A 142,676-nucleotide genomic window follows, 5' to 3' on the forward strand; every position below is an offset into this window, starting at 1 on the left:
GAGGTTGTGGGCTCTCCAACACTCGAGGCCTTCAAGAGGCGGCTGGACAACCATCTGTCAGGGATGCTTGAGCAGGGGGTTGGACTCAATGGCCTTATAAGCCCCTTCCAACTCTGCTATTCTATAATTCTATGATTCTATGATTTGCCACAGGAGAGCGGAGACTTCATAGAATCATGTTTTTAACTGCTGAGTTCAGCTGCTCTTCTCTGGGTCTTTCAACAGCAAAATGGTGTTTATATGGTTGCTGTGTTGTCTTAATTGCGGAAACGTTGTTTTTATCTTGCTGCCCTGGGATTGCCCTTTGATGTTGAGGCTGGATTTAATCGTGAGAAATAAAATAAAATAAAGCAGATGGGCGCTGACGAAAGCTCTTCTCTGCCCTTTTCCACAGGTCTCATTTTGGATCCTGCAAGGTTGAAGCCGCCAGAGGGATGAACTGAGCCCGAGGGCCCCCCCTTACCTGCCCTCCTCGCTGCCATGGCGGAAGGGGGGTCCCTGCCCATGGCGGAGTGGCTCCGAGCCCTGCACCTGGACCAGTACGTTGAGACCTTCGAGCGGAACGAGCTGTGGGGCATGTCGGATTGCCAGCACCTGACGGACGAGGCGCTGACCCGCCTGGGGGTCCTGCTGCCTGGCCACCGCAAGCGCATCCTCTCCGGGCTGCTGAAGGCCTCGGCGGAGGCTCTGCCCGCCCTGGAGGGCCCCAAATGCCCCCCGAGGAGGCCGGTCCCCATGAAACGCAACGTCTTTCGCACCAGCCCCGGCTCTGTGACTTCTCCTGCGGAGCAGGAGGCCCGAGGTGCCTCCGTGACACCGACGGGCAAGAAATCGCCTCCTTTCCGGGAGTCGGAGAGCCCCGCAGGCCTCCCCCTTGTGCCGCCCCCTATCCCTCCGAGGACCAGCTGCCACCCCCCAGTGAAGTTTTCGTCTCCTGCGCTCCCCGAACTTCCCCCAGCGCCTCCCTCGGGAGCGCCTCCCCGTTTGGGTTTTCTTTGCCCGCTGCTAGCTGGCGGCAGACGGAGTCCGAGTCCGGAGAAGACGGCGTTTCCCGGAGAGACGGAGAAGCCCACGCTGCCCCCTCTCCCTGCCAAGCGCTACCAGCTGGAGAGCAAGCCCCCCTCCTCAAGAGCCCCTCCGGTCCCCTGCCGGCCTCCAGTGTTGCCCCCCCGGCCCGGACCCCAGAGAGCCACGACCAGGTAAGCTGAACGCTGCGAAGTCGCCGGGGTCAAACGGGTTGCGAATTGACGGGGGCAGACGTAGTCGCGTCACCGTGTTCCTCACTTCTCCGAGCAGCGGGAAATTTCGTTTTGCGGGAAGCTGCCGCATCCTTCACACGGAACATCTTTTAACAGAAGCAAAGAGGGAACAGTAGCTCTTCTGGAAGCACCCTTAGCTGGAGATATTTCTTGAGCATTTTAAATGTGAGAAGCTCCGCCTCTCCAATCTGGTGCCCTCCAGGTGTGCTGGGCTACATGATCCATCATCCCCAGCTAGCATGGCATTCGGCATCTAGAGCGCATCAGAACTACAGCTTTTAAGCAGAGAGAGAGAGAAGGAGAGAGGTCACTGAGGACTAGCAGGCGTTTTGAGCTTCTGTAGTGTTTTGGCCCACTGGCACCGGCTGCCTGAATGCTTCAGAACCTAATTCAAGGTGCTGGTTTTGATCTATAGAGCCTGACCCCGTTCAGGATCGCAATACCTTACTGAGTGCCTCTCCCAGTGCGAACCTATCTGTACATTACGATCCACATCTGGGCCCCTCCTCCGAGGGCTTCCTCAGAGGGAGGTTCAGAGGATAGCAACAGGGGACAGGGCCTTCTCAGTGGTGGCTTCCTGACTGGGGGATGCTCTCCCCAGTGAGATCTGCCTGGTGCCAATGTTGTCATCTTTTGTTGCCAAGTTCAGACTTTCCGCTACTCCTAGGCATTTGATGGCATATGGCGTTTTTTTTTTTTAAAAAATCTATTTTTTATTGTTAATCGTTTTTAACTGTTTCAAAATTGTGTGTGTTAAAGGTTTTATATTATGCTTTATTACATTGTGAACTGGAGGGTTACGAGCCGAAACCAGTGTCTGGCCTCCCCTCCCATAAAACTCTGGGAATGAGCCAAAGCAATGGGCTATAAAAGCATTGTTTGGAATCACACATTTAGCTATTTATAGATTGAGGCCATGGCTAGACCAGGCCTATATCCCGGGATCATCCTGGGATCATCCCGGGATCAACCCTGTGCATCCAAACGACACACAGGGGATCCCAGGAACAGGCAGGGACGATTTCTCTATTTGCCTGGGATAATCTTTAGGTCTAGCTAAGGCCCGAGTCTCCTGCAACCACTTTTCTGAGACAGGAGGAGCAGGAGGGAGCATTGGCAGGTGTGTGTGTGTGTGTGTGTGTGTGTGTGTGTGTGTGAGAATCCTTGGCCTGTAGGAGATGTGGGGTGAAGCATTGTCTGAGGAGGCAGTTTGCCTGCTTGCCCCCTCTCCTATCCTTCTGCCTGCCTCGCCTCGGTTTTGGGGATTCGGCCCGAGGCGGTGCACAGCCCGAATCATAGAATCGTAGAGTTGGACGGGGCCTATAAGGCCATCAAGTCCAACCCCCTGCTCAATGCAGGATACAGGCCAAGGTATGCAAAACCGATCTATCAAATTTATTGCCAGAAGATGGGGGTAATATGTTCAGATTTGTTTTATTCTTTTCCATTCTATTTTATTCCCAATATTTAGAGATGGCTTTAAAGGGGATTTAGACAAATTCATGAAGGACGGGAAGTCCATCTGTTTCTATTAGTTATGGCAGCTTAATGTGCTCAGAGACAGCATATCTGTCAATGCCAGTTTCTAGGGAAAAGCAAGAGTAGGAGAGTGAGCTCGAGTGTGCAGGCCAGGGATTTAAAAACAGGGGGGTTGGTACCATCTAGAAGAATTAAATCAGGTAGCCCTTTTTATGTAGTCTATGATCCTATTAAAATGCTCACACGACTAGCACTCATCTTAATTGTGTAAAAAGAAACCCCAAAATACATAATACTCAAAAGCAATAAAGTTTGGGGCTGTTTGTTTCACACTTTTTGCTCAGTTAATACTCAAGAGGGCTCAAATTGACTGGAAAGGAACCATAGAATATATAGATAATTTTGAGAAGGATTCCCTATTCCGGCTGGACATCAGGAAAAACTTCTGAGCAGTACGACAATGGAACCAGTTCCCTAGGGAGGTTGTGGCCTCTCCCACACTAGAGGCCTTCAAGGCGCAGCTGGACAACCATCTGTCAGGGATGCTTGAAGGTGGATTCCTGCATGGAGCAGGGGGTTGGACTAGATGGCCTTATAGACCCTTTCCAACTCTGCTATTCTATGATTCTACTGAAAATATGTGGAACAGACATTGCAAAATCTGTAAATGATGCATCTTGCATTTTAGATTTCACATCTGGATAAAATCATTCATAGAAACTTATGTTTGGTCTGTTCTATTACTCATTACTCATCTGCTTGTTACTGATGGCTATTAATTTTAATATGGTCATAAGATTTTAATCCCTCGAGATGTTACCACCAGATTTTAAGACCCATAAGACTGTGCTCACAGATGAAAGGGGGGGGTGTCTGGGGACATGGGCGGGGATGTTTTGTTTTCTACACCAGAAATGTTGCCTCAAGTAAGATGATAGATCACAAATCTGTGTTGGATAGTAGGCTAACAATGCAATCCTATGGAAGTCTACTCATAAGTAAGTTCCATTGTGTTCCAGGACACTCCCAGGACAGTCAGTATAGGGTTGCAGCCTTCCTGGGGAAGAATTTGCAGTATAATATGCAGAAGACGGATCTCACATTGGCCACGGTGGGCAATATTACCCGTTAGTGAAATCTCAAAACCAAGATGTTTTTCCATGCACTATTTCCAGAGTCTGTATTACACCTTTTCAGAGAATGTTCCAGAATAGTATTCTTGTCCATTGTTTACTTTTTCTGATCAACGTGAGCCTTCTTATTTATTTATTTATTTATTCATTCATTACATTTACATCCTGCCTTTTTTCCTCCTAAGGCAGCGTACATAATCCTCCTCCTCTCCATTTTATCCTCACAACAACAACCCTGTGAGGTAGGCTGGGCTGAGAGTCTGTGACTGGCCCAAAGTCACCCAGTGGGCTTCCATGGCCGAGTGGGGACTAGAACCCGGATCCCCCGACTCCCAGTCCAGTGCTCTAACCACTGCACCACACTAGCCCTTGGGCCCATATCAAGCAAAAAAAGTATGGAAATATCCCTCCCCCCCACGTCACCTTTTAATGAGGTGAAAGCTATTCTTTACCCACGGCCATCATGGGCAGTCATTTGACCAGGGTCACAGGCTCTGAAAAAAGGCGGCCTCATTTACTGCCCAGCCCTTCGTGTCCTGCTTGTGAACTCGCAGGATGCTGAAAAAGAAGAATACAGCTGAGCGAGGCATCGTATAGCAGGGGTGTCCTGAAGCGTATTTCTAGGGCGATGCTGCCATCTAGTTTTGAAATCCGTCACCTGCATCCATTTGCCCAGAAGCCAGCGGGAAAATGAAAGGCAACAGAGAAAGGTAGAGCGTAGTTAAATTATGGAACTCACTACCACAAGATGTAGTGATGGCCGCCAATTTGGGTGGCTTTAAAAAGGGGTTGGATAAAGTCCTGGAGGCAAAGGCTATCAGTGGCTACTAGTGTGATGGTTATGTGCTATCTCCAGTATCTGAGGCAGTAAGCCTGTGTGCACCAGTTGCTGGGGAACATGGGCGGGAGGGTGCTGTTGCGCCATGTCCTGCTTGTTCATCCCTGGCCGATGGCTGGCTGGCCACTGTGTGAACCGAGTGCTGGACTAGATGGACCCTTGGTGTGACCCTGCAGGGCTCTTCTTATGTTCTTATGCACACAGTGGGCGCAAACTACCATATTTCTTCCATTCTAAGACACCATCAATTGTAAGACGCACACTAATTTCAGTACCACCAACAGAAAAAAAAGCTTTGATTCTAAGAAATAATAAACGCACCCGTGATTCTAAGATGCACCCCATTTTTAGAGATGTTTATATGGGGGAAAAAGTGCATCTTAGAATCGAAGAAAAACGGTATGTCCTTTTCCTGTGAAAGTGCCAGGGAAGGGATGGGGCCATGTGCAGGTACACAGGCGAACATGGGTGCCATGCGTTGTGGGCACAAAGGTCCCAAGTCCAGCCTCTGGAAAGATCCTTCTTTGACACTCCAGAGAGGTTGCTGCATGTTCAGAGGAGGGCAACCAGGATGATCAGGGGTCTGGAAACAAAGCCCTATGAGGAGAGACTGAAAGAACTGGGCATGTTTAGCCTGGAGAAGAGAAGATTGAGGGGAGACATGATAGCACTCTTCAAATACTTCAAAGGTTGTCACACAGAGGAGGGCCAGGATCTCTTCTCGATCCTTCCAGAGTGCAGGACACGGAATAACAGGCTCAAGTTAAAGGAAGCCAGATTCCGGCTGGACATCAGGAAAAACTTCCTGACTGTTAGAGCAGTACGACAATGGAATCTGTTACCTAGGGAGGTTGTGGGCTCTCCCACACTCGAGGCCTTCAAGAGGCATCTGGACAACCATCTTGAGCAGGGGGTTGGACTCGATGGCCTTGTAGGTCCCTTCCAACTCTGCTATTCTATGATTCTATGACAGCTGGCCTGAGAGCAAGTTCACTTTTCTTCTATGTTTGTTATTACAAGATACTGTGTCTGGTGTAGCTTCTCAAGCAAATATACTACAGAGGTTTCCATCGGACTGTACTGCAGCTGCTCATACCTCCCGGTTGAATTATGGCGATGTGTTCTTTCTCCATCGGCTGACTTCAGAAAGTGTTCAGACCCTTCGTTTGGTTCAATGTACAGAGGTTCCTGTTAATCATTATAAAATACAAGCAGTGAGGTTGGCGGAGCCTGGGCTCATGGAAATGCAATGCTGGCATGGTTTTAATCGCAGGGAGGCTGATGTCACCTGTTACCCCCCTTTAATGTCCTTGTTCCCACTTAGCATAAGTACAGTCCTTGAGGTTTGGTGGGGGATGGATTTTCCCAGCAGCAACGGATTGTTCCTTGTAATGCAAGACATTTTGGGGTGGTTTGGTCTGGAATGGGACCATTAAGGTTTACAAAAATCCATTTCCTTGGTAAACCCAGCAGGGAGAGGGTGAAAAGGGGGTGGTCCTGGGGGAAGGCGGGGGCACGGGGTGTAGGAAACCATGGAAGCTGATTTAGACTGCTTCCTAAGCGCCACATGGCCTCTCCCCTCCCCCACTCAGGAGCCCCCCGAAAAGCACGGCAGACAGAGCATGGAGGAGAGGAATCTTCCGTGCTGCAGATGATAGTTGTATGTCCCCACATTTGAGGACTTCCAAGTACTCAGGGCGCAATCCATAGGATTGTTTCCTAGATCACAGAAGGCATAGCATTTAAAACAGAAATAAAATAGCAACATAACACTATTACCAATATTAAATACCAATGCTAAAATTTCAACAACAGCCCTTAAAAAGTAGCATCTCTCTTTGTTAAAAACAAACAAAACCGTTCAGCTTTGGTACCCAAAATGTGATTTAGAGGCTGTTAGGCCCTTCCTGGGGAGGGTGTTTCACAGGCAGGGAGGGCAGCCCCCACAGAAAAGACCCCCGCTTTGGTTACTGCTAGAATTCTGAAGTCTGAGCCAGATGTGGGAAACCCACAGTCTGATAATAACATCTGGAGGCCTACAGGCCCTCAAGCTTTGATAGTAAGGAAAAGAATAAAGGGGAAGGGAAAATGGGACAACTCAAAAGCTAGCGAGAACTTTTATGCCACATATTTGTTGGCATGCAGTGGTATTGTTTCATAGAATCATAGAACCGTGGAATAGCAGAGTTGGAAGGGGGCCATCGAGTCCAACCCCCTGCTCAATACAGGAATCCACCCTAAAGCATCCCTGACAGAGGGTTGTCCAGCTGCCTCTTGAAGGCCTCTAGTGTGGAAGAGCCCACCACCTCCCTAGGTAACAGATTCCCTTGTCATACTGCTCTAACAGTCAGGAAGTTTTTCGTGATGTCCAGCTGGAATCTGGCTTACTTTAACTTGAGTCCGTTATTCCGTGTCCTGCACTCTGGGAGGATCGAGAAGAGATCCTGGCCCTCCTCTGTGTGACAACCTTTTAAGTATTTGAAGAGTGCTATCATGTCTCCCCTCAATCTTCTCTTCTCCAGGCTAAACCTGCCCAGTTCTTTCAGTCTCTCTTCATAGGGCTTTGTTTCCAGACCCCTGATCATCCTAGTTGCCCTCCTCTGAACACGCTCCAGCTTGTCTGCATCCTTGAAGTATGGCACCGAGAACTGGACGCAATACTCTAGATGAGGCCTAACCAGGGCCGAATAGTGGTGAACCAGGACCTCGCGCAATTTCTGTAATATCTTTGTTTATTACCTTTCCAGAGATTCTGCCAAAGGCTGTTTTGAAATGGAGATGAGCAAAAAGATGTAGGACATAATATGGAAGGAACAAAACATTGGAATGAAACAACTTTATTCAGGAGCTTTGGGCAAAAGACATTCTTTACAGACCCAAATTCAAGCCACAGACACACACCCCAACACACCCACACCCACCAACACCAACACCAACCAGGGGGAAGAGATCAAATGGGGCTACCTGGGCAGCAATTTTAGTATAGAATGTTCCTTTTGGGCTTCTGGCAGAGAAAGAGAGGGTGGGGGGATTTAAAGCCCCCCCTCCGCCACAACGTACCCGTTGGGATGGCCATCTTGCCCCACATGGTCCTGACATCCAGACAAAACCAAAATCCATTTAGGAGGGTCTGAGTTCTTCCTCTTTGCTACTTGCACAGTGTAGAACGCTTCATGCAGAATTTAAAATAAGAAATGAAAGAAAATAGGAATAAGCGGAAGCAAGGCTGTCTCCCTGCAGCGCTGTCTGTTTTGCTTTGTGAACTGTGAGTTACGTACAGTGTTCTTTCCTTTTTAAAAAGCGTTTTCAGGAGGCCGCTGTATTTGCCTTGCACGGAGTGCATCTCTGAGCTAGATTTTGTTTTGTGAACGTGGCAAAAGGCAGCAATACCGCTATATCTCCGCTGCTATTTGTTTTCCTATGATGTGTGGCCACACAGTTGCACTGTCGCCACTGAAAAAGGAAGGAGCATCGCGCAGTTTCGATTTAAGAACCCTTCTTAGTGCTTTAAGACCACTGCGCTTCTGTTGCTGCCGGTTTTACTTTGCTTTTATGTGCCGGATTGGTGTTTTTCCCTTCATTTTTTGCTGCTCGTTTTATCTTGGTTTTGTTATGTGCTGTTTTTATTCACTGTTTTGTTGTTTGTATTTCATGTTTTAGTATATTATACACGGCTCAAAGAACTGCCCAGAGAGCTTCAGCTATGGAGTGGTATATAAATGCAATAAATAATAATAACAACAACAACAACAACAACAACAACAACGTGTTATTGGGTATTTTAAAAGTACAATCAACAATACACAGCCATAGAAAATAACTCAAAAGTATCAGCATTTGTATGTCCCTAGTTATCTTGGCCCCTCTCAGTCTTCCTTCGCATTTTATTTCTGCTCTCAAAATTTAGTTTGTAAGTGCCTAGGGGCAGGGACCTGCCTCTTTTGGTTTAGCTACTCTACTCAAGGAGGCAAGGAGGCAACTTCCTGACTGTTAGAGTAGTACGACAATGGAGCCAATGACCTAGGGAGGTTGTGGGCTCTCCCACACTAGGGGCCTTCAAGAGGCAGCTGAACAACCACCTGTCAGGGATGCTTTAGGGTGGATTCCTGCATTGAGCAGGGGGTTGGACTCGATGGCCTTGTAGGCCCCTTCCAACTCTGCTATTCTATGATTCTAAGTGCCGTGGCAAATAAATGCTCTCACCGTCACCAAAGGGGAAATTGGGCCCTCTCACCACTTGGCGACGGAGGAAACACAAATATTTGCATAGCTGTTTAAAATCTGGACGCTGAACCCGAGAAAGTTTCTGATCGCAGTCCTGTTCTTTGTGAGCCCTGCAGAATATCCCTTGGAGGTTGGACCCTTTAGAAACTCTAGGGGCTGTGCAACCCTCCCCAAAACGTAACAAAACACAAGGTATTTTTTTATGGGGGGGGGGGAGTCTGAGCCCTGGTGGATTCTGGGTGTTTTGCTCTTTTGCTGTTCTCGTCTGTCTCTGGGTGTTCTTTCTTTTTTTAAAAGCACTGTTAGGTCTGGGTTTTTTTTATTTCAGGAAGCCCTGATCAGGAAGTGCTTTGCAAGAGAGCACTCAGCCCCCGGGCTTGCTGTGCAACTTGTGGTGGTGTCCTTCGGGCATCCAGGGCAGCTGGCCCCCTTTCTCCTCCCACTCCCAGTTTTTTCGTTTTTTCGGCGTTGTCCTGGAGGAGGCACCGAGAGAAGGAGACGGGGGCGGGGGCGGGGGGGGCGCTTCCTGAAAGGGGACCTTGAGACAAAGAGGTGTGCTGTGCGCCGTGCCTTTTCCCTCCTGCCCTGTTGGCATTTTGGAGCCACGTTGCCTGTGATGCGATTGCTGCTGCCCCGGCTTCCCCCAGGTAATTGACGAAATCCTCCCGAGTTCTTGAAAAATGTGGGTTTGAAAGGGTCTCTTTTTGGCATGAGCTGCAGCCATGGTGCAGAAAATCGCACTTTTGCTTTGTCCGTGTAGTGGATCCTCTCGGACGGCTTGGCTGCCGTCCTGCTCCGTCTTAAACTCTTAATCTTGCCTCGGGTGAAAGGAAAGGCTTTGAGAAGCGGTTTTGCTACCTTTTGGAAATGTATTTGGGACTTTGGAGGGTGTTGTGTCATGGGCACGGGGAGTATCGTTCAAGATTTGTGTTGGTATTCATATTTGTTGGTATTGAACCTGCTATCCCAATATGGATGTCATCGGATTTTGGTGAAAAATGATTAAAAACAACAAGAGCTCTTGCTTCCTTCCACTTCGAGGGTTTTGCCCACCCAGGTCTGAAACCGCCTCTGGGATTTATATGCTTTCATGAGGCTTTGTGAAGAGTCGGTTCCACGGAGCAGTGAAGTCTCAGAGCTGAGAAGTCAGGGTTGCCCTTTTCGGAATGACCGATTTCTAAGTGGCAGAATTTTGTACACTTCTATCATGTCTCCCCTTAGTCTCCATTTTTCCAAGCTAAACAATCCCAGTTGATGTAACCTTCCCTCATAGGGGAGATGCTCCAGCCCCTTAATCACTTTAGTTGCCCTTTTCTGCACTTTTTCCAACTCTATAATATCTTTTTTTAGGTGTGGTGTCCAGAACTGTACACAGTATTCTAAGTGTGGTCGCACCACAGATTTGTATAAGGGCAGTCTGATACTGGCCGTTTTATTCTCAATTCCTTTTCTTATAATGCCTAACATGGAGTCTGCCTTCTTGACAGCGGCCGCACACTGGGTGGACATTTTCATTGAGCTGTCCACCACAATCCCAAGGTCTCTTTCTTGTTTGGTCACCACCAGCTCAGATCCCATTAGGTTATACTTGAAGTTGTTGTTTTTTGCCCCAACATGCATCACCTTACACTTGCTTACATTGAACTGCACCTGCCATTTGGATGCCCACTCTCCCAGCTTGGAGCGATCCCTTTGGAGCTCTTCATAATCCCTTTGTGTTTTAACAACCTTAAATAATTTGGTGTCGTCAGCAAACTTCGCCACTTCACTGCTCACTCCTAATTCCAGATCATTTCATGAACAAATTGAAAAGAATTGGTCCCAATACCGATCTCTGCGGGACCCCACTATTTACTTCACTTCAGTGGGAGAATTTGCCATTTATTCCTACTCTCTGCTTTCTGTTCTCTAACCAGTTACTGATCCATAAGAGGACCTCTCCTCTTATTCCATGACTGCTAAGTTTGCTCAGGAGTCTTTGGTGGGGGACTTTATCAAAAGCCTTTTGGAAATCCAAGTAAACAGTGTCCACTGGATCTCCCCTGTCTACATGTTTGTTGACACTTTCAAAGAATTCTAGAAGATTAGTGAGACAGGACTTGCCTTTGTGGAAGCCTTGTTGATTCTTCTTCAGCAGGACCTGCCCTTCTATACTAATTTTGTCTTTAATAATGGTTTCAACCAATTTACCTGGAACAGATGTCAAACTAACTGGCCTGTAATTTCCTGGATCCCCCCTGGATCCCTTTTTGAAAATTGGTGTTACATTGGCCATCTTCCAGTCATCTTGTACAGAGGCTGAGCTTAGGGACACACCTATTTTTGTGAGGAGGTCTGCAATTTCATATTTGAGTTCTTTGAGAACTCTAGGATGGATGCCATCTGAGCCTGGTGATTTATTTGCTTTCTATTTGTCAATAAGGTTGACAAATAACCTTTTTTATGTTTAGCACCAGCAGTCTGGTTCCATTTTGTTTTAAGTGCAGCCTGTCCCTCTTGTACAGGCCCGACTTGTCCCAAAATGTTCCCCAGTGCCTAACAAATCTGAACCCCTCCTCTCTGCACCATCGTCTCATCCACGCATTGAGACTTCTCAGCTGCGCCTGCCTAGCTGGCCCTGCACATGGAACTGGTAGCATTTCAGAGAAAGCTACCTTGGTGGTCCTGGATTTCAACCTCCTGCCTAGCAACCTAAATTTGGCTTCCAGGACCTCACGACTACATTTCCCGATCTAGAGGGAGCCAGTTTGGGGAAGTCTGCATTCCTTAATTTTAGCAAGTCAGAGGCTGTGCATGATATGCTGACAACCACACATCTGTTTCAGCAGAATTCAACTTCTCTTCCGTCTTCTGTTTTGCTGCTGCTACTTCTGAGTTCATTTCACATTGAGACATCGATGTATTCCAGCGACATCGACATGTTCTTTCCCCCACTTTCTAAGGAAAATCTCTTGAAAATCATTAATCACAACTTGCCTAATATTGCATCTGCAGTTGGCATCTGCTCATTATTACTAATGAACTTTTCCCATGAAAAGAAATAAAGCACTGGGAAATTTTCTGCCCCGCATCACTGATGTAGCTGCTAGATATTTCCACGTCAAAAAATAATGGCTCTCGTTTGTGTATATCTCCGAAAATAATATGGGCTAGGAACTTTGTCGTTTTGTGGAAAGGCATGGCATCTCAGGAGACCAAAGAAGATGTGGTTTAGTGCTTATATCAGCCAGAAGCTTTCCTTTACGCAAAGAAATTGGGATCTTTGATGTGCAAGAGCTAGCCAGATAGCAGCGGATATTTTACTTTAAACACAGACACCCCCGTCCCCATTATTAAGAATCTGGCTAGCAGTGTTCCCCTACACTTGACAGTGCAGAAAGCTGCCTAGAGAGTGATGCACCCTGTTCCAAAGAAGCTGTTTTGGGTTCATGCCTCCTTCATCCAAGACCCTGATGACCGGACTGCATAGAAATCACAAACGAGATCCGAGCTCTTTCTTACTCTTGCTGTTGTTGGGAGACAAGGGAAGCCCTTGTTCCGCACTGCAGGCGGATGCTGCCTTTTGGAAGAGGAGAACTGCTCCCGGCTGCTGCCCGCCCCCCCGCCCCCCGGGACCCCCGCCAGCTTGTGGTCTGCGTTGACCCGTCTGTCTCCCTTGCCCTCATCAGAGTCTATATTTAGGGCTCACTCAGACAGCTATAATTTAGGTGGAGAGGGCAAATCTTTTCAATATACATTCAGGAACAATGGAGACCATAGTCTGGCTAACTGCCCCAACACGTGTTTGTAGAGTCAAAAGAGTTGCAAAGTTTAATACACACTTCTTTGCGTCTTTGGATAGATGCATTTATTTAGTAGTATTTATAAACCCTCTTTGAATGTTTTTTACTAAGCATGTTCCTGGCTGCCACCTCCTCCCTATTAGACAGATTCATGGGGAAGAAAGCTATCAATGGCTACTACTAGTCATGATGGCTATAGACTATTACCTTCAGTATCGGAAGCAGTATACCAGATGCATGGGAACATGGGTGGGAGGGGCCTATAATTGCACTCCTGACCTTCTGCGGGCTTCCCACAGGAAGATGGCAAGGCCATGGTGTGAACAGAACTCTGGACTCTACCCCCTTCCTTCCATTTATTTATTTATTTATTTATTACATTTCTATACCGCCCAATAGCTGAAGCTCTCTGGGCGGTTCCGTTGAATTGTGGTTTGGCCGTTCCTTTGCTGGAGTCCCGGCAGCAATGCGTCATGCCATGCATTAAATGCCTTACAAGGTTGGGATTCCCATGGGTGAGCTAGTGAGATCCAATATGAGCCAACAGTGTGATGTAGCTGCAAAAAAGGCAAATGCTATTTTGGGCTGCATTAGTAGAGGTATAGCTTCCAAATCATGCAATGTGCCGGTTCACCTCTATTCGGCATGGGCTAGGCCTCATCTTGAGTATTGCGTCCAGTTTTGAGCTCCACACTTCAAGAAAGATGCAGACAAGCTGGAGTGCATTCAGAGGAGGGCAACAAGGATGAACAGGGGTCTGGAAACAAAGCCCTATGAGGAGAAACTGAAAGAACTGGGCATGTTTAGCCTGGAGAAGAGAAGATTGAGGGGAGACATGTGAGCACTCTTCAAATACTTGAAAGGTTGTCACACAGAGGAGGGCCAGGATCTCTTCTCGATCCTCCCAGAGTGCAGGACACGGAATAACGGGCTCAAGTTACAGGAAGCCAGATTCTGGCTGGACATCAGGAAAAACTTCCTGACTGTTAGAGCAGTACGACAACGGAACCAATTACCTTGAATGCCTCCCACACTAGAGGCCTTCAAGAGGCAGCTGGACAACCATCTGTCGGGGATGCTTTAATGTAGAGTCCTGCATTGAGCAGGGGGTTGGACTCGATGGCCTTGTAGGCCCCTTCCAACTCTGCTAGTCTATGATTCTATGATTCTAAGCATTGCATGCTCTCTCACACTCACATCACCGTCTTTGTGATTATCATGGGTACTGTGCTTCATCCTTCGCATAGCCCCTCCTGGATTTTGTCTCTTAGTCTTATGCTGATTGGGGTGGGGGGATGCTCGGAGTTATTGTCCCACACATCTGGAGGGCACCAGGTTGGTGAAGGCTGTGCTATAGAATGACCAAACGTGGGGAATACTGCATGTGCATCTCCTGTACACATCTTCCTGTTCTTTAAGGCTTGACCCGAAGTCCCCCCCCCCCCCCGCCCCCAGTTCTCCCACTGAGTATCATCTGATGGAGGTTGACCTGAGACGGGGCTGCCCTGAATGTTAACAACAAGACTCTGGAACTCCCTGCTGGTTGATGTTCGGCCTCTAAACCCCCTTCATCACTGCTTCAGGCAAAGGCTGTTCTGTTTGTTTCTCAGATGCTTCGCTGATCTGAGTTCTTTTTTGTATTTTCTATTATGCTGGTCAGTATCTTGCAGTTATGGTTGTGTTTGCTATTGTTGTTGAATCTCCTGGCTGGTTTCTAAATGGTTATTTTAAAAAACTTTTAATGTTCTTAGAATCATAGAATAGCAGAGTTGGAAGAGGCCTACAAGGCCATCGAGTCCAACCCCCTGCTCAACATATTCTTGTTGGATATATTTTAATGGTTTGTAGATTTTTGGACCAAAAGTCTGGACAATATTCCTTGAGAGTGCAAGAAGGGGCCTGATGCTGAATCAGGCCAAAAGCCTTTCTGGCCCGGCCTTTTGTTCACAGAGTAGCCAACCAGGTGTGCCAATGGGAAGACCACAAGCAGGTCAGGCATGCATTGATGGCTGTCTCCTCCAGGAATTTATCCAACGCCCTTTTAAAGCCATCCAAATTGGTGGCCATCGCTACATCATGCGGTAGTTATCACAGGCGGTGTGAAGAAGTCCTTTACTTTGATCTAGAGCAGCCTTCCTCAACTTGGGGCGCTCCAGATGTGTTGGACTACAACTCTCAGAATGCCCCAGCCAGCTCTTGGCTGGGGCATTCTGGGAGTTGTAGTCCAACACATCTGGAGCGCCTCAGGTTGAGGAAGGCTGATCTAGAGGCCTTCAAGAGGCCGCTGGACAACCATCTGTCAGGGATGCTTTAGGGTGGATTTCTGCACTGAGCAAGGGGTTGGACTCGATGGCCTTGTAGGCCTCTTCCAACTCTGCTATTCTATGATTCTATGATCTGTCCTGAATTTGAGATGCACACATACAAACAAACACACACCCAGACACACATCCTTCTAATAACGGGCCTTTTGCAAGTATGTGTGCAAAGGGAAAGTTTGCCTGTTGCAAAGATGCCCGTGCACTAAAGTGGATGGCTTTTCCTTTGGAAGTCTGCAGAGAGGGCTTGGTCCCTCGTCGTCGGAGGTATGGTTTCTGCTGCAATCAATGTTATCCCCAAATCCATTGCTTCATATTTCCCCGGAGGGACAAGTGAAAGGCAACCCTGCTGCACTTACCCAGGAGAAAGTCAAGGGTCTGTTTGGGTATGGGGCGAACTTTGCCCCTGCTCATCCCAGTGATCTGTGAGAATCTCTTTGGGTAGGTGCGACCACCTTGTGTCTTCCTGACAGTTAGAGCAGTACGACAATGGAACCAGTTCCCTAGGGAAGTTGTGGGCTCTCCCACACTAGAGGCCTTCAAGAGGCAGCTGGACAACCATCTGTCATGGATGCTTTAGGGTGGATTCCTGCATTGAGCAGGGGGTTGGACTTGATGACCTTATAGGGCCCCTCCAACTCTACTATTCCATGATTCTATGATTCTATGAAGTGCTGGCTAGTTCTCTCATTGAATTTGATGACTCCACTCATCATGGAGTGATGATCTGCGCATGTCAATGGGTTGTGGCAGACTTATCTCCTCAGACAGAATGTCCATATTGGCCAAGGGTGCCTCAGGTGCACTGCTCCTCAGTGGTGTCAATCCACACATTCAGCTGTGAGTCAGGCATTCAGTGACCTACGGAGAATACATGCATGTGTGCACTGACCCATAGCTTTGGGCCTGACCACTGTGCGTTTCACCAGCATAATCCCCACTGAAATTATATGCAGATTTAAAAAAAAAACTATTTGAGTTCACATCGTGCATAGTTAAACCTTGGAACTCACTACCACAAGATGTAGTGATGGCTGCCAACTTGGATGGCTTTAAAAGGGCATTAGACAAATTCCTGGAGGAGAATAAGTTTATCAGTGGCTACTAGTCATGATGGCTATGAGCTTTTCTACATGAGGCTGTTCGTTCATTGCAGAATTAAAATCTGAGGAGCGTTTCCTTTCCTGCTTTTCCGCTATATAACCTCTAGGTGGCATAGCGGAATAGCAAAATGCACAAGAGGAAATCACGTTTTCTTTCACTTTCACAATTAAATGTCGCATTTCCCCTGCTCTAAATAAAACTCGCTGAAAGTGCTGGTTAAGCATGGAAGTGAAACAGGAAAGTCCCGTCTTCACCTAAAGAACCCTTGGACAGCTGTGAGTAGGGAATGACAAGCGCACAATAAATGCACGTGTAGAAAAGCCCCACCTCCAGAATCAAGGGCAGTGGGGAACATGGGCGAAAGGGTGCTGTTATGTCCTGCTTACAGGCTCCCCATTGGTGCATCTGGTTGGCCACTGTAGGCCCAGAATGCAGGACTAGCGAGGCCTTTGGCCTGACCTTATGGCCTTATTTGATTATAAGAATGGCTGTTCTGAATTAATTCAAGGTCTTGTATGCTACTGGCCGGCTGGATAACAAGGAAGCCTTGTGCTAGGGAATTCTTTGCCCCCTGCTTCCTGCTGTGGCCTCTGTCAAAAACCTTTTCTGAGGGACCCGTGGCTACAGTCTTGGAAGTGGCACCGGGGGGCTGCTAGAGGAGGGGGCGGGTCACCCCCGATCGGGTGCAAGGGCACTTTCTCCAAGCTCGGTCGCCTTCCTCAGGATGCCTGTGCTCAGAGTCCTGTGATGGTGGGAAGGGTTATTGAGGGCGATGGTTTCTCAGGAAAGCTTGTCTTCTTTCTGCTCTGCTTCTGCTTTCCCTTTTTCTCCATTCAGTTTTGAGCCCTGATGCATTTGTCCCGGGCAGGTTCTGGACTGAAAAAAAAAAGAAAAAGGAAATGCTTTCTCCACCACTGTGTAGGAGTCGCCTTCCCCAACCTGCTGCCCTCCAGGTGTGGGGCTGGATGGTGGAGAGAAGCAGCAGGGTGGGCTGCCTCTGAAGATGGGGGTGGTGTGGGGGACCGCCCTGAGGAATCCAATCCGTCAGGATGCTGGACTTACGAATGTGGGCTAGGGTGGGGAACTCATTCTGTTCACTGTTTAACGCAAATGTACCTCATTATTATTATTATTATTATTATTATTATTTATATAGCAGACTCAGTGTACATGGTGCTGTACAGAGTAAAACAATAAAATAGCGAGACACTGCCGCATAGGCTTACATTCTAATAGAATCATAATAAAGCAATAAGAAGGGGAAGAGAATGCACCAAACAGGCACAGGGGAGAGTAAAACTAACCGTATAAAAGTCAGATCAAAATCAAGTTCTAAAAGCTTTAGAAAAAAGAAAAGTTTTTAGCTGAGCTTTAAAAACTGCGATTGAACTTGTAGTTCGCAAATGTTCTGGAAGAGTGTTCCAGGCGTAAGAGGCAGCGGAAGAGAATGGACGAAGCTGAGCAGGGGAAGTAGAGACCCTTGGGCAGGTGAGAAACATGGCATCAGAGGAGCGAAGAGCACGAGCAGGGCAATAATGTGAGATGAGAGAGGAAAGGTAGGAAGGAGCTAGACAGTGAAAAGCTTTGTAGGTCAACAGGAGAAGTTTATATTGGATTCTGAGGTGAATTGGAAGCCAATGAAGAGATTTCAGAAGTGGAGTAACATGGTCAGAGCGGCGAGCCAAGAAGATGATCTTAGCAGCGGAGTGGTGAACAGAAACCAACGGACTGATGTGAGAAGAAGGAAGGCCAGTGAGAAGAAGGTTGCAGTGGTCCAACCGAGAAATAACCAATGCACGAACAAGAGTCTTGGCAGAAGAGACAGACAAAAATGGTCGAATCCTGGCAATATTATACAGGAAGAAACGACCGGATTTAGCTACTGCCTCAATATGAGGAATAAAGGAGAGCGAGGAATCAAATATAAAGCCAAGACTACGAGCTTCCTTGACCGGAGTAAGCGTGACATCGTTGACAGTAAGAGAGAATGAGAGATGAGGAGAAGGTTTAGGAGGAAAAACAAGCAATTCAGTCTTTGCCATATTAAGTTTCAAACGACGATGAAGCAACCCAGATGAGATATCTTTTGAACCGTTATACGCATCCTTTAAATTTTGTACTCTTCTAAAACTTGCGCCGGGCTTTTTCCAGTCAAAAAATGCATCTATTAGAGGAAATAATGCTTGAAGGTGCATGATATTAGGAAAACGGCTTGCAGCGCCTGGAAGTGGAAACTTCCAAATGCATTCAGTTCGTTGCCATCCAGCCGGACGTTCCGTGCCCGTTCCCCAGCATAGCGCTGCTTTTTTATTTATTTATTTATTTATTTATTACATTTTTATACCGCCCAATAGCCGAAACTCTCTGGGCGGTTCACAAAAATGAACTTTTAGCAGAAGCCTTTCGCTGGCCGCTCGTGATGGCGTTGCCAAGTTTCTCGCCAGAGTTCCCTGTGCCAGCAGGAGTGCCGTGGCTTGGATGTGCAGCCCGCCTCCCTCGTAGTACCTCCCTGAGCCAGGGTAGGAGGCAGCCCAGCCCTGGAGCAGAGAACAGAAGCATTGGCTCTTTGTTTTAGGTACGGATGGCTGAGGGCTGGTTTCTATAGAGACGGCTGCTAAGGAATGAGGTCGTCACAACCCAGAGAGAACTGAATCTCCGGGCTGGCCGCGTTTGCCAGGCACGGCGCTCTTGCGGTCGTCCCCTCCGACTGGCCCAGATGCTGAACCCTGAGCCATTGACACAAAGCACGTTGGAGAGCCAAGGATTGGAATCTAGGTCCCCCCTCCAACCCATAAATCCCATCAGGCTACAACAAGCGTGAAACTCTGGCCTTGAAGGTGACCCCGCGTCCTGGATCCCAGCCCCGCAGCCATTTGGAACGCCGCCGATCCGTGGGCCCGTTCCAGCGCGCACCCGCCTCCCGTGCCACTTTTGACCTTCTCTCTTTGCGTTCAGCTCGGTTCCGCGCTTCTAAATGGGGCTGGAGGGTGGAGCCATGCTCCCCCGTGTTGGGGCTTGTCTCCTTGTGTCAACTTTCGATACTCAGATATAGCAACAGGTTGTCTGACGCATTCCGTTCTTTCTCACGTTGTTTTGTTTTTGTAAGGGCTCTTTATGTTTTACGGGAATCTCTTGCACCTTTGAGACTTTGCAATCAATTCTTTTGTTTTTAGCCCTTCTTTGCAAGATGCTTTTGTGGGGTGTGTGGACTCAGCTCGAGTGCTGATGGGTTTCTACACCTTTTTTGCATTTGTCTGCTGTAGTTTTCCACAATTCGCCGCACTGCAGTGCCTGCTCACAGAGAACACTTCGCCCACTTTGGCTGCAGCAACAAAAAAACAGCCGGTTGTTAACTGGGCCAGGTTCTTAGAATCATAAAAAGGTAGAGTTGGAAGGGTCCTCTAAGGCCATCGAGACCAATGCCGGAATCCACCTTAAAGCATCCCTGACAGATATTTATTTATTACATTTATATACCACCCAATAGCTGAAGCTCTCTGGGCGGTTTCATAGAATCATAGAATAGCAGAGTTGGAAGGGACCTACAAGGCCATCGAGTCCAACCCCCTGCTCGATGCAGGAATCCACCTTAAAGCATCCCTGACGGATGGTTGTCCAGCTGCCTCTTGAAGGTCTCTAGTGTGGGAGAGCCCACAACCTCCCTAGGTAACTGATTCCATTGTGGTACTGCTCTAACGGTCAGGAAGTTTTTCCTGATGTCCAGCTGGAATCTGGCTTCCTTTAACTTGAGCCCGTTATTCCGTGTCCTGCATTCTGGGAGGATCGAGAAGAGATCCTGGCTCTCCTCTGTGTGACAACCTTTGAAGTATTTGAAGAGTGCTTCCAATCCCCTCCATCTTCTCTTCTCCAGGCTAAACATGCTCAAAAGTTAAAAACAGTTAAAAGTTAAAAACAGATGGCTGTCCAGCTGCCTCTTGAAGGCCTCTAGGGTGGGAGGGCCCACAACAAGGATCAGCATGGATCAGATGTTGGCACTTGGTTGAAACCATAATTTTTGGGGAGAGTAAGAAATGTCTTGGAAGGGGCTGGGAGTTGCCGGTTCTGCTGTTGGGCTTGATTTGGCCTTCAATGTTTCTGCAAATCCAGACATTTGTAGTTGTCGTGTTGCTCAGAACGCTCTTACTTTCAATGGGAGGTAAATGACGAAGCCTGCTAAGCAATCCACAAGCTTTTATTAAGCAATAAACGTCTATTTTGTGAACCGCCCAGAGAGCTCCGGCTATTGGGCGGTATAGAAATGTAATAAATAAATAAATAAATAAATAAATAAATAAATTCTACCTGAATAGAGCCTAACCTCTTGGAAATGTCCCCCTAGGCAAAACTATGCAAACTAAGCAAGACAATTGTCCTTTCAAGAAGAATAAGAAGCTACTTCTCAAACGCCCCTAACTTCACAGTGCCTGGTGCGGTGGCAGGTTCTGGCGTAATCTGTCCAACTTTCTCACACCCTCTTTTCACGCCGTGCGTTTCAGCTTCCGGCGGACCCTAGCATCAGCTAGTTTTTCGGGACGCTCGGCCCCGGAAGAAAAGTCACTTCTCACTGAGTATGTAGGATTTGGCCTTGAGGAGATAAGCTCTGGAGAGGTCTGACTCCTAGCTGGGGAATCGCCCGTGAGAGCTTCCTCCCCAACTGGTACAGGCTGGCTGGTGCCCGGCGCTGCGTTTTCTAGTTCTGAATCTGATTCTGATGGATCACCTGAAATACTTCTTCCAAAACAGAGGCAGTAGGTTTAGACATGACAGTAGTGAGTTTTCCAAAGTACATTTCCCAGCATAAGCTCAGGGGCACCTGCTACTTTCCCCATTCCCATTGGGAATCCCCAAGAAAAGTGTGCATCCAACATCTTCCCCCCCCCAAGAGATTTTCCTGGGGTGTGCACGAATCTCGGATTACTTGTTGCTAAATCAGTGACTGTGCAGTTTAATGCTGGGGTATTTTAGCGGCTCGGAGGCAGAGCTATAAATAAGGAAGTCCTTGATTCAAATCTCGTCATTGTCATGAACTCATAAGGTGGTCTTAGCCAATGCACTTTCTCCGCCCATCTGTAATCTCAAAATAATCTTATATAAAAATACAGTAGTGTAAAGCTTATTACTACAGATCTACCAGACTGATTTTGCTCATGTTTGTTTTAAACTGAAGCTTAAGCAGTGTACACATGCAGAAAATTTTGAAAGTTCAAAAATGTTTAAAGTTCAGGCTTTAATAGCAATTAATTTTCTCCACACCAAACAGGCAAGGCAACCATTAGTGGGATGACAGACAGCCCTGTTCAGCCAATCAGCATGACGTGAAGGTGGGACCCAGATGCAGCTACACAGTTAGGCTGTTGTTGCCAGTGGGGAGGTGGAAGGGGCGGAGCTGGCCAATCAGGGCACATGAAGGAGGAACCAGGGCTGTGATATATGCAAATTTCAGAGGGGGGGATTCACTATGCATGGGTCGTATTTGCATTATTCATGAGACTCTCTGGTGAAGGGACTGAGGGGCAAAAAGCGCCCTTGGTGACGAGTACAGAAACAATAATAATACTTTATTTATTTATTTACAATATTTATATACCGCTCCCCGTTCAAAATTTCTGAGCGGTGTACAAGATAAAATGAAATAAAAAACAGAATAAAACACTTTAAAATAGATTTTAAAAGAAGCAAAGTGAACCGTGGGTGGTCGTTAAGGAAAGGCTTCCTGGAACAATGATGTTTTAAGGAGGCGCCAGAAGGAACTCAAAGTTGGCGCCTGTCTGACCTCCAGTGGCAGGGAGTTCCATAGGAGGGGGCCACCACACTGAAGGCCCTTCCCTTAGTGGACTCCAATCGGAGGGTGGGTCTAGGTGGAACCACCTACATTACTTGCGTACATTACAGGGTTGTTGTATGAGAGAAAAAATGAGAATGAAGGAGGGAGGGAAGCCTTCTCAGACCCATAGAACCCCTTGACATGCCAATAACAACAGCAACAACAACAACAACTTATTTCTTACCCGCCTCTCCCTCTGGATCGAGGCAGGGAACAACACTGAATACAAAAACACTATAAAATACATAAAACTGATTAAAAACATATATATCTAATACATTATTAAAATAACAGTCAGACATCTTAAAATTCAACTGGGTAGGTCTATCAAGAGAGTTCCATTAGTGTTTCTAGATTCTATCTTCAGGATATATTGAGGCAGGAGACTTTTAAGGACTTATCTGTATTTTGAAATCAAATTTCCTGTTTAAAAGGGTGTGTGTGTGTGTTTGTAAGAATAGTTTTAGAAGTTCGGTTGTTGCTTTTGTTAATTAAAGTTGCTCTGTTCTTGTTTCTTTTGGGATTTCTTGTCGTGGGGTGTGGTAGTGGTGGTGGTGGTGGCATGAGCTGGAAAAGCAGGTTTCAGATAATCTAATAAGAAGAGAACCGGTTTTGGGTGTTTTTTTTGGTAGCCTGAGCTTTCTGTAGGTAACAGTCTGCTTGAGCAGGGGGTTGGACTCGTTGGCCTTGTAGGCCCCTTCCAACACTGCTGTTCTATGATTCTATGATTCTATGATGACCTGTACAAGGTAATTTGGGAGAAGTAATTAAACAATTGCAGCGTACATGCACACGCAGAAACACGCACACACCGGTTGAATCGGCCGTATAAGCGGGTCCATTGTGGCTCTAAAAGCAAGTGATGAGGAAAGGGACTGAAAGAACTGGGCGTGTTTAGCCCGGAGAAGAGAAGATTGAGGGGAGACGTGATAGCACTCTTCAAATACTTAAAAGGTTGTCCCACAGAGGAGGGCCAGGATCTCTTCTCGATCCTCCCAGAGTGCAGGACACGGAATAACGGGCTCAAGTTAAAGGAAGCCAGATTCCAGCTGGACATCGGGAAAAACTTCCTGACGGTTAGAGCAGTACGACAATGGAACCAGTGACCTAGGGAGGTTGTGGGCTCTCCCACCCTAGAGGCCTTCAAGAGGCAGCTGGACAACCATCTGTCAGTGATGCTGTAGGGTGGATTCCTGCACTGAGCAGGGGGTTGGACTTGATGGCCTTGTAGGCCCCTTCCAACTCTGCTATTCTATGATTCTATGATTCTATAATTTCTTCTGCACATCGGAATTGCAAAGTGATGCTACAGGTCGGCAAACCTCCCAAAGTTCCCCTTGGATTAACTCACAAGAAGCAGCTTTATATCAAATGGGAAAACATACCTCAGAGTTCCCCCCCCCAATCACTTTGCTCCCAGGCCCCCCCTCCCCTGCCGTGTCCTGAGCGTAAGCAAATCACTGCCTATTTCTTGCACAGTTTTCTGAGGGTGGCAGGAAGCAAGAGGGAAGTGACTATGAACGAGGAAGCCAAACTTTGCTCTGTTTTCTGGTTGCACCGAAACCGACAAAGAAGGCAGAACTTGCGTTGTGGGTGATCTTTATCGGTGGTGGCGGTGGTGGGTGCCAGCAGGACACCATTCAGGGGATGGGTGCTTGGTCTTGGTGCTGTTCTTCTCAAGCTGGAGCGTGTTCAGAGGAGGGCAACCAAGGTTGATCAGGGGCCTGGAAACAAAGCCCTATGTGGAGAGACTGAAAGAACTGGGCAGGTTTAGCCTGGAGAAGAGAAGACTGAGGGGAGACATGAGAGCACTCTTCAAATACTTGAAACGTCACACAGAGGAGGGCCAGGATCTCTTCTCGATTCTCCCAGAGTGCAGGACATGGAATAACGGGCTCAAGTTACAGGAAGCCAGATTCCAGCTGGACATTAGGAAAAACTTCCTGACTGTTAGAGCAGTATGACAATGGAATCAGTTACCTAGGGAGGTTGTGGGCTCTCCCACACTAGAGGCATTCAAGAGGTAGCTGGACAACCGTCTGTCAGGGATGCTTTAGGGTGGATTCCTGGATTGAGCAGGGGGTTGGACTCAGTGGCCTGGTAGGCCCTTTCCAACTCTGCTATTCTGTGATTCTTGGCTCAATGTCTTCTCCCTCTAAATTGTTACCTTCGCTCCAATCCTAGAAAGATCAGCTTTAATGAGACTTAGGATGTGCCGATATCAGAAGCTTAAACTGCTCTAAGCCCTCCCAAGAACTGCTGTACTCTGAGGAACACCGAGGAGGAAGCAGAGCATTTTCAGTACATATGTTTTTTTGTGAATCGCCCAGAGAGCTTCGGCTATGGGGCGGTATATAAATTAAATAAATAAATAAATAAGAAACACCCTGCTGGATCATCTCCAAGGTCTATCTTGTCCAGCATCCTTTAAAATCTATTTTAAAGTGTTTTATTCCGTTTTTATTTTACTTTATCTTGTACACCGCTCCAAAATTTTCAATGGGGAGCAGTATATAAAAATAAAATAAAATAAATCCTGTTTCCAACTGTGGACAGCCAGATAGGTCTGGGAATCCTGGAAGCAGGACAGGTCGATAGATTATCCCTGTCATTAGAGCAGCTGGTGATTTAGAGGAATGCTGCACCTTGACATAGAATCATAGAATCTCAAACTGCAATCCTGCCCCCTCAACTTCTGCTTCACTTTTTCTAGGGGGGGGGGGGGGTCATAGACCTGCTTTTGGGAGAAGACTGAGGCAAAGTAGGAATTGAGCACTTCAGCCTTTTCTTTGTCGTCTGTTATCAATTTGCCATCCTCATTAAGCAGTTGAACCACCATTTCTTTCCTCTGTCTTTTACTACTCACGTATCTGAAGAAAGCCTTTTTATTGCTTTTTGCATCCCTCGCTAATCTCAGCTCATTCACAGCTTTAGCCTTCCTGACGCCATTTCGGCACTTCTGCGCCACTTGTCTGTACTCTTCTTTTGTAGCCTGGCCTTCCTTCCACTTCCTATATGTATCCCTTTTTGTTTTCAGTTCATCAATAAGCTTTTTGTGGAGCCACATTGGTTTCCTCTGTTGTCTTCGATCTTTTCTCCTTGTTGGAATTGTTTGTAACTGTGCCTTTAAAATTTCATTTTTTAGATACTCCCACCCATCCTGCACTCCTTTTCTCTTTAGGCTCCCTTGCCACGGGACCTTACTTATTATAGTTCTGAGTTTATTAAAATCAGCTTTCCTAAAATCCAGAGTACGTGTATGGCTACGCTCGACTTTTGTCTCCTTCGTAATCAAGAATTCAAGTATGACGTGGTCACTTTCCCCCAGAGTTCCCGTAACTGCCACTTTATCCACTAAGTCATCCCTATTGGTCAATATCAAGTCAAGGATTGCCGATCCTCTAGTTCCGTCCTCCACTTTCTGTAGGAGAAAGTTATCACCCACACATGTCAGGAATTTCTTGGAAGGGCCGCTTTTGGCAGTATTTGTCTCCCAACAGATATCAGGGTAATTGAAGTCCCCCATCACTACTACATCACACTTCCTTGAAACACTGGCAATTTGTTTCTCAAAAGTTTCGTCCTCGTCTTCTCCTTGATTGGGTGGTCGGTAGTAGACTCCGATTATCATGTTCTTTTTATTCCTTGCCCCATTTATTTTAATCCAGATGCTCTCGATGGGGCTCCCAGTCTGATCCGCCTGTATTTCTGTGCAGGGATAGGTATTTTTAACATATAGTGCAACTCCACCTCCCTTTCTATTTCTTCTGTTCTTTTTGAACAAGTTATATCCTTCAATTGCTATATTCCAGTCATGGGAGTCATCCCACCAAGTTTCAGTTATACCTATCAAGTCGTATTTGCCTTCATGTAATAAGAGTTCAAGTTCATTCTGTTTGTTTCCCATGCTCTGGGCATTAGTATATAGACATCGAAGACCATGTGTTTTATAGTCTGGCTTTGTTCCTACCTTGTTGCAGACACTATTTTGGGACACTGTTGGAGCTGTTCTCTGTACTGTGATGCCTTGGCCTTCATCCCTTATTGCCTCGAGGTTTATGTCTCCTGCCCCCGTAAGATTTAGTTTACGGGGATGAAGGCCAAGGCAACAAGGGATGAAGGATGAACCCTTTTTTTTTTTTAATGCAGCTGGTTTTATATTGCCTTTTTAACTTTTTTATGTTTTGAGTTTGTGCTTGTTCATTTTATGGTTTCTGGTTGTGCACTTCCCAGAGAGCTTTGGCTGATAGGCAGTATAAAAATGTAATAAATGAATAAATTAGGGTGACCCTATGAAAAGGAGAACAGGGTTCCTGTATCTTTAATAGTTGTATTGAAAAAGGAAATTTCAGCAGTTGTCATTTGTATAAATGGAGAACCTGGTGAAATTCCCTCTTCATCGCAACAGTTAAAGCTGCAGGAGCTGTACTAGAATGACCAGATTTAAAAGAGGGCAGCTTTAACTGGTGTGATGAAGAGGAAATTTCACCAGGTTCTCCATTTATACAAATGACAACTGCTGAAATTTCCTTTTTCAATACAACTGTTAAAGATACAGGAGCCCTGTCCTCCTTTTCATAGGGTCACCCTAAATAAACGAATAAATAAATAAATCTCACTGCAGCCTCTTATTTGCTTACAATTTCAAGTGGCTGAATTGGAAGCTGGAGGAGAAGAAGCGAATGGCAGATCCCAAATCTGGGACAGCCCAGTTTTCGAGCCCAATTCATGGGATTGCTGTCCCAATGTTTCTGCCATTTTCCACGTTGCAGTGGTCACGGCTGCACCCGGCAGTGCAGTGGGTCAGGCCATGGTGTGATAACCTGGACCACTTTTGTGGCTGACTTTAAAGGGAAATCTTTGGCTTCTCGTTCCAGTTCTCCTGTGAAAGACGAACCCCAAGACTCGGAGGAGCCGCCCACCACGCCGCCTGCCCTCCTGCCCCGCCTGAAGTTACCGGAACAGCACAGTGCCCCCGAGCTGCCGTGGAAGCCCCCACTTCTCTTGCAGCCGCACTTCAGTGAGTGTCCGCACACGTTTTTAAGACAAAAGTGGAGCTGAAAGGAATATTCACAAAGGTCTGAAATTTGCCCTGCGTTTCCAGTTTCACTGTTCAGGTTTTGGATGTGAAACTTTAGTTCAGACTCCCAAGTGCTTTAGACTTTCTCGGCTTTCAAGTATCAAACATGAAATCTCACAAGCTGCCAGCTGCCAAAGACTACATGCCACTGCATGTCAGCTATTAAAAGGAGTCAGATACTACATAGCATTGCATCCTGGTTATTAAATACTGTTGAAAACTAATGGTAAGGTATCCAAATTTGGAAATCAAACACCTTAGGATGGGGAATGTGTAAATATAAAATATCTGATTTGGGGGAGGGGGTGTTGCAGGTTATAGGGGTGGAGGGTTAATGCTTCCCTCCTCAGCTACATCTCCCCAGAAACCAACCAACCCCCTTGTGCTTCCAATGGAAACCTTTAAAAAACCATGCTGGTGGGCAGTGATGGGTGATGCAATCCCATACATCTGGAGGACACTAGAGACCTTCAAGAGGCAGCTGGACAACCACCTGTCAGGGATGCTTTAGGGTGGGTTCCTGCATTAAGCAGGGGGTTAGACTCAATGGCCTTAGAGGCCCCTTCCAACGCTACTAGTCTATGGTTCTATGATTCTATGTTTCTATGATGTTGGGGGAAGCTGGCCTAATCATTAAAAAAGCCTTTTGATTGACTAAAACGGCATCGCTCTAATCAGGCAACACATTTTTTTTAAAAAAAATCAATTCATTTTGATATAAGCGTTTATACAAACTGCAGAAAGCTGAGAAGACCCTTAGAGGAAGAGGCCTTCCCTGTTGGCTCTCACAGGATGGAATGCTTCTTCTGAGAATGCTGCTGCATGTTCGCATGCCACATAACAGGGGAGCCAGTATACTTTTCTCTTCAAAAAAACTGTTTTAGCCATATGCAGATATACGCAGATTTAATCCCATTGATGAATCCCCTGAAAGTCATCAGGTTCACTGGCTGTGGTTTCTTCCGTTGAGTGAGAAGCCTAGTAATGGTGTTGTTCTTGCAGAAATAGTGGCCAGCCAGTCGGAGCAAAGAGGCCTTTTAGGTGCTCCGACTGCCCTCTGAGCCATGGGTAGCCACTGCTCAGCAGCAGACCAGGCGGCATCTCCGCCGAACTTCCTGACTGTTAGAGCAGTACGAGAATGGAATCAGTGACCTAGGGAGGTGGTGGGCTCTCCCACCCTAGAGGCCTTCAAGAGGCAGCTGGACAACCATCTGTCAGGGATGCTTTAGGGTGGATTCTTGCATTGAGCAGAGGGTTGGACTCAATGGCCTTGTAGGCCCCTTCCAACTCTGCTATTCTATGATTCTATGCTTCTGTGAACAAGATCTCAGGGTGCAGACCTGGGGAAAGCCTCTCTCTGCCTTGGAAGGCCTCTCCCCGTTGGGGAAGCTGACCTGTTCCCTGACTTGGTTCAAGGCGGCTTCGGACGCCCTGACTGATTCCCTGCCCTGCTTCATGTGTCTCCACAGATGACTCTGATTATGAAGATGACCCGTCTGAGGAGGAAATAGCTCCTGCAGAAGAAATGACTGACCAGGTGGGTCCGGCGCTCTCTCCGTCTTGCCTTCAGAAGAGCAGACATCACCTTCTTCTTCCGCTCCCAACACAGAGGTGTTCCAGGGAAGCAGAGATTCATCATGATATTTATTTATTTATTTACAATATTTGCATTCCGCTCCATATCCAAGATTTTGAAATGGTGAACAGCAGATGGTGAAATAATAATAATAATAATAATAACAACAACAACAACAACAACAACAACAACAATAATAATAATCCATGTTAACATTGCTGTTTTTGAAAGAAAAATAGCAATCACAGCCAGTCTGCCTGGTTTATTCCAACTTACTTTTGAGTAGACATGTTTATGTATTTTTATACTGCCCAATAGCTGAAGCTCTCTGGGCTGTTCACAAAAAGTAAAATCATGAAAAGCATAAAGACAACCAACAATCTAAAAACACAAATACAAAATACAATATAAAAAGCACAACCAGGATAGGAGCAGGCTGATGCCTAACAAGACAGTAAAACAATGGAAGTGTAAATATTTTATTTATTTATTTATTTATTGCATTTCTATACTGCCCAACAGCTGAAGCTCTCTGGGCGGTTCACAAAATTAAGACAATTCAAGTATAAAACAACAGTATAAAACCATAATATAAAATACAATATAAACGCACAACATTTATATCCCACCCGATATCATTAAGATCTCAGAGTGGCGTACAGATAAAAGCATATAGTATAAAAACACTAAATGTTTAGCCTGGAGAAGAGAAGATGGAGGGGAGACATAATAGCACTCTTCAAATACTTAAAAGGCTGTCACCCAGAGGAGGGCCAGGATCTCTTCTCGATCCTCCCAGAGTGCAGGACATGAAATAACGGACTCAAGTTAAAGGAAGCCAGATTCCAGCTGGACATCAGGAAAAACTTCCTGACTGTTAGAACAGTACAACAATGGAATCAGTTGTCTGGTAAGGTTGTGGGCTCTCCCACACTAGAGGCCTTCAAGAGGCAGCTGGAGAACCATCTGTCAGGGATGCTTTAGGGTGGATTCCTGCATTGAGCAGGGGGTTGGACTCCATTGCCTTGTTGGCCCCTTCCAACTCTGCTATTCTATGATTCTATGATAAATATGCACAGTTAAAAACAAATTAAACCATGAACCAAGTTAAAACAATATATAATTTAAAAGCAGTAAAAGCAGTTAAAATATCCAATTAACACTGCATTAAAAACCAATAATGTCCCATTAAAACATCTGAAATATAATGGGGGGAATTTGGGCTGCTCTCGAACTGCTCTTGGGTTCACAGGTTTGCTTTCACTTTGCCTGAAACCTGTTTCGTTTTTGACTCGGTTTCACTTGGGGCTTCTGTTTCGACATCTTTACTTTTGTCAGTGAACTGCGTGGTCCCGTCAAGAATGACGTGTCCCAGGAGGGGTGGGAAGAAGACCCTCCTCTCCATGGTCTGCTCTCCCCTGCCCCCCTCTCCTTTGGGGAGGGGCCGCTTTGCTCAGTGCTGGAGACCCTGTTTTGCATGCAGAAGGTCCCAGGTTCGAACACTGCAAACATCTCCAGGCAGGGCTGGAATAAAAACTCCTGCCTGAAACCCTGGAGAGCCGCAGCTGCCAGTCAGTGTCGACAATACTGGGCTAGATCATAGAATCATAGAATCATAGAACAGCAGAGTTGGAAGGGGCCTACAAGGCCATCGAGTCCAACCCCCTGCTCAATGCAGGAATCCACCCTAAAGCATCCCTGACAGAGGGTCGTCCAGCTGCCTCTTGAAGGCCTCTAGTGTGGGAGAGCCCACAACCTCCCTAGGTAACTGGTTCCATTGTCGTACTGCTCTAACAGTCAGGAAGTTTTTCCTAATGTCCGTCCGGAATCTGGCTTCCTTTAACTTGAGCCGGTTATTCCGTGTCCTGCACTCTGGGAGGATCGAGAAGAGATCCTGGCCCTCCTTTATGTGACAAGCTTTTAAGTATTTGAAGAGTGCTCTCATGTCTCCCCTCCATCTTCTCTTCTCCAGGCTAAACCTGCCCAGTTCTTTCAGTCTCTCTTCATAGGGCTTTGTTTCCAGACCCCGATCAACCAAGGAAGGGTCTGACTCAGTCTAGGGTGGCTTCTTGCATTCCTGTGTTCACCACAGCCTTTCAGGGTGTGAAGAGGAGCTGTGGGAGATGGTTATCTATTTAGGGGAGTCCCTAGGACCCAGAGAAAGGTCAGGGGATGCTGGTTGCTGAACGCTCTTCTGTCAAAAGGGAATGCGGCATCCCCAAAGCCCTGGGAAGCTGTTTCTGGCTGCAGTTCAGCAGGGAAGAGTCTGCTTCCCTCTCTCCTTCTGACACCCCCACCCTGCCGCCCCCGCAACGTGGATTTCTATTCTGCTCTGTTCCGATTTCTCTGCAGCACTTTCAGCCTCCTTCCCCCCCATCCACGGCCACCCAATGAGAGCAGTCCTCTTTCACTGTGCTGATGTGGCCATAGGGGGAAATTGTCAGCTTTGCTTCTCAGAAAGCGCTCTGCGCAGTGGTTCCCATTGCTATAAATAGAGGGGTCTGTTTTTGTGCAACTTCCTGTTGGTGCTGAAAGGCGTGGAGGGAATCAAGGCGCCCTGGCCTGAGAGAGGGCTGTGCAGTTACTGGATCTGATCCTCTCACTTTAGCATTGGTTTTCCTACGGGTGATGATGATGATTATAATTATACTATTTATTTATATCCCTCCTTTTTCCCAGTACTGGGACTCAAGGCGGTTTACAAGATTAAAACATGTACAATTAAAACATATAAATATAAATTACAAAAGTTGAAATAGAATTAAACCTACAGTAAAATTAAAAACATGTTAAAAACTTTTTAAAAACTGCAACAGGTTAAAAGGGGGGTTGGATCCAATACATTAACACAGGTCCAGTATAGTTCCAAAAGCCTGCTGAAACAAAAAGGTTTTTTCCTGTCTCCAAAAGTGTAGCACAGAGGGAGCCAGCTTAGCCTCCCTAGGAAGGGAGTTCCAGAACCTTGGAGCAGCCACCGAGAAGGCCCTGTCCTGTGTACCCATCAGGCGCGCCTGGGATGTTGGTGGGACTGAGAGAAAGGCCTCCCCAGAAGATCTCAGAGCACAGGCAGGCTCATATGGGAGAATGCAGTCTTTCAGATAACCTGGGCCCAAGCTGTAAAGGGGCTTTATAGGTGATAGCCAACACTTTGAATTGTGCCCGGAAACAGACCGGAAGCCAGTGCAGCTGTTTTAACAGGGGAGTTGTCTGCTCCCTGTAACCAGCCCCCCCCCCCCCGTCAACAATCTGGCTGCAGCTCTTTGAACCAGCTGAAGTTTCCTAACAGTCTTCAAAGGCAGTCTTCAAATTGCCTTTCACTGCTTGCAGGTGTTATTACCCTCATGCTATTTTGTAGGGCAAAATATTGAGCCACTTAACTGATTAGATAAAAATCTTGTGATCTGTTAAAGAGAGGTGCTTGCTTCAGTTAGTTCGGTGGGAAGGTCTTTGAGAAGAGGCATTCTTAATTTTTCTCATACAGAGGGAATTTATTTATTTATTTATTACATTTTTATACCACCCAACTCTGGGCGGTTCAGAAAAATTAAAACCATAATAAAACAACCAACAGGTTAAAAACACAAACACAAAATACAGTATAAAAGCACAACCAGGATAAAACCACGCAGCAAAATTGATATAAGATTAAAATACAGAGATTGTTGTTTATTCGTTCAGTCGTTTCCGACTCTTCGTGACTTCATGGATCAGCCCACGCCAGAGCTTTCTGTTGGCGGTCGCCACCCCCAGCTCCCCCAAGGTCAAGTCTGTCACCTCCAGAATATCATCCATCCATCTTGCCCTTGGTCGGCCCCTCTTAAATTTAAGTTAAAATTAAGTGCTAAAATACTGAGAGAATAAAAAGGTCTTCAGCTGGCGATGAAAGGAATACAGTGTAGGCGCCAGGCGGACCTCTCTGGGGAGCTCATTCCACATCCAGGGTGCCACATCGGAGATCATGGGTGGGAGGGTGCTGTTGCACCGTGTCCTGCTTGTTCATCCCTGACCGATGACAGATTGGCCCCTGTGAGAACAGAGTGCTGGACTAGATGGACCCTTGGTCTGATCCAGCCTCAGGGCTCTTCTGATGTCCATATGTTCAGAGGCCTTTTATCCTCTTTGGGCCAGGCTAGCCCCTCCCAGCCTCCGCCCCCTTTTCAAAGAGTGGAGCGCCTTAAAGGGGCAGCCCTATAGCGCAGACCCTTATCGCCCCGTTGCTTCTTCTGCATAGTTCCCAGTGGGGAGTGCGACTCCCTCGGTGAAGAGGGGGCCTGTCCCTCAGGAGAATCCAGTCTTGGCTGTTGGGGTCTCAGTCTGGGTTTAGAGAGTTGTGCGTCTGGTCTCCTTGATCCAGCTGGCGTCTCCTCCTCCTCCTCCTCCTCCTCCTCCTCCTTTCTCTCAGAGTCTTGGTTCCTGCTTAGGGTCGGGGTTAGCTAGCTGGGGGATTCTGGGAGCGGTAGTCCAACACATCTGAAGGGCACCTGGTGTGGGTGGGAAGGCTGACGGTCCCGTCACCCTGAGCTCTGGGACCTTTAGAATGGCGCGTCTTAATCCCACCCTCTGTGATGTCTTCTCTCTGCAGGAGGAGGTGGACACCACGCCAGACGTCCGGCGCTCCGTACGATACAGCAGCCTCTTCAGCGAAGACGAGCTAATTGAGGACTATTTCAAGGAGGAATCTCCCACCAAGTGAGGACTGTTCTTGCTCTTCTGTATTGTTTTGCGTGAGCGCTGGACGTTTGTGCTGTCCGGGAATATTTTGCTCCAGCCTTGGTCCTAGGGAGGAGTCAGGGGCCACAGTCAGACCTAAGGTTTATCCCTGGATCGTCCAGGGGTCAAACCTGTTCACCTAGGTGACACACAGGGGATCCAGTGCTCAGGCAGGGCGAACCCTGGATGATCCCAGGATAAACCGTAGGCCTAGCTGTGGTCAGGGTTAGAGCCCCTTGGGCGGAGCAGCTGTTTGTGGTGGGTTCCAATTTCGATTAGAACAGTGGGGGGACAGGGATGGGAGGAGGATTTAACCCTTTCTCCCCATGGAATTCCCCACCCCCACCCCACTGCCATTTATATTGGGATGGACCCTGGGTCCATCCAGGCCAGCCTTGTTGACACTAACTGGCAGCCATGACTCTGCAGGGTTTCAGACAGTATTTTTTCCAGCCTTACCTGGAGATGTTATAAATGGACAACCATCTGCCAGGGATGCTTTAGGGTGGTTTCCTGCATTGAGCAGGGGGTTGGACTCGATGGCCTTGTAGGCCCCTTCCAACTCTGCTATTCTATGATTCTATGAAATTGGACATGGAATCTTCTGCATCCGAAGCAGGGACTCCAGCGCTGAGCCACAGCCCATCGCATTGGCCTGCGGGCGTTCAGGGAAACGGTTGTCTGTATTTCCTCCCCCCCCCCCCCAATGGGTGTAAACAGGAGCTTGTATTTATTTATTTATGACATTTTTATACCGCCCAATAGCCGAAGCTCTCTGGGCGGTTCACAAAAATTAAAACCATAATTAAACAACCAACAGGTTAAAAACACAAATACAAAATATAGTATCGAAAGCACAACCAGGATAAAACCACGCAGCAAAACTGATATAAAATTAAAATACAGAGTTAAAACAGTAAAATTTAAATTTGAGTTAAAATTAAGTGTTAAAATACTGAGAGAATAAAAAGGTCTTCAGCTGGCGACGAAAGGAGTACAGTGTAGGCGCCAGGCGGACCTCTCTGGGGAGCTCGTTCCACAGCCAGGGTGCCACAGCGGAGAAGGCCCTCCTTCTAGTAGCCACCTGCCTCATTTCCTTTGGCAGGGGCTCACAGAGAAGGACCCCTGAGGATGATCTTAAGGTCCGGGTAGGTACATATGGGAGGAGGCGTTCCTTAAAAAAACCTGGCCCCAAACCGTTTAGGGCTTTAAATGTCAATACCAGCACTTTGAATTGGGCCCGGACCTGGACTGGCAGCCAGTGAAGTTGTAAAAGGACTGGCGTAATGTGATCTCGCCGGCCAGTCCCTGTTAGTTAACGGGGACTACGCTAAATTGTTGTAGACAATTTAGCGTAGTGAAACTATGCAAGGGGAAGGGTGAAATGCCCCCCTCCACCCTGCCACAGCTGAAAACAAATTGTCCTCCCCTCCTGCTCTGCTCCTCCCCCCCCCGCAGTTCAGTGTTGTTGTTTTCAAAGGAAGAACTTGGGAGATCCAGTCATGGATGCCCTGTATATTGTGTGATTTGCCCATCGGTTTTGTTATCAGCCCATTGCCAGCATTTCTGCCAACTTTAAAACAGCCTTCCCCAACCAGGAGCCTCCAGAAGTGTTGGCCTAGGGGACACCTGGAGGGCACCCGGTTGGGGAAGGCTCTTGTAGAAATATCATGTCCATATTCCAGAAAGATTGTCCTTGCCAGGGGTTCGCTGGAGAGTCTGGTTCTTATAGAATCATAGAATGATAGAATAGCAGAGTTGGAAGGGGCCTACAAGGCCATCGAGTCCAACCCCCCTGCTCAATGTAGGAATTCACCCTAAAGCATCCCTGAAAGATGGTTGTCCAGCTGCCTCTTGAAGGCCTCCAGTGTGGGAGAGCCCACAACCTCCCTAGGTCACTGATTCCATTGTCGTACTGCTCTAACAGTCAAGAAGTTTTTCCTGATGTCCAGCCGGAATCTGGCTTCCTTTAACTTGAGCCCTTTATTCCGTGTCCTGCACTCTGGGAGGATTGAGAAGAGATCCTGGCCCTCCTCTGTGTGACAACCTTTTAAGTCTTTGAAGAGAGCTATCATGTCTCCCCTCCATCTTCTCTTCTCCAGGCTAAACAGGCCCAGTTCTTTCAGTCTCTCTTCATAGGGCTTTGTTTCCAGCCCCCTGATCATCCTGGCTGCCCTCCTCTGAACACGCTCCAGCTTGTCTGTGTCCTTCTTGAATTGTGGAGCCCAGAACTGGACGCAATACTCTAGATGAGGCCTAACCAGGGCCGAATAGAGAGGAACCAGTACCTCACACGATTTGGAAGCTATACTTCTATTAATGCAGCCCAAAATAGCATTGGCCTTTCTTGCAGCCATATCGCACTGTTGGCTCATATTCAGCTTGTGATCTACGATTCCAAGATCCTTCTCGTTTGTAGTATTGCTGAGCCAAGTATCCCCCATCTTGTAACTGCCTTTGGTTTCTATTTCCTAATGTAGAACTTGGCATTTATCCCTATTGAATTTCATTCTGTTGTTGATCCATTTGCCTAGGAATCTTTGAAGAGCTGGTTTACACAAGAAGTAACTCTGGGATGATGCACTTTGCATTCACTGGTTTGATCAGAGTCTTGTGAGAGAAAGGCCCCCAGGCTCTGGAAAGCCTCTTGATTCACCTCTCTGTCATTCCAGGAGGGGAAGCAGTCAAGTTCTCTTGGCATCAGAGCCTACTTTAGTTACATATTACCCAAGAGGGAAGGGGTGTGTGGGTGTGCGCATGTGTGGGCACGTTACTGAGTGCCGAGAATTCCTTCTCTGCCAGGCTCTTCTGTGGGTGCTATTGTTGCTTACTACTGCTTGTTGGTCATAAGAACACGAAAAGCCCTGATGCTGGATCAGACCGAGGGTCCCTCTAGCCCAGTTCTCTGTTCCCACAGTGGCCAACCAGCCATCGGCCAGGGATGAACAAGCAGGACATGGTGCAACAGCACCCTCCCGCCCATGTTCCCCAGCAACTGGTGCACACAGGCTTCCTGCCTCGAATACTGGAGGTAGCACACAACCATCAGGGCTAGTAGCCCTTCATGGCCTTTGCCTCCAGGAATTTATCCCTTTTAAAGCCATCCAAATGGGTGGCCGTCACGACATCTTGTGGCAGTGAGTTCCATCATTTAACTCTGCGCTGTGCGAAGAAGTCCTTCCTTTTATTTGTCCTGGATCCCCCACCCATCAGCTCCATGGGATGACCCCATTGGGTTCTAGTGTTTTGAGAGAGGAAGAAAAATGTCTCCCTGTCCACATTCTCCACACCATGCATGATTTTGTACACCTCTATCATGTCTCCCCTCAGCCTCCTTTTTTCTAAGCTAAACAATCCCAGCTGTTGTAACCTTCCCTCATAGGGGAGATGCTCCAGACCCTTAATCTATTTTTAGTTGCCCTTCTCTGCACTTTTTCCAGCTCCATGATATCCTTTTATAGGTGCGGTGACCAGAACTGTACACAGTATTTCTAAGTGTGGTCGCACCATCAATTTGTATGATACTGGCCATTTTATTCTCAATTCTTTTTCTTATAATGCCTAACATGGCGTTTGCCTTCTTTACAGTCCCTGGCCGATGGCTGCTAGGCCACTGTGTGAACCAAGTGCTGGACTAGATGGACCCTTGGTCTGATCCAGCCTCAGGGCTCTTCTGATATTCTAATGTTCATTCTGCCCTTTCTACTTGGTGGATCCATTTTACAGAAGCGAGCTTTGCAACACCTGGCTGGGCTGGGGGAAGGGGGTCACATAGGACCCTCTAGTGATGGGGAATGGGAGCAGAACCCTCCACCCCTCAAACGGGCCGTTGCTGTTCAAATGAGGAGGGAGCCACTGAGGGCGGGGAGGACTCAACGAGACCTTCAGCTTGTCTTCGGGGCAAGAGTGCCTTGGTTGACTCATAACTCACCTTGCTCATAACACGGCTCTTGAGACGAGAACCATTGAGAGCAGAAGGTACTTCGCGATCAGGGACTCCTGTGGATATTGGTTCTTTTCTTCAGCGCTGTGTGCACTGACAGATCCATTGTAGGGGTTGTTGAAAGACTGCAATTAAAAACCAAAATTAAATTTGCTGATTGCAATCTTTTATAATCTACTTGCACATGTTGCTTTGGCTGTGTAAATATGGAGATGAGCCCCACTTCATCTTTAGGGCTACCATCCCACTTCCTGAGTTCATTCTCTGGTATTCTTTGGCATCATCATCAAATGTCCTGTGAATATTAGATGATGTTCCATAGAATCATAGACTAGTTGAGTTGGAAGGGGCCTATAAGGTCATCGAGTGTAACCCCTTGCTGAATGCAGGAATCTACTTTAAGCACCCCTGACAGGTGGTTGTCTAGCTGCCTCTTGAAGGCCTCTAGTGTGGAAAGCCCACCACCTCCCTGGGTAATTGATTCCATTGTCATACTGCTCTAACAGTCAGGAAGTTTTTCCTGATGTCCAGCCGGAATCTGGCTTCCTTTAACTTGAGCCCATTATTCCGTGTCCTGCACTCTGGGAGGATTGAGAAGAGATCCTGGCCCTCCTCTGTGTGACAACCTTTCAAGTCCTTGAAGAGTGCCATCAAGTCTCCCCTCAATCTTCTCTTCTCCAGGCTAAACATGCCCAGTTCTTTTGGTCTCTCCTCATAGGGCTTTGTTTCCACACCCCTGATCATCCTCTTCGCTTGATTCCCAACCCATCCCAGCTTTGCACAAGTTGGAATACACCTTAGTTTGATACACTAAAGATTTCAAGCAAAGTTACACAGCTGTCAGAGTTGGACACACTGTGCCTGCCCTGTCTGAGTGAAGTCATGCAGTGAAGTCATATCTGATGCCACCCCAAGGCACAGCCTGACCCCATAGCTGGAAGGGAGGGGTCTGACCACTCCATTCCCCTGAGAGGGGGCTGCCCCATAGCAGTGGGGTTGGATCTGGTGTCAATTCTGCCTTCCTACTCCCTCCTGGTTTCAAATTGTATCCATTGCAAAGCTGTGCACTCCTTAGGGACATCTGCCACCTAGTGACTAAAGGTGGACCTTCAGGCTTCAAACCCACAGACATATTTAAATTAATTAAAATCAATTAATGTGTTTTAAAAGCAAAATGACCGAGTGCATGCCCCTAGGGTCCCTTTAGTACGTATGTCACGTTTTGGGTGTCTCGGTTTCATGTTCTTGGTGCTGTGGCACTGACAGACAGACACCCTCCATTATTATTATTATTATTATTATTATTAATAATAATAATAATAATAATAATAATAAAAGAACGTAAGTGGAAGGAAACCGCAGGCATTATGAAAAGACGACAGGTCAGTGACTACATTAGATTCGCAGCGAGAGGGACTTGTACCTCCAAGGGGCCTTCAGCCAACCCTCTGTTCTCTAACGGAGAGATTCCTGGCTGTTTCCTTGCTCACCATCAACAACCAGCCACTGGCTCTTCTGGACTCTGAACCAGTGACTGGGGCAAAGTCACAGCTCTGTGGCAGAGTGCAGGCCCTGCGTGCAGAAGGTCCCAGGTTCAACCCCCAGCATCTTTTTTATTAATGATTTGGACGAGGAGGTGCAGGGAACGCTGATCAGATTTGCAGATGACACAAAATTGGGTGGGATAGCTGGAAGACAGAAACAAACTTCAAAGGGATCTTGATAGACTGGAGTGCTGGGCTGAAAACAAGAGGTTGAAATTTAATAGGGATAAATGCCAAGTTCTACATTTAGGAAATAGAAACCAAATGCACAGTTACAAGATGGGGGATACTTGGCTCAGCAATACTACAAACGAGAAGGATCTTGGAATTGTTGTAGATCACAAGCTGAATAGGAGCCAACAGTGCGATGTGGCTGCAAGAAAGGCAAATGCTCTTTGGGGCTGCATTAATAGAAGTATAGCTTCCAAATCACTTGAGGTCCTGGTTCCTCTCTATTTGGCCCTGGTTAGGCCTCATCTAGAGTATTGCGTCCAGTTCTGGGCTCCACAATTCAAGAAGGACGCAGACAAGCTGGAGCGTGTTCAGAGGAGGGCAACCAGAATGATCAGGGGTCTAGAAACAAAGCCCTATGAGGAGAGACTGAAAGAACTGGGCATGTTTTGCCTGGAGAAGAGAAGACTGAGGGGAGACATGATAGCACTCTTCAAATACTTGAAAGGTTGTCCCACAGAGGAGGGCCAGGATCTCTTCTCGATCGTCCCAGAGTGCAGGACACGGAATAATGGGCTCAAGTTAAAGGAAGCCAGATTCCGGCTGGACATCAGGAAAAACTTCCTGACTTTTAGAGCAGTACGACAATGGAATCAGTTACCTAGGGAGGTGTTGGGCTCTCCCACACTAGAGGCCTTCAAGAGGCAGCTGGATTCCTGCATTGAGCAGGGCTTTGGACTCGATGGCCTTAGAGGCCCCTTCCAACTCTGCTATTCTATGATTTTATGATCTTCAGCAAGCCAGAGTAGCTCATCATGGGCTCGTTTGACCTGTGGGCTGAGTTGGGATAAGGCTGCTTTCAGCTAGCCTCAGGAATATTACTTATGTTGGACCATTGCGCTGTATGATGCATTACAGATTGCCCTAAGTTAAAAACGGCAGAGTCCCTGCCCCAAGGATCCTACATATCAGTATATATTGTCTAAACCAAAAGTCTCAATTTCAATGGGTAACCGGGGAGTAAAAGGTCAACAGGGGATGAATGGGGTCAAATGCAGCGATGAGTATTTGGAGCGAGTTTCTTATGTTAAGTTGCCCTTGTTTCAAGGTTTTCTTCGGCAGTGATGAGGGCTAGTAACTTGCATCTCCCGGATCCGCTGGGAGTTGGCATAAAGCAGCCACCTCTGCTGTGTGGAGGCCATGCAAGTGTTGAGAACCCCTTTTAAGAGAGATCTCCTCAGGTTGTCCCTGATTTCATGTTTGTCATCCCCCCGCCCCTGCAGCAACCACTGGAATGACTGTGGGCTGAACTCCCCGGATCCCAGCAGCGCACTGTCCTTTGGCATGTTGAGCTTCCAGAGTGACGGCATGGACAGGACAGACTCGGCATTCGAACTCGCGCCTGTCGTGAAATCCGGATGGCTGGATAAGAACCCTCCGCAAGGGTGAGCAAACCTCCCTCTACGCGGTGGCCCACGCAAGGCCCCCAAGCAAGGGTGGGGGATGGCTGGCCCTCCAGATGTTCCAGCCTTGCAACATTTGGAGGCCCCACACATTCCCCCATCCCTGCCTATAACACGCGCAGGTGGGTTCTGAAGGTACGGGGCGAACTCTTGGGCTGGGAAAAACCTGAATTCTGAAGCTGTTGGCCCCTGCCTTAATCCCGTGGGTGCTCCCATGAACTGCGAGGGTCCTGCTCCCTGCTGACTCTTGGGGTGCCAGGATTGACAGTGTTCTCTGGCCCCAGGTCATACATCTACCAGAAGCGCTGGGTGAAACTGGATGGCGACTACCTCCGGTACTTCGACAGCGAAAAGGTGAGCTAGCTTTCCATCCCCTTCCACACCATCACAAATCTGTGCCCGTCTCTGTCTCCGTCTCCCTGCCACCACCACCACCACCACCACCACCACCATCGTCATCATCAGCTTATATTCCACTTACCATATCAAAAGATGTCTGTAAACAGAACCAGAGGTTAAAATACATCATAATAAATACAGAAGCTCATCAGTTATAGTGTTTAAAATATTTAAAACCAAAGCATGAAACACAATAATGATAAGCTGACTTAACTGGGGCCCTTTCTACACCATCATTTTTTTTAGAGAGATTGTACTGGGACAGGGGATCCCGGGATCAGGGAGGGAGGAGCCCTCCATTCCCCCAGGATAACTGAGACAGAAACAAACTTCAAAGGGATCTTGATAGGCTGGAGCGCTGGGCTGAAAACAACAGAATGGAACTTAATAGGGATAAATGCCAAGTTCTACATTTAGGGAATAGAAACCAAAGGCACAGTTACAAGATGGGGGATACTTGGCTCAGCAATACTACAAACGAGAAGGATCTTGGAATTGTTGTAGATCACAAGCTGAATAGGAGCCAACAGTGCGATAGGGCTGCAAGAAAGGCAAATGCTATTTTGGGCTGCATTAATAGAAGTATAGCTTCCAAATCACGTGAGGTCCTGGTTCCTCTCTATTCGGCCCTGGTTAGGCCTCATCTAGAGTATTGCGTCCAGTTCTGGGCTCCACAATTCAAGAAGGACGCAGACAAGCTGGAGCGTGTTCAGAAGAGGGCAACCAGGATGATCAGTGGTCTAGAAACAAAGCCCTATGAAGACAGACTGAAAGAACTGGACAGGTTTAGCCTGGAGAAGAGAAGATTGAGGGGAGACATGAGAGCACTCTTCAAATACTTAAAAGGTTGTCCCACAGAGGAGGGCCGGGATCTCTTCTCGATCCTCCCAGAGTGCAGGACACGGAATAATGGGCTCAAGTTAAAGGAAGCCAGATTCGGCTGGACATCAGGAAAAACTTCCTAACTGTTAGAGCAGTGCGACAGTGGAATCAGTTACCTAGGAAGGTTGTGGGCTCTCCCACACTAGAGGCCTTCAAGAGGCAGCTGGACAACCCTCTGTCAGGGATGCTTTAGGGTGGATTCCTGCATTGAGCAGGGGGTTGGACTCGATGGCCTTGTAGGCCCCTTCCAACTCTGCTATTCTATGATTCTATGATTCTATGAGCAGAGGGCTTATTGGAGGCTGCTTGATGTCGCACGTAGCTCTTCATGTCCCTGTGTGGGGTGGAGGAGATCTCTGTTCTGTGGATCACTCTTTTTAAACATGCGCCCCCCTCCCTGCATTTCAGGACATTTATTCCAAACGTCTCATCCCAGTGTCATCCATAACCCGGGTGGCGGCCATCGGGGACCAGAAATTCGAGGTGATCACAAACAACCGGACCTTTGCTTTCCGAGCTGAGAGTGACGGTAAGTGAGAGGCCTCTCCTGCCCCGGGGGTCACCCCTGAGCCTGGCTTCAGGGGTAAGAGGTGCGAAGCCGGTCTGCCTGCCTGCCTGCCTGCTCTGGGGTTCAGGAACTGCTCAGGTGGAACCGATTCGGAAACACCAGCGAAGGAAAGCTGCCTGGAGATCTTCAGACTGGGAGCACTGAAGGGTGAACTCTTGGCACAACCTGATCCAGGAGAGCTATGTTACTCCCGGCTCCTGCAAGGGTCCTCATCTCGAGGACAAAGGCTTGGCGGAACGCCTCTCCCGACATGAACCTATTTTATTTATTTATTTATTTATTTATTTATTGCATTTCTATACCGCCCAATAGCCGGAGCTCTCTGGGCGGTTCACAAAAATTAAAAACATTCAAAGTATAAAACAACAGTATAAAACCATAATATAAAATACAATATAAAAGCTCAACCAGATAAAAACAGCAGCAATGCAAAATTACAAAATTAAAACACCAAGTTAAAATTTATTCATAGACTGTTAAAATACTGGTAGAATAAAAAGGTCTTCACCTGGCGTCTAAAAGCATATAATGTAGGTGCTAAGCGAAGCTCCTTAGGGAGCTTATTCCACAGCCGGGGTGCCACAGCAGAGAAGGCCCTGCTCCTGGGAGCCCCCTGCCTCCCTTCCTTTGGCAGGGGCTCACGGAGAAGGACCCCTGAGGATGACCTTAGGGTCCGGGCAGGTACATATGGGAGGAGGCGTTCCTTCAGATAACCTGGCCCCAAGCCATTTAGTGCTTTAAATGTTAATAACAGCACTTTGAATCTGGCCTGGACCTGGACTGGCAGCCAATGAAGCTGGAGAAGGACTGGCGTGATGTGATTTCATCGGCCAGTTCCTGTTAGTAACCGTGCTGCCCTGTTTTGTACCAGTTGAAGTTTCCGGAACCTACCCGTACATTGCGCTCAACATCTAAGGTCCTCCTCTGGGTGCCTACTCCGAGGGAAGCTCGGAGGATGGCAACAAGGGAGAGGGCCTTTTCGGTGGTGGCCCCCCAATTGCGGAATGATCTCCCCAATGAGGCTCGCCTGGCGCCATCATTGTTACCATTTTGGCGCCAGGTCAAGACTTTTCTCTTCTCCCAGGCATTTAGCAGCATTTAACAACATATGCTAAGTTTTTTTTTTTTAATGGATCCCATAACTGTTGTTGTTTAAAGTGGATACTGTTTTATGCTGTTGTTTTTATATATTTTTGATGGTTTTAAATTTTGTATACTTTTTAACGTCCACTGTTTTTTAACTTTTGTAAACCGCCCATAGAGCTTCGGCTATGGGGCGGTATTTAAATTTATTAAATTTAATAAATAAATAAATAAATAAATGAAAGATCCCTGAGGATCAATTCTCAAATGGTCTTACAGCAGCTCCCCTGTGGAGTTAGGGTACCTTTTTATCCTGATGCCCGCGGTCGGGAAACTCGTGTCAAAGTGGGACAGAGGCGGAGAAAGGCTTTGTCAGACGGAAATCCAAGTTCTAAATATTGTATCATTGCTCGAAATATTTTGAGTTCGGCTATTGGTTACCATTTAAATTCCCATTTGTTCCGGACCCACGCCGTTTACATCCCATATGTATCACCGGGGCTGTGTTGTGCGCCATGGCAGGGAAACACTAGTTTAGCCTTACCCATCCTGGTGCCCTGCAGTCATGTTGGGCTACAGCCCTGATCATCCCCAGCTAAGTGGCCACCCAAGAACAGATTTTTATTTGTTTTCGACTTCGTAGTGAGGTGACCCGCCTCGACTTGGTCTGACCCAGGCTGTGTTCTCTCCTCCAGCGGATCGCAACGAGTGGATCAAGGCCCTCCAGAAGACAGTGGCAGAAAGGAAGTCGAAGCACTCAGACAGGGCGTCTGTCTTCCAGGTGGCCAGCAGCAGCTTGGACTCGGTGGACAAGTGCGGCCCTCTGGAGTTGCGGGGTTTTAAAAACAAGCTGTACGTGGTGGCGGCCGGGGAGAAAGTTTTCCTCTACAAGAACGCAGAGGTGCGTACTGGCCCAAGTCAACGGCTCCCCCGGGGTCCGGCCTTGTAGAACTGCATCTGTTGTCGTTTAGGTGTTGTAATTCTTGTGTCCTTGGCGTAGGATTTTCGGCTGGGGATTGGGATCACCTACATCGAAATGAATGTGGGCAACGTTAAGGATGTGGACCGGAGGGGCTTCGATTTGACAACACCCTACCGGATCTTCAGGTGAGGCCTGTGCCCAGGGCTTCAGTGCCCCCCGTGCAATCCCGTTTGGTTCTGCTTGCCTTCCCTGCACAGGCAGCTGGGCTGTTTCCCTTCCACTGGTCTTTCGAGCCTACACTCCCCTTGTCCTGGGACATTCTTGGATTTCCAATGTGGGTTGGTTCATTCCCCTTGTAATGTACCACTGAACTGTTCTCTTTTTCCCACCTGTTCTGGTCTATTCTGTTCTGTACTTCTCTATTCTGTTGTCTTCTTCTTCTTCTTCTTCTTCTTCTTCTTCTTCTTCTTCTTCTTCTTCTTCTTCTTCTGTTCTGTACTTCTCTATTCTATTGTCTTCTTCTTCTTCTTCTTCTTCTTCTTCTTCTTCTTCTTCTTCTCTTCTCTATTCTGTTGTCTTCTTCTTCTTCTTCTTCTTCTTCTTCTTCTTCTTCTTCTTCTTCTCTTCTCTATTCTGTTGTCTTCTTCTTCTTCTTCTTCTTCTTCTTCTTCTTCTTCTTCTTCTTCTTCTTCTTCTTCTTTTCTGTACTTCTCCTTTCTGTCTTCTTCTTCTTCTTCTTCTTCTTCTTCTTCTTCTTCTTCTTCTTCTTCTTCTTCTGTTCTGTACTTCTCTATTTTGTCGTCGTCTTCTTCTTCCTCCTCCTCCTCCTCCTCCTCCTCCTCCTCCTCCTCCTCATCTCTCTTTTCTCGCTTGTGGCGTTTTTTCTAGGGCTTTACCAAGTCATGCTGACTTTTTACAGATTCAGGAATTTCCTATTAAGCATGTTTTAAGTCTGGCTGCTTTCTGGATTTTGGTGTATTTTGGTAGGCCCAGTCTCTGAAGGTTTTCTGTATAGTTTTTTGATGTGATTTATTGATTGATTGATTGATCGATTGCATTTATATACCACCCCATAGCCAAAGCTCTCTGGGCGGCTTACAGTCGGTGACTGATGTGACTAACAGTTATAATTGTGACCTTTTCCTGTTGCCATAGCTCTTTGACTTCCATGGCCAGTGGTATATATTTTTCTCTCTTTTCCTCTTCCTTTTCTACAACATTTTTGTCATTAGGTATTGCTATGTCGATGAGGTAAGTGTGTTTTTCGTTTTTGTTTATGACTGTTCTGTTTGGTCTGTTGCAGGGTATTGTTTTGTCTATATAAATTATTATTATTATTATTATTATTATTATTATTATTATTATTATTCTGGAGATTCAGCGAATTACAGTATAGCATTCAAAATCCCAGCTATCATTCAAGAATACCTTAACAATACCATAAACAACTTTTAATCTGAAAATCTACAGAAAAGCAAAATTAAAAGCAAAAATAACACCCCCTTGCTTGAACCTTCAGCCCCACCTCCAAATCCTTCTCCTCCTCACCCTTTGCGTCTCATATCTTACCTGGGGATGTCCCTCAACCACCCCAGCAACCTTCTTCCTCCTCCTCCTCCTCCTCCTCTCTTCCAGCTTCGGTGCAGAGTCGGACCAGGAGAAGGAGGAGTGGGTGGAGGCCATGCAGCAGTCCATCGCTGAGGCGCTCTCCAACTTCGAAGTGGCCGAGAGGATCTGGACGGAGGAGGCGAACTGCTTCTGTGCCGACTGTGGCGCTCCTAAACCCGACTGGGCCTCCATTAATCTCTGCGTGGTGATCTGCAAGCGCTGTGCAGGTACGGAAGGGCGGGAAAGTGGCCGTGGCCGGAGCGGGTGCGGGAGCTGGTCTGCAGCGTGGCAGTTGCAGATCGCATCGCCCGAAGGCCAGTGCCGGGAGCGAGGCGCTCTTCCTTCCCATGCAAGGGCTCCTGCTCTTGGATTCTGCGTCAGTTGATCCAGTAGAAGTAACCCCTGCTGCTTCCATATTTAGAATCGTTCAGGGCCAAAGCAGGCATTACTTTAAACGTGCAGCTATGCCTTTAAAAAGACCAAAAAAACTTCTAAGAGTAGGTGCAAAGCCCCAGTCCAGATCTCAAAAGCTCCCCCCTCCCCAGGATCCTGTGCCTACTCTTGAGTAAAAATGAAGGGGGGGAGGAAGACACAAGTGCTAGATATAAGATGTCATCAGACAAGCGTTTTATTGCACCCTGCCCACTCACAGGCTATCCATGGTTACTAGCCCTGATGGTTGTGTGCTACCTCCAGTATTCGAGGCAATAAGCCTGTGTGTACCAGTTGCTGGGGAATATGGGCGGGAAGGTGCTGTTGCATTCGTGTCCTGCTTGTTCATCCTTGGCCGACGGCTGGTTGGCCACTGTGTGAACAGAGTGCTGGACTAGGTGGACCCTTGGTCTGATCCAGCATCAGGGCACTTCTGATGTTCTTATGTCCTCGTGCATCCTTTTGACGATGATGTCCACCTCCCACACGTCTCCCACCCCTTCTGACTTTTTTCTGTGACAAAATAGACCCCGGTGAATCCGACTTATTTTTTTAAAGTGAAACGTGCCGCCATTTCCTGCTGTGTGCAGGAGAAGCAGCGCAATAGGACATCAGGAAAAACTTCCTGACTGTTATTTATTTATTTATTTTATTTTATTTAAAGCATTTTCATAGCGCCGCCTCACCATTTCTGGCATCGAGGCGCTTTACAATAACATATAAAACAATTCCATTAAAACCCTCAACCCACATTAAAACGATTCCATTAAAACCCTCACCCTCAAACCATTAAAACCCTTCAACCCCAATTTAAACCACCCCCTCCCCAGACTCTTATGAAAATAAAAATGCCTTACAAAGGCGTTTGAAGCAGTTGAAAGTGGGAGCCTGTCGAATCTCCAGTGGCACATTGTTCCATAACCGGGGGCCAGCCACTGAAAAAGCCCTGGCCCCGGCACATTCCGATTTGTAGCGGGGGACCATCAGGGCACCCTGCTCCTGAGAGCGAGTCTGCCAATGGTGAGACACAGGAGAAAGGCGAGTGCTCAGGTATCCAGGACCCAAGCAATGCAGGGCTTTATACATGGTCAACAAGACCTTGAAGCGCACGCTAGCAGCCACCGGCAGCCAATAGAGCTCTTGAAGCACCAAAGTGATAGAAGACCACTTTGGGAGCCCCTTGACCAACCTGGCTGCTGCATTTTGTACAGCCTGTAGGCGTTGGATTGGCTTCAAGGGACGCCCTGTATACAACAGGTTGCAATACTCCAGTCTGGAAAGAACCAGGGCCTGGACTGCGGTGGTAAGATCAGCCTCTGACAGAAAGGGGGGAACTTGGTGGAGCAAATGGAGTTGATAAAAGCAACTCCGAACCACGGCCCCCACCTGTGATGACATAGTTAGGGACTGGTCAAGAATAACACCCAGGTCCCGCGCCTCAGTCACAGTCCTTGGTCGGATTCCTGAAATAGGCAGATCTGTGAGCTCCTGGCTCAAATCTGCCAGCCGCTGACCTCGGCCAATCACCATCAGCTCAGTCTTCTCAGGGTTAAGCTTTAGGTTACTCCTAGACATCCAGTTACAGATCTCAGACAGGCACCAAGAGCAGTATGACAATGGAGCCAGTGACCGAGGGAGGTGGTGGGCTCTCCCACACTGGAGGCCTTCAAGAGGCAGCTGGACAACCCTCTGTCAGGGACGCTTTAGGGTGGATTCCTGCATGGAGCAGGGGGTTGGACTCCATGGCCTTGTAGGCCCCTTCCAACTGTGCTATTCTATGAGTCGATGAATAAAAACGCCCACTGAATGGGCCACGTGGTCGTTGCTGCTTCCTCTTTCTTTCCCCCGTGGAAAGAAATCGTTGCTATTGTGGGACAGCAGCAGGAAAGTGACGGTAGGGAAACGCGATTTTACCCCGTCTGGTGACGCTCATAGATTTGAAATAATCTTGATGTGCTTTCGGAGGCAGGTAAAAATTTTCTTGTTCTGGCAGGCCTTTGGTGAATTATCTGGACCTCCATCTATGCCAAGGACTTTTAAAATTGCCATGTATTTTAAATGTTTTAATATTGGAACATATTTAATATATTTTTAACTTTTGTATATTTCTATTCATAGGTTTTTAATGTGTATATGTTTTAAATTTTGTAATGCCGCCTTGAGGCCCAGCATTAGGCAAAAGTCAGGATACAAATAAATATGATAAATAAATACATTTGTTTTGGCCCTAACATGGGTTGCCCTCGTCAGGCCCTTCTGCTCTGCCATTGTCATGTGGTGTATTTTCCCCCCTGTTTTTCCCCAATGCAGGAGAACACCGTGGGCTGGGACCCAGCGTCACCAAAGTACGGAGTCTCAAGATGGACAAAAAAGTCTGGACGGAGGAGCTGATAGAGGTACCCATGGGAATTCACTTGCTGAGCAGATAGGAGGAGGGGAGGCATTTGGGGCAGCAAAGCCTGTGGACTCGATTTGGCACCAGACAACCTTTATTTGCAGCGGGGTGTGTGTGTGTGTCTTACTCTTGCTCTTCAGCGCTTCCCCCGTGCCTCATCAGAAGTAAATTTTGAAAGATGCAGGAGGTAGCGATGGTGGTGGTGGAACCAATGACAGTGCTGGGTGGCTGAAAGAGGGGTCAGCGCTGCACTGGGAAGCCGCTGTTTCCCAAAAGACAAAGACAGGAGATAAAATGTGACCTTGTATGTGGGCAGCTCTCTGCAGGCTGACTTGCTAGGTGTGGGCCCAAAAGGGACTGTGGATGTTAGTGGCGCTGAGAACTGTTTAGCCTGGAGAAGAGAAGGCTGAGGGGAGCCAGGATAGCATTCTTCAAATACTTAAAAGGTTGTCACCCAAAGGAGGGCCAGGATCTCTTCTCGGTCCTCCCAGAGTGCAGGACACGGAATAACGGGCTCAAGTTAAAGGAAGCCAGATTCCAGATGGACATCAGGAAAACCTTCCTGACTGTTAGAGCAGTACGACAATGGAATCAGTTACCTAGGGCTCTCCCACACTAGAGGCATTCAAGAGGCAGCTGGACAAGCATCTGTCAGGGATGCTTTAGGGTGGATTCCTGGATTGAGCAGGGGGTTGGACTCGATGGCGTTAGGGGCCCCTTCCAATTCTACTATTCTGTGATTCTATGATCTCTTCTCGATCCTCCCAGAGTGCAGGATACGGAATATCAGGCTCAAGTGACAGGAAGCCAGATTCCAGCTGGACATCAGGAAAAACTTCCTGACTGTTAGAGCAGTACGACAATGGAATTAGTTACCTAGGGAGGTGGTGGGCTCTCCCACACTAGAGGCCTTCAAGAGGCAGCTGGACCGCCATCTGTCAGGGATGCTTTAGGGTGGATTCCTGCATTGAGCAGGGGGTTGGACTCGATGGCCTTGTAGGCCCCTTCCAACTCTGCTATTCTATGATTCTATAAACCGAAGAACAAAAGGGGAGGGATTCAGAAAGAGCAGCGGAGTATTTGTTGTGAAAACGTGTCAGGGCATTTTGAAACGAGACTGCCTTCCGCTCTCCAAAATCTTAATATTTTATTTTAAGCCTTTTGACTTGGAATTAAGTGCCTCGCTGGCCTCGTTCGGGGGCTGCTGCCCTTCTTGTGAAGGCTCCCTGCGTGCCTGTTCCACTACTTTAACAGAAAAGAAAAAAAAGTGCTGCCTTAAATGGTGGTGAAGCGTCAATGCAGCCACTTGAGGGCACCGTTTTCACAAGGAAGCGGCTCGGTCCTAGGGATGGGATTTGACGGAGGGAAATCGCCGTCCGAATATAGGACAAGCTTGCCTGTAAACTCTCCTCACCGTAACCTGGGGGGGGGTCCTGAAGAAAGCGCCCCCCTTTTAGCGCCCCCATTGTAAGCACAGAACGTTTGATAGAACAAGTGAAGGGACAATTGTGGGTCAGCGTACGGATGCTGGCTGGAACCTTTTGTGGCCGCTGGGTCCATGTTGTTCTTCTCCCTCTGGAGCGAAGAGGCTGGGGCCTGGACTTGGCTCACCGCTTCGTAACATGTCCCTAATGACACTGCAACTGGGCGCCAAAAAGTAGGGTATGAATAGAACAAATAAATAATACAGCGATTATAACATGTAGAGAACAGTTCATAGAATCATAGAATAGCAGAGTTGGAAGGGGCCTACAAGGCCATCGAGTCCAACCCCCTGCTCAATGCAGGAATCCACCCTAAAGCATCCCTGACAGGTGGCTGTCCAGCTGCCTCTTGAAGGCCTCCAGTGTGGGAGATGTGATCCCCATCTGATCATGGCGTGGAAACCCTCCCAGCAAGGCAGGGGATCTGCTGGCAGGCTCCTCTGTGCCTTGTGCTTGCAGAGCGGCGTGCCTGCCAACGCAAAAATGGTTTCAGGCCGTACGTGGGTGCAACATGTGGGGCCATGGCCAGCCCTCAGGTGGATGCTCAAGGTGGCTTTGTGTAGATCACAAAATTGGGTGGGATAGCTCATACCCTGGAAGACAGAAACAAACGTCAAAGTGATCTTGATAGGCTGGAGTGCTGGGCTGAAAACAACAGAATGAAATTTAATTATTTATATAGCACCATCAATGTACATGGTGCTGCACAGAGTAAAACAGTAAATAGCAAGACCCTGCCGCATAGGCTTACATTCTAATAAAACCAGGATAAAACAATAAGGAGGGGAAGAGAAAGCAAACAGGCACAGGGTAGGGTAAAACTAACAGTATAAAGTCAGAACAAAATCAAGTTTTAAAAGCTTTAGAAAAAAGAAAAGTTTTTAGCTGAGCTTTAAAAGCTGCGGTTGAACTTGTAGTTCTCAAATGTTCTGGAAGAGCGTTCCAGGTATAAGGGGCAGCAGAAGAAAATGGACGAAGCCGAGCAAGGGAAGTAGAGACCCTTGGGCAGGCGAGAAACATGGCATTAGAGGAGCGAAGAGCACGAGCGGGGCAATAGTGTGAGAGGAGAGAGGAAAGCTAAGAAGAAGCTAGACTGTGAAAAGCTTTGTAGGTCAACAGGAGAAGTTTATATTGGATTCTGAGGTGAATTGGAAGCCAATGAAGAGATTTCAGAAGTGGAGTAACATGGTCAGAGCGGCGAGCCAAGAAGGTGATCTTGTAAATGCCAAGTTCTACATTTAGGAAATAGAAACCAAAGGCACAGTTACAAGATGGGGGATACTTGGCTCAGCAATACTACAAATGAGAAGGATCTTGGAATTGTTGTAGATCACAAGCTGAATATGAGCCAACAGTGCGATATGGCTGCAAGAAAGGCAAATGCTATTTTGGGCTGCATTAATAGAAGTATAGCTTCCAAATCACGTCAGGTACTGGTTCCTCTTTATTCGGCCCTGGTTAGGCCTCATCTAGAGTATTGCATCCAGTTCTGGGCTCCACAATTCAAGAAGGACGCAGACAAGCTGGAGCGTGTTCAGAGGAGGGCAACCAGGATGATCAGGGGTCTGGAAACAAAGCCCTATGAAGAGAGGCTGGAAGAACTGGGCATGTTTAGCCTGGAGAAGAGAGGATTGAGGGGAGAGATGATAGCACTCTTCAAATACTTAAGAGGTTGTCACACAGAGGAGGGCCAGGATCTCTTCTCGATCCTCCCAGAGTGCAGGACACGGAATAACCGGCTCAAGTTACAGGAAGCCTGGTTCTGGCTGGACATCAGGAAAAACTTCCTGACTGTTAGAGCAGTACGACAATGGAACCAGTTACCTAGGGAGGTTGTGGGCTCTCCCACATAAGAGGCAGCTGGACAACCCTCTGTCAGGGATGCTTTAGGGTGGATTCCTGCATTGAGCAGGGGGTTGGACTCGATGGCCTTGTACACCCCTTCTAATTCTGCTATTCTATGATTCTATGATTCTCAACACTCATTCAGGGGAATGGAGGGGTAGACTCTCTGCCCCACTCAAAGACACACAGGCATCCTTCAGTAAGGCAGGTCAGTGTTTTTAACCCCCTGTTACAGCCTGGAGGTGCTGAGAGAGGGTGTGTGTGTGTCTGTCTTTCATTGGCCATCTGTTCAATACATGGCAGAGGTGAGATCTGAATCAGGGACAGCCATGTCGTTGCCTTGCGCTCCAAGCTTGTCACGGTGGTTTTTTTATCCTGTCTCTGTGGCTCAGTTTGCCTTGTGGGTCCTCCAGCCGGGGCAGTGGAAGCTGCCACTTGTGTGAAGTACACGTGAGCTGTTTATCCACGTCACCGCTGGGCCCTTCCTTCCCTTGGTGCTCTGAGGCTGAGCCACGCAGGCGGTTCGCCACTTCCCGCCCTCTAGGCAAGGATCCTCCCGGGTCACTCAGTCCAGGACTTTCCGTCTGGTCCGGTTTCAGGACTTCTGCCACGGAGATAGCTCTAAAGTTCACAGGCTGGGCAAAGACGCACAGCATGCTGGGAAACGTTATTGGCTTCAGGGGTGGCCGAAGCTGCAGGCCTCAAAGCCAAAGCTGGCCGGCAGCCTCCCAAAGCATCCGGCCTCCACGTTCCACCGCCACACCCATCTCTGCTTCTCATCATCTGGTTGCTTTCTCCAGATCTGTTTTGGCTGCCTTTATTGCTCACTGGTTTATTTTTCCACTACTGAAGGCTGCACTTTTCTTTTCTTCCTTATGCCGGCAGTGGGCAAAGCTATTGCTTCAGTGGTATCTCCCCCCGTGAAGTGGCCACGAGTGGATTCACGATTCACACAACAATTTTGAAATGGTGTAGTATTCACGAGGAGATTTTTTAATTGTATTTTCCGGTATTTTGACTGATTGCCTTTCATTCGGGCGTGCCTTAGTCACTCAATGAGACAGCAGCTCCTTTGCAACCCTGTGCCCTCCAGATGATTTGGACTACAATCCCCATAAGCCCCAGCAAGCATGGCCAGTGGTCAGGGATTATGAGAGTTATAGTCCAAGCCATGCTGCCGGACTACAACAGGGCCAGGAGACCAGGGCCTAACCTGTACCAAGCAGGATATAGCACTATGAAAGTGGTATAAGAGGCAGGAGTCACACGACTGCCTTATAGCAGTATTGAAGTGCACTGACAACTGTTGGGGCCCATAGACACAGACCATAGACCGCTTTCATACCACTTTCATAGTGCAATATCCTGCTTGGTATAGATTAGGCCTCGTGTGGCGCAGAGTGGTAAGCGGCAGTTACTGCAGCCGAAACTCTCCCCACAGCCTGAGTTCGATCCCAGAGGAAGATGGTTCTCAGGCAGCCGGCTCTGATCGGAACTCAGCCTTCCATCCTCCCGAGGTCGGTAAAATGAGTACCCAGCTAGCTGGGGGAAAGGTAACCGCGACTGGGGAAGGCAATGGCAAACCACCCCGCTACAAAAGTCTGCCAAGGAAACGTCAGCGAAAGCAGGGGTCCCTCTGGGAGTCCGCAATGACTCAGGTGCTGGCACGAGAGGTTCCTTTCCTTTCCTTTCCTAGATTAGGCCCAGGTTGCTTGCCCTTGCTTTAAGGTATCCTAGGAAAAGTTTTGTTCACATGGTTCCTTCTTACACACAACAACAAGCACGTTGAAGCTCTTCCAGGAAATAGCATGCTGAGAGAGCTGGTGTGCATAGTGGCTCCGAATCTGGACCACAGGTCAAGAAGCCCCAGGTTCAAATCTCACCTTTGCCATTAGTTTGCTAAGTGTGCAATGCAGGCTGAGGAATGCTGAGAGTTGTAGGACTTTTTTCTTTCTGAACATGCGTAGGATTACACCCTAAGTGGCCTTAGGCATGGCTGACGCTCCCTCCCTCCCTCCCTCCCTCTCTCACTCTTTTGCTCTCCCTCAGTCTCCTTGTTCGGCAATATCTGACATCAATTCTCATAGGGTTGTCGTAAGGATTACAGCTACATCATGCAGGTGGATTCCTGCGTTGAGCAGGGGGTTGGACTCGATGGCCGTGTAGGCCCCTTCCAACTCTGCTATTCTATGATTCTATGATTCTATGCGTGGGAAAGCACTTTGCACACTTGGAAGCACAATACAAATGCAGTATTAACGTTATGATCAGGACGAGTTCTGAAAGTGTGAAGCTGAATGTGTCACAGGGAAACTTTGCTCTCTGCTTGTGTTGTCACGGGGATCCCACCATGCTTGGCCTGCTGGACTGGAGTTGGCTAACCCTCACTTCCGCCTGCCTCCACTCACTGTACAGAGTGGAATGGTCCATTCACGCCTCTAACCTTGTATAAATGGCGGCTGTATCGGCACAGTGCTAGGTCTTAAGGAGAGCTTTCACCACGAAGCGAGAATCCCTCGTGCCAGGAAACGCAGGAGAAGCTACAAGGAGCTTGTGTGCTTCATTTGGGCCTTGAGTCCTGCAAAAACAGCGGGCCAGCTTGCTTCTCAGAGGAGGGCTTCCGTCAGGATCGATTCTGCCCTTCTCCACGGTCAATGCACTCATCGGTGACCTAGAAAAATGGATCACAGAGGGGTCTCTGGCGTGAGCCAGCCAGGATCTTGTCCGTGGCTTAGAGGCTAGTGGCATGTTGAAGGTTGTGGTGAGTGCCCCCCCTCTCCTGTAGACACAAACAGGATAGAAAATGATAACGCTCTTCTGATTTTGTGGAATTTATCATCTATAGGGCTCAGCAGCCACTGGTCCTCTCGAAATGTTGGCATGGAGCAAAAAAAGTAAGAGAGCCTCTTCGGTTAAAATTCAGTTCAGCTCCATTGTAAAAGGCTGGTCATGGCTGATGGGAGTTGTAGTCCAATTCCTCTGGAGGGCACCGAGTTGAGGAAGGCTGGTGCATTCTATGCATTTTTGATGGATCCCCAAGGCTCAGGGCCTCAGGGACTGCTTGCCATTTAAACCGAGGCAGGGCAGAGGGTCGCCCAAGGGAGGCCTGCTGCCAGATCATAGAATCATAGAATCATAGAATAGTAGAGTTGGAAGGGGCCTACAAGGCCATCGAGTCCAACCCCCTGCTCAATGCAGGAATCCACCCTAAAGCATCCCTGACAGATGGTTGTCCAGCTGCCTCTTGAAGGCCTCTAGGGTGGGAGAGCCCACCACCTCCCTAGGGAACTGATTCCATTGTCATACTGCTCTAACAGTCAGGAAGTTTTTCCTGATGTCCAGCTGGAATCTGGCTTCCTTTAACTTGAGCCCATTATTCCGTGTCCTACACTCTGGAAGGATCGAGAAGAGATCCTGGCCCTCCTCTGTGTGACAACCTTTCAAGTATTTGAAGAGTGCTCTCATGTATCAGCTCATGTAGAACCGGAATCCTGATGCTGAAACATCCACACGTTCTGTGCCAAGGAGAGGATACAGACGGGTCCCTTGTGGTCTTGGTTCTTGGGAATGCTAGAAAGCAGGGCTCCACATTTTCTGCCGGCCTTCACCGACGGCTCTGTCCCGTGTGTTCTCAGCTCTTTCTCCAGATCGGCAACGCCGTGGCCAACCAGTTCTGGGCCGCCAACGTCCCCCCCAGCGAGGCCGTCAGCGCCCGAAGCGAGAGCCAGGAGCGGAGACGCTTCCTTGTGGCCAAGTACAGGGAAGGCAAATACCGCCGGTACCACCCGCTCTTTGGGAACCAGGAGGAGCTCAACAAGGTGGGTTGATGGATGTGGAGGGAGGCCCCTGCCGAGGGGGAGGCTCGTTCCCCAGGCCCCCTTTCCCCCGGCCTCTACATGGCAGCAGATTTAGATGGGAAGTTCTACAAGTGCTGTTATGTGGGCAGAGAAGAAGGGTTGGGGGAGGCTGTCTAGGGCTTTGGACTCTGCCTGACTTGGTTCCAGGCAGGATGACTGTGTGCAAGCAAAGTTGAAGATCGGCCCAGATAACTCTGCATGCAGACACTGAATTCTACGGGTCTTTTGTCTCGGGGTGCTTCCAGACGTGGCCTTTATCATACCATCACTTTACGTGATTCACAGAATTTCGTGGGGAGGTGGGAGTCCAGAGGAAATTGCCTTCCGGATCATAACCCCTGCCGTGTCTCCGCACCGCTTCTTCCGTCCTTTCTCTTACCACAGAAAATCCATTGAGAACGAAAAGATGGAATAGCGGCACGATGTGTTCTCATTTGCAGCTTTGCACACAGCCATTAGACTGGTGGGGGCTGAGGGAGAGGGCTTTCTCAGTGATGGCCCCCTCACAGGGAGATAAGCAGGGCCTCCTTACTTCTGTGTTGTTGTTTTTTAAAGAGCAGAAGACATATTTATTACAGCCTGCATTTGGTGCTTAAAAGCTTTTAGCTGCTGCAGTACTGAGTGTGTGTGAACATGTGTGTTCGTGTGTGTGTGTGTGTGTGTGCGTGTGTGTGTTTTATAATCTTGTAAGCTGCCTTGTGACGGTGGGTTTGAAATCTTTTTAATCTTCATCATCACCATCATCCCATGGGGGTAAAGGTCTGCCCAGTTCCACAGGGCACGGCAGGCCCACGGACCCTAGCCAACCTCCACTCGTCAGGGGGTGTAACTTGGTGTCCTCCACATCTTTCCTTTACTATGCGATGCTCTGTTTACAAAAAGAAGTAGCTAGGCATGGATTAGGTCCACACACACACCTCATTAAAGCAATCTTAGTTTATTTGACAGTTGTTCTAACTGATTAATCAGTCAGTTGAATTTGCATGTGGGCAACACAATAGTCCCGAAGACAAAAGTGTACTTTCTCTTTGGACGCTATGTCTACATGTTGCAGAAGAGGTCTTGCGTCCTCTGTGGAAGGGAAGGGAGAAGGCGTCTTCTAAGATCGGGATGGGGGCCCTCAGCAACTTTACAAGCCCTTATGTTAAAAGTATTTGCCCGTGCCCGTGGAACTGCGCAGAGTATGGTGCGACCACACTTCGAATACTGTGTACAGTTCTGGTCACCCCACCTAAAAAAGGATATCATCCAGCTGGGAAAAGTGCAGAAAAGGGCAACTAAAATGATCGAGGGGCTGGAGCATCTCCCTTACGAGGGAAGGTTACAGCAACTGGGATTGTTTAGCTTGGAAAAGAGGAGGCAAAGGGGAGACATGATAGAGGTGTGCAAAATGATGGTGTGGAGCATGTGGATAGGGAGACATTTTTCCCCCTCTCCCATGATAGTAGAACCCAAAGGGGTCATCCCGTGAAGCTGATGGATGGGGGATCCAGGACAAATAAGAGGAAGTACTTCACACAATGCATAGTTAAGCTATGGAACTCACTACCACAAGATGTAGTGATGGCCGCCCATTTGGATGGCTTTAAAAGGGGGTTGGATAAATTCCTGGAGGTGAAGGCTATCAATATCTACTAGCCCTGATGGTTGTGTGCTGTCTCCAGTATTCGAGGCAGGAGGCCTGTGTGCAGCAGTTGCTGGGGAACATGGGTGGGAGGGTGCTGTTGCATCGTGTCCTTCTTTGTTGGTCCCTGGTCGACAGCTGGTTGGCCCCTGTGTGAACAGAGTGCTGGACTAGATGGACCCTTGGTCTGATCCAGCCTCAGGGCTGTTCTTATGTTCTTATTTTAAATATAATGTGTTGCCTGATTGTGTTATATAATGTATTGCCAGGATCTCTTCTCGATCCTCCCAGAGTGCAGGACACGGATTAACGGGCTCAAGTTAAAGGAAGCTAGATTCCAGCTGGACATCAGGAAAAACTTCCTGACTGTTAGAGCAGTACAATGGAATCAGTGACCTAGGGAGGTTGTGGGCTCTCCCACACTGGAGGCCTTCAAGAGGCAGCTGGACAACCCTCTGTCAGGGATGCTTTAGGGTGGATTCCTGCATTGAGCAGGGGGTTGGACTCGATGGCCTTGTAGGCCCCTTCCAACTCTGCTATTCTATGATTCTATGATAATCAGGGTGCCTGTTTAATGGATTAAGCTAGCTGCTTAATCCATGAAAGGTTGCAGCCCTCCATAGATCGAGATCACAGCAAGTCCCATAAGTTCACGCTGAGCTGCTGCAACGCAGTCGCCTAGGGCCGGAGGGCTGGGCCTTGCATGGGCGTATGGCCCAACGAGCCATTTTGTAGCAGTGGGAGACCTGGAGGACGGCTCTCTCTCACCGCTCCACTGCATTCTTTTTTCCGTTCCCCCCCCCCCCCCCCGGGAAACGCCCGACTTCAGAGAGTTGTCAGGAAGCTGTAAATGAATGTGTAAAGAGCCTGGAAGCCTTTGAGGCCTCAGTTGCACAAAACAGTGGAATTTTTAAAAGTGCATTATACGGCCCTTTGGCTTGCATGTTTACAGCCTTGGCTAGCATGAGTTTCAGGGGATTAGATGTTGCAGGTTGGAGTGACCGGCTCCAGCTTTATTACAAACCGGCAGGCAAAGCAGCTGCTCTGCCTTCTCTCATCTCCTCAGTGGGATTTTCATGAGTCTCCTTAGCACAGAAAGCTCCATCACACCAGCATTATAGCCTGCTGTCACGGTGAATTGCATGCAAAGGACTCAGATGACGTCAACCATGTCCTGCTGTGATTGCCCTCACTTCTTAGTGATGTATTTTGGCGCGTGGAAAGTCTGGTTCTTCCGGTAATGTGAAAACACATTGCTCAAACTTCAACCTGTATTTTCATCCATAGTTTTCAATCCGATGTTCTGTGGGCATGTTTTCAAGGGGGGGTAACTGATGATGAAAGAGAGGGGTGTGCCTTTTCTCCAGCGGGTGTTTTTAAATTCAAATTCAAATTCTTTCCTCCTGCTTCTTGGCTGCTGGGTTGAATGAAAGAACGGTCTATTGTACTTTCGATCCTTCACCTTTGCTTCATGACTTGATTTGGGGGGTGTGGGGAAGGGAGAGGGGGATGCATTGGTAACATTGTAGAGGGGAGGCTGGGTAGCTTCTCTCCCCTCCCTTTTCCCTCTCAATTGGAAGTGCGTAACAAGGAGAACACAATGCAACCTCCAGTGGCAGGTGATAGGAGTTTTAGTTGATTAATCAATTAATCTATGGATTAAATTTGCATGTGGGTTATAAGCAGACCCTCTGGCGCAAGAAGAGATCCCATTGAACCCTATGTTCTTACTCCTGAGTAGGTATTTTCACCTTAAAACAAATGTGGAAAATGCACCCACCTTGCCAACAGCACCCTCATTTTTAAACATAAGTAGATCAAAATTTGCACAGTGATGGGTCTTAAGGAGGGCTTTCAGCATGCCCCATTTGAATCCGATTGGATCATCCTTCGATTTTAAGGGATTTTTAAAATGGAATTTAAACAAATGCTTACATCTGCATAAGTTTTAAAGATAAAGAGATCAAAATTGGCACAGTGCTAGGTCTTAAGGAAACCTTTCAGCATACCAAATTTGAATCAGGTTGGGTCATTCTTTGATTTTATATGATTTTTTAAAATTCCTCCCTCAAACCCTTTGGAGCTTATAGTCCACCAGTGCAAAGGATCATAGGATCGCTTTTCTGTTCCTTTGATCATGCAAAGCTGTGCATCTTCAACTTCATAAACTACAGATCTGCTGGTTCCCTTACTCAAAAGTAAATGCCATTGATTTCAACTGCTAACATCACATGCTGGCTTACCTTTGAGGAAACCCCATTGAATAGAGAGAGTCTTACTTCTGAGTAAACACACATACCTGAAGTGACGCTTTCGAGAAATTCCATGGGTCCACTTTTTTGATAGAACGCCGTCTCAACCGCCGCTCGATCGCAGCTCAACAAAATTGGTTCAATGCGAAAAGTCTTGGAAATGTATGTTATTATCTTGCAAATCATATTTTTTAAAAAATATAAATGAAAGGTTTTCATGAGATATGTTGTGTCCCCCTACATTTCGTTATTACAATTTATGTACGTGTCTGTATCTCTTATAAGGGGTTAGTTTAATCTCCGGTTTGCTAGTAAAACTGAATTACTGTGTCGCGAAATGATGCATGTCTAAAAAGTGTGTCACCAACATGAAAAGTTTGGAATTTATGATCTAAAGCATTTATTTGTTTCCTATCTATATGGCCTGATAGCTGAAGCTTTCTGGGCAGTTCGCAAAAATTGAACTTTAAGAACCTCCAGTACAGCCTTTCTCAACCTGGGGCGCTCCAGATGTGTTGGACTACAACTCCCAGGATGCCCCAGCCAGGTGGCTGGGGCATTCTGGGAGATGCAGTCCAACACATCTGGAGCGCCCCAGGTTGAGGAAGGCGGCTCCAGTAGCTATTGGGGTTGGTTTGGGGAGACCCAAAACTCTTGAGAAGTGTAAACAGCAACGAGTCTTGTAACACCTTAAACAGTAACACATTTAATCTGGCATGGAATTATGCCAGAATAAACAGGACTGTAACAGGACTCGTTGTAGTTTTTGTTGCTATAGGCTAATATCCACCACCCCACCCATCCCGGAAATTCTGGGTAGTATATTTGCCAAAGTGGTAGTATGGGAGGGCAAAATAGGAGGATGAGAATTCTGATGATAATTTGTGAACTGCCCAGAGAACTTTTTGTTGATAGGCGGTATAGAAATATACGTAAGTAAGTAAATAAATAATTTTTAAAAAGAGAGTGAAATTGCATTTAGTTTAGGAAAACAGAGTTTACACAGCATTTTAAAAGTAAAAAAAAGTTTTTAAAAGATAGCAAAAGAACATAAAAATGGCCAAGTTAAACTTTTTTAGGCCCCTGACCTATGATTATTTCTTTCTTTCTTTATTTAATTTATATACTGCCTCATAGTTGAAGCTCTCTGGGCGGTTTACAAAAGTTAAAACAGTGAACGTTAAAAAGTATACAAAATTTAAAACCATCAAAAATATAAAAACAGCAATATAAAACAACAGTATCCATTTAAACAACAACAGTTCTGGGGTCCATTTAAAAAAAAAAAACACCTTAGCATATGTTGTTAAATGCCTGGGAGAAGAGAAGATTCTTGACCTGGCGCCGAAAAGATATCGATAATGTTGATGATTTATCTGGCCTGAAGATCTAGCCTCCTGGTTGTAAAAAATAATAAAGAGTCCTTTGTTCCATTTCTAAAAATGGAAGGTACCACACGCTACCTTGTTAGAATTTTAGGTAATATATTAAGGCTTTTCCTTTTTATATTGTTATATTTGTAACTGCTGCAGTGTTATAATATGATTGGCATTAAAGAATCCTGCATAGAGGCATATGTTTTCCATAAGTTTGACTTTTGGGTGGTGGTATGTTTTGTTAAGGACTCCTTTTGCTTTGTTGTTTATCAAAGCAAGAGGTCACCCCACGGCTCCCAGGGTTTGTCTGGGCCAAAAGGGGGTTGGATAAATTCCTGGAGGCGAATTTATCCCTGATGGTTGTGTGCTGTCTCTAGTATTCGAGGCAGTAAGCCTGTGTGCACCAGTCGCCGGGGAACATGGGTGGGAGGGTGCTGTTGCACCATGGCCTGCCTTGTCAGTCCCTGGCCGACGGCTGAACGGCCACTGTGTGAACAGAATCAGGGCTAGATGGACCCTTGGTCTGATCCAGCATCAGGACTCTTCTGATGTTCTTATGTTCTAAAAGAAAAAGGGAAGTGTTTTGTCTAAGCAGAACAAAGCTCTTCTAGCAAGGAGAAGCTCTTCCAGCCTGCCTCTGCGTTTTTAATAGACAACACCAATGTGACAGGAAAAGAGGGAGAAGTCTCGACTTTAGGTTCTGGGTTAACCCCTGTCCTGGGTCATTCACCCTTATTGCCACCCTGGGAGGAGGAAGTAGGCTGCCATTCACAGAGCGCCGTGCAGGGGCCGCGGGCGCAGGTATCCAAACCAGCAGGTTTGCTGAAATGAGGAGGCTTCAAGTATGGGACCGGTCCAGCGAGTTGACCCAACGTTGAGTAGCCAGCGAAACTCCGTTTGCCCCCGGCCACGCTCCGTCCTTCCCAGTTAGAGGGAGGTTCAAGGGGAGGGGAATTGGAAGAATGGAATGGGGGGCGGGTTCCTGGGGGGGAGATGTGGGGCAAGCCCAGCAGTCCTGAGAGGGGAGGGGCCAGGGGCCATGGAGGGGCAGGGCGGGGGTGGCTGGGCTGCCTTGGGAGAGGCTTCCCCAAAGGTGTGGGGCTGGGAGAGCAGGCGGAAGGGGCAGAATGAACGGAGGGCCACATTTTTGGAAGCAAAAGCAGAGGGAAGTGACAAAGTGGGCAGGAAAAAGAAATGGGCAGGGGACGACGAACAGGGAGGTGGCAGAGAAGGGGTAGGTAAACATGAGGACTAGCAGCTTGAAGTTGATGAGACGTATGCAAGGAAGCCATTATCAGGCTATAAGGAGTGTGTGTGTGCATGTGTGGAGGGCTGATGTTAGCAGTTCCATGCCAGCAGTTTGAGTCCCTGGCAATTCTGATTCTCCACCAGCCTTCCCCAACTCAGTGCCCTCCAGATGTGTGGGACTGCAACTCCCATTGGCCGTGCTGGCTAGGAACGATGGGAGCTGCAGACCTACACATCTGGAGCGCACTGGGCTGGGGGCAGGCCAAACTAGACAGTCTACAAGCCGCGCAGTTTTGCTGACATGGTGCAGTAACCCCCTGCCAAAGCTGGAGCCGTGGGAGGGGCCGTGCGTCCTACTGGGTGTGCATTCCCCCCCCCCAGTCCCCGTTTTTAGTGGCACAAAGAGGAGACTCATGGCGATCTCAGGGGGTCGCCTTCAGCCTGGTGGGCCCCTGTTCTGCAGGCCTGCAGTCCAGCCTCGTCCCCTGTGTGGACCAAGCCCTTTCCCCCAAGGATCAGCTCAGTTTTGAGCATTCTGAGCTAGCAAAGACGAAGCATGTTTATGTCGTGGTGTGTTTTTTTTTGTAGCTCCTGTGTTCCTCCAGGCAAAGTCAGGGTGGGGGGGAAGGGAAGCTAATTAACTTTCACTTTTCTGTGCCTTGTTGCCGTTCTCTTTCGCTGTGAGCATCTGGGCTCCAGCAGTGCCAAATAAGTGGGCTCCGACCTCGCCGGATCGAATTGCAGCAGCGCCGTCTCCCCCCGTCCCCTCCTGGGGCTCCTCTGTTTTTGTGTTTGCACGGAAGTGTGCTCCCCACCCTCGGCCTTTTGGCCAGTGACCAGGCCGGCCTGGAGGCTCTGGAATTCCACCCGTGGGCCGGCCAGCGTTGCCCCCTTCCTCCCTATAAAGAGGCCCTCACATCCTCGCCGGCTGCATGACTTCACCCGGAGGCCCAGAGCTTTGCTCGGTCGGCGTTTTGCGCGGAGTGGAATCCCCTGAGCTAGCCTGGGAGCCGGCCTTGGCTGCTGAGCCGGCCTTCCCGGGGCGCCCTCCCATCTCGGCTGGCGGTGCCCTCGGAGCGGTGCCACGGCAGCTCTCTGAGGCTGCGTCCATAGCCTGCTCCATTCGTTCCCGGCTCCTCCGGGCCGCTGCTGCCTCTCCCTGCTGCTCTGCCTCCCGAGACTCTAGCTTTCTGCTCTCGCGCCCCCACAGGCCCTGTGTGCTGCTGTGACCACCAGTGACCTGGCCGAGACGCTCGCCCTCTTGTTCTGCGGGGCCGAGGTGAGCTGCTACTCGGGGGACCCCAGCTACCCGTCCCCCCTCGCCTTAGCGGAGCAGGCCGGGCAGAGGCTGCAGATGGAGTTCCTGCTGCACAACAAGACTTCAGGTAAGAGGCCCGGGCTGTGGGGGGGGGGGAGGAACTTTGCTGGAGGGGCTGGAAAGAGCGGTGCATCAAAATAAGTGTGCGTGTTGCAAACCGAACAGTGAGCAGAACTTCGCAAGCAAGCGCGTCAAGGACGCTGAGCCAGAGTGTAGCTCCAGAAGCTTTTTTTCAGTGCCAAGTGCAGGGTTTGACCAAGGCACCTATTTAGGGCTTGGGACCTTTTCTGCCTGAAGGAGTGCCTCCTCCCGTATGGCCCTACTCGAGTCGTGCCCTACCGTCATCTGCAGAGTCTTCCTGCCGGGTGTTTCTCCTTATGCGCGTGCCGGAGTTTGCTCCCTGTGCTTCTCTCTTTGGAATGCACAGAATCATAGAATAGTAGAGTTGGAAGGGGCCTCTAAAGCCATCCAGTCCAACCCCCTGCTCCATGCAGGAATCCACCCTAAAGCATCCCTGACAGACGGCTGTCCAGCTGCCTCTTGAAGGCCTCTGGTGTGGGAGAGCCCACAACCTCCCTAGGTCACTGGTTCCATTGTCGTACTGCTCTAACAGTCAGGAAGTTTTTCCTGATGTCCAGCTGGAATCTGGCTTCCTTTAACTTGAGTCCATTATTCTGTGTCCTGCACTCTGGGAGGATCGAGAAGAGATCCTGGCCCTTTAGGGTGGACTCCTGCATTGAGCAGGGGGTTGGACTCGATGGCCTTGTAGGACCCTTCCAATTCTGCTGTTCTATGATTCTTTAGGGCTTTGTTTCCAGACCCCTGATCCTCCTCTTTGATCCTCCTTATGTTCGAAGCCAGAAATGTGAGAAGTCAACAAAGCAAGTGTTGGTGTCCCCCGAGCACCTTTTTTTTCAGCCTTCATAAAGCCAGATTCCAGCTGGACGTCAGGAAAAACTTCCTGACTGTTAGAGCAGTATGACAATGGAACCAGTTACCTAGGGAGGTTGTGGGCTCTCCCACACTAGAGGCCTTCAAGAGGCAGCTGGACAACCTTTTGTCAGGGATGCTTTAGGGTGGATTCCTGCATTGAGCAGGGGGTTGGACTGGATGGCCTTGTAGGCCCCTTCCAACTCTGCTATTCTATGATTCTATGATTCTAGAAGGTGGAGTCTGCAGAATTCATCCCTGGGAAGGGCAGGTGTGGAACTCGATAGTTTGGGGAGGGGCTGTAGCTCAGTGTGCTAGAGCCCCGGCTTGGCAGGCAGAAGGTGCCAGGTTCAATCCCCAGTTTCTCCAGGCAGGGCGAGGGTAAAGTATCCTGTCTGAGGCCCTGGAGAGCCGCTGCTGCTGGTCAGTGTCGACAGTACTGGGCTGGATGGACCAGGGGCCTGGCTCAGTGTAAGGCAGCTTCTGATGTTCCTATGATGCCAAATAGAACTTCAGAGGGCTCAAAGGGCTTGACGACGGTAATTATATTGGTCCTGTAAGTTGCGCCAATATGACCACCCACTCCGTATTGGGTGCGGGGTTAGGGTGGGCCATGCTCAGGCGGAGAAAGAGCGCTTGCCAAAGAGTTCCTAGGGCAGAGAAGACCCATCGAGATGAATGGGTCACAACTAACTTAAGTCCCATTTACTTCAATGGGTCTACTCTGTGTAGGACTAACATTGGATTCTGCCCCAGCCTGTCCTAACCTGGTGCCCTCCAGAAGTTTTGAATGACAAGGTTCCTAACCGTTGTCCATACTGGCCGGGGCTGATGGGAGTTGTAGTCCAAAAGCATCAGGTTGGGGAAGACTGCCCTAGACAATACATGGCAGAGGTGAGATTTGAACTTCCGTCTCTTAACCAATACACAGGACACAGGACACCCACTCTTGAGTGTGTTCATTTGCATAGGGGCTTTCTCTCTCTCTCTCTCTCTCTCTCTCTCTCTCTCTCTCTCTCTCTCTCTCTGTCCCTTTGTCGTGGTCTACTTCATTGTGGGCATCAGCAAAGTTTGTTGATGCCCACAAAAGCTCATGCCAAGACTGATTTCTTCTTTCTTTATTGCTTCACCCGCCTCTCATTGTTTTCTTTCTTTCTTTATGTATTTATTTATTGCATTTCTATACCGCCCAATAGCTGAAGCTCCCTGGGCGGTTCACAAAAAACAAAACCGTAAAGTACAACTTAAAGTATAAAATGTATGCAGAATATGAAACCACAATATTTATTTATTTATTTAAAATATTTATATCCCGCCCTATATCACTAAGATCTCAGGGCGGCGTGCAGATAAAAACATACAGTATAAAACAATAAATATACACAGTTAAAAACAACCATAATCCAAGTTAAAACAATATATAATTTAAAAGCAATAGATGCAGTTAAAACAGTTAAAACAATGTGCCAGTGAGTTTAACCATCAAAGGCTTTGTTAAAAAGCCATGTTTTTACTTGGCGTCGAAATGAAAACAGCGTTGGCGCCAATCGGGCCTCTCAGGGGAGGGCGTTCCACAGCCAGGGTGCCACCACAGAGAAAGCCCTCTCCCTTGTCCTATTGGTGGGATGTGGAGAAGGGCTTCTCCAACAGATCTGAGGTCTCGGGCAGGCATATATAAGGAGAGGCGCTCCCTCAAGTATCAAGGTCCCAAGCCGTTTAGGGCTTTAAACGTCATTACCAGCACCTTGAAATATAAAAGTACAACCAGAAAAAAACCCAAGCAACAATGCAGAGATTTAAAATACAGATTTAAAACAGCAAAGTTAAAAGACTAGAATGGTAAAATGGTAAAATACTGGGAAAATAAAAAGGTCTTCACCTGGCGTCAGAAAGAGTATAACGTAGGTGCCAGGTGAACCTCCTTAGGGAGCTCATTCCACAGCCGGGGTGCCACAGCAGAGAAAGCCCTGCTCCTGGTAGCCACCTGCCTCACTTCCTTTGGCAGGGGCTAACGGATAAGGGCCCCTGAGGATGACCTTAGGGTCCGGGCAGGTACATACGGGAGGAGGCGTTCCTTCAGATAGCCTGGCCCCAAGCTGTTTAGGGCTTTGAATGTTAATACCAGCACTTTGAATCGGGCCAGGATCTGGACTGGCAGCCAATGAAGCTGGAAAAAGACTGGCGTGATATGGTCTCGCCGGCCAGTCCCTGTTAACAGTCTTGCTGCCCTGTTTTGGACCAGCTGGAGTTTCTGGACTGTTTTCAAAGGCAGTCCCACGTATAATGCATTGCAGTAGTCTAGGTGAGTTTTGACCAATGTTTGGATGTATTTACTCCCTGGAAGGGATAGGATCGGCCAAGGTTTCTGTTTGGTCTGGCATTGACATTCAAGCGCATTCAAGTACTGTTGCACTCGTGTCCTGCTTGAGGGTCGCTGGTCGACAGCTGGTCGGCCCCTGTGTGAACAAAGTGCTGGACTAGATGGACCCTTGGTCTGATCCAGCATCAGGACTCTTCTGATGTTCTGATGTTCTTAAGTGCAAGCATATCCAAAACAACAGGAGTACAGGGAGAAAACTAGGGCCATTGCCTGCATATTATGGGACAGGTTTGAAATAAGTTTCCAGGCAGGGAGTCCTGAGAAATTTGTCACCGGTTTTTCTAAGAATTGAATGAGAAGCAGAGGGTTGTGGCCAGGGGGTGGGGAGCGGTTTGGAGAAGGAAATTCTGTGGAGGAACCATCTTGGAAGTGTGAAAGGTGCGGCAGTGCAAACAGTTTTTATTCATGGTTTTCTTGCTTGCGTTTTAGTTTTTTTAATGCTGCATGGTACACCACCCAGGGAATCTGGGTGGTTTCTGAATGGTTTCAAAGTATAGTAAAACAAACAGAGAAAAAAGAGTGATTCAATATCCCAGCTGCTTTATGGTTCAGAGCTGCACGTAGGCATTTGCCCCGGGGGCATTTATTTCACTGTTGTGTCCCTGCAAGTGTTTCCCCCAAAATGGAAGAATCAGATTGGAGATCTCCTCCTTCTTCTTCTTTGTCTGTTGTTCTGGGGATGAACCTGCAAACCTCCTTCCATGCCTCCTTCGCTTTCTCTCCCGGAGTTCCAAGAAGTGGCCGCGGCTCCCATTTCCGGATTGAATCTGACAGTAGAAATGTGCGAGGGATATAAAACTGAACGCCTAAAGTGTTCGCTGGTGCTTAAGGAAAAACCAGCAGCAGCAACAGAAAACAAAGGTGGATTTTGGGTCACTGCATAAACGTTATTTAAGCAGTGTCAGCATAGCAAGAAGAGCTATTTGGGGGAGTTCAAGCAAGCCAGGGTCTGGGTGTCTCTTAAAGCAGGGGACACCCCAGAACAAAAGCCTTCCCGCCCACAAATCCATTTTCACGTTCTTCTTCCAGGGACCATTCTGACTAGATGCTTTTGGAGATGTCCGCCAAGCCCTGCACTGACCCTTCCCGGACGGTGCTCAAATCCCAGCAAGAGGCCGTCATCCCCTCCCCTCGGCCTGTGCCAGATTTCTCCCCACGCCCTTTTCTTTTTTGGAGAGCACAAAGCACGGAATTACCGGCAAGGAGGGCCAAAAAGGCCTGTCTCTAAGAGAGACGGGGCAGCAGTTGATCCGAGCGAGCTTAAAAACAAATACGGGCAGGCTGAAAAAATAGACGGGCTGGCCGAGGGTGCAATCCGCAAGGCTTTGATGGGTTTTGTTGCAGGCATCTGGTTCACATCATCTCTCACCCCCCACCCCCGGCTGCTGTTTGGTTTGGCTGCTCTGGCCCCATAAACCCTCAAAATCCGGAACAGCCACGTTAGAGGATTAGGAGGCGTCCTGCACTCTTTATTTGACCCTTGTGTGCTAAGTCGGAAGGGCGGAAAGCAAATGTAGGGAGCTTTTGGAGAAAAACAGGCAACTTTTGTTGGTTTGAGGCATTGGGAGAACTGGAATTGGGGTCCCTTAGCTCGCCCTCCCCAATCTGGTGCCCTCCAAATGCGTTGGACTACAGTTCCCCTGATCCCCAGCCAGCGTGGCGCCAGGTACTGGCTCTGCGGTAACCTGCTCCCAGCCACAGAGGTTCTTGGAACTTGGTCCGGGAGCAGGATGGAGCCTTCTAGCGGGAGCAAGGCAACTTGAAAGACCAAGCTGAGCAGCCTGTCGTGTTTGCAACTCTGCCTGGAGTATAAAAAGGCTGTTCAGGTTGACTGTCAGGCTGACGGCATCCCTTGCCTTGGGCGTTCCACGTTCCTGGTATCTTCGTGGCCTTTCTTCATCCCGCTTCTCATCAGACTGACTCTTTGCGCCTTGAGTCCTCCCTTCGCCTGCCCTGCGGCTTCCGTTCGCCACAGGCGAGCCCTGCGGCATTTGCTTGCTGTTGGTCTCTCTGGATTCAACTTGGGAAGCCATGTCCCTCCAGCTGTTGTTGAATGACAACTTCCATCGTCCCCTAACTATTGGGCAGGCTGGTGGGCGGGCTGATGGGAATTGGAGTCTGACAATGTCTAGAGGGCACCAGGTTGGGGAATCCGTTGGCACCTTATTGGGTCATTTTTTTTGCTGTTGTAGTAACACTAGAAATACTCCAGATTTGGAGTACTGATCCCTATTTTGAGGTTTTGATAAAGAGCTTATCGATTTATTTAATTAGCGGTGGGTTTTGATTGATAGTTACTTTATCATTGTTCTCTCTCTGTCTTTCTTGGATGGCAGGGTGAATATTCTGAATTATCGTTGGGTTTTTTGTTTGGGTTTATTTGATTTGGCGTGAGATTGACACAAACCAGCCCTTCCCCAGCCTCTTGCCCTCAGGATGTTCTGGACTTCCACTTCCAAATCACGTGAGGTACTGGTTCCTCTCTATTCGGCCCTGGTTAGGCCTCATCTAGAGTATTGCGTCCAGTCCTGGGCTCCACAATTCAAGAAGGACGCAGACAAGCTGGAGCGTGTTCAGAGGAGGGCAACCAGGATGATCAGGGGTCTGGAAACAAAGCCCAATGAGGGGAGACTGAAAGAACTGGGCCTGTTTAGAGACATGAGAGCACTCTTCAAATACTTAAAAGGTTGTCACACAGAGGAGGGCCAGGATCTCTTCTCGATCCTCCCAGAGTGCAGGACATGGAATAAGGGGCTCAAGTTCCAGGAAGCCAGATTCCAGCTGGACATCAGGAAAAACTTCCTGACTGTTAGAGCAGTACAACAATGGAATCAGTTACCTAGGTGAGGTTGTGGGCTCTCCCACACTAGAGGCCTTCAAGAGGCGGCTGGACAACCCTCTGTCAGGGATGCTTTAGGGTGGATTCCTGCAATGAGCAAGGGGTTGGACTTGATGGCCTTGTAGGCCCCTTCCAAGTCTGCTATTCTATGAAATGATCAGTCCCAGCCAGCATAACCAAAGGTCAAGAATGCTGGGGGGTTATTGTCCAAAACATCTGGAGGGTGCCAGGTTGGGGAAGGCAGATGTACACACCCATAGAAACCCATCTCCAAACTTGAAAATTAAGCGTCCCAGAGGCTGCATTCAAAATCCAGACGATGACGTGTTCTTCCACTTGCGTCTGCATTTGGTAACTGGAATGGGGTGGGGGATTGTTCATCCCGGAGCTCTGCCCCAGTGAAGACCAGAGAGCCCCGTTTCCCCTCCCCTGGCTCATTGGAGCAGATGCTGGCCGGAATGGGGGTTTGTGCAAAGAGTGCCTGGAATGAAACTCAGATGAGTCGAGGACCTTCTCCTCTTGGCACAGGTTCCTTTCAGACCACATTAGCCTTTGATTCACCCACAGAGAGGGGAAATGAGCCGGAGTTGATTCAAGAGAAGAGGCCATTATTCCAGGATCTCTCAGGGCTGTTGCTCACAGCGGGTCTTGAACCGGTGACCCAAGGGGTCTTGGGTAGGGCTGTAGCCTGTGCTGCCTCCGCCACGTCCTGCCAGGACTGATTCAGGCTCAGTCCTGAGGCAGCCAGTGGGGAAAATCCATCTCGAATGTCAAAAGGCAGGCAGAGGCCGGAAGCCTAGGCAGGCAATCCAATACAACACCATCCAAGAAACGGGGGATGATCAGGAATTGGGATGGGCGAACAAGCGTTGTTCACGTTCGTCCAGATTCTCCAAGCATCAGCTTGACATTCATCTCTCCTTCAGTTCCCACACACACGTGTGACCGTTGTTCAATTTGCATGTACAGGAAACTTGCGCAAACCGAATGCCATCGAACAGGAAAATGAGTATTTTCCAAGTTCCACAACTTTCCCCATAGACTTAACCGTAAAATTGTGCAATTTTTTTTAAAAAAACAACTGCACAATTTCAACCTGTCTTTTCTCTGAAGTTTGTGCAGTTTTCGAATTTGCGAACATTATCAGAGAACGCCCTGCTCGCACTCATGTTCAGGGTTGTTTTGCGAGCACAAACGAAATTCTCACACGTCTGTAATCAGGAATCCAGAGGTTAGCGGCAGGAGAGATCAATCTGAAGCAGCGAAGACAGGAAAGCTAAGGTGCAAAGTACTGGGGGCTGAAATAAAGGTGTTGTTCCAACCGCTCTTCCTGTTTAGGGCAGAGACATATAAGGTGGAGATTCCAGAGCCTCACTTAGGGCTCAGCTGCAGCCAAAAGAGGCTTTTGAAAGAAGTCCTCCTTGTGAGAAGGGCCCTACCCACAAGGAGTCCTTTCCTCAGGAATAGCCTTCCTTTGCAAATAGGCACTCTTTTTCCCAGGAGTTGTGCAGGCCTGCTTCCTGAGATGCTCTCAGGCCAGGGGGGTCGCTCAGCCTCTGGCTAGGACCTGCAGCCATCTCCGAGGACCCAGGGCCCTCCTGCTCTTCTGGCATAGCCTACTCCTCGATGCTGTTTATCTCTGAGAGCTCTAGCTCTGAGACATATAAAGCGGAGCTTCCAGAGCCTCACTTAGGGCTCAGCTGCAGCCAAAAGAGGCTTTTGGAAGAAGTCCTCCTTGTGAGAAGGGTTGTTCCCAGTCCGATCAGCACTGAAGCAACTTTACGCTGATGAACAGGTCATGTGAGTCTCCCCTGCTAGCTGTGCACGGCCGTGCTTTGCGTCCTGTCCACCCAACTGAACAGGATCGCATGTTGTGTGAATAAGTTCGCAGAGCGGCCACTCCGGTCAGCTGTGGGGGTGGTGCAGAGAGCCCGGCCCACTGCCCACGAGCAGCTGGTGCCATCAACTCATGCCCCCGCTGCTGGTGGGGTCAGAGCTGTCCCATCTTCTCACACTACTGTGCATGCGTACCACTATAAGGATGCGGGACTGGGGACTCAACAGCCTGTGGGAGTGGGCCCAGCATTGGACAAAAGCCGGGATATTAATATGAATAAATGAATAATAGTGGGAGAAAAGGGTGCAGGCAGAACCGCAACGGGAGGGCAAAGGGCAGAGGCTAGGCGTGCCAGGAAGCGGTTCACGAGCTGCCTGTGGAGGAAGGGACACCACCGCCCCCGGCTTGTGCATACCAAACCTGTGCCTGGGTTTCTGACCACACCAAGAGTGCTGGTTTGTCTTGGAGAGCTTGGCACTTTGCAGTCAGCTGTGCAAGGCTCAGGGTGGGGTGTGGCTCCAGGGTGGGGTGGTCAGGGGCTCCAGCTGCTGCACCCTCCCAAATCTCCTTCCTCCTGCATCTTTCAATAACGCCACTGGCCGAGGCTGGGGAGGCCTCTGACCTGGTTCAGCAAGGGCCAACTGACATCCTGAAGCCAGTGTTGTTGGGCTTATGCCCCAGAAGCAGACTTTTTCTGTTTCGTTCCTGTGTAGACCTTTCTTCTCTTTCCTTGCATTGATTTGATTGCACCCCCTTGCTTTCATGTTGTGAGACTACAAAGTTGCCTGGCTTCAGCCTACCGCCCTTTTCTCTCTCTCTCTTGCACTTCATAGAGTCATAGAATCAGAATCATAGAATAGCAGAGTTGGAAGGGGCCTCTAAGGCCATCGAGTCCAACCCCCTGCTCAATGCAGGAATCCACCCTAAAGCATCCCTGACAGATGGTTGTCCAGCTGCCTCTTGAAGGCCTCTGGGGTGGGAGAGCCCACAACCTCCCTAGGTCACTGGTTCCATTGTTGTACTGCTCTAACTGTCAGGAAGTTTTTCCTGATGTCCAGCCAAAATTTGGCTTCTTGTAACTTGATCCCGTTATTCCGTGTCCTGAACTCCAGAAGGATTGAGAAGAGATCCTGGCCCTCCTCTGTGTGACAACCTTTTAAGTATTTGAAGAGTGCTCTCATATCTCCCCTCCATCTCCTCTTCTCCAGGCTAAACATGCCCAGTTCTTTCAGTCTCTCTTCATAGGGCTTTGTTTCCAGACCCCTGATCATCCTGGCTGCCCTCCTCTGAACACGCTCCAGCTTGTCTGCGTCCTTCTTGAATTGTGGAGCCCAGAGCTGGACGCAATACTCTAGATGAGGCCTAACCAGGGCTGAATAGAGAGGAACCAGGACCTCACGCGATTTGGAAGCTATACTTCTGTTAATGCAGCCCAAAACAGCATTTGCCTTTCTTGCAGCCGTATCGCACTGTTGGCTTATATTTAGTTTGTGATCCACAACAATTCCAAGATCCTTCTCGTTTGTAGTATTGATGAGCCAAGTATCCCCCATCTTGTAACTGTGCATTTGGTTTCTATTTGCAGAGACCCCTCAGCTGGATGTGGGCACCAACATTGAGAAGCACTACTCTGTCATCTTGCCTTCTGTGGCTCACAATGGCTTCCTCTACAAAGCACCCTCCATGGCCAAACTGGTGCATGAGCGGAAATCCCGGGAAGGTAAGGCGAGGCGGAAAAAGCCTGCTTTGGAGTGTTGGGTACAGGCACTATTCTGGGATGGTGCTAGTGGTTTGGGCTCTGCACAACAACCACAACCCGCTTCGGAGCTTCTGAATCAGCATCGAACCGCTTTGGCCCAATACGAGCCAGGATCCGAAGTGCATCAGATGTTGTGGTTTCCTTGGTGTGAGCCCAACTAAGAGTCTGTAGGACTCCCTCTGTCCCACTCACCCCTTACCCGCCACTGCCCCCCACCTGCTGAGCTGCTTGAGTGGGGAGAGTTGCCTGACCCGTCTACATGCACCCGGTAGCCGTCCAGCCTCCCTGAGAGCCGCCATCTTTAACGAAGATGGGGTTCTCCATTGTCATAAGTCTAATATTGGAAACTATGGTGGCCGTAAAGGGCCATTTCCAGAAATGGCCCTTTTAAGCAACCATAGTTTCCAACATTAGATTCTGGCCTGATGCGCTACCAATCCAGATTCGGGCTGAAACAACCCAAATCAGCCCTACTATTGGCCATCAGTACAGGTGTGAACGTCCTCCTTTCTGATGAAGCCCAGAAATGTGGAGAGGAGGCTTAAAGGCTGAAGGCTGCCTGATAGTTACTTTTCATCCCCCATGTTCACATTTTGTTCTCCACTTTTCTGTTCTTCCTGTCTAACGGAGGTATGAGAATTTAGTTCCAGTTCACAAATCACTCAAAAATTACTCGTTCACAATCCTGAATGTGAACGGGACTGCGTTTTCTCCAAAAATGTTTCAGGCAAGTACCTGAACTTGCCTTCATGTTTGCAAAATGTGCAACTTTTTCAAAATGCACCATTTTCTCCAACTGCGCATGTTTTAAATCGCCCACGTTTTAGTCTTATGGGGAATATTTTTGAAACAATTCTGGAAATTTTCCCCCAATTTGTGAATTGCGCAGTTTTCATGTTCGATAGCTTTTGTTTTGCGCAATTTCCCCCTTTTGCATACGGAGACGAACAGCCAGCTTTAATGTTTTGGGGAGTCTTGGCAAGCTCGAACATGATTCATACACCTGTACCTTCTCAGTGGTGGCCCCCCAATTATGGAATGATCTCCCTGACGAGGCTCGCCTGGCGCCAACATTGTTATCTTTTCAGCACCAGGTCAAGACTTTTCTCTTCTCCTAGGCATTTTAACAACATATGCTGAGTTATTTTTAACTGACCCCAGAATAGCTGTTTTAAATGGATATTGTAGTTTTTATGTTTTCGATGGTTTAGAATTTTTGCATATTTGTTTTAATGTTCACTTTTGTAAATCGGCCAGAGAGCTTCGGCTATGGGGCGGTACGTAAATGTAATAAATAAATAAATAAATAAATAAATCCCTGCTCTTAGCAGCTGCTTATTGTTCCATTTAAAAAAAAAAAAAAACACCTTCCCTGATTGGCTAGGAAACTGATCCCAACCAATCGAGGATCACATTGCAGCTGTTCTTCCGTCCACCCGTTCACAGTGCAGGCAAGGCTCTGAATTTGGTAATATGATGTCACAGAGGAAGGGAACCCTTTGGAGAGGGTTTAGAGTGCGGCCATGCTGCTGTCAGGATCACCACTGCCGGGATTGCCACTAGGCTGGGAGATCTCTTTGCACTTTTGCTGTTCATGGAACTTCCCTGAAAATGTCCCAAAGGGAAGTTCTTCTTGCAGCCCACAAACAGGGCTATGAAGTTGTGGGGCGGGGGGCATTTCTGCTTACCCCTAACTGAAAGAGACCTTTCCTTGTATTGCACAAAAGTGCATCCCGGAGATTGGCGATTGAGCACTCTCCAGCAGTAGCTATGCCCCACATCTCTTTCCCCCCTCCCCATCCTTCACACCCACCCACCCACCCACCAGTGGGTTAATCTCTGCCACATCCCCCATGCAGAGTTCAGCCGCCGCTGGTGTCGCCTCCACGATGGCATCTTCAGCTACTACGAGAACAACACCAACACGGTGCCCAACGGAGTGCTGAGGATGCAGGAGATCGTGTGCCTCGTGAATAACCCACCGGACACCCATGGGTGAGTATCCCCCCCCTTCCTGCACGGGAACTGCAGCGTTGCTGATTATTTCGCAGAAAAGCAGGGTAGACGTAGTAAACAACAGCCTAAACCTCAACTGGGCATGTTTAGCCTGGAGAAGAGAAGACTGAGGGGAGACATGAAAGCACTCTACAAATACTTAAAAGGTTGACACACAGAGGAGGGCCAGGATCTCTTCTCGATCCTCCCAGAGTGCAGGACACGGAATAAGGGGCTCAAGTTAAAGGAAGCCAGATTCTGGCTGGATATCAGGAAAAACTTCCTGACTGTTAGAGCAGTACGACAATTGAACCAGTGACCTGGGAGGTGGTGGGTTCTCCCACGCTAGAGGCCTTCAAGAAGCAGCTGGACAGCCATCTGTCAGGGATGCTTTAGGGTGGGTTCCTGCATTGAGCAGGGGGTTGGACTTGATGGCCTTATAGGCCCCTTCCAACTCTACTATTCTATGATTCTATGACTCCATTGCATGTTTAGCCTGGAGAAGAGAAGATTGAGGGGAGACATGATAGCACTCTTCAAGTCCTTGAAAGGTTGTCACACAGAGGAGAGCCAGGATCTCCTCTTGATCCTCCCAGAGTGCAGGACACAGAATAATGGGCTCAAGTTAAAGGAAGCCAGATTCCGGCTGGACATCAGGAAAAACTTCCTGACTGTTAGAGCAGTACAACATTGGAATCAGTTGCCTGGTGAGGTTGTGGGCTCTCCCACACTAGAGGCCTTCAAGAGGCAGCTGGACAAGCATCTGTCAGGGATGCCTTAGGGTGGATTCCTGCATTGAGCAGGGGGTTGGACTCGATGGCCTTGTAGGCGGCCCCTTCCAACTCTGCTATTCTATGATTCTATGATAAATCCACAGCTGTAAAGACACATAACCATAAGGCATTAGAGCATGGACCGCTGACCCTGTTCTCTTCCTGAGTTCTGCACTTTCCCCTCCTCCTCTCTGCAGTTTTGTGAGCACGTTTGAGGTGTACGTAGAAACGGAGAGGCTCTATCTCTTTGGACTGGACAGCCCTGAAGCAACGAGGGAATGGGTCAAGTGCATTGCGAAGGTGAGCGGCTCCCCGGTTCCGAAATGCCGAAAGAGAACGGGACGTCTTCTGGGGTTGGGATGGAAGCTGCCCTCAGTGATGCCCCCGTACTTGGTGTCGTCTCCCCGCCCCCCAGGCCTGGCTTGCTTATTTGTGGCACGGAAGCCCTGCCTGCCCAACCCTGCTCTCGATTTTACAATGAGGAGGTGGTCAGTGTTTTTGTGTCGGGACGGCTTCCTGAGGGTGCAGGCAGCAGAAGTGAGATGCAGAGGCAGCTGAGGCAGGAGCACGCTCCTGGAGTTTAGCAGCGGGGGACGGAAGAGAGGCAGGGGCAGGAGCCGGAAAGGGAAGAGGAATTAAGGGGGGGCATTTTGAGGATAGGTGAGGCAGCGGCATCCCAGAAGGAGCTGTGGGGCTGGGAGTGCGGAGAGAGGGGGTGTCGCAGCGGAGAGGAGAGATGATAACGGCCATAGAGGTGGCATCCGGGAGACGGGAGAGACGGGGATCAAGGGGGAACGCGGAGGAATGAAATGTGGACAGCAGAGGAGTCAGCCATGCTGGTGAGCCTGAATTGAAGCATTGACGAAGGAGGGGCAGACGCCGTGTTGGTCCTGGGGTGGGGTCTTGATGGAGAGCTCCCCCTACAGGCCAATGTGGGCCTTGCGGAGAGGATGCCTCCCCCCGCCCTCTCTCCCTCCCTCCCTCCCGCCCCCCCATCCCCAACCACAGACCAGATCCTTACAAAGTGCCGTTGTCCTTCCTTTCCAGTCTTTCATCCCTCCTGCCGCCGAGGGCCTGCTGAACCACGACTTCGAGAGGCTCGGGCGGCTGCAGTACAAGGGAGGCCTGAACCTGGAGCGGGCCAAGGAAGGCTGGTTCGCCTTGGTGCAGTCCACGCTCTACGCCCACTTGGAAGGCAGCGAGAAGGAGGAGGCCGTTCACCTAAGGAAGCTGCAGGAGCTCTGTGAGTCGCCGTTCCTGGGGACTGGGGAGTGGAAACGCAGCCCCCCTGCAAGCACCCCCCTCCCACTTGGCACGATAGACCCTTGGGGCAGGGGGCATCCTTGTTCCATGCCCAGTCGTGCAATCCCCTGAAGCAGTCACTGGTTGCTATGAATGCAGCCCGTTCTGGGGAATAACCGGCTTAGAGTTTTCTCTGAGTAACAAGACTCAAAGAATTTCTTCTGCAGGATTTGTTCCTGGGAAGGAAGTCAACCGGGGAACTGTTGCTATGCTGCCCTTCTACTCCTCTAGCGGGTTGCATGCAAAGCCTCAACCATACCCCTGTGCCCCTATCTTCCACACCCTCCAAGAGTTCCCTAGATTCAGTCTGTAGCATTAATTTAGAATCATACAATAGTTGAGCTGGAAGGGGCCTCTAAGGCCATCGAGTCCAACCTGCTCAATGCAGGGATCCACCCTAAAGCATCCCTGACGGATGGGTGTCCAGCTGCCTCTTGAAGGCCTCTAGTGTGGGAGAGCCCACAACTTCCTTAGGTCAGTGGTTCCATTGTCGTACTACTCTAACAGTCAGGAAGTTTTTCCTGATGTCCAGCCGGAATCTGGCTTCCTGTAACTTGAGCCCGTTATTCTGTGTCCTGCACTCTGGGAGGATCAACAAGAGATCCTGGCCCTCCTCCGTGTGACAACCTTTCAAGTATTTGAAGAGTGCTATCATGCCTCCCCTCAGTCTTCTCTTCTTCAGGCTAAACATGCAATGGAGTCATAGAATCATAAAATAGCAGAGTTGGAAGGGGCCTACAGGGCCATTGAGTCCAACCCCCTGCTCAATGCAGGAATCCACCCTAAAGCATCCCTGACAGAGGGTTGTCCCCATCAGTTAAATACTTCTTAGCTGGTTGATCATCTGCCATTTAATCAATTACTTGATTAGTCAGTTAAAGACAAAGGAAGACTCTCTCTTCAACCAAGCCAGACGGATTGCCCGTCTAACCCAGCACGGCTAGCTCTGGCTGGCAGCTGCTCTCTGCGATGGTCTCTGGCAGAGAAGGGACTTTTTCATCCTCTTCACTGGAGACGCCAGCAGTTGAATGGTGGGCAGTATCCAGTGTGGCGCTTATGCCCCCACTGATTCTCTTGCGCAAGTGCTGGGTCCCGCCAATTCCTTTGTGCAGGTGGGACACACTCCTTGCACAACAGAGATTTAACATTTCCCAGAAGATGCCCTGAAATGAGCAACAACACTTGTTTCTGGCTCAGGCCTGGTTGCTGGAGCTCCCTCACCCTGCCCTGTTTCAGAACCAAGCATTTTTGCTCATTTCCAGTGGCCCCCGGGAGTGCTAAATTTCCATTTGTGGCTGTGAATTGGCAAAGGCCCAGGAGAATCTGTCCCTGGTACCTGCGTGTGCAAAGCACGTGATCAACCCCTGAGCACCAGCCTCTCCTAGGGATATATATGTACCACAGTTGTGTTCCCATTCGCAAATCATGCAAACATTTCCCTTTTGCAACCCCAAACGCAAGCAGTAATGCAGACGCTTGGGAAATGTTTGCCATTTCCCAAACTTGCATTCATGTTCTAAAGCGTGCTCTTCCAGAAATGTGCAAATCCCCTCAAATCCATATTTTCATGGCTTTAGTCAGGTAGGGGGAGGGGAAATGCACGTTTTCAATAGGGGAGAATGTGCATTTTTTTTTTAAAAAAAGATGCATTTCTTTTTTTTCAATTGGGAAAAAATGTGCACTTAAAAAAATGTGCATTTTCCCTCTATCAAAAATGTGCATTTTTTCCTGATCCAAAAAAATAATATGTGGCTTGCATTTGGGAATGCAAACAAGGCAAAATGAGCTTTGAGGAAGAATTCAGAGACTGTTTGACCAACTGTAGTCCCTCTCATAAAATAAATCTGGAGATTACCAAAGCATCAGTATAGGTTTGTTTTTCTGACATTGAAGGAAGGCTAAGAGAATTGTCCACTTAGCAAACAAAAGGTACCACTCCTTGTTAGAAGGGTAAAGTTCCCTGTTACAGTATAAGACACCTGGACCGAAACAGACGCACGCGCCCTTAGCTCTCTGTGCCATCAATTTAAAATCCGCTTCCTCATTGATTAAACAACTAAACCTAGTTGACTGATTTGCTACTAAGGCTGCAATTCTCTCACTGCCTTGAGATGATTCTACCTTGAGAGGTGGCTTAAAAATAATCTCATTTAAAGAAATTTAAGTAAGCAAATGCCATTCACCAATCTTATTTATTTATTGAATTTCTATACCGCCCAATAGCCGGAGCTCTTTGGGCGGTTCACAAAAATAAAAAACGTTCAAAGTATAAAACAACAGTATAAAAACATACTATAAAATACAATATAAAAGCTCAACCAGATAAAAACAGCAGCAATGCAAAATTACAAATTTAAAACACCAAGTTAAAATTTATTTATAGACTGTTAAAATGCTGGGAGAATAAAAAGGTCTTCACCTGGCGTCTAAAGGCATATAAGGCCAGGCGAACCTCCTTAGGGAGCTTATTCCACAGCTGGGGTGCCACAGCAGAGAAGGCTCTCCTCCTGGTAGCCACCTGCCTCACTTCCTTTGGCAGGGGCTCGTGGAGAAGGACCCCTGAGGATGACCTTAAGGTCCGGGCAGGTACATATGGGAGGAGGCGTTCCTTCAAATAACCTGGCCCCAAGGGCTTTAAATGTTAATACCAGCACTTTGAATCGGGCCGGACCTGGACTGGCAGCCAATGAAGCTGGAAAAGGACTGGCGTGATGTGGTCTCGTCGGCCAGTCCCTGTTAGTAAACGGGCTGCCCTGTTTTGTACCAACTGAAGCTTCCGGACCGTTTTCAAAGGCAGCCCCACGTATAACGCATTGCAGTAATCCAAACGAGAGGTTTTCAGAGCATGGATAACTGTAGCTAGGCTATCTCTGTCCAGATAAGGGCGCAGTTGGTATATCAGCGTAAGCTGATAAAAGGTGCTCTTTGCCACTGAGTTCACCTGTGCCTCCAGTGACAGTTCTGGATCCAAGAGCACCCCCAAACTGCGGACCCGATCCTTTAGGGAGAGTGCAACCCCGTCCAGGACAGGGCAAACATCACCTCACCGGACAGATGAACCAACAGTACCTCCGTCTTGTCTGGATTGAGTCTCAGTTTGTTAGCCCTCATCCAGTTCATTACCGTGCCCAGGCACTGGTTCATTCTTCTTCAACCTGCTGCCCTCCAGATGTTGGGAACAGAGGAAGCTGCCTTATGCTGAATCCAACCCTTGGTCCATCTAAGCCCAGTACTGCCAACACTGACTGGCAGCCAGGGCTCTCCAGGGTTTCAGGCAGAATTCTTTCCTAGCCTTACCTGGAGAAGCCGGGGATTGAATGTGGGACCTTCTGCATGCATAGCGGGTGTGTCGGACTACAACTCCCATAAGCCCCGGGCAGCAGGGCCAGCGGGGTTGGGTTGGACTGTCAATCCACAGGAGACTGCATTGCTCGATATTGATGCTGATCTTTGCCTTCCAGCCATCCAGGGTGACAATGAAGTCCTTGTGCTGGTGGAGAGAAGAAGGTAAAGGGCTTTGGGGCATTTTTCAGGCCTACCACGGGGGCCTCCTTTTCCCGTTATGATTTGTTTCCTTGTTTGCTTTGGGTAATTTGAAATATAAACTCCAGGTGGCTTTGCAAAGTACCCACGAACAATCACAGTTTAGTGATTAAAACTGACAGCAGCCGTCCTGCAAAAGCTGCTCAGAGCCAACCTACAAAAGCACTGAAAACCTGCAGTTCTGACTTTACGCCCAAAGGCTGTAAGAGTAGGCTGACAAGCGGTGGGAGTTCATTAGCCAAGGTGCCACCACGAGAAAGGCCTGCTCTCTGGTCAGCATCCACCTCACCTCGGAAGTTTAATCATAGAAAATCGGATGGTTTTAATCATAGAATCATAGAATAGTAGAGTTGGAAGGGGCCTACAAGGCCACTGAGTCCAACCCCCTGCTCAAAGCAGGAATCCACCCTAAAGCATCCCTGACAGATGGTTGTCCAGCTGCCTCTTGAAGGCCTCTAGTGTGGGAGAGCCCACCACCTCCCTAGGTCACTGGTTCCATTGTCGTACTGCTCTAACAGTCAGGAAGATCTGGGCAGGCTTGCCATGGAACAGGTGCTCCTTTACTGGTCATGAATAGGGTCTTACTATAACGCCGGGGCAATTTGGCAACAGGGGCCTTACTCCTTGCCCCATGGCTTGCAGATGGAGGATGTGGCCGGCCAGAGGCTTGCTCTACAGCGCCGCCCTGGTAGTGGCAGGAAGAGGGATTGCTGCTGGTCAGCGCAGAGGAATTGGGGGCATTTGGGGAGCAGCTGGACACCGCTGGTGTCTGCTGCTTTGCTGCTTACATTCGCTTCTACACCGTTTAAAATTATTTTATTCTTCTCGTTAGCTGCTTTGGCTGAACGTCAGTCTAAAGCAGAGCTTTCCAAACTGTGTGTCGCGACACGTTAGCGTGTCGGCTGCAGTGTGCAGGTGTGTCAACGAACGTAACGAGAAACCTCTGAGTCTCTGTAAAATAAGCAAGACCAGCTTGCCTGCATTTTTACGCAGCAAAGGTGCCGATCAGTATGGTGCACGAGTATATGCCCCTTCCGTCGTATCCGTGTGTGCACACCCCGGTCGAGGGATCATACAGGGACTGTGCATGCGCAGGATGCCTAATCGGGTCGAAACAGCGGATTCCGCGTCACTTCCGGTGATGCGGCTGCACCTGAAGTGACACATTCGAGAAATTCCGTGGGTCCAGTTATTTGATAGAACGCCGTCTCAACCGCCGCTCGACAAAATTGGTTCAATGTGAAAAGCCTTGGAAATGTATGTTATTATCTTGCAAATCCTATATTTTAAAAAATATAAATGAAAGGTTTTCATGAGATATGTTGTGTCCCCCTACATTTCGTTATTACAATTTATGTATGTGTCCGTATCTCTTATAAGGGGTTAGTTTAACCTCCGGCTGGCTAGTAAAACTGAATTACTGTGTCATGAAATGATGCATGTCTAGAAAGTGTGTCACCAACATGAAAAGTTTGGAAAGCTCTGGTCTAAAAACATTTTAAATAAAATTTATATATATGAAAGCACCATCCGTGTATCTCAGTGCCACCGGGTGCTTATGCCGCCTCTGGGTATACTCCCATGGGAGAAATATTTATTTGTTTGTTGTTTATTGCATTTTTATACCGCCCAATTGTAAAGGAAACTGGACCCAGCCAAGCTGGCCTCCCACTGGATTTTGCACAGATCCCCGGAATAACGCACACAGCTCCTTAATCAGAGGTTTAGGCCCAATTTTATTAATCAGGAAAAAGGCAAGGCAATATGGGATTAGCATACTAAAATCATGATACATAAAGATACATTGAACCCCAACACCAGCAAACTAATACAAAGTTTCACCAACATACATTGCCCAGCCAGGACACCCTCCAGCTCAGAACAAAAAGCCCCACATTTTGTATCCCTTTATAATGACTAAACTACTCTTCCTTCCCCCCACCCTTTGGTCCCCCCCCCTGAGGTATTTCACACTTCTTTGGATGTTAATTGTTCAAGGACACTTAGCCCAGACAGCGAGGAGCCTGGAGATGCCCATCCGCCCACGGGCAGCTGGCGATTATCTGTCTCTCCTAAAATCAAGGACAGGACATTACAATTCTTTTCATAAAAACCAGCAATTCCAGATATAGCTTAACCCTTTCCTTACACCAATAGCCAAAGCTCTCTGGCGGTTTACAAAAATTAAAACCATGGAAAGCATTCAAAATATAAAACAAACCATATAAAAGGATAATCTAAAATACAACATGAAAACACAACTGGGATAAAATCGAGCTGCAGTGCAGAATTTAATACAGATTTAAAATACAATTTTAAAATAGCGAAGTTAAAATTAAGTTGGTAGATTGCTAAAATGCCGAGAGAATAAAAAAGGTCTTCACCTGGCATCTAAAAGCATATAGTGTAGGTGCCAGGCGAACCTCTTTAGGGAGCTCATTCCACAGCCGGGGTGCCACAGCGGAGAAGGCCCTGCTCTTCCTGGTCGTGATGGCCAAAGGAAAGGAGCCTGGGTCCGGGTTCAGGGCGCTCTGGCATTTTGGGGGCAGGAAGAAGAACCTTTTGCCCCAAGGCACAGGCGAGAGAGGAATGCTCCCTCCCCTTCAGCTGTACCGGAAGGAACTCCGCAGCTGCAGCCCTTTAGAAGGAGGAAGGAGCAACCTTGTGTTGCCCTGATGTGACCGGGACCGTCTTCCCGTGCTCCGCTTCCCTCCTCCAGGACGCTCTACATCCAAGGTGAGAGGAAACTGGACTTCTTGGGCTGGGTCAGCGCCATCCAGAAAGCCGCCGGAAGCTCCGGGGACACCTTATCTGAACAGCAGCTCTCCGACACGGACGTCCCTCTCATCGTGGACAGATGCATTGATTATATCATGCAGTGTGGTACGTGGGGTGGGGAGGGGCCGTGGCTCAGCGGTAGAGACCCCGCTTTGCATGCAGAAGGTACCCGGTTCCATCCCTGGAGGCATCTCCAGGAAGAAATCCGGACTGAAACCCTGGAGAGCCATTGCATGGCTGCCAGTCCGTGTCGACAACACTGGGCTACATGGGCCAAGGGTCTGTATAAGGCAGCTTCCAATGTTCCTATGTGAGGGTCCTTGGGAGTAGGGGTGGCGGAGGGTGAGGGTGCAGCCCAGTCCTTTAGACTTCCCGCACACCCACACCCCACCCCATAATCTGGCTCCCTACTGGAAGAGGGGGACCAAACTGAGTTGACCCTCCCAGGCATCAAGAAACATATCCAAGTGCCTCTGTTGTGCCTTTCTTTAGGGCAGAGGGGTTGAACCTCTTTCAACCTGAGAGCCGAGTTCCATTTCAGGGAAGCTCACGGGGTAGGGTGACCCTATGGAAAGGAGGATCAGGCTCCTGTGTCTTTAACAGTTGTATTGAAAAGGGAATTTCAGCAGGTGTCATTTGTACGCATGCAGCACCTGGTGGAATCCCTTCTTCAGCACAACAGTTAAAGCTGCAGGAGCTATACTAGTGTGACCAGATACAAAAGAGGAAAGGGCTCCTGCAGCTTTAGCAGTTGTGATGCAGAGGGACTTTCACCAGGTGCTGCAGGCGTACAAATGACACCTGCTGAAATTCCCTTTTCTGTACAACTGTTAAATATGCAGGAGCCCTGTCCTCCTTTCTATAGGGTCACCAAATCTCAGGGGCCACATTCCAGTGGTGGGCAAAAGGAGCGGGGCCAAACCCCCCAAAATTACCTGTCTGTTTTCGCTTAAAGTTCTCCCTGCCAGTAACTAAACCTTAGCAGAAACGTTTCAACCATTCAGAACAAGGGTGTGTGTGTGTGAAAGCTTCACGAAAGTCGGAGCCACCCAATGGTTGGTGATTGGGGAAAGTGGGTGGAGAAGGATTTCCTTCTGGGAAATCCCGGCGAGTTGGATTGGGACCCCCGGGCTGAGGTTCTACACCCCTGCTCTAAGGTGCTCCTCTCTGCCCCATTGCAGCCGCGCCATTCGGCCTTTCCCCAAACTGACCCCGTCCTCTGTGCCTCCTGCAGGGCTCACCTCGGAAGGGATCTATCGGAAGAGCGGGCAGAACTCCAAGACCACCGGCCTCCTGGAGATGCTCCGGAAAGACGCCCGCAGCGTCCGGCTCAAGGAAGGCGAGCACCACGTGGATGATGTGGCCAACACCCTCAAGCGGTTCTTCCGGGACATTGGGGACGGGCTCTTCACCAAAGACTCCTGCCAGGCCTGGCTGAAAGTACCGGGTAAGGAGCCCGGGGGCACCTCCTTAGAGATCATCCAATTCCTCCCCAACGCGGTCTGGACCAGGGGAGTGGCTGGGGGGATTATGGGAGTTGTAGTATAGTACTTCCGGAGGGCACCTGGTTGGGGAAGGCTGTGACTGAGAGCACAGGTGATAAATTCAGCACGGCTGGGTCCCTCTAGCGCCACCTGCTGGCTCCTGTTTTGGGGCAGCACTTATTTATTATTTATTTACAATATTTCCATACCGCTCCACAACCCAAACATTTCGGAGCTGTGAACAGCAGAATAAAAATACCATGTTAAAATAATTAATATTTTAAAAAAGAAACAGAACAGAGTTTTATCAGAACTTTGTTCTGTTTCTTTTTAAAACTCAGAGACGAGGCTGGAAAGCTTACACACTTTTTCTATCCTGCTCTGCTTTGGAAAATGTCCATTATTCACAGAATCATAGAATAGCAGAGTTGGAAGGGACCTGCAAGGCCATTGAGTCCAACCCCCTGCTCAGTGCAAGAATCCACCCTAAAGCATCCCTGACAGAGGGTTGTCCAGCTGCCTCTTGAAGACCTCTAGGGTGGGAGAGCCCACAACCTCCTTAGGGAACTGATTCCATTGTCGTACTGCTCTAACAGTCAGGAAGTTTTTCCTGATGTCCAGCCGGAATCTGGCTACCTTTAACTTGAGCCCGTTATTCCGGGTCCTGCACTCTGGGAGGATCGAGAAGAGATCCTGGCCCTCTTCTGTGTGACAACATTTCAAGTATTTGAAGAATGCTATCATGTCTCCCCTCAATCTTCTCTTCTCCAGGCTAAACATGCCCAGTTCTTTCAATCTCTCTTCATTGGGCTTTGTTTCCAGACCCCTGATCACCCTGGTTGCCCTCCTCTGAACACGCTCCAGCTTGTCTGCGTCCTTCTTGAAGTGTGGTGGCCAGAACTGGACGCAATACTCTAGATGAGGCCTAACCAGGGCCGAGTAGAAAGGAACCAGTACCTCATGCGATTTGAAGCTATACTTCTATTAATGCAGCCCCAAATAGCATTTGCCTTTCTTGCAGCCATATCGCACTGTTGGCTCATATTCATTATTATTATTATTATTTATTTATATAGCACCATCAATGTACATGGTGCTGTACAGATAACACAGTAAATAGCAAGACCCTGCCGCATAGGCTTACAATCTAATAAATTGTAGTAAACAATAAAGAGGGAAGGAGAATGCAAACAGGCACAGGGAAGTGTAAACAGGCACCGGGTAGGGAGAAGCTAACAGTATAGAGTCAGAACAAACTCAATATTTGAAGGCTATAGGGAAAAGAAAAGTTTTGAGCTGAGTCTTAAAAGCAGTGATTGAGTTTGTAGTTCTCAAATGTTCTGGAAGAGCGTTCCAGGCGTAAGGGGCAGCAGAAGAAAAAGGACGAAGCCGAGTAAGGGAAGTGGAGGTCCTAGGGCAGGCGAGAAGCATGGCATCAGAGGAGCGGAGAGCACGAGCGGGGCGATAGTGTGAGATGAGAGAGGAGAGATAGGCAGGAGCTAGACCGTGAAGAGCTTTGAAGGTCAGCAGGAGAAGTTTATATTGGATTCTGGAGTGAATTGGAAGCCAATGAAGAGATTTCAGAAGTGGAGTGACATGGTCAGAGCGGCGGGCCAAGAAGATGATCTTAGCGGCAGAGTGGTGGACAGAGACCAGCGGACTGATGTGAGACGAGGGAAGGCCAGAGAGAAGAAGGTTGCAGTAGTCCAACCGAGAGATAACCAGTGCGTGAACGAGAGTCTTGGCAGAAGAGACAGACAAAAATGGTCGAATCCTGGCAATATTATACAGGAAGAAACGACAGGATTTAGCTACTGCCTCGATGTGAGGAGTAAAGGAGAGCGAGGAGTCAAATATAAAGCCAAGACTACGAGCTTCCTTGACCGGAGTAAGCGTGACATCGTTGACAGTAAGAGAGAATGAGAGGTGAGGAGAGGGTTTAGGAGGAAAAACAAGCAATTCAGTCTTTGCCATGTTAAGTTTCAAACGACGATGAAGCAGCCAGGCTGAGATATCTGAAAGACATGCCGAGATACGATCGTGAACATCAGGAGAAAGTTCCGGAGATGAGAGATATAATTGTGTATCGTCGGCATACAGGTGATATTGGAGGCCGTGAGATTGAATAAGCTTACCCAAGGGCAGCATGTATAGAGAGAACAACAACGGGCCAAGCACCGAGCCTTGCGGAACCCCAACTGAAAGGGGAAAAGAGGAGGACGAGCTGCCGTTAGCCGACACGCTGAAAGAGCGACCCTCTAGATTGGAGGCGAACCAGTTATAGACAGAGCCACAGAGTCCAAGGTCATGGTGGGAATCTAAGAGAAGATCGTGATCAACCGTGTCAAAGGCTGCGGTTAGATCGAGGAGAATAAGAATGGAATAATGGCCTTTAGACTTGGCAGTAAGAAGATCATTGGTGATCTTGGTAAGGGCTGTTTCAGTGGAATGCAAAGGACGGAAGCCAGATTGAAAGGGATCCAGAGCAGAGTTATTAGAGAGAAAGTCAAGACAACGAGAGTAGACCAGACGTTCCTGGATCTTTGAGACAAAGGGCAGGAGAGAGACAGGTCGGTAGTTAGACAGGGATAGTCGATCAAGAGTGGGTTTTTTGAGAATGGGAGAGACTGTAGCATGTTTAAAAGCAGAAGGAAATGAGCCAGAGGACAGAGAAGAATTAATGATGTGAAGCAAGGACGGGAGGATAGCGGGGATAAGATTAATAAAGACGCGAGAGGGAATCGGATCACGGGAACAAGTGGAAGGCTTCGACGAGCGCAGTATTTTAGACAGTTCATCAGCTGAGACCGAAGGGAACGCCGAGAGAGTTGCAGGAGGAACTGACAGGTGAGGAACAGGAGCTGGAAGCGGAGCAGAGCTGGCCAGATCGGAGCGAATAGTTTGGATTTTAGCATTGAAGAAAGAGGCAAAGTCATTGGCAGACAGAGAGGCGGGGAGAGATGGCGGATTAGGCTTCAGAAGAGAATTGAAGGACGCGAAGAGCCGCTGAGGGTGCTTAGCATTTGACTGGATCAACGTTGAGTAGTGCTGCTGTTTGGCCAGTGAAATGGCAGAAGAGAAAGAGGAGAGAACAAATTTGTAGTGGACAAAGTCCGCCCAGTCCTTGGTCTTACGCCACAGGCGTTCGGCTGCCCGGGAACAAGAGCGAAGGTAGCGGAGGAAAGAGGTGAGCCACGGTTGGGGTTGAGAGGGGCGAACTATCCGAGTTGTAGATGGAGCAAGATTATCAAGAGTTGAAGATAAGGAGGAGTTAAAGGAGGAGGCGGCTGAGTCCAAGGAGACGGCTGTGTAGACAGAAGGAAGAGAGGAGGCTAAAGACTGAGAAAAAGCCTCGTAGTTGATAGAATGCAGGTCACGACAAGGGCGTGAAGCTTGTGATCTACAACAATTCCAAGATCCTTCTCGTTTGTAGTATTGCTGAGCCAAGTATCCCCCATCTTGTAACTGTGCCTTTGGTTTCTGTTTCCTAGATGTAGAACTTGGCATTTATGCCTATTAAGTTCCATTCTGTTGTTTTCAGCCCAGCGCTCCAGCCTATCAAGATCACTTTGAAGTTTGTTTCTGTCTTCCAGGGTATTAGCTATCCCACCCAATTTTGTGTCACCTGCAAATTTGATCAGCGTTCCCTGCACCTCCTTGTCCAAATCATTAATAAAAATGTTGAAGAGCACTGGGCCCAGGACTGAGCCCTGCGGCACCCCACTCGTTGCCTCTCCCCAGTTCGAGAAGGTTCCATTGATAAGTACTCTTTGAGTCCGATTCTGTAGCCAACTGTGGATCCACCTAATAGTTGTTCCATCTAGCCCACTTTTAGCTAGTTTGTTAATCAGAATTGTGATGTCTTCCAGGGTATTAGCTATCCCACCCAATTTTGTGTCATCTGCAAATTTGATAAGCGTTCACTTAGGATGACAACTGCCCCGAGCAATTCCTTTCACTGTCTTGTGTCTCTCCTGCCCTGCCAGGCCTTGAGGATGAGAAGGAAAAAGTCAGCCGGTACCGGAGGCTCCTGAACAGCCTCCCTGCGGTCAACAGGGCCACCTTGAAGGCACTGATCAACCACCTGTACAGGTAAGGGCCGGAGGACTGGACTCTTGGGGTGGCTGGCTGGCTGGCTTTGTCCCCCTGTGGCTGCCCACTGGTGTCCCGCCTGCCTCTGAAGGTCCTTTAGTCTCCTTTGGCAGGAGGGGAAGGATCCAGGCGTCAGAGCTGCACATTGGTTTCCTTGCAGGGTGCAGTGCTCCTCCGACATGAACCAGATGACGACGCACAACCTGGCCATCGTCTTCGGGCCGACACTCTTCCAGACGGACGGCAAAGACTACAAGGCAGGGCGGGTAGTGGAGGACCTCATCAACTGCTACATGGACATCTTCAGCGTAGGTTCCGCTGGGAGAGGAGCGCGTGGGGGGGCACGAGGTCCATGGGGGGCACGAGGTCCATGGGAGGGGGCACGAGGCCGGGGCAGGCAGTGCACCGGCCAAGGGCTGGAATGCCGGAAACAGAGTGCTGGGAGACGAGAGGTGAGACCCTGCTGGTCTATCCTGGGATGCTTTAAGGTGGATTCCTGCATGGAGCAGGGGGTTGGACTCGATGGCCTTATGGGCCCCTTCCAACTTTGCTATTCTCTGATTCTCTGATAAGGAGCCCTGACTGAGCAGGGGGACGTGTGTGTGAAGTGCCCAGAGATCGGAACGTGGAAAGCCGTCTAATGCGGAGTCAGACCACTGGCCCCGTCACTCCCTCTTGTCGCCCCCGTCCAGACTTGGGCTCCTTCCATGGGCCTCACCTGCGCCCCCGGTTCCCGGCACATGGGGAGAGGCTGGCTGGGCTACCCTGGGAGTTCTTGTCCCCCACGTCTGGAGGGCGCCAGCTTGGGAAAGGCTGAGCTCAGCCTTGGCCCTGTTTGATGTCTTCTCTTCTCTTCTTTCCTCCTCCTCCTCCTCCTCCTCCTCCTCCTCCTCCCCCTTTTATCTTACTTTTGCAACCGCTGGGCAGGTGGACGAGGAAGAGATGAGGAAGCAACAGGAGGAGATTAAGGCCATCATGAAGATTCGGAATGCCGCCTCGTCCAGTGGGACGCAGGTCAGTGCCTTGGGGGGGGTGTGGGGGTGCAGGGCCTGCCGCTCTGCCCTCTGCTTGCGCGCACCCTTGCCCCAGCGCGGGGCCAGCAGGCGGAGGAGCTGCCGCTCACGCCCCTCTCTCCTTGCCCCCCCCTCCCAGCAAGCCGGCGACTTCATCTGCACGGTGTACCTGGAGGAAAAGAAGACGGAAGCGGAGCAGCATATCAAGGTGCGATGGGGGGGCGGCGGGCGGAGGGGGAGCAAGGAAATGGGGGAGGGGTTTAATTCAGGGGGCGGCGACCTCGGGAGGTCCAGGGAGGCGTTTTTGCTCCCTCACCTCCCATTGAGGGCCACATTCTGTGGGGCACCACGTGGTCCAGTGCATGGGGGGGGATTTTAATTTGGGTGGTGGTGGTGGTGGTGGCCCCAAGGGGGTTGACTGCAGGGGGGGCTGCAGGAGACCTTTGACTGCAGGGGGGCTGCTAGCTGTGGCATTATGGGAGTTGTAGTCCAACGCATCTGGAGGGCACCAGGTTGGGGAAGACTTTACTAGTATTACGAGAGAAGGGCACAGAACATCTCTTTCTCTTCACCTTCTCCGTGTCCCGCTGGACTAAGTAAATCTCTACGGCTCACCATGGGACAAGGCCCAACCCTTGTAAGGCTTTCCTTGTAGGGCAGAGGCTCCAAGCACCTCCTCGGTGGGCCTGCACTTTTCTGCACCTTTTCTCACCCTTTCTGAGGCGGGTGGGCGAGAAACTCCAGAGCGGCCCACGCGCCGTAGATTTGCCTAAACTCACGCCGAGGCTAACTTCAGAGATCCAAGGCTGTGACGCCGTAACTTTTGCTGCCGGCGTGCGTTTCCCCCCTTCGGGTCTTCTGTTTCCCCTCTGAAAGAACTGGCAAAGCACTCCTGAGAGGTGTGAGGCCTCGCTTTCTAAGTCTGCAAAAAAAAACCCCTCACCTCCACCCCTAGATTCCTGCCACCATGACGGCGGAAGAGCTGGCTTTTGAAATCTTGGACCGGAGGAAAATCGTCATGAAGGAGAAAGATTTCTGGAGCTGCTTCGAAGTCAACGAACGGGAGGAGGCAGGTCAGTGGCGAACGGGGAGGCCCGACCGAGCTTGCTAGTCCTCGGAGCGCCCTCCTCCTCCTCCTCCTCTCGGTTAGAGGGGCCTGAGCGCCAGCCACGCCTTCAGCGGGTCACCCCAGACCCCCTTGCAGTGCCACACTGGAGACTGAGCTGCTGCTCTTAAGCTTTGAGGGCCCCCCGGGCACGGCCCCTTCCTGGGTGGCCCCCTCCTCCCGGCCAGCCTCTCTGTGCTGGAGCAGTTAATCGCCACCCCCCATGCCCTCGTTGGCTGACACCCCCCACCCCAAAGGCAGCGCCTGCTGGCTCAGCTTGCTGCTACTCAAAGTTAACAAGGGTGGAGAAAAGAGCCCTTCAGCGACGGTGTGCCGTGGGGCTGCAGCCTGGACCGGTCGGCTTCTACAGCGCTATTTATTTATTTATTGCATTTCTATACCGCCCTACAGCCGAAGCTCTCTGGGCGGATCATTTCCTTTTAGCAGTGAGTTGGCAGGAGGAGGAGCCACTGCCGCATGTTGTTGAGTTATGGCTTTAAAAGCTGATTAGTTATGGCACAGACTGGGATTCTGGCACATAACCTTTTGTGTTAAGTCTCTGTCTGGGCCTTCCAGAGACTAGCAGAGATTGCAGCGGTTCTCAGCCAAGAGACAGCAAAGACATGAATTAAGGCAAAGATTCACGTAGGTTAAAATAAACCTTTTTACTGGCAAATAAATATATAATTTAGTTATGGCAGTACAGATGCAAATACTTACAAACGGTCAGTCAATACAGGGAAGTAACATGAAAAATACATTTACTTTTATAGACAACCTGTACAATGATGCAACTCCTTGCAACCCTTAATTGAAGACAATCAGTTAGACAATTATTCAATTATGACACTCAATGTCCAGGTGTAGCGTTGACCTTTAAGTTTCTGCTGAGTCCTCTGTTCTTCCAGATCCTCAGCAATTAACAAAGCAATGGAAAACATAACCAAGATCCATTCCAGGATCTAACACATGTTAGGGGGTTGTTTGGGGACCCTGCCAGACTGCGGGGTCCCGACCTGCACCCCACGAGCCGACCCTGATGGCGCCAGGGCTTCTCCTCTTTCTGGGAAGCTCTCCCCCCCCCCCCCCCTGGAGTTCTCGTTCCCCTGTTTTCCCATCCCTCTCTTCCTCTCTCTTGGCCCCTGCAGAGCGGCCCCTGCACTACGGCGAGAAGGTGCTGCCCATCTTGCACAGCCTGGGCAAGGACAGCTACCTGGTGGTGAAGAAGCAGCTCTCCATGGACAACATGTTGCTGTATCTGGGTAGGTAGCAGGGGGCAGCCACCTGCCACAGCCTGTCGGACGGATGCCGGAGCTGGCGGAGAAGCGGGCCTGTGCGTGTGTGCGTGTGTGTGCGCACACATGCGTGCTTCCTTGGAGGGCTTGGCTGGTGGCCACAAGTCTCGGTTTGGAAACGAGGAGTTTGGGGTTCAAGTCCCCATTCGGCGAGGAGGAAAGAGAATTTCTTCACCCTGTTGCCAGCAGATTCAGGGCTGATCCTAGGACCATAGAATAGTAGAGCTGGAAGGGTCCTCACCTAGATCTAAAATGCAGCTGGACAGTCTTGAATCTCAGGGTATTTCTGGGTGGGTGGGGTTTTACATCCGAAACTGAACGATGTTCTGCTTCGGAACCCTGGGGTTGAGGTCCATTTCTTGGCTTGTCAGAGAAAGAGACTCGGGGTGCAGTCCTACACATGTTTAGCGGAAAAAAGGCCTGGCCACTCCCCACGGTGCTTGGGGAACGCTGGGAGTTCATAGAATCATAGAAAAGCAGAGTTGGAAGGGGCCTACAAGGCCATCGAGTCCAACCCCCTGCTCCATGCAGGAATCCACCCTAAAGCATCCCTGACAGAGGGTTGTCCTGCTGCCCCTTGACGGCTTCTAGGGTGGGAGAGCCCACCACCTCCCTAGGTCATGGGTTCCTCCCTCCACCTAGTGCCGTCCGATGACCATGCTGACTGGGAATGATGGGAGGTGCAGTCCAAACCATCCAGAGGGCACCAGGTTGGAGAAAGCGGATGTGGATGGCTTTAAAGATAGGAGATCTGTGAACAGCAGTTCTCTCCATAGCAATGAACTCAATGGAGCCTCCATGTACGGAAGCAGTGTACCTCTGAGTGCCAAAATAATAGTGGCAGATATGAAGGGGTGACTCTTGCCAGCTGCCACAGTCAACCTGTTAGTCTGGATGTTGCCATTGCGCCGTTGCAGGTTCAGACCCAAGTCCAGTCCGCCTGGCGTTCCCTTCCCATCTGTATCCCTTGTAGTGGGGCGAGAGCACTGATCCGCACACCCAAACGTGTGGCCTCCTCTCGCCACTTCCCCCTCCCTCCCCGGCCCCCCTTTTGGAGTTGCCTTTCGGTGTTTGCCGGCTGGCAGCAACCCCTCCGCCCCCACCCCGAAGGCCCTGGGACGCCACCGCTGCCGCCGCTCCGGGTCTCCTGCGTCCCGCCCTCCTTCGCCAGCTCCCCAACGGCCCTTCTGTTCTTCCCCAGCCAGCAAGGTGGGCGACAGCAAGCACGGGCTGATGAAGTTCAGGGAGGAGAAGAACGTGCTGGGCGTGGGGCTGAGCACCGGCTTTCATGACCGCTACTTCATCCTGAGCAACAGCTGCCTGCGCCTCTACAAGGAAATCCGGGTATGTCGGGCGGCGCCGGGGGCAGCTCGCCCCCCACCCCTTTGGCCGTGGTGCTTCATCTGGGCTGTCGAGGGACTGCGTGTGGGGGCTGCGGCCGCCTCGCCTCCGCTTGGAAGGGTTCTGCCACGACACAGGCTCTGAACACCAGGCCTCCCGTCTGCCACCAGTTCTTATGGGGCAACACAGGCTCTGAACACCAGGCCCGGCCGAGGCTACTCCCTGCTCAAGCCAAGCCCCACCGCTTGATACGCCTGAGGCAAGGGATAAGAACCACCTTCCTCCAAACTATGTGGAGGAAGGGGTTTAAAATGGAGAATGGATTTTAATATATATAATATAATGCGCTGTGAGTTATATCTGCTTAGGTGAATGATTGTCAGAGTGGGTGTTAAATGTGTAAACTTAAGATGATAAACGCCAAACAGACACGTGGGACTTTTGTGGTAGTTAAAAACAAAACAATCAAAATTTATTTTTAAAAGTTCATAAGCTTTGTTTCAAATAACAACATTTAAAAACCTTTTTGAAACCTTCCATACAATCCTGTCACTCTCACATTCGCGCTTTCCTTTTTCTCACACAATCACTCTTGAACTTTCTTTATTATCAGTATTGATTAATATACTTCCACTACGTGCACATCACACTCTAAAGACACCACTCACTACACTGACCCTCAAATTTCCCAGAACTTAAGTACCATAAACACAGAGAGCACTACAGACTCTAAGAGGACCTCAAAAGTCTCCCTCAATCCCCTCCGTCCTTCCCTTATATATCGCTCCTCCCCCCTCCCAAGACATTCTAACTCCGCCCACTCAGGCCAACATTCTAAAAACCACAGACTTACAAACCACAGGCATACCTTTTGGGAATTGACTTGTGGGGTGTAATGCCACAGGTCCCCGTCCCCCCCCGGGGCAGGCGTTTCGCCAAGGCCACGCCTGGATTCCCTAGGACATGACGCAACTGACCTTGGCCAGTGCGTGCTGATTTTGGATAGGGGTGTTGAAGCTCTTTCAGCCCCCGGGGCGAATTCTATTTCAGATAAGATCTTGGGGGGGGGACACAACCACACACGTCCCAGAGGGCAGAAAGCCAAAGGAGTGGGGTCAGAAGCCCACGAACAGTGCTCTTACTGCCATTGACTCAGGCACAGGAGAGAAGCGTTCCAACCTGTTGTTGTTGTTGTTGTTGTTGTTATTATTATTTGTTGCATTTTTATACCGCCCAATAGCCGAAGCTCCCTGGGCGGTTCACAAAAACTAAAACCATTCAAAGTACAAAACTAGCAGTATAAAAACATGATATAAAATACACATTAAAAACTGATTAAAAACATACCATGCATGATTAAAACATCTTTAAAACATCCTGAAAACATCCTGAAAACATTCTAAAATTCCACTGGATAGGCCTGCCAGAATAAATCAGTCTTTATTGTTGTTTTTTAATTCTAAAAGACTGTCAAGTTGATGAGTCTCCGCAGGCCATTCTACGGCCTGGGAGCGGCAAAAGCAAAGATTCTCTGGGTAACGGTTATTAATCTAGTTTTTGCTAGCTGGAGTAAATTCTCCCCAGAGGACCTGAGTGTGTGGGGCGGATTGTACGGGAGAAGGCGATCCCGCAGGTAGCCTGGACCCAAACCATGTAGGGCTTTCAAGGTGATCACCAACACTTTGTACTTTGCCCGGAAACTAATCGGCAGCCAGTGAAGAGATTTTAAAACTGGTGTAAGAATGCGGGGGGAAATGTGCAAAAGCTGAGAAAGCCTCTAAGGAAGCCTTCCTCAACCTGGGGTGCTCCAGATGTGTTGGACTACAACTGGCTGGGGCATTCTGGGAGATGCAGTCCAACACATCTGGAGCGCCCCAGGTTGAGGAAGGCTGCTCTAAGGGAAGGGTTGGTGGTGGCTGGATTTGGCCCACAGGCCTGGGGTTCCGCACCCCTGAATTAGGCAATTATTATTATTATTTATTTATATAGCACCATCAATGTACATGGTGCTGTACAGAGTAAAACAGTAAATAGCAAGACTCTGCCGCATAGGCTTACAATCTAATAAAATCATAGTAAAACAATAAGGAGGGGAAGAGAATGCAAACAGGCACAGGGTAGGGTAAGCAGGCACAGGGTAGGGTAAAACTAACAGTATAAAGTCTGCACAACATCAAGTTTTAAATGACTTTGTCTCTCTGCTGTTCTCTGACTCTGTCCTTTTCTTCTCTCTATCCAGAGCCACAAACCAGAGAAAGAGTGGCCGGTAAAAAACCTGAAAATCTACCTGGGAATAAAGAAGAAAGTTCGTCCCCCGACCTGGTGAGCATCATTCAATTTTGAGCTCAGATGGTCAGGCCTCGTCACCCCGGTTATCTGAATTAACACCTTAGGGCCGCTTTACACGGATAGCTTTACTTTCAGAAGGTGGACGAGCAAGAGCTATCCACCCACGTGTTTCTGCATGAGTCTCTGATCTGGGCACACCTCCTAACTGGAAAGAGCCATTTCTAGAGCAGAAACTCACACTGAGATGCAACGGGGGCCGCCTCCTGTTAGAGCAAGGAATGCTGCAGTGGCATTTCTCCACGGGAAACGTCGGAGTGCGCCCACAGACCGGATGCAATCATCCCCTAGCAGAGGCAGACTGGGATCAATGCATCGTGCAGAGTCACTGCAGGCTTCCTCTTTGGTGGGCTGGGTGCTTGTGGTTCGCTGGAACCATTTGGTTTATTCATTTATTATGAAGACTTACATACCGCTTCATATAGTAAAAATCCCGAAGCGGTTTACATATAACAGTTTTAAAATCACAGCTTAAAATACGCCGTTAAGAACGATTTCAGCTACGATAATAATAAAAAGGAACACAAAGACAATAAAACGAAGAAGCATTGTGCTTAATTGTGATTGATTACGAGCCAGAGAAAACCTACTGAAACAAGTGCGTATTTTTAGTGGTCCACTAGCAGTTCTTATTACACGCTATGCTAAGGCATGAGCTAGGAACGCGGGCTCTCCCCTGAAGACGCCCGCAAGCCCACGCTAGCCGTGAGAGGACCCCGGTAGCGGCAGCCACCTCCCTGGGTCTGGTGTCGCACCCGGTCCCCTTCCATGACTGCAGGAGGCTTTGGTGGTCTTGGCAAAGAGGGCGTCCTCACTGCTTCCTTGATCTGCTGCACGGACTCTGGTGAAGGCTGGCGGATGCTCCACTCCGGATGATTGTGTGCGTGTGTGTGTGTGTATGTGTGTGGACGCATGCCCCCCCAGCATACCCTGAAGTTCTCCCAAGCCATTGAGAGGAGGCAATGTGTGAGATGCAAAGCCGGGCGGTCTCTCCCCTTCTTGTCTCAGATTGACCCAGAAATGGCTTGGTTCTCCCCTGCCCTCGTGGGTGGCATAGAAGTGCAATCAATCAATCAATCAATCAATCGATTTCACCTGAGCGCACCTGAAGCTCAGACAGTGACCTCTTTCACAAAGCACCTTCTCCTTTCCTTCAGGGGTGGGGAACACTTTTGACCCCAAAGGGCCACGTGTGGCCGGGTTGGGCAGCTGGGGGGATAGTGGACGGGGCTGCAGCTGGCAGTGGGCGGGGCCTGGGCCTGGACACACACACACACACACACACACACGCACGGAGGCAGAGTTAGCGGAGAAGCAGATCACCCCATTTCTCCAGCGGTGGCTGGTCGCTTCCCTCGCACGCAGGACATGGAGACAGAGAGGCGTCTTCTCCTTCCCCACCCCGCAGGGGAGGGGCACTGGGCCAAAGCGTGGTTCGGGAGATGCTGGGCTCAGTCTTCCCGCATTCCTGCAGCAGAAGCAGAGCAGACAATAGCAAAGAAAGGCGGGGGTGTTTGTTTTGGGGGGGGCTGCAAAATGAGTGGTGTAGGGAACGTTGTGGGGCTGCAGACTCACACCCTGCTTTTCCAGCTGTGAACCTGCCCATCTGGAAGGGGCACCAGGCTGGGGGCAGCTGCTCTCAAGCGATGGGTGGTCCTTAGCCCGGCCCGAAGGTTGCCATATTCTGAATCCACAAAACCGGGACAATTTTTGGGGGGTGGGTGGGCTAGGATTTTTTTAAAAAAACTGAGGACTATGTAAAGGTCTAGGGAACGAAAGAAAGCCCTATCTAAGCTTTAGTTCTCTTACACTGCAATCCTATGTGTGTGTACTCAGAAACAAATCCTATTAAGTTTACTAGGACTTATTCCCAGGTAAGTACGCATAGGATTGCAGCCTAAAGTACTTAAGCCAAAGGCAAGGGTGGAACCAAGGAATCTTCTACAATAATATTATTAGTAACAGGTTTATTAAAGCGCCAGGTGCCTGCACGTTTCGAACGCGGTTCTGTTCTTCCTCAGGGCTTTATAACGTTAGTGCAGTTGTCTGCAGAAGCTGCTAGGGTTCTGCAGACAACTGCAGACAGCTTCTGCAGACAACTGCATTAACGTTATAAAGCCCTGAGGAAGAACGGAACCGCGTTCAAAACGCGTAGGCACCTGGCACTTTAATAAACCTGTTACTAATAATATTATTGTAGAATTCCTTGGTTCCACCCTTGCCTTTGGCTATTTTTTACTCCCCTATGGGGTTTTCCTTGCTTTCGCACTTAAAGTACTTAAGCGCCTGCAAATAAATAATAGGCAAAGAACAGTTTAAGCAAACAAACAGGAAAAAATGACACTAAATTACATTTCTCCACTAGTTCTCAAAAGCTAGAGGAGACTTCAGTATGGAGGCTTACACTCCACGGAGCAGGTTCAAGGCACCTTTCCGGAGGTTGGAATTTCTCCAGCCGGCTGGAACAGGAATCCGGGATTCTTGACTGACTGGCCGGGACTTATCAATGGAACCTTCTCAAACTGGGGAGAGGCAACGAGTGGGGTACCACGGGGCTCAGTCCTGGGCCCAGTGCTCTTCCACGTTTTTATTAATGATTTGGACGAGGAGGTGCAGGGAACACTGATCAAATTTGCAGATGACACAAAATTGGGTGGGATAGCTAATACCCTGGAAGACAGAAACAAACCTCAAAGTGATCTTGATAGGCTGGAGTGCTGGGCTGAAAACAACAGAATGAAATTTAATAGGGATAAATGCCAAGTTCTATATTTAGGGAATAGAAACTGTATTAATAGAAGTATAGCTTCCAAATCACGTGAGGTACTGGTTCCTCTCTATTCGGCCCTGGTTAGGCCTCATCTAGAGTATTGTGTCCAGTTCTGGGCTCCACAGTTCAAGAAGGACTCAGACAAGCTGGAGCGTGTTCAGAGGAGGGCAACCAGGATGATCAGGGCTCTGGAAACAAAGCCCTATGAAGAGAGACTGAAAGAACTGGGCAGGTTTAGCCTGGAGAAGAGAAGATGGAGGGGAGGCATGATAGCACTCTTCAAATACTTAAAAGGTTGTCACCCAGAGGAGGGCCAGGATCTCTTCTCGATTTTCCCAGAGTGCAGGACACGGAATAACGGGCTCAAGATAAAGGAAGCCAGATTCCAGCTGGACATCAGGAAAAACTTCCTGACTGTTAGAGCAGTGCAACAATGGAACCAGTGACCTAGGGAGGTTGTGGTCTCTCCCACCCTAGAGGCCTTCAAGAGGCAGCTGGACAACCATCTGTCAGGGATGCTGTAGGGTGGATTCTTGCATTGAGCAGGGGGTTGGACTTGATGGCCTTGTAGGCCCCTTCCAACTCTGCTATTCTATGATTCTATGACATTTTGGAAGTGCTTGGAAACCGTGACATTCCCGGTTTTTCGGGACGTATGGGAACCCTGCATGGGCCCTCCCCTCCCCTCCCCGGCCTGCCCTTGAGCAGAGCTGCCCGCCTTTCCGGAGCCGGCAGCTAGAAATGCCGAGGGATTCGAAGGCCTTGTTGTGGCTTGTGCCCCGTGGCAAACGAGACCCGGTGTGCCTGTGTGCAAACGCTCCCGTCGCCTTGTTTCCCTTTCCACCTCCTCGGGCAAAACCATGATGGAGCCGCAGGTGAAAAGCCAGGAGGCAAAAACCCCGGTGAGCTGCTAAGCGCTGCAGTCGCAGCAGAACTGCCTGGATAAGGGGCGGCCCGCTGCGTTTGCGACCCAGATCGCCCCGCGGAAATGGGGGGCGCTGAGCTTTCTCCCTCTCTCCTGCCTGCCTGCTTGCTGCCACCAGGCCAGAGTTCATTAGAGGCCCGTATATGGATACGCAAGTTTCATCTCTGGTTAAAATTACTGTTTGTCCCTGTGGGTTTAGCTCCGCTTACTCTAACGAACATTTTCAATTCAAGGTGGAAAGATACTTTGAATAGGAAGATGCAATCCCTAGGCTACTCCATGGCTGCAGTCCTGAACCTAGGATACGAGGAAGCAAAAATGGATATTGCCCAAAGGATTCAAGACATCGACCTACAAGATCAACTGAGTCGAGCTAGCCTGAACCCGGGGTTCAGGGAAAATAGCACTTGCCACGTACCTGATAAACTTGACCGTTCCGAGGCTCAGAAGAGCTTTTACGTTAGCCAGGTTTAATGTTCTACCTTCAGCATCGCTGGAGGGCAGATTTAGAAAAATCCCTTACAGCGAACGGCAATGTCTGTGTGGGTCAGGGGATGTTGAGCCAATAGTCCATGTTTTACTTTACTGCCACCTGTATAAAGACCTCAGAGTTTCCTTAATAACACCACGCATAAAAAAATTCCCAGGCAGAACAGACAAATTTTGTTTAGAGTACCTTTTGTCAGGCATGAATGCCCAAGTTACTGTGAAAGTGGCCAGATTTTGTGCTGCAGCCGTCTCACGCCGTAGAGGCGAGACAATGATAATATAGGCGTGTTCTACATATGTTACGTAATGTAGTATGTTAAATTGTATGGTGTTTGATTGGAGTGCTGGTTGTTATACCGTAATGAACTTATTGATTGAGCTTGCTGCCACCAGGTGGCAGAGCTGCTCCACGGGACGCTCGGGGTCATAGAATCATAGAATAGCAGAGTTGGAAGGGGCCTACAAGGCCATCTAGTCCAACCCCCTGCTCCATGCAGGAATATGATAAAAGATTTTTAAAAAAACCCTCTCACCCCAGTTTCGTATGTTATTATAAGTTTAGCAGTTGTGTGTCCTGTGCGTTACATAATTGTTTTCCTTTTAGTCTCAGCAGTTTGCCTTCTGTGAAATGAGTGTTTTGTGACCAGCCGTGACCACCCCGGCGGCCATTTTATGAACGGCCTGCCCTCCCTTCTGGCTGCGGGCTCCCTGCTGGCAAGCGTCGCCTCTCGAACCCGCAGCTCGTGGGCCTGAAAAGCCACCGGGCCACCGGCTGAAAGACTTCAGCTGCTGTTGTTGCCACCGGTCGTTAAGGCTAATTAGCAGAAGGAGCGTGAGCTGCAGTTCCAGAAGAGATCTATTAGCACAGCCTCATTAATGGGGGTAGGGGGAGATTTGAAATAGGGGGCAGGGGGGCTGAGCATCTTTGTGAGTCTCCACCCACCCACCCCCTAGGCTCATTCTCCTGGGCGTCTCCCTGAACAGTCTGCCTCACCCCCAAATTGTGCCCACTATGGGGTGTGCTGTGAAGGGTGCAGACTTTTCACCCGGGCTGCAGTTCTGCCTTCCCAGCTGTGAATCTGTCCAGGGCCCCCGATGCAAAAGCATCCAGGCTCGCCCTTCAGGGAGACAGAGCCGCCCCACGTAAAGGCAGAGGCTGCCGTTCCTTGGGAGCCCTGAGGCTTTGCCATCCCCCTTCAGGCTGCATTGGGTGCCCTGGACTTTGACTTCAAGGGAGGGGTCTTTCCTGCAAAGGCCTGGGGCCTCCCTGATGTCTCGTGGATTGAGCTGGTGTCATTCAGGGATTCCCTTTGCTTTCAGAAGTGCTTGGGGAACGGGCCCAAGACCTCCCAGCAGGGTAAAGCCCTTTGGTCTGCTGCTGTATGGGCTGTGTGTGTGTGTGTGTGTGCATTGATGAATGACTGGCAAATACATGCCTGTTGCCTGTGCATCTTGCTCCCCTGGTCTGATTGCCAGCCACGGACTCCTGGCTTCAGAGAGAATCATAGAATCATAGAATAGCAGAGTTGGAAGGGGCCTACAAGGCCATCGAGTCCAACCCCCTGCTCAATGCAGGAATCCACCCTAAAGCATCCCTGACAGATGGATCCACCCACCCTGAGCTGAGCTTATAGCGGCTGATATTCTGTTTGTTACATCTATATCTCGCCTTTCCTCCAAGGAGCCCAAGACGGCAAACATAGAATCATAGAATCATAGTAGAGTTGGAAGGGGCCTAAAAGGCCATCGAGTCCAACCCCTTGCTCAATGCAGGAATCCACCCTAAAGCATCCCTGACAGATGGTTGTCCAGCTTCCTCTTGAAGGCCTCCAGTCTGGGAGAGCCCATCACCTCCCTAGGTCACTGGTTCCTTTGTCATACTGCTCTAACAGTCAGGAAGTTTTTCCTGATGTCCAGACGGAGTCTGGCTTCCTTTAACTTGAGCCCGTTATTCCGTGTCCTGCACTCTGGGAGGATCGAGAAGAGATCCTGGCCCTCCTCTGTGTGACAACCTTTCATGTCTTTGAAGAGTGCTCTCATGTCTCCCCTCGATCTTCTCTTCTCCAGGCTAAACCTGCCCAGTTCTTTCAGTCTCTCTTCATAGGGCTTTGTTTCCAGACCCCTGATCATCCTGGTTTATTTATTTATTACATTTTTATACCGCTCAATAGTCGAAGATCTCTGGGCGGTCCACAAAAATTAAAACCGTAATGAAACAACCAACACGTTAAAAGCACAAATACAAAATACAGTATAAAAAGCACAACCAGGATAAAACCACGCAGCAAAATTGATATAAGATTAAAATACAGAGTTAGAAGAGTAAAATTTAAATTTAAGTTAAAATTAAGTGTTAAAATACTGAGAGAATAAAAAGGTCTTCAGCTGGCGACGAAAAGAGTGTAGGCGCCAGGCGGACCTCTCTGGGGAGCTCATTCCACAGCCGGGGTGCCACAGCGGAGAAAGCCCTCCTCCTAGTAGCCACCTGCCTCACTTCCTTTGGCAGGGGCTCGCGGAGAAGGGCCCCTGTAGATGATCTTAAGGTCCGGGCAGGTACATACGGGAGGAGGCGTTCCTTCAAATAACCTGGCCCCAAGCCATTTAGGGCTTTAAATGTCAATACCAGCACTTTGAATTGGGCCCGGACCTGGACTGGCAGCCAATGAAGTTGTAAAAGGACTGGCGTAATGTGATCTCGCCAGCCAGTCCCTGTTAGTAAACGGGCTGCCCTGTTTTGTACCAGCTGAAGTTTCCGGACCGTTTTCAAAGGCAGCCCCATGTATAACGCATTGCAGTTGCCCTCCTCTGAACACGCTCCAGCTTGTCTGCGTCCTTCTTGAATTGTGGAGCTCAGAACTGGACGTAACACTCTAGATCAGTGGTTCTCAACCTTCCTAATGCCGCGACCCTTTAATACAGTTCCTCATGTTGTGGTGACCCCCAACCATAAAATTATTTTCATTCTTCTCTACACGATCCATTGTCATGGGCTGGTTTGATAATGAAAATAATGCATAACAATAGCTTTAATAATACAAAAGATGATACATGACATAGTTCAGTCAATACAGTTTCCTAAGACCATCGGAAATATGTGTTTTCCGATGGTCTTAGGTGACCCCTGTGAAAGGGTCATTCGACCCCCAAAGGGGTCCCGACCCACAGGTTGAGAACCGCTGCTCTAGATGAAGCCTAACCAGGGCCGAATAGAGAGGAAATGAACCCACGTCATTTTCCTGTAGCAAAACACACACATACACAACGTTTTTGGTGGCTCCTGGGAGAGCCGCGTTGCTCTCTTTGCGGCCTATTCAGAGAAAGCAGCTTGGGACAGTTTGGGGCACCGATATCTGTGCGCGCACCCTGCATACTCATGCGCGGCCGTATACACACATGCCTATAACTTCATCTGTGTTCCTCTCTTGCAGTTGGGGCTTCACGGTCTTCTTCGAGAATGAGAAACTGGAGAAGCAGCAATGGTAAGAGGGCCTGAGCAGGGCAGGCGGACGGATGGGTGCCAGTCCCCGGAGGCCCATCCCATCCCATCCCTTCTCAAACAGCCCAGGGAAAACAGGGAAATGAGCTAGACATAATATTTGATGTACATACTGAGGTTCTGTTGGGTGTGCTGGAGTGTTTGACCTCACCTAGATCTAAAATGGAGCTGGACCGTCTTGAATCTCAGGTTATTTCTAGGTGGGTGGGTTTTTACATTTGAAACTGAATGATGTTCTGCTTCAGAACCCTAGTGTTGAGGTCCAGATCTTGGCTTGTCAGAGAAAGAGACTCAGGGTGCAGTCCTACACATGATTAGCGAAAAAAAGGCCTGGCCACTCCCCACGCTGCTTGGGGAACGCTGGGAGTTCATAGAATCTTAGAATAGTAGAGTTGGAAGGGGCCTACAAGGCCATCCAGTCCAACCCCCTGATCAATGCAGGAATCCACCCTAAAGCATCCCTGACAGATGGCTGTCCAGCTGCCTCTTGAAGGCCTCTAGTGTGGGAGAGGCCACAACCTCACCAGGCAACTGATTCCATTGTCGTACTGCTCTAACAGTCAGGAAGTTGTAGGACTTTTTTCATGGCTAAACATAGCCATGAAAGGATTGGGCCCGAAGAATGAAGAGGAAGGCATTTGGAGCACATGGCATGAGGGCAGAGAGACGTATGCAAAGCAACTCACATGTTATGGTTGCTGTGGGAAGCAGCAACATGGAAGGCGTGTTTCTTGCGGCGAACACGCCAAAAGTGTGCAGACTTCATGCCCTCATAGACACAGGCCTCAGAACCCAGGCCCAAAGAGGGGTTTCTTGGACAGGTTTATACATTTCAAGATGCATGCACAAGTGTCTTAGACGCCCCCACTTTTAAGGGTTTGCTGCAGGAAAATTCCGTGTAACGCCAGTGTTTTCCTACAGAAATAGCTACTCAGTGGGAAAGCAAAGATGGGCACCTGCTGAAAACGGGGTGCTCAGTGACACCCCAGCTTCATTTATTAAGGGGATTAGTGTTGTTAAAGCTGGGCCCGGGAGCTTCCAGGAGGTACGGGGCTTGGCTAGGACAGAGCGCACACTCCGCTCCCCGACATGAGCGCCACAGAAAGCCCACCTGGAGGGGGTCTGACTTCAGTTTATCGCCCTCGTCTTATCCATTACTGACTCCAGACACCGGTTCGGCATCGGCGCAGCCCCACACGGTTAAGGAGAAACAGCAGGATCAGTGATGGCGGGGGAATGTGCGTGATGCATTGCAACGTTTAGGACTTTGCGTGCGTGTGGAGGGGGGAGGGAGAGGGGTTACTCATTCTTTTAGAGCAGCCTCCCCCAGCCTGGTGTTTCCCAGATGTTTTGGGCGACGACTCCCGGCAATTCTGACCATTGGCCACAATGGCTGGGACCGACTGGAGTCGAAGTCCAAAGCCTCTGGAGGGCGAGAGGCTGGGGAAGGCTTAGCCCACCCCCTCCGGCACAAAGGCTCTCTGAACGGCTGGGAGGATGGTCGGCACAGTCGCACCGCGGGAGACCTGGTCTCCCAAAGCCCTCTGTAGCCGCTCTTCTCCTGAGTTGCGGCGAGGCCCTCTGTCCGTGCGCATCTGGCTGGCTGGCTGGCTGCGTGCCCCAGGCCGCGTGTCTCGCCAGTGCTGATTCCCGCCAACAACACGGCGCCCAGCGAGGCAGCACTGATCAGAAGCGAGTGAGCCAAGCCGCGTGCCGTGTCTTTGTCATGTTCTGCGCCGCCCGGGGATTTCTGCCTGAGATGGCTTTTGTGCTAACAGCCTCTCCTGTCTGGCAGGCAGATGTGCTGCGGGAGGAGGAGAAGGGGGCGGGCGGGCAGGCAGGCGGGCGGCGTGGCAGCTCCGTTCATGCTCATTGACACTGCCTCCCCTCCCCCCCCCCCGGCCTTCTTGTGTAGGTATCTCTGCTGTGACACGCAGATGGAGCTGCGGGCCTGGTTCGCCACCTTCCTCTCCGTGCAGGTAAGTGTCGGGGTGGGCGGTGCAGGGGAGGGAGGGGCCCAGGACACACCTCCCCCAAGCCCCTCTGCTTTGAACCCCATTCCCTGCTTTCGCCGCCTCTGTGCCGTCTGTCGCCTTCTTCCTCTGGGCTGGGACACAGGCTGCAAGTGAGGCGCGGGTGTGGGTGTGGGTCTGGACTTCTGTATTTCTCCTTTGACTTTAGCATAATCATAGAATCATAGAATAGCAGAGTTGGAAGGGGCCTACAAGGCCATTGAGTCCAACCCCTCTGGGAGGATCGAGAAGAGATCCACTGTGTGAACAGAATGCTGGACTAGATGGACCCTTGGTCTGAACCAGCAGGGCTTTTCTTATCATAGAATCATAGAATCATAGAACAGCAGAGTTGGAAGGGGCCTACAAGGCCATCGAGTCCAACCCCCTGCTCAATGCAGGAATCCACCCTACAGTGTACTTGACAGAGGGTTGTCCAGCTGCCTCTTGAAGGCCTCTCATGGGGCATTCATGATCATCGGACTGTTTAATCCTAGTGTGTATTATTGCGAGCTGTTCTTACTTAAACTCTTACGATTTGTAGGCGTTGATTATTTAGAAATGTTCCTATATTTCCTGCATAATTGCCTTGAGCGTGGTTTTAACCCTGGAAAAGCCGCCTACAAATCAGTGCAGGAGGAAGAGGAAGGGATCAGGGCTGATGGTGGTCGGGGAGGCCTCGGCAGCAGCTGAGCCTTGCCTTGGCTTGGCATTAGCCAACGGCAAACGGTCGGTGGGGCGTCCTTCCCTTTCCCCTCGTGATTTCTCTTTCCCCCGCGCCCTTTCGTGCCTTCCCAGCATAGCGGCAACGTTTGGCCTTCGGAGTCCTCCAAGGTTCGGGCGTCCCGGACGCAGCAGGATTCCCGGTTGGGTAACATCTCGCTGATCCCGCTACGAGGCACCGAGAACGAGATGAGGAACAGCGTCGCGAAGTTCACGGCCGACCCTCTGGCGGTGAGTGCACCCCAACGCCCTCCCTGGTACCGCCGGCCGGCCCACCTGGCTGGGTTGTGCAGGCAGCACCTGGGCACCCACCTGCGGTTGCGGGTGCAAAGTGGAAGGAGATGGCCCGCATGGACGCTCCGTCTGACAGGCGCTGCCTGCTCTAGGCCCCACGTGTCGTTCGTTGATTGGGGGGCGGAAAGGTGGAACGATCCCACAGTGAAATCTGAATTCGTGACATTGACACTCGGAATTGGACGCTTTAATGCAGCCTCCCCCAGCATGGTGCCCTCCAGATGTTTTAGGCTACCAGCATGGCCGAGAGCCAGGAATGCTGGGAGTTGCGTGTGGTCAGCAGTTTACATTTACAGGGGAGTCAGAGTCCAGCTGTGTTTGGGGCAGGGCCATTTTGGCCTCCAGCTATAGTTTAGACCGGGGCAGACAAGGTGGTGCCCTCCAGATGTTTTGAACTACAAGTCCCATGTTGCCTGACTTTTGGCCATGCTGGTTGGGCCTTATGGGCATTGCAGTCCTGGAGGGCACTAAATTGCCCAGTCCTGGTTTCCCTGGTTTCTTCTTCCTCCAGTAGTGGATTTGTTGGACCTTCGGTTTCACCTCCACCTGCTGAAGGGTCAGGATCCGCCGCCTGGGTCCCCTGTTTGCTTTCCGCAAGGGCTACGCGAGTCATCTGTGACGCGGGAGGCTGAAGGTGGCTCCTGGGGAGGCCTCTGACGTGGTGCTGCGACTCCACAAGAAGTCCAGGATTTGTGCTGTGGCCATGAAGTCTCTGGTGCAGAGACTTCCTCAGGCTCACCTGCTGAAAACAGGGGCTGTTCAGGGGTGCCGGAGCTTCATGTATTAAGGGAATTAGTAGTGTTCAAGCTGGACCCAGGGGTGTCCCACAGGGCTGCCCCCTCTCCCCGCCCGGATTCCAACTCCTGCATCCCTGAGTTTGCCCGACCTGTCGTGCGATGACTTGGGCGAGCCCAGACTTTTCTGCTTTTTTAATACATGCGCAAATCGCAATGTTTGGGGCAGGGTATAACTATTTTCAGAAGTTGCAATTTGCACAAAATGTGGTCATAAATAGCAAACTGTGACACTTCCGCCGCAATTTTGCACAAATCGCAATTCTCACAAATGGTCATACCTGCGATTTGTGCAAATTGCAGCTCGGGCAAATAAAGAAAAGCAGAAAAGTTCCTGAGTTTCAGGAAGTGACCCGCTGCTCGCCAAGTCAGGGGTGCTGTGGGGATCCGTCAAGCCAAAAGCGAATGGGATTCCCCCCGTGAAAGCCACAGCGAGATGGATTTCCTGGTGACTGACATCCCTGGACCATCTCGCTCAGTATCCTGGTCTACACGAAGGGTCAGTGTCACCCCGGGGGGTTCAGTCAGGGGTCCTTCCCAGCCCAGGGATCGACGCTGAGATTGTTCACATGCAAAGCACGTGCTCTGCCTCTGAATTGTAGCCTTTCTCCTCAAGGTGAGTGGGGGCATTTGCCCCCTTCCACCTGGTGGGGCTCGAACCCCCATCTGCTGCTTCCCAAGCCCCTGCCCAATGGGATGAACTGGAGATGGGGGCGGGAGGGAGGGGGGGTGGGGTGGGCGTTACCCTGGTAGGGAATTGATTCAGTTGTCCCTTGTTAGTGTGGATGTCTAGCATAGAATCATAGAATAGCAGAGTTGGAAGGGGCCTACAAGGCCATCGAGTCCAACCCCCTGCTCAGAAGAGAGCCAGGGTACAATCCTGCAGCTCTGGATTATTTCCTGAACAGGCCCAAAGGATCAGGCCCTCGCTATATTGCTGCTATTGTGACTGCTTCCTTTTGACGTCATTTCCTTTTTCTCTCCAGTTTCTTCGGGACGTATGAATCCTGGAAACTTTAGCACACCAGGTAACAATCTCCTTCGGCCATACCTGTAAACGTACTCTTAGGTAATCTCCAGGGGCGCTGAGAAGAGATTTGGGCAGCCCCCCCCCCCCCCGCCATTTCTGGAGAGACCATCAAGGTCTCTTGCTCTTTAACCAAAACGTTCCCAATAGCAGCATTGCCTACAATGCCATGCCTGGCAGTTTAGCCCCGAAGGCGATCGAGCGGTTAATACTGGAACAGGGAGGTGGCCGCTGTCTGCAAGAGGGCATTTGGGGAAGTGGGTGGGGCTCAAGGTAAAAATGGTGGAGTGAACCCCACCCCCCCACCCCCAGCATATTACAGCTGAAAGCAGTCGCTGCTAATAGTTGAGTCTTAAGAGAGGCCTGCCAACCTTTTAGAATGGAGGGGAAAGTACAGAAAAGTACACAAAAGTACACAAAAGCCAGGGTTAGTGACTGGTGGAAAGGAGGAGGGGCCAGGGGAAAGGGGGTGTGGCCTACTGGGGAACCTTGAAGGGCTGTGCCGAGTCCCCAGGTGAGCTGGACTTGGCTGAGTTTCTGCCCCTCTGCCCCACATCCAAGGCCCTTTCTACACCTCCCAGCCTTCTGGGAGGGAGCGGGGATGATCCCGTGATATTCTGCTCATGAGAACCTCCCCCTGGGTCCATGCGCATGCTCAACATCCTTCTGGAGCGATGTCACGCTCGCCATTTAAAAATAATAATAATAGGGGTGATGAGTGCAATTGCGCTCCAAACAAAAATGTAAGTTTTTTTTAAAAAAACAACACACACCTGACCCTGCTGCCCTGATGGGCATGGAGCACCCGAAGAGCTCTGTGCCCATTTCCCGCCTCCTTCTGTTTAGTCGTGAGGAAGCAGGACGCAGCAGGGCAGGCATCCACACATCTCAGTGCCCATTTCCTGCCTCCTTCTGTTTAGTCGTGAGGAAGCAGGACGCAGCAGGGCAGGCATCCACACATCTCTGTGCCCATTTCCCGCCTCCTTCTGTTTACTCGCGAGGAAGCAGGACGCAGCAGGGCAGGCATCCACACATCTCTGTGCCCATTTCCTGCCTCCTTCTGTTTACTCGCGAGGAAGCGGGACGCAGCAGGCCATCTCCTGCAGTCCCGGGATGGTCCTGGGAACACAGAAAAGCCGAGAAATCCCCGTTTCCCTGGGGTTGTCCCCGGTTGACCCCAGGATCCCGTGTGCGTCATTCGGATGCACAGGGACAATCCCGGGGCAACCTCGGGGGGGGGGGGGGAAACAATGGTGTAAAAAGGGCACCAAGTCTACTCAAACTATCCTGGAGGAACGTATGCCCTAAGGCCTCCGCTCCTGAAGATTCCTCTGCTGGCTTAAGTGGCCGGCCCCAGCGCTCTGCCTCCCTTCGCAGGGTTCACGGGCTCTTCGCAGCATCCAGCTCGTGGGTGTCATTTTGGCTTCTCTCCCTTTCCGCCTGCAGGTTTGTTGGCGGAAGACAACGAAGGTGGAGGCGGATTCCAGGCAAAGAAGCGCTTGGCTGCTCCCACAGGGAGGGGAGGGGGGCTACTCGGAATCCCAGGGACCCCTTTTTGGGACTCTCCGTTTCCCCGACAGGCTGAGCCCAACAGGAATGGCAAAGGAAACACATGGGGTTTATTTAACGGACGCCCTGCGGGCTGGAATCGCTTCGGCAAGTCTCGGTCAGCCCACTGCATCCACATCCCGACAGCCGAGAGGAGCATCGTAAAGCCGCACGGAGACCTCTCCGCAGCAGGTGCCAACTTCACTACCTGACCAGGGTTGGGCCTGGACTCTGGAGTCCCGGTGGTTCTGGTCACCAGGGCTGCCGGCCGCCGACTCTTTGTTTCTCTCTAATGGGTCGTGGATGGAAACCGCAAAGCCGTCCGCTTGGTGCAGGGGTTGGCGTGGAGTTAGAGCTCTGGCTGGAAACATCAGAACATCAGAAGTGCCCTGATGCAGGATCAGACCAAGGGTCCATCTACTCCAGCATTCTGTTCACACAGCGGCCAAGCAGCCATCGGCCAGGGACCAACAAAGCAGGACATGGTAAAACAGCACCCTCCCACCCATGTTCCCCAGCAACTGGGGCACACAGGCTTACTGCCTCGAATACTGGAGAAACACTCTGGGTTTTTGCCAATATTTGTGTTAACCTAAAACATGCCCAGAGAGGACGCCATGGTTAGGACAAGCCAAGAGGTGCAGACACAAGCTTCCCGGGTGATGGTGGAACTACTGAAGGTACCGCGGAAAAGAGAAGAACTAGAGGATTACACCAGTCTCTGCGTTCCTTTGGACATTCCCAGGCTGTGGGTTGGCCACGCAGCTGCGGGTGTTTCAGCTTCTGCCCATCTTCTTCACCCCTTTGACCAGGCCAGACACTCGCTGATGGTGCCTGAATAGATGAGGAGGAGGGCGAAGGGGGTCGGCCACTGAGCAGAAGCCGTGGAGTACGGAGAGGTGGGAGGGGCGCGGCCACTTCAGCCTAGCCGACACGCAGGCGTGGAAGGGGCGAGGCGCGTGTCTGTCGAGGGCCGTCTCTCCTCCGGCCTCTTCTTCTGACGTGCAGGAAGTAGAAAGTCACGCCACTGCTGGGAAGCTGGGAAGAGTTGGGCAGGCTCTATCTTTCTCAAGCAACGTCCTTTCTTGGCTTTTTGTAATAATAATAATAACAACAAATATCCAGTCTAATGTTGTTCCTGCCATTTATCAGCGGTGGCTGAACCCAAGACCGTTGGCTGTCCCAAAGATCCAGATTGGAGGGAGGGAGGGAGGGAGGGAGGGAGGGAGACAGGTTCCTTTATCCAGGGCCCCAGCAATACCCTCGAAAGAATCCTGTGGGTGCAAAAAGGGTTTATTCCATTCAAGATCCTCCACATGCTTCAAACTCTTAGAATCATAGAATCATAGAGTTGGAAGGGGCCTCTAAGGCCATCGAGTCCAAACCCCTGCTCATTGCAGGAATCCACCCTAAAGCATCCCTGACAGGTGGTTGTCCAGCTGCCTCTTGAAGGCCTCCAGTGTGGGAGAGCCCACCACCTCCCCAGCCAACTGATTCCATTGTCATACTGCTCTAACAGTCAGGAAGTTTTTCCTGGTGTCCAGGCGGAATCTGGCTTCCTTTAACTTGAGCCCGTTCTTCTGTGTCCTGCACTCTGGGAGGATCGAGAAGAGATCCTGGCCCTCCTTTGTGTGACAACCTTTTACGTATTTGAAGAGTGCTCTCATGTCTCTGGATTGAGTCTCAGTTTATTGGCCCTTAAACATGGAAGGGTTTAAGCCGCAGCCTGACGGACTGTGGACGAAGAGGCCAAAAAGGAGCAGAGATGAATGAACTCATACTTCCTGGAGACCCAAGTAGCTCCAAATATTCTGGACATACTTGATCTCCAGGTCGATGTCTGCTGAGGTCGCCACCCTGAAACCCACAGCTCCACGGCAACGTCTCCTGCTTGGCCTGCAGAAGCGCCCGCGTCCATTCCCTGACGGCCCCTGCCATTGAAAGGGACTGCAAAGGACGTAAGAAGAGCCAAACAGATGTCCCGATGGGAAGCCCAGGAGGAGGGCAACCAGGATGATCAGGGGTCTGGAAACAAAGCCCCATGAAGAGAGACTGAAAGAACTGGGCAGGTTCAGCCTGGAGAAGAGAAGACGAAGGAGAGACATGAGAGCACTCTTCAAAGACTTCAAAGGTTGTCCCACAGAGGAGGGCCAGGACAACCTTTGAAGTATTTGAAGAGTGCTATCATGTCTCCCCTCAATCTTCTCTTCTCCTGGCTAAACAGGCCCAGTTCTTTCAGTCTCTCTTCATAGGGCTTTGTTTCCAGACCCCTGATCATCCTGGTTGCCCTCCTCTGAACGCGCTTCAGCTTGTCTGCGTCCTTCTTGAATTGTGGAGCCCAGAACTGGACGCAATACTCTAGATGAAGCCTAACCAGGGCCGAATAGAGAGGAACCAGGACCTCACGTGATTTGGAAGCTATACTTCTATCAATGCAGCCCAAAATAGCATTTGCCTTTCTTGCAGCCCTATCGCACTGTTGGCTCATATTCAGCTTGCGATCTACAACAATTCCAAGATCTTTCTCGTTTGTAGTATTGCTGAGCCAAGTATCCCCCATCTTGTAACTGTGCATTTGGTTTCTATTTTCTAGATGTAGAACTTGGCATTTATCCCTATTAAATTTCATTCTGCTGTTTTCAGCCCAGCACTCCAGCCTACCAAGATCACTTTGAAGTTTGTTTCTGCCTTCCAGGGTATTCGCTATCCCACACATTGTTCTTTAGGTTTACCACTGTGGCCTTGCTTGAGGTTGGCTTCAGTTTGCGCACCCTCTGCTTGTCCGCTATGGCCGCTTTCAAGCACTGCTCCCGGACTGTGAACCAACCAACCATGGTATTCCCCCCCCCCGAATCAGACATCAAGGTAACCAGTATATGGCAAGGGCGGGGAAACTCCCACCCTCGGACTCCAGCTCTCATGCGCCCCAGCCAGCATGGCCAGTGATGAGGAATGATGGGAACTGCAGTCCAACAACATCTGGAGCTCCACCACACCCCCAACTCATAGAATCATAGAATGGTAGAGTTGGAAGGGGACCATAAGGCCATCAAGTCAAATCCCCTGCTCAATGCAGAAATCCACCCTAAAGCATCCCTGACAGGTAGTTCTTCCATGGTCCTTCTTGTATATGGGAGGGACCCTGCATGGCATGTAGAAGGGCCCACGTTCGCTTCCTTTCAGCATCTCCAGTTCTAAGGAAGGCCCTGGACATGGGCCTTCCTTGGGGGTCAGCTTTAATAGATATAGACGCCTGCAGAGATCTCTGAAAAAAGAAGAGTCCATACAGGACTTTCTAATCACTGGCAGCCTAGGATGGACCCTGCATTGGATTCTTGCATTGGGCAGGGGGTTGGACTCGATGGCCTTTTAGACCCCTTCCAACTCTACTATTCTATGATTCTATGATCCCTCTTTTTCAGAGATCTCTGCAGGCAGCTATATCTATTAAAGCTGACCCTCGAGGAAGGCCCATGTCCAGGGCCGGAACAGGTAGGAACTTCTTGGAATAAAACCACATGCATTTTCCCAACATTTATTTATTTAACTAATGTTCTCTGGACGGATTGGAAACAGTTTAAAAACTAAAACGCCACAGAAAAGTTCTTTATTCCATTGCATCCTTTGGGTCTTCTCGGGTTTCGTTTTGCCTGTCCAGGCAGTGCTGGACCCCATGGAAGAAGGATCCGTCTGCTGGAAGGCCGAGCCTACGTTCCGGGCATAGTGAGGGCAACAGCGGGCGCTGGTGGCTCTGGAGTCCGTGGGGTGGTGAATCTGCCCCGGGTTTCAGTCAGAACCAGTCACGGCTCTGCATCTTGGCTAGCTCCTTTAGAGTCCTGACTGGTTATGGCTGAAACCCAGAATGGATCCACTTGCCCCACTGACATCGGGGCCCGAGGATTTCTCTGAGGTGGAATTAGGCCCCTGGACTGAAAGGGGTTCTGCACACACACACACACACACACACTGCCCATTCTTGTCTACGTGGACTGGCACTGAGTCCCTTGGTCTCTGGCAGAGAGAGGGGTCCCTTTCCCATCCCCTGGTGCAGTGAGGTTTTTTGATCAGGAGATGCCCCGGATCGAAGGGGCTCAAGTGACAGGAAGCCAGATTCCGGCTGGACATCAGGAAAAACTTCCTCACTGTTAGAGCAGGACAACAATGGAACCAGTTCCCTAAGGAGGTGGTGGGCTCTCCCACACTAGAGGCCTTCAAGAGGCAGCTGGACAACCATCTGTCAGGGATGCTTTAGGGTGGATTCCTGCATTGAGCAGGGGGTTGGACTCGATGGCCTTGTAGGCTCCTTCCAACTCTGCTATTCTATGATTCTAAGAGGCAGCTAGACAACCCTCTGTCAGGGATGCTTTAGGGTGTATTCCTGCACTGAGCAAGGGATTGAACTTGGTGGCCTTGTAGGCCCCTTCCAACTCTACTATTCTATGATTCTATGATTCAATGAAGCTGGGTGTGTGCCCAGAATCTGCTCTCGCCGGGCTCTGACGAGGGCCTCAGCCTAGACAGGGCTGGCCAGGACGAGGAGCACAAGCGAACGATAAATCCCCTGGACGTGTTCCTTGCAAGAGGCCCCCAGGTAGTGAAGCCATTCTTGCCTTTCTAGAATTCCCATGGCACAAGGAAGGCAATGGCATCTATTTATTTATTTTTTTATTATTGCACTTATATCCTGCCTTTTTCTCTCCAAGGAACCCAAGGTGGTGTGTACATAATCCTCCTCCTCCTCCTCTCCATGTTATCCTCACAACAACCACCCTGTGAGGTCAGCTGGGCTGAGAGTCTGTGACTGGCCCAGTGTCACCCAGTGGGTTTTCATGGCCGAGTAGGGACTAGAACCCGGATCTCCCGACTCCTCGTCCAACACTCCAGCCACTGAACCACATTGACATGCAAAGGAAACACACACAGAGTTTGTTTCTCTTTCTCGCAACTGGAACTGTGAGGAAGCGCTTTGGCCATACCTTGATCAACACTGGAAGGAGGGAGCAGGGGATGTGGCTGGACTTGGTGGCCTGCTCTGAGTAAGAGGACCGTTCCTCACAAAGGCAACAGGGTCTTCCTAGGAATCAGGCCACCAGGAAGATGCCCGGATCTTGGCAAGTCCTGATGGTCAGGATTAGGCAAGGGGTAGCCTCTGCTAAGCCGGGAACGTGGCTATGAGGGGACTCTGAGTTGCCTCCCACTTGGGTTGCCGTTTCTGCAAAGATGGCAAGGAAGTTGCTTGGCTGTTCCTGTGTTCGCGCAGCCGTTGCCTTCTCTCCCCCTGCTCGCGGCCACCCCAAGCCCTGGCCAGTGCCCAGCCCTCTTCATTTCTCTGCTCGGATGCGGCCGTGTTTATTTGACTGCGAGGCAATGCCCTGGCATTTCTGGCAAAGCCTGTCCTGTCCTTGACATTTGCGAAACCTCAATTTCTCGGCTTTTGTGCCAGCCGTGCTGATATTTGCACAGCGTGGTGGTTCTCAGGTGGATGTGGAAGGAGATCGGTGAGGCAGAGTCATGCGCGGCTCGGAAGAGAGACCCTGGCTCTGTGTGTATGTGTGTGTGTGTGTTTAGGGGTGAGGAACGACGTAACAAGCCAATCATGAATGGAGAGAAACATCAGAAGAACCCTGATGCTGGATCAGACCAAGGGTCCATTCAGTCCAACACTCTGTTCACACAGCGGCCAAGCAGCTGTCGGCCAGGGATGAACAAGCAGGACATGGTGCAACAGCACCCTCCCACCCATGTTCCCCAGCAACTGGTGCACACAGGCTTACTGCCTTGGATACTGGAGGTAGCACACAGCCATCAGGGCTAGTAGCCACAGATAGCTTTTGACTCCAGAAATTGATCCAAACCCCTTTTAAAGCCATCCAAATGTGTGCCCATCCATAATTTAACAATGTGCTGTGTGAAGAAGAACTTAGAATCATGAATGAATACCTTTATTGAATAAGTCTACTGACCATTTCAAAAAATCACAAGGGAGGCCTGCTGCCAGATCATAGAATCATAGAATCATAGAATAGCAGAGTTGGAAGGGGCCTACAAGGCCATCGAGTCCAACCCCCTGCTCAATGCAGGAATCCACCCTAAAGCATCCCTGACAGATGGTTGTCCAGCTGCCTCTTGAAGGCCTCTAGTGTGGGAGAGCCCACAACCTCCCTAGGTAACTGATTCCACCGTCGCACTGCTCTAACAGTCAGGAAGTTTTTCCTGATGTCCAGCTGGAATCTGGCTTCCTTTAACTTGAGCCCGTTATTCCGTGTCCTGCACTGTGGGAGGATCGAGAAGAGATCCTGGCCCTCCTCTGTGTGACAACATTTCACGTATTTGAAGAGTGCTCTCATGTCTCCCCTCAATCTTCTCTTCTCCAGGCTAAACATGCCCAGTTCTTTCAGTCTCTCCTCATAGGGCTTTGTTTCCAGACCCCTGATCATCCTGCTTGCCCTCCTCTGAACACGCTCCAGCTTGTCTGCGTCCTTCTTGAATTGTGGAGCCCAGAACTGGACGCAATACTCTAGATGAGGCCTAACCAGGGCCGAATAGAGAGGAACCAGGACCTCACGTGATTTGGAAGCTATACTTCTATTAATGCAGCCCAAAATAGCATTTGCCTTTCTTGCAACCATATTGCACTGTTGGCTCATATTCAGCTTGCGATCTACAATTCCAAGATCCTTCTTGGAAAAGAAAACTTCCTGATATTTATCCTGAATCTCCCACCCATCAGCTTCATGGGAAGACCCCATTGGGTTCTACTATCATGGGAGAGGGGAAAAAATGTCTCCCTCTCCACATGCTCCACACACCAGGCATAATTTTGCACACCTCTATCATGTCTCCCCTTTGCCTCCTCTTTTCCAAGCTAAACAATCCCAGTTGCTGTAACCTTCCCTCATAGGGGAGATGCTCCAGCCCCTTAATGATTTTAGTTGCCCTTTTCTGCACTTTTTCCAGCTCTATAATATCCTTTTTTAGGTGTGGTGACCAGAGTTGTACACAGTACTGTAAGTGTGATCACACCATAGATTTGTATAAGGGCAGTATTGATACTGGCCCTTTTATTCTCAATTCCTTTTCTTATCATGCCTAACCTGGAGTCTGCCTTCTTTACAGTGGCTGCACACTGGGTGGACATTTTCACTGAGCTGTCCACCACAATCCCAAGTTCTTTTTCTTGCTCGGACACTGCCAGCTCAGATCCCATCAGGTTATACTTGAAGTTGGGTTTTTTTGCCCCAATGTGCATCACCTTACCCTTGCTTACATTGAACCGCATCTGTCATTTGGACACCCACCCTCCCAGCTTGGAGAGATCCCTGTGGAGCTCCTCACAATCCCTTTGTGTTTTAACAACCTTAAGTCATTTGGTGTCGTCAGCAAACTTGGCCACTTCACTGCTCACTCCTGATTCCAGATCATTTATGAACAAGTTGAAAAGAATTGGACCCAATACGGATCCCTGTGGGACCCCACTATTTACTTTTCACCATCAGGAGAATTGACCATTTATTCCTACTCTCTGCTTTCTGTTTTTTAACCAGTTACTGATCCATAAGAGGACCTCTCCTCTTATTCCATGACAGCTAAGTTTATTCGGGAGTCTTTGTTGGGGGACTTTATCAAAAACCTTTTGGAAATCCAAGTAAACAGTGTCCACCGGATCTCCCCTGTCTACATGTTTGTTGACACTCTCAAAGAATTCTAGAAGATTAGTGAGACAGGACTTGCCTTTGTGGAAGCCTTGTTGATTCTTCTTCAGCAGGACCTCTCCTTCTATATGCTTACTAATTTTGTCTTTCATAATGGTTTCAACCAATTTACCTGGAACAGATGTCAAGCTAACCGGCCTGTAATTTCCCAGATCCCCCCTGGATCCCTTTTTGGAAATTGGTGTTACATTGGCCATCTTCCAGTCCTCTTGTACAGAGGCTGAACTTAGGGACATGTTGCCTATTTTTGTGAGGAGGTCCGCAATTTCACATTTGAGTTCTTTGAGAACTCTAGGATGGATGCCATCTGGGCCTGGTGATTTATTTGCTTTCAATTTGTCAATAAGGTTGAGAACTTCATCGTTATCCTCATCTTGAGCTTGTTTCATAATTGGCCCTCTTGAACAGGATGTTCATATCCATGAGAGGGAAGGAGCGCACGGGAAGCGCATGGCAACGAACAGGTGCGATGGAGGGTTACAGGTGAAGGTTGGCAATACAAAGCGATGTAGCTGTGTGTGTTGGCTGCTTACTGTTCTAGCTAATCTATGCAGAAAACCTTGAAAAATCCTTAGCTTAAGGACACACAAAGGAAAAGAGAAAAAAAATCCATGGTTAGCTTGAGAGCTCTAAATAATTATCTGCGTAAGTGGGTGCCTATCACATGGTAAGGGCTTCAGCAGCCGAGAGAAGAGGAGTAGGAGGGCTCTCCATCTTGTGGGAAATGCAGTTATTTGTACAAATTGTTTTCTCAATGACATCTTCCGACTTGGTAGATGTCATCCTCAAAGCAGAATGCAAAGCCCACCCCAAGAAGGAAAGAAAGTCCAGGCGGAGGAAAAGAAGAGCCAGATGCCCCCATTGGGGAGATGGCCACAGAGTGTTTTGGTGGATGGGGGTGGCCATGGGCAGCCTGGCAGCCCTTTTGGTCTGGTCTCCGGCGTGGCTGCTGACCCAACGGCTCCCCCCTTACGCTCCAGCATGGCTTTCTCCTGGGTCAAGGCGAAGCGGAAAGGGCTCTTGAGCCGCTTCGCTACGAAGCGTGCCTTTGGCCAGCTCAGACCGCCTAGCCTGGCATTCTCACCTCAAGCACACGAGGGCCTTTTCTCACCGCTTCCTCCTTGGAATCCATTTAACTGGGGCACGTCTACACGGAGGGTTTGCCCCGGGATGGCTTCACAGTAGCGGCACGTCATCTACGTGACGCAGCCACCATTGCGAAGCCATCCGGGGGCAAACCCTGGAAGCTCCGCTCCCCAAAAGTTGGGCACTTACCCCAACTTTTTTGGCAGCCTCTGGAAAAGGTTTTAAAATAAAAATGGGGGGGGGGAGAGAGACAGGAATGGGCTGTTCCTCACCCCTTTGTTTTTGTTTTATTATATGATCTATAGCTGCAGAGCTCCGCAGATACAGATAAGAAAAATAAAAATTGGGGGGGGGGAGGAACGGGCAGCCAGAGGAAGGAGAGGTTGTTTGCTCAGTGCCTCTGCTTGCGTCCTTCTCTGGCTGCCTCATTCCTCCTCCCCCATTTTTTATTTTCCTTATCTGTATCTGCGGAGCCCTGGAAAATTCACACTTGCCTTCCTTCCCGTGCAGATGCCAGGAAGGAATGCAAGTGCGGGTGCAAAGCACCTCACGTGCCAAAGCACTGCCGTAAAGATGGTCTGGGATTGAACCTGGCTGGGACCTCCTGCAAGTAGCGGGTGTGTCCTGCTGCTAAAAGACCAGCCCTGCCCAGCGGCCTCCCTTTCTTCAGCTGCTCGCCCCAGAGAGCGAGCCAAGCTGCACGTTGGCGTGAGCGGCTGGAGGGTGCAGCAGGGAGGGAAATTGCCGCTGAGGCCCCTGCACAGCAGGGAGGAAGGGGTCTCCGAGCCCTTTGCCTGGGTCTGGGCTCCCGTAGGAGTGAGCCCACAGCTCTTTATCTCCCTGACTCTATCTAGCTTTCCCCAACAAAGCAAGTGAATACAATTCCGCCACTCCCAGCCAGGATGCTTGGGGTGAGTGAGAATGTGTCCTTCCCCACTTGCTAATTCTCCTTCCTGAATCCTCCCCCATCTTACCCAGGCCAACGTGCACGTAAGAGGCACTTCCACCTCCGCTCTTCAGACCTTTGAGCTTAGCGGCTTTGAAGTCGGTGGGCGAACATGTTCCCAGAGCGCCCCGGGGGTGACTTGGAGAACAGGAGGCCCCTTGAGGGCTGACGCAGGATGAAAACTCCAGGGTGGCAGGTGGCTGTTGTTTTTCGTGTGCAGTTGGACACAAAATGTGCAGTTGGGGAAAAAAATGTGCAGTTGGAAATCTGATAATGTGCAGTTGAAAAAAGTGCTGGGGGGAAAAATAAGACACGTGTTATGTGCATGTGTGTATTAAGGACTTAACAATAGACAAGGTCAGGGATGACAGGTAACACAAATTATGTAAGGATGCAGGTGAAAGGGCCCTTGATGGTGGGACTGGTGTTGTTGGGTCCTGTGACAGGGTTGCCTGAATAGATGTGGGGGCAGAGCTGCCCCTTGGCTTTATTGCATGTGTCTCTTTCTGTGTCTCTGTCCTGTGTCCTGTTGCTGGTTAGCATCCGCTTCAGGTTGGGAGGTGGTCTGGAGGCCTGGTCTGCCTCCCAAGGCTTGTGTGTGAGGGAGAAGTGTCTGTGCTGAAGATGGACTGGAGTTCAGGGATGGTCCATTGCTGTGGTTTCAATTGGGGGCCGTAGGTGACCACCAGTGGTGTCCTTCTCTTGGTCTGCCGTCCTTCCTGGGTATCTGTATGGCCCTGTCAATCTGTCTTTAAGTTCAAAGTGCTACTAATGTGGGTGATCATCTGTCCAGTCGTGAAAGAGAAATAATGTGTTTGGCTTGGGCGGGGGCAGGTGTGTGTGTGTCCGACAGGGCATTTGTGCAGTTGGAAAATTTGTTTTAACACCCCACACACACCCCGCAGAGTGTCTCCTATCCAGGAGTCCCTCGTCCACTTCTGGGGAGGAGCTCCTCACCGTCCGAGACCAAGCTGTTAATGCAATCGAACGGTTCTGACAAGAACTCCATTTTCATTTTGTGCTCCTGCGATGCTAAAAAAAAGCCAAGGGCAAAGCGGTAGGGGACAGGATGTTTAATACGAAAGCGCTCCCATGTGTTTCGCCCCCTCAGGACCTTCTTCAGGGTACTTTGTTAGAACGCCATGGGTGTCATGCACTCCACATCCCCAGTCTCCTGTGCTAGGTCAGTGCCGTTTAACTGAACTGAATGACCCACCGTGCTAGAGTCTGGCAGGCCGAGTCACCAGAAGCTTGGTGGAGTTGACCCCCCACCCCGGATGGATTCCTCCGACATCCCTGGGGTGAGGGGTGGTGGCAGTGTACCTTAGTCATTTGTTAGGTTCCTGCCTACACTGCCAGGAGTCTGGGTAACCCCCTTTCTCCCTTCACATTTCCCATCAACCCAACTAGATAGAAACTGAGTGGAAGGGTGTGTGTGTTTGCTGGTCATTGGTTTTAAGTGATTCCAGAGATAAAGTTGTCTCCATGGCACACTCCCAGTGGGTAAAAGAAAGGGATGGATAGCATTATGCAAGATTTCTTGGGAATGTTTATTCTTTTGCAACGGGGGCACCAATGGAGTTAGAAATGGTTGAGGGGTTTCTGGCCCAGCTCCGCAGCTGATCTCTCTCTCCACACACACACCCCCCGCTCCATCGGCCTGCCTTCCTCTGTGCCCTCTGGAACAACCACAGCCAGAGACATGCTGTCTGTGCATTTGCACTGCGTAAGACTTCCTTGGAGAGTCACAGCGGGTGTGATTGACTGCCTGACTGGAAGTTGAGAAAGAAATTTCCGCTGTAACACCATCAAGGACACTGCACGGGAATTTATTTCTCAGCTTGGCTTTCCATCTTGCACGTGTGGCTAGGCTCACTGGCACGAGACACCTGGACCTGCCTTTCTGTAGTGCAACCGTTCTTCGCATTCTCATGTCTGCATTGTGCACGTTGTGCTGGAATGTCGCTCTGTGAGGAAGTAGCAGCCCCTGGACACAAGTGCCTTTTTGCTCTCTTCGATGGGTGGTTTTCGGGGCTGGCTCATGCATTTTATCACTTAGTGACTGTCTGAAGCCCCTAACCCTAACACAACCAAACAGGCCACATTGAATCATCCATGGCAAGGAATGTATGTCTGTGTAGAAGTGCTGATGAAGACTCAGTGATTTGCCACTATATTCTCACTCCTTACCTCTTAATCTGTTCTACTGTGGGAGAGGCCACCACCTCCTCTCAATGCTCAATACAGGAATCCACCCTACAGCGTACTTGACAGAGGGTTGTCCATCTGCCTCTTGAAGGCCTCTCATGGGGCATTCATGATCATCGGACTGTTTAATCCTAGTGTGCATTATTGGGAGCTGTTCTTAATTAAACTCTTATGATTTGTAGGCGTTGATTATTTAGAAATCATAGAATCATAGAATAGCAGAGTTGGAAGGGGCCTACAAGGCCATCGAGTCCAAACCCCTGCTCAATGCAGGAATCCACCCTAAAGCATCCCTGACAGATGGTTGTCCAGCTGCCTCTTGAATGCCTCTAGTGTGGGAGATCCCACAACCTCCCTAGGTCACTGGTTCCATTGTCGTGCTGCTCTAACAGTCAGGAAGTTTTTCCTGATGTCCAGCTGGAGTCTGGCTTCCTGTAACTTGAGCCCGTTATTCCGTGTCCTGCACTCTGGGAGGATCGAGAAGAGATCCTGGCCCTCCTCTGTGTGACAACCTTTTAAGTCTTTGAAGAGTGCTCTCATGTCTCCCCTCAGTCTTCTCTTCTCCAGGCTAAACAGGCCCAGCTCTTTCAGCCTCTCTTCATAGGGCTTTGTTTCCAGACCCCTGAGCATCCTGGCTGCCCTCCTCTGGACACGCTCCAGCTTGTCTGCATTGGGATGGGCCGTGGCTCAGGGGAAGAGTCCTTGCTTTGCATGCAGGATCCCCCAGGTTCAATCCCCGATGGCATCTCCAGGTAGGTCTGGAAAAACAACAAACCCTGTATGAAACCCTGGAGAGCTGTTGCTGCCTGCCAGTGTTGACAATACTGGGGTAGACGGCTCAATAGTTTAACTTAGGCCATTTCTACACCTGCCTTTTCCCCTGGGATCATCCCTGTGCAGGCAAATACACACAGGGGATCCCAGGAGCGGGCAGGGATGATCCCTCCATTTTCCTGGGATAATCGTTACGTGTAGAAAGGGCCTTAAGGCAGCTTCTGATGTTCCTATGGGATTGGTGCTTGGCGTCAGCTGCCTGGATGCTTAGACACGCTGGTACCACTGCCTAGGAGCCCAGAGCCATGGCTGCCAGGCTGGCAGGAGAAACTGGTGGCCTAAGAGGGAAGGCCACCGTTTGAGACACCTCCCCTCCTCCATCCTGCCAAAGCCTAGACGACCCTGGCAAAAGGACGCTGTGGATTTCATTCCAAACAGCTTCTGAGTGCTGAGCCTGACCTGGAACGGTGCATTCTAAACATTCTTTGCAAGATCGGCGCCCGATTCCAAGGGGAGAATCTGGTGACCACGCTGCTCCCAGTCATGGCTGTTCAGGCGTCCTTTATTTCTTTATTAATGGGCTTGTTTCCTATTAGTGGCCACAAATTGTATGGGAACATTGTTACGGGGAAAGGAAGGAGGCAATCAATTAGACATTGCTCTGTTTCCCCGACCGGCACAAAAAGAAAAAGAAAAACCCAGTGAGGATTCAGTTAAAAATGAAGAGTACGATCAAGGAAAGAAAATTGAAATACGAACAATGAACAGAATTGCTCTGGGTGTCTGGGGAAATGCAGCCCACCGCTTCTTCTGCCGGTTGCCTTTGTCCATGCATGCATTTGCATAGTTAGCGAGTCGTCCTCGTTTGTTTCCACTGACGGATCTTCGCACAGTCCCTGCTACTTCCAAAGAGAGCTCCAAGCCGGTCACAAGAGAAGCCAAATACACAGTTACAAGATGGGGTATACTTGGCTCAGCAATACTACAAGTGAGAAGGATCTTGGGATTGTTGTCGATCACAAGCTGAATATGAGCCAACAGTGCGATATGGCTGCAAGAAAGGCAAATGCTATTTTGGGCTGCATTAATAGAAGTATAGCTTCCAAATCACGTGAGGTACTGGTTCCTCTCTATTCGGCCCTGGTTAGGCTTCATCTAGAGTATTGCGTCCAGTTCTGGGCTCCTCAATTCAAGAAGGATGCAGACAAGCTGGAGCGTGTTCAGAGGAGGGCAACCCGGATGATCAGGGGTCTGGAAACAAAGCCCTATGAAGAGAGACTGAAAGAACTGGGCATGTTTAGCCTGGAGAAGAGAAGATGGAGGGGAGACATGATAGCACTCTTCACATACTTGAAAGGATGTCACCCAGAGGAGGGCCAGGATCTCTTCTCGATCCTCCCAGAGTGCAGGACACGGAATAAGGTGCTCAAGTTACAGGAAGCCAGATTCTGGCTGGACATCAGGAAAAACTTCCTGACTGTTAGAGCAGTACGACAATGGAACCAGTTACCTAGGGAGGTTGTGGGATCTCCCACACGCAGGGTCGGCGCTGCCATAGAGCCCAGTTACGCGGCCGCCTAGCGCGCCAAGGTAAGGGGGCGCGAAACGGCGCTCCCGGAAGTTGTCCTCCCACTCCCAGAGCCGCTCTGGCTGAATTAGGGCAGCTTCCGGGCGCGCCATTCCGAAGCCTTTCGCCCCCCCCAGCGTCCCTGGCTTGGCTTCAGCTGGGTGCCCGCCCAGCAGCCGAAGCCAACGTGGGACACTGGGGGGCGGGCGCGAGGGTGGACGGATGGCTCCACGTTCTGACTTCCGGCGTGTGCCGGAAGTCAGAACATGGAGCTGTCTGACTGCCCACCCCCAGCTTCCTGGCTTGGCTTCGGCTGGGCGCTCCCAGCCAAAGCCAAGCTGGGACGGTGGGAGGGGGGAACAGACGGCTCCACGTTCTGACTTCCGGTGCACCAGAAGTCAGAACGTGGAGCCGCCCACCCCACCGCAGCGTCCCACCAAGCCAGGAGGACTTCGGGGAAGGGATAGGTAATGTGGCCTCATCCCTGCCTGTCTCCGCCTACCTGGGGTGGTGGTGGGTACATTGGGGTGGTGTGGGGTGAAAGCAGCTCACCTTGCCTAGGGCACAAAAAAGCCTGGCACCGGCCCTTCCCATACAAGAGGCCTTCAAGAGGCAGCTGGACAAACATCTGTCAGAGATGCTTTACGGGTTCCTGCACTGAGCAGGGGGTGGGACTCGATGGCCTTGTAGGCCCCTTCCAACTCTGCTATTCTATAGTTCTATGGTTCTATGAAGAGGGAGTATACTTACAAAGAGTCTCTGTGTCTAACAGAATAGATGCAGGGGCCAAAGCAAGCTGGGGCCGCTGTCCTTCCACGGGGCCCTAATCCCAGACAGACAAGGCAGAGCAGAAAGCCACGGCTGCTCAGCAAGAGGAGAACAGTGCCCTGAATTTGTCTTGGAGACATTCTCTTCCCAGGAAACGCTTCTGTATTCCAGGGCAAAGTTCCTGGTGAAGGAACCAGGATCCAAAGTCAGTGTAAATTGCACAAATGTCAAATTATAAATATAATAAAATCAAATATGCAATAAATTAGAAGGGAAAAATAAATAAAACCAAATCCTTTTTAAAAAAAGAATAATTAAGGCTTCTGAAATATTATTATTATATTTATTTCTATCCCGCCTTTTCCCCAGTACTGGGACTCAAGGCAGTTTACAAGATTAAAACATGTACAATTAAAACATATAAATATAAATTGCAAAGGTTAAAATAGAATTAAACCTACAGTAAAATTAAAAACATGTTAATTTTTTTAAATAAACAGTAACAGTATAAAAAGGAGGGCAGGGGGATCCAATACGTTAAAGAGGTCCAGTATAGTTCCAAAAGCGTGCTGAAATAAAGAAGGTTTTGCCTGCCTCCGAAACTGTAGCACAGAGGGAGCCAGCCCAGCCTCCCTGGGACAGGAGTTCCAGAGCCTTGGAGCAGCCACCAAGAAGGCCCTGTCCTGCGTACCCATCCGGCATGCCTGGGATGTTGGTGGGCCTGAGAGAAAGGCCTCCCCAGAAGATCTCAGAGTACGGGCAGGCTCACATGGGAGAATGTGGTCTTTCAGATAGGTTTGGTTACAAATGGATTTAATTCAAAGTCAAGTCAAATCTTCATCAGGCGTACAAGAAAACGCTGCGCACGCTTTGCAGCTCACGTTGCCAGATTTGGACGGTTTGGTGGTGATGGCGATGGTGGTGATTGCAGTAGGACGCAGGAGTCTTCTGTGAGCCACCCCAAGACAGGGTGAGAGCACCAGGAGGGAGCTGGCCAGGGTGCTGCCCTCGGACCCACAGGCAGCTGCAATAACCTTTCCTGCCAATCCAGGAGGGCCCAATTGTGCTTGTTTTGGGGAAGGCGCTGATGGGCTTGGAGAACCATTCCAGATTAGCGGTAACATGCTAAAAGCGGTATGGCCAGCCTTTCTCAGCAGTGCCTCCAAGAGTGCTGTTCTGGGTATTTATATATTTATAGTATTTATACACCGCTCCAAATTTAAATAGATTCCAGACCGGTGAACAATACAAGACAAAATGTTTAAAAGATAAAAGGAATAAAACAGCACATTAAACCTGTTATTTTAAAAAACAGCGTACCCATAAAAAGTGTGGCTGGCCAGTCAAGGAAGGCTTCAAGAAATAAAGATGTTTTCAGGAGGCACCAAAAATTGCACAATAACAGCACTCTTCCGACAGGCCAACCCAGTCAAATTTTAAAATGTCTTAAATTTTTTTAGGATTTTAATAACGTATTGGTTTTATGTTTTTAATCAGTTTTATGCATTTTATATTTTTGTATTCAATGCTGTTTTCCGCCTCGATCCAGAGGAGAGGCGGGTAAGCATTATTATTATTATTATTATTATTATTATTATTATTATTATTATTATCATCATCATCATCTTCTTCTTCTTCTTCTTCTTCTTCTTCTTCTTCTTCTTCTTCTTCTTCTTCTTCTTCTTCTTCTTCTTCTTCTTCTTCTTCTTCTTGGCACAGGGATGGAAGGTTTGAAGGGCAGACAGTGCAAAGGTGCTGAGTGTGGATCTGCCCAGAGTCAACGGAGTTTCCTCTTCCGGCTGGTCACAGGGGCTGCTGGAAACCACCACTAGCCAAACATCAGCCACAGACACGGAAAGGAAGGGCTCATAGAATCATAGAATAGCAGACTTGGAAGGAGCCTACAAGGCCATCGAGTCCAACCCCCTGCTCAGTGCAGGAATCCACCCTAAAGCATCCCTGACAGGTGGTTGTCCAGCTGCCTCTTGAAGGCCTCTAGTGTGGGAGAGCCCACAACCTCACCAAGCAACTGATTCCATTGTCATACTGCTCTAACAGTCAGGAAGTTTTTCCTGATGTCCAGCTGGAATCTGGCTTCCTTTAACTTGAGCCCGTTATTCCGTGTCCTGCACTCTGGGAGGATCAAGAAGAGATCCTGGCCCTCCTCTGTGTGACAACCTTTTAAGTATTTGAAGAGTGCTCTCATGTCTCCCCTCAGTCTTCTCTTCTCGAGGCTAAACCTGCCCAGTTCTTTCAGCCTCTCTTCATATGGCTTTGTTTCCAGACCCCTGATCATCCCGGTTGCCCTCCTCTGAACATGTGTCATCATGTCCCTGCTCTGCCCTTTGAACACACACAACAAGAGGAAGGGAGCTGAACCACCCACCTCAGGGGTCCCCATAGCTCTCTTCTGCTGAAGAGCAAACTGTAGGCAAGCATTGATTTATTGCAGGGCAGTGGATCCTGCCAAGTGCAGCCTCATGGCCCAGGGATCAGCACTTCCTCTGGGCCAGGGCTGCCTCTATTGAGACAGGCCAGGAGGGCCCAGGGACACATTGGGGTGCACCTTCTCCCTGCACTCACAAACCCTCTTCCTGTTGCCAGACATGCCCCAGACCTCTCTCCATGGCTGGTGCTGCTCCTGTCTGAGATATTTAGCCTAGGGAAAAGAAGTGGGAAGGAGTGCTGTGAGATTAAAATGCTGAAATGTGCTCCCAAAAACAATGACAAAGAATTTTGTGGGACCTTAAAGACTAAGGGTTCCCCTACCTTGGTTTGAGCTTCTGTGGACACTGTCCACCGTATGAAGTGGGCAGCGTCCATGAAAGCTTCTGTCAGAAGCCATTTCTTAGTCTTCCAGGTCCCACAAGACTCTTTGTCATTGCAGCAACAAATGCAGCTGCCTCTCTGAAAACTGTCCCCCTAAAAATGATGTGGAAGGGGCAGTTGGCCTGTTCCCCAAAGGTTTATGCTGCTCCGGAATAGATATTCTTACCCATAAAAACAGCTGAGCAATAGATAAGCTGTCCAGGAGAGTGTCTTGCAGAATCGCAAAAGGCCTGCTGGTGGAATTAGGATATTTGCCTAATGAGGGATGCAAACTGGGCAAAGATCGTGCCATAGACTAACCGTTCAATTACATGATGTCATCTTTTCAGTGGAGAGGCATTTTCACGGCAGAAGATGATTTCGGCTTCCTGGAATGCTGAGTTAAGGCAGGGGGCCAGGCAGAGCGGCATCACTGCAGCCTCGTTGGCTCTGGGCCTGGAGACACAGTAAAGCAGACCCAGCCAGTGCATGTCACTGGCTGGGAGGAAAATGAAACAGAGATGCCTCCTGCCCTTCCTCCAAGGGACTCAGGGTGGTCCGCGTGGTTGCCCAATGCCCTTTTGATCCTCACAGCCACCCTGTGAAGTAGGTTACACGGAGAGATGGCGACTGGCCCAGGTCTCCCTGCAAGCTTCTTAGGAGAGTGGAACTTGGAACTCCGCTCTCTCAGGTCCCAGCCATAGAATCATAGAATAGTAGAGTTGGAAGGGGCCTATAAGGCCATCAAGTCCAACCCCCTGCTCAATACAGGAATCCACCCAGTGTGGTGCCCAGAACTGGACGCAATACTCAAGATGAGGCCTAACCAAGGCTGAATAGAGAGTCACAGGGGCAGGGGCATTGCCTCGCCCTTTGCTTGGGCAGGAAAATGTCCCCTTTCGCAATGGGGAAGATGAGATTGGAGGGCCCTGGGTCTCAACGACCCCTGTGAGGGGCAGTGACTGAGATGAGTCGTAGAGGCTGTGTCCTCCGGATGAAGCCAGTGCTGAAGTTCAGGTGAGAATCTTCACTGGGGTGGGGTGGGGACACCGACCAGCTGCCCTCCCCCAGTTTCCTCTCCGTAGTGTGGTCCCCAAAGTTCAACTAGGAAACAACAACATAACCCCATTCAAAAACATGCTCACTGGACCTCTCAGTGTTCTAAGGTTTCCTTTGTCCAGGTCCGTCCTGCAACGGGTTGGATCAGTGCCGCCAGTGTTTCTGCACAGAAGCCAAACTTCCTTTGGGGAGCTGCTGAAAGAGTTTGGAGGCCTCTGGAGTGGAGGGTCAGGTGGGGGAAAGCGTCAGCAATTGTGCCAAGCGTGAAAGGGAGGCCGATCGACTTACGAAACGTAGGTGGTCACATCCAATTGAGCCGGGAAGCGAAGGCCGGTTTCATGGCTGTGGTGGATGAATCACCGGCGTCAGAAATGGAAGGAAGAGTGCTCGAGGCCACCCACTCCACAGTCTCCGCGTAGCTTCTATGCGTTTGTGCGCTCCAGAGCCAAGGGCCCTTTTGTTGCGTCCAAAGCAGGAGATTTTAATCGGGCAAGATGCCATTCAAAGCCGTGCTAGGAGAAAATAACAGGAGAAACGGTATGTATCAAGGAATCTGGAGGAAGAGAAATCTCGCCAATTGTGCAGCAAGACAAAGATGGCACCCTTCGCATGGGGACTGTTTAGAAAGAACTCGGCAGCGCCTTTGAACCTTGCAGAGATAAGGGCTTGCTTTCATCAGAGCCCTTTTATTTGGGATGTGCTTCCTTTCTTCCATCCCAAGGACTCTCCTCAATGCCTGGGGGATGCGGGCACCTTGTCATGCTGAAGATAAGGCCCCATGGAGGAGGAGGAGGAGGAAGAAGAAGGAGGAGGAGGAGGAGGAGGAGGAGGAGGAGGAGGAGGAGAAGATTCATTTGCCAAACCAAGAGCCTTCCTATCCTAGGAGAGAGGGAGGGGGAAATGGTCTGGATCCCCTTTCTCCAAACCCTGCATAATTTCCATGACCCACTTCTTTTGCCCCACCCACCCAGTGATCTTCCTTCTAAACGAAGATGTCCCAAACGTCTTAGCTTTGGGCTCCATGCATCTCCCCGAAGTTTGAATTCATCGCTTTTCTTCATCTGTCTTCAGCCTACGTGAAGATCTGTTCTCTTCCCTCCTCTCCGCTCTGAGGTTAAGTATCTGAAAACTGTCAGCATTTAAAACAACAGCACCAAACGGAGCTGTCTTTCGAATTGGACCGTTTCCAGTTCTGACTCTCAGCTACTGGTCAAAGATGCTGCCATCTGTTACCATCGTCGCCAGCTGGAGTCGTGTGCAGAGAGAATAAAGTCTTTCTGGACTTAACGATTTATAGCTCAGGTCACATTAAAAGCAAATGAACTCTGCTTATGTATATGGAGTGTGTGCAAGGGGGAGAGAGAGAGAGAGCGAGAGAGAGAGAGAGAGAGCACTGTTTTAATACACTGCTCATCTCCTACATTGAACAAGACTGATACCTACAAGGAAAAATCTGCCTGTGCTGTTTAGTTTTGCTTGGTGCTAAGTTCATTCGTGTGATGCAGAGTGGTAAAGCAGCAGTTTCTGCAGCTGAAACTCTCCCCACGGCCTGAGTTCGATCCCAGTGGAAGCTGGTTTCAGGCAGCCGGCTCGGGTCGACTCAGCCTTCCATCCTCCCGAGGTCGGTAAAATGAGTACCCAGCTAGCTGGGGGAAAGGTAATCACGGCTGGGGAAGGCAACGGCAAACCACCCCGCTATAAGGCCTGCCAAGAAAACGTCAGTGAAAGCTGGCGTCCCTCCAAGAGTCAGTAATGACTCAGTGCTTGCACGAGAGGTTCCTTTCCTTCCAAGTTCATTTACTAAAACAAACAAACCCAAAGGGATAATGTTTACTTTCTCTAACTTTTTTTTTTAAAAAAGTGTACGTATTAGTTCAGCTTTCCCCAACCTGGTGCCCTCCAGATATTTGGGATTACCACTTCCAACAGCCTCAGCCAGCATGGCCAAGGATCAGATCTGATGACAGTTTCAGTCCAAACCACCTGCAAGGCAGTGGCTTGGGGGAGCCTGCATTAGCAGAACAGAATGGCTCTTGCACTGGGCTGTGTCCCTGAAGCCACGAATGCTTTGCCTCAGACCCATCGAAATCCACCCCCCCGGCCTCTGCCCACAGTTCTAGGGGCGCCTCTGCCCCAGGCCTTGCCCAGGTCCGGGAACATTTGTTTCAGAGTTGGCAGCTCAACCATGGCGTGGCCAAACAGCCGTCAAAGCCAAATGCCACTGGGTGAGATATTCAAAATGAATCCCGAAGAAGGGGAGGCAGTTGTGCAATTCTGCCGCCAGTGAGTTTTTGCAGAGGTAGGAATGAATCTGGTGCATTGCTTCCGATCGACACACAAGTCTGAGTCAGGGTGACTCCAGAACGAATCATGCCACGGTTAGGAGCTCGCTAGGTAGCCTTCGGCAAGGCATAGTAGTGCAGATTAGCATCAAAATTGTGCACATTGTGATACAAGTGTGAAATTTGGTATGGTGGCATTTATGACCACTAGCCCTGCTCATACGATCAATACCTGACAGAATGCCTCTCCCGACGTGAACCTACCCGCACACTGCACTCAACATCTAAGGTCCTCCTCCGGGTGCCTACTCCGAGGGAAGCTCAGAGGATGGCAACAAGGGAGAGGGCCTTCTCGGTGGTGGCCCCCTGACTGTGGAATGATCTCTCCAATGAGGCTCGCCTGGCACCAACATTGTTATCTTTTCGGCGCCAGGTCAAGACTTTTCTCTTCTCCCAGGCATTTTAACAGCATTTAACAACGTTAAGTTTGTTTTTAATGGACCCCATAATTGTTGTTTTTAAATGGATAATGATGTTTTTATACTGTTTTTTATGTTTTTGATGGTTTTTAAATTTTTGTATACTTTTAATGTTTTCCATTTTTAATTGTTGTAAACCGCCCAGAGAGCTTTGGCTGTGGGGCGGTATATAAATGTAATAAATAAATAAATAAAGGCGGGGAGACTCAAACCCAGGGATGTGGGACCCTGAGCACAGAGCCTCCCTCCATCCCAGGCTCCGAACATGTACTGCCTTTGTGTGGAAAAGCCAATGAAGGTTTAGGACATATGAAGGCTCCTGCTTGATTAGACCAAACCAGAAGACTCCAGGGAGCCAAGAAGCAGGCTCCGAATGCCATCGTCCTCCAACACGCTGAGAGAGATCAGGAGTTACAGAATCATAGAATCATAGGATAGCAGAGTTGGAAGGGGCCTACAAGGCCATCCAGTCCATTGGCCATCACTCGTACTTTGAGTAGCTGAGGCAAGGAGCTTTAAGTTTCACTTATTCTTTTATCATTGTCTTATACCGTTAAAGGAGGGCTAGAAATAATTTTAATTAAAGTCCTTAAAAAAAACTTTTTTTGGACAATGCAACCGCAGAGTGCCTCTCCTTCTCGCCATACACTGCGTTAAATAGCTGAGGTCAGCCTCCGAGTGTCTCCCCAGCTCTGGAGTGAGGTCGGTCTGGTGCCAATATCTTTTTGACTCCCTGAAACTTTCATACAAGCATAGAATAGTAGAGTTGGAAAGGGCCTCTAAGGCCATCCAGTCCAACCCATGAACCCCTGACAAAAGGTTGTCCAGCTGCCTCTTGAAGGCCTCTAGGGTGGGAGAGCCCACAACCTCCCTAGGTAACTGATTCCATTGTTGTACTGCTCTAACAGTCAGGAAGTTTTTCCTGATGTCCAGCTGGAATCTGGCTTCCTGTAACTTGAGCCCATTATTCCGTGTCCTGCACTCTGGGGGGATCGAGAAGAGATCCTGGCCCTCCTCTGTGGGACAACCTTTCAGGTATTTGAAGAGTGCTGCCATGTCTCTCCTCAGCCTTCTCTTCTCAAGGCTGAACATGCCCAGTTCTTTCAGTCTCTGCTCATAGGGCTTTGTTTCCAGACTCTGGTCATGCTCCAGCTTATCTGCATCCTTCTTGAAGTGTGGAGCCCAGAACTGGACACAATACTTGATGAGGCCTAACCAGTGCCGAATAGAGAGGAACCAGGACCTCATGTGATTTGGAAGCTATACTTCTATGAACGCAGCCCAAAACAGCATTTGCCTTTCTTGCAGCCATATCGCACTGTTGGCTCATATTCAGCTTGCGATCTACAACAATCCCAAGATCCTTCTTGTTTGTAGTATTGCTGAGCCAAGTATCCCCCATCTTGTAACTGTGCATTTGGTTTCTTTTCCCTAGGGCCCAATTTACACCAAGCAAGATATAACACTTTAAAAACATTATGAAAACGGTATAAGTAATGTGTCCTAGGCCTGAACAGTTGTCATAACCATTATAAACTGTTATAAGCAGTAGTGTAGATCCTGCCTAGGTGTAGAACTCGGCATTTATCCCTTAAATTTCTTCTATTGTTTTCAGCCCAGCCTATCAAGATCACTTTTAAGTTTGTTTCTGTCTTCCAGGGTCTTAGCTTTCCTTTACTCCCAGGCATTTGATGGCATACGATGCAGTGTTTTAACTTTTTTTGTTGTTTTTTTAATCAGGTCCTGGTATTTTTATTGTTAATTGTTTTAAACTTGTTTTTTAAACTGTTTTAAATTCTTGTATGCTAAAGGTTTTATATTATGTTTATCATGCTGTGGACACCCAGAGAGCTTTGGCTGTTGGGTGGTATAGAGTTGTAATGAATGAATGAGTGAAATGAAATGAATGAACTGCTTTCTTTGTTATGTTTTAATCTGTTTTTATACCATGTCTTGTGTGTTTTTCATCCCATGTCTTCACTGTTCCTCATGAATTTCAATGACTTTTCGCCATGGCGCATGTTATTTGAAAATGTTTTAAATTGATTTTTGTCTTGGAGCTGCTCTGGTTCAGTGGTCAACCCCCGTACGCTCACTGGAGGAAAGGACCCGTCATTCACCTTGCGTTCTGCATCCCCTGTTGGGTTGCATGATCAGGACTCTGAACTCTCAGCCTCAGCACACACGTGCCCGCTTATGCACCACCATCTAAGGTGGGCTAGAATGGGGTAGATAGTCTAGGAAATAGAAACCAAAAGCACAGTTACAAGATGAGGGATACTTGGCTCAGCAATACTACAAACGAGAAGGATCTTGGAATCGTTGTAGATCACAAGCTGAACAGTGTGATATGGCTGCAAGAAAGGCAAATGCTATTTTGGGCTGCATTAATAGAAGTATAACTTCCAAATCACGTGAGGTACTGGTTCCTCTCTATTCAGCCCTGGTTAGGCCTCATCTAGAGTATTGCTTCCAGTTCTGGGCTCCACAATTCAAGAAGGATGCAGACAAGCTGGAGCGTGTTCAGAGGAGGGCAACCAGGGGTCTGGAAACAAAGCCCTATGTGGAGAGACTGAAAGAACTGGGCAGGTTTAGCCTGGAGAAGAGAAGGCTGAAGAGAGACATGATGGCACTCTTCAAATACTTGAAAGGTTGTCGCACAGAGGAGGGCCAGGATCTCTTCTCAATCCTCCCAGAGTGCAGGACACAGAATAACGGGCTCAAGTTAAAGGAAGCCAGATTCCATCTGGACATCAGGAAAAACTTCCTGACTGTTAGAGCAGTACGACAATGGAACCAGTTGCCTGGTGAGGTTGTGGCCTCTCCCACACTAGAGGCCTTCAAGAGGCAGCTGGACAACCCGCTGTCAGGGATGCTTTAGGGTGGATTCCTGCATTGAGCAGGGGGTTAGACTCAATGGCCCTGTAGGCCCCTTCCAACTCTGCGATTCTATGATTCTATGATTCTATGATCATCAGTGGAGACTCGTGGCTCTGAAGTCAGTGGGGCAGTGAATCCGCTCCGGGTTTCAGTCAGAACCAGCAAGAACTCTAAACTCCTGCTTTTCAAAATTCGTTCATCCTAATTTTAATCACAGAATCACAGAATAGCAGAGTTGAAAGGGGCCTTCAAAGCCAACGAATCCAACCCCCTGCTCAATGCAGGAATCATAACTCTTCTTTTCTGTTTTTGTTTGTTATCATACAAATCTAAATAGATTACTGATACTACCATTGAGAGGTTCCCCTGTGAAACTAAGTAAAATAAATAAGATGAATTCAGCAATATGTTGGAGAGGTTTGCAAGAGAAATGATCGTATTTACATATGTGGTGGGAATGTGAATTTGCACAAAAATTATGGAAAATGGTGTTTAAAGAGATAAAAGAAATTATAGGAATGGAGATAGAAGAGACACCTATAGTGGCATTATATCACTTTATGGGGAATTGAATTATAATCAAGAGACAAAAGAATTGATAACGAACTTGTTAACATCCGCAAGACTAATGATATCCAAGAACTGGAAGGTTCAAGGGGATTATCGTATAGAAGATTGGTATAAAGAAATATGGGATATTGCTATTAATGATAAATTAACATGTAGCATGAAAGTTAGAAGAAGAATGATAAAAACGAATGATTTTGAAGGAATATGGAAACAGTTCTTGGAATTTGTACTATTAAAGGGGAGAGGGAAAACACCTCCAGAGGAAGTAATGAGATTTTGGAAATATGAATAAGATACCACGGTTGGAGGGAGCACATTTACGTTAATTATGATTATGTTAAATGGAATTAAGTTAGAATATATGTTTATTAAATTGTTTACTTTATATTATTGTGTATTACGGGGTATTGTTTTATATTGTATTGTTGTATTGTTTGGATGTTTTTAAAAAGTAAAAATTATTAAAAACAACAACAACAAACCATTGAGAGGTTCCTTTGGCTTTCTCCAACTTTGGGGGACCAACAAATACCTCCAATGGAAGCTGAGGAGGAGGCCTCCCGTAACCTTCATTCTTGGCTGCCACGGCTACTAGCCATTTCTAAACCCCTCCTCTGTGAGCCTGTATTTGAAACAGACACCGGAGCCATTGATCGGAGCGAGCCCATCAGCAACCGCTGATTTGCCCCATAGTTCCCGAACCATTTCCTTCCAAAGCCACAACTCCCACTGTCTACAGCCAGCTGGGCTATTTGTGGCTGGGGCTGATGGGAGTTGTGAGTCCAACACATCTGGAGGGCACCAGGTTGGGGGAATGTAGTATACATTAGAACATAAGAGCCGTGCTGGATCAGACCGAGGGTCCATCTAGTCCAGCACTCTTTTCACATAGTGACCAACCAGCTGTTGACCAGAGACCGACAAAGCAGGACACAGTGCAACAGCTCCCTCTCACCCATGCTCCCCAGCACACAGGCTTTCTGTCTCAGATACCATCAAAGCTAGTAACCATTGATAGCCTCCTCTAGGAATTTATTCAACCCCTTTTAAAATCTATCCAAATTGGTGGCCATCACTACATCTTGTGGTAGTGCGTTCCATAATTCAACGCATCCGCTGTGTGAAGAAATCCTTCCTTTTATCTGTCCTGAATCTCCCACCAATCAACTTTGTGGGATAATGACCCCTTTTAGCTCTCATTTGTTCCTCCAGGTCCCAGAAAAGTTTTTCCTCCCTTTTTTAGTTTTACCTACTATCTGGAGGTGACAGACTTGACCTTGGGGGAGCTAGGGGTGGTGACGGCTGACAGAAAGCTCTGGCGTGGGCTGGTCCATGAAGTCACAAAGAGTCGGAAGTGACTGAACGAATAAACAACAAAACTGCTAGAAAAAGAGCCGGCCAATGTGCTATTTCCCATAAAGATCAATTTACAAAGCATATTAGGTGTCTGCTTAGTTAGAATACCAACTTCCTTTTATCATGGTGTTTTGCAAGGGATTCCTGGGCAGTCTCCCATCCAGACACCGACCAGACCCAGACGTGCTTAGCTTCAGCAAGGCGGCCATATTATCTGTGCTCAAACCACATCCTGCTTACTACAGATTTAGCTTAGCAAGATGGACCTACCCCTGGGCACAGCCTCTGTTTGGAGGCAGTGGTAGTTTAAAATGGCAGCAGTGTTGTAATTTTTTTACCTGTCTCTCCACTGGGACCTTTGAAAGAGCCTTTTGGACAGTTGGGAGCAGGGAGCATCTATTTCTATCCTCAAGGGCAGGAAGGATTAAGTAGAGCGGCCTTCGCAAAGGTCATGTCTTCCAGGAACAGGGAACAACTAGACTTTGCTTCTGGGCATTTAGTCGTGTAACCCTATGAAAAGGAGGACAGGGCTCCTGTATCTTTAACAGTTTTAGAGAAAATGGATTTTTAGCAGGTGGCATTTGTGTGCATGCAGCACCTGGTGAAATTCCCTCTTCATCGCAATAGTTAAAGCTGCAGGAGCCCTCCTCTCTTTTGGATCTGGTCAAGAGGGCAGGACTGCTGCAGCTTTAACTGTTATGATGAAGACAAAAATTGTATACTTATATGGTATTTGTATTATGTTTTGATTGTAGCTCCTGATGAAGGATCTTGGCATCCGAAACGTTGAGCTTTTTGAACCTTTTAAATAAAAATCTTATTTTTTTGGAAGGAAAAGAAAGGAACCTCTCGTGCAAGCACTGAATCATTACTGACTCCTGGAGGGACGCCACTGGCATTTTCTTGGCAGCCTTTCCCGGCCGTGATTCCCTTTCCCCCAGCTAGCTGGGTACTCATTTTACCGACCTCAGAAGGATGGAAGGCTAAGTCGACCCGAGCCGGCTGCCTGAAACCAGCTTCCGCTGGGATCGAACTCAGGCCGTAGGGAGAGTTTCAGCTGCAGAAACCTCTCTGCACCCCACCATAAAATACCATAAAAGACTTTTTATCCTACACAGCACCACAGCCAGTCTCTCCTTTCATACCAGATAGTGGTGCTTTTTCTCCTTTTTCTCCTTACCAAAGACAAAATTTCGCCAGGTGCTACATGCATTCAAATGACACTTGCTGAAATTTGGCCCTGGTTAGGCCTCATCTAGAGTATTGCGTCCAGTTCTGGGCTCCACAATTCAAGAAGGACGCAGACAAGCTGGAGCGTGTCCAGAGGAGGGCAACCAGGATGATCAGAGGTCTAGAAACAAAGCCCTATGAAGAGAGACTGAAAGAACTGGGCCTGTTTAGCCTGGAGAAGAGAAGACTGAGGGGAGACATGAGAGCACTCTTCAAATACTTGACAGGTTGTCACACAGAGGAGGGCCAGGATCTCTTCTCGATCCTCCCAGAGTGCAAGGCACGGAATAAGGTGCTCAAGTTAAAGGAAGCCAGATTCCAGCTGGACATCAGGAAAAACTTCCTGACTGTTAGAGCAATACGACAATGGAATCAGTTACCTAGGGAGGTTGTGGGCTCTCCCACACTACAGGCATTCAAGAGGCAGCTGGACAGCCATCTGTCAGGGATGCTTTAGGGTGGATTCCTGCATTGAGCAGGGGGTTGGACTTGATGGCCTTATAGGCCCCTTCCAACTCAGCTATTCTATGATTCTATGAAATCCCCTTTTCTATACAACTTTAAAGATACAGCAGAGATTGACCAATGGAGGCACAATCAGTTATTAAGTTAGGCTGAACATATGAAAAGGAGGACAGGGCTCCTGTAACTTTAACAGTTGCATAGAAAAGGGAATTTCAGCAGGTGTCATTTGTATATATGGAGAACCTGGTGAAATTTCCTCTTCATCACAACAGTTAAAGCTGCAGGAGCCCTGCCCTCTTTTATGTCTGGTCACAGTATAGCTGCAGTATAGCTCCTGCAGCATTAACTGTTGAGTTGAAGAGGAAATTTCACCAGGTGCTGCATGCATACAAATGCCACCTGCTGAAATTCCCTTTTCTATCCAACTGTTAAAGATACAGGAGCCCTGTCCTCCTTTTCATAGGGTCAGCCTAATTAAGTGAACCCACTGATTTCTGTCAGACAAATCAAATAGGGTAAGATTTGAGAGAGAGCTGAAGGAGGCAAACCCTGACCCCCCGCCCACGAGTCTGGCGACAAACACAAGCAGAGGGGGTGGAGGCTGAGTTCCCGCACGGGTGGTGGTGCGTCCCACATGGGTGGGAAGGTGCTATTGTACTTAGGTCCTGCTTGGGGGTCCCTGTGGGTATCTGGTTGGCCCCTGTGGGAACAGAATGCTGGACTAGATGGACCCTTGGTCTGATCCAGCATTGGGGCTCTTCTGATGTTCTTAAGCGATTGAACGGCTGCCTTTCACTTGCATCAGGGGACCAAGGTGTTGGTCTGCAATAGGGGCAAACCCAGAACACCATCAGCCCTGACCGTGGGTGGCCCGGTCTCTACGGACAGGCCCTTGGGAAGGTAATGTGTCTCCACACAGAGGCACATTGCACTCCCCCACCCTCAGAGAGCTATGCAGTGTGGAAGCTCTCCCACTGTTCATGCCGAGGCATGTCATCCATCATAGCAAGGGCCATTTGGCTAGTGCATGAGAAGCAGAAGTGGGGCCCGCTCTCCTCTCCCACGTGCATCCAGCACTTGTACAAGCTGGGTTGGCAAGCAGTGCCTCCATCAAAGGAGGAGAGAGAATCCTGGCTCTAGCTGAAACAGCTCTGCAACAGCTCTGATAAACACATCAGCTGTTTCTGTCTCATCACAAAGTAATGGCATGTTGCCTTTTCCCTCCCAGCCTCTCTTCCACTTCCTCCGTCTCAAGGCCTGCAGCACTGGTGGAGGGTGCCAGCATGGAATGAGGCCCCCCTCGCCCAGGCCGGGCCGTGACATTGCAACCGGTGCCCCTGGAAGCATCCAAAGCGAGCCTTCGTCTCTCTCCGCTGTCCTCGGCGCGCTCCCCTCTGGCGCTCCGAGCGGTTCCCCTGCCAACTCATTTGCAGCCGGCGCCGTGGACTCTCTCAGCTCCCGTGGCAAGAGCTGCCGCCTGCCACTTCAGGTTTAATGTGCCAGCTGCTGTTGGCATCCCTGCCGCTATCAAATGGGGACGGGGCGGGGGGGAATGAAATGCCTTCCGTCGGTTTCCTCGGGGGATTTAAGAGCACGAAAACAATGTCCGCGGACCCGAAAAGGCAGCCACGTGACCGCACCAGCGACAGAAGTGCCCAAACTGCGCTAGATGCTGACCGGTATGTAAACTAGAGCACCGGGTCAAACAGGTCATCAGTGGCCGGGTCTCCAACAGCCGTCACAACAATAGAGGGCCGAGGAGGAGCTCCAAGGGAAGCTTGGAGTCCATGCCGGGTTGTCCAGACAAGGCAAGGCAGCAGCCCAGCCAAGACAGCCCTGGCCTGTTCAGAACAACGGGCTGGTAGGTGCAGGGGCAGCCTGCAGGTCAGAGGCCAAGTGCTGGAAGTAGCAGGGGAGCTGGCCAGCAGCCCGCCAGGACTAAGGGCCGGTCCACGGAAGCATTGCTCCAACACCTTCCAAGCAGCTTGGCTGCCGTGCTCTTCCTGGTGCACTGGTTGGGCGCTCACCCTGGGCGACAGCACCTGGGCAGGTTTTTTGAACCACGTGACAGGGGGTCTGGAAACAAAGCCCTGTGAAGAGAGACTGAAAGAACTGGGCCTGATTAGCCTGGAGAAGAGAAGATTGAGGGGAGACATGAGAGCACTCTTCAAAGACTTAAAAGGTTGTCACACAGAGGAGGGCCAGGATCTCTTCTCGATCCTCCCACAGTGCAGGACACGGAATAACGGGCTCAAGTTAAAGGAAGCCAGATTCCAGCTGGACATCAGGAAAAACCTCCTGACTGTTAGAGCAGTACGACAATGGAACCAGTGACCTAGGGAGGTTGTGGTCTCTCCCACACTAGAGGCCTTCAAGAGGCAGCTGGACAACCATCCGTCAGGGATGCTTTAGGGTATATTCCTGCATTGAGCAGGGGGTTGGACTTGATGGCCTTGTAGGCCCCTTCCAACTCGCTATTCTATGATTCTATGATTCTATGACTATTGAGAGGGGCCCACAGAGGAGCTGCAAAGGTGTAGCTAGCAGAGTAGTTGAAGAAGGCATGAGCGAAGAGAAAGTGGTCCTGGTAGAAGTGTCAACCCTATGAATGAGGAGGAGGAGGAGGAGGAGGAGGAGGAGGAGGAGGAGGAGGAGGCTGGTCCAGCCATTGCTTCGAGAAAAGCCCAGCAAAATGTGCAGAGGCGGATTGAGACAAGGAGAGTTGTCAAAGTGATGCCTGGTGAGCTTTAGAATGAGAACATGTTGAGGGGGGGAACAAACAAAGGAGGGGGAGCAGCAGAAGCCGGTGGCTGAGATGACAGCAAGGAGGTGAACCCCTAAACAGTTCTTTTAGAGCGCTGACTGGTTCTGACTGAAACCCGGAGCAGATCCACCACCCCACCGTCATCGGAGCCACCAGCCTCCACTGGGGTAGATTCAGGGGCTGGGCGATGATAGCCTTTCAGTCCCAGGCATTTAACAGAATTTAACAACATATGCTGAGTTTTTTTTTTTTTAATGCACCCCAGAACTGTTGTTGTTTAAAATGGATACTGTTTTTATACTGTTGTTTTATATATTTTTGATGGTTTTAAATTATATATATATATATATATATATATATATATATATATATATATATATATATTGTTCACTGTTTTTAACTTTTGTAAACTGCCCAGAGAGCTTTGGCTATGAGGCGGTATATAAATTTAATAAATAAATAAACAAATAAATAAATAAATACTACTTCCCACTTTTCTGGCACTCAATGTTACATTTTTTATCCCACATTTCCTCCAAGGAGCCAAGATGGCATACATGATCCTCCTCCTCCTCCTTTTTGTCCTCACAACAACCCTGAGAGGTAGGCTATGCTACCGCCCAGGGAGCTTTGGCTATTGGGCGGTATAAAAATGCAAATAATAATAATAATAATAATAATAATAATAATAATAATAATAATAATAATATGCTGACATTCAGTCCCTGACCCAAAGTCCCCAGTGAAATTCATGGCTGAGTGGGAACTAGAACCCAGATCTCCTAAGTCCCAGTCCAGAAAAATCTGTCTCCAGAGGCAGCATATGTATCCCAGAACCTGATGCTGGTAAAATAAATAAGCTGAACTCAGCAAATTGTTGGAGAGGGTGTCAAAAAAAAAGGAACGTATTTACATATGTGGTGGGAATGTGAATTTGTTCAAAAATTGTGGAAAATGGTGTTTAATGAAATAAAAGAAATTGTAGGAATGGAGATTGAAGAGACACCTATAGTGGCATTGTTATCATTGTATGGAGAATTAAATTGTAATAAAGAGACAAAAGAATTGATAACGAATTTGCTGACTGCAGC

General features: G+C 49.3%; 1 protein-coding gene across 2 annotated transcripts; it reads left to right on the forward strand.

The window, feature by feature from the left end:
* Window positions 1–458: 458 nt before the first annotated feature.
* On the forward strand, window positions 459–111,833 carry ARAP1 (ArfGAP with RhoGAP domain, ankyrin repeat and PH domain 1). Of its 2 annotated transcripts, none has more exons than XM_063127356.1 (33): window positions 459–1,199; window positions 26,839–26,981; window positions 28,511–28,578; window positions 33,200–33,306; window positions 40,269–40,430; window positions 40,733–40,802; window positions 42,138–42,258; window positions 44,076–44,281; window positions 44,381–44,487; window positions 45,938–46,137; window positions 48,653–48,738; window positions 55,702–55,884; window positions 63,634–63,808; window positions 73,313–73,447; window positions 75,346–75,481; window positions 76,452–76,554; window positions 77,302–77,497; window positions 81,018–81,063; window positions 83,819–83,982; window positions 85,112–85,324; window positions 89,348–89,453; window positions 89,614–89,761; window positions 90,381–90,467; window positions 90,606–90,674; window positions 91,422–91,539; window positions 92,720–92,833; window positions 94,068–94,210; window positions 96,447–96,529; window positions 104,166–104,216; window positions 106,149–106,212; window positions 107,044–107,199; window positions 109,043–109,084; window positions 110,530–111,833. In XM_063127356.1, the coding sequence occupies exons 1-32, from the start codon at window positions 481–483 to the stop codon at window positions 109,058–109,060; spliced, it is 4,497 nt and encodes a 1,498-aa protein (XP_062983426.1). In that variant the 5' UTR covers window positions 459–480; the 3' UTR covers window positions 109,061–109,084; window positions 110,530–111,833. The 2 variants fall into 2 exon arrangements, with proteins under 2 accessions (XP_062983426.1, XP_062983427.1); XM_063127357.1 differs by lacking the exon at window positions 459–1,199 and adding an exon at window positions 9,477–9,580 and having other exon boundaries at window positions 110,530–111,832.
* The last annotated feature ends 30,843 nt before the right edge of the window (window positions 111,834–142,676 follow it).

The sequence above is a fragment of the Elgaria multicarinata genome, chromosome 5 (assembly GCF_023053635.1).
Source record: "Elgaria multicarinata webbii isolate HBS135686 ecotype San Diego chromosome 5, rElgMul1.1.pri, whole genome shotgun sequence".
Taxonomy (NCBI): domain Eukaryota; kingdom Metazoa; phylum Chordata; class Lepidosauria; order Squamata; family Anguidae; genus Elgaria; species Elgaria multicarinata.

Coding starts and splice junctions, on each gene's coding strand:
- ARAP1 (XM_063127356.1), top strand. CDS start 481: ATGGCGGAAGGGGGGTCCCTGCCCATGGCGGAGTGGCTCCGAGCCCTG. Junction 33,307..40,268: donor AAGGAGGAATCTCCCACCAA/GTGAGGACTGTT, acceptor CCGCCCCTGCAG/CAACCACTGGAATGACTGTG. Junction 91,540..92,719: donor CAACGAACGGGAGGAGGCAG/GTCAGTGGCGAA, acceptor TGGCCCCTGCAG/AGCGGCCCCTGCACTACGGC.